General features: G+C 37.4%; 1 protein-coding gene and 1 long non-coding RNA gene across 2 annotated transcripts; one reads left to right on the top strand and one right to left on the bottom strand.

Annotated features, from left to right (window-relative positions):
* Positions 1-11,671: 11,671 nt before the first annotated feature.
* LOC311066514 lies at positions 11,672-13,876 on the top strand. The gene is made up of 4 exons (XR_014603094.1): positions 11,672-11,746; positions 11,823-11,972; positions 12,117-12,219; positions 13,533-13,876. It is a non-coding gene; the product is annotated as an uncharacterized lncRNA (long non-coding RNA).
* A 15,991-nt stretch (positions 13,877-29,867) lies between these two features.
* gcgra (glucagon receptor a) lies at positions 29,868-99,634 on the bottom strand. The gene is made up of 14 exons (XM_084123551.1): positions 99,359-99,634; positions 58,025-58,173; positions 54,569-54,665; positions 54,271-54,378; positions 53,802-53,905; positions 52,975-53,081; positions 52,647-52,815; positions 49,706-49,865; positions 49,522-49,582; positions 46,538-46,607; positions 41,532-41,620; positions 39,418-39,565; positions 34,130-34,171; positions 29,868-34,027 (listed from the first exon to the last, which is right to left on the bottom strand). The coding sequence occupies exons 2-14, from the start codon at positions 58,076-58,078 to the stop codon at positions 33,665-33,667; spliced, it is 1,572 nt and encodes a 523-aa protein (XP_083979677.1). The 5' UTR covers positions 58,079-58,173; positions 99,359-99,634; the 3' UTR covers positions 29,868-33,664.
* Positions 99,635-144,179: the final 44,545 nt, after the last annotated feature.

The following is a 144,179-nucleotide window of genomic DNA, read 5'->3' as shown; positions in this document are numbered from 1 at the left end:
CATGTTCGCACATGCGCAGTCTACAAAAACGGTGCTTTAAATCTCTTGACAAACTAAAAGACGTGACATTTGTATGTATCCTTAATAAAAGATATAGATTGTATTGAATCTCAGCTTGCTTATTTGTCTCAAGATAAGGATTTATTGAGTCCACATGTCATGCAAACTAAACTCTGCTTCTAACCACAGGTCGAGAGCTGTCGTTCCAACCACACAACTTTGCGATGCTGTTTGTGAATGTTCGCTGGAACTATGTTTTCGGGAAACAGACTCGTTGAACTATGCTGATAACGACGGAACTTGCGACTATAGTTGGGTAAAGATTCGTTTGGGAAGCGCACCCCTAGTCTGGTTTAGACTGGCTCCGCCCTCCTACATACTTCCGCTCAATTTTCATTTTCTTTCAGTACTCCGTTTGGGTTTACGGTATATTCGTGGGTTTTCTCCAGCCAAATTTTTACCGGTCCAATCAGCAAACAGAGGGAGTGACTGAGAATGATGACGTTGAGGTTGTGCGCTAGTTTGAGTTGTTGGGTTACGTCACGACCAAACGTTAGCGATTGGTTATGGCAGATCCAGAGTGGCTCTGGGCAAATCCAATAGTTTTAAACTTCAACAGAGTACCCGCCTTCAAGTTAACGCTTGTCAATGGAGAGTGGCCAGACTCTCTGTACAAATGAAATGTACGGGGGTCTGGTAGGACCAGGCTAGGTCTGGTTGTAATGATACAGAGACAGATGCAAATGCAAGTAAAACGGTTTATTGGAGCTTCGTAGAAGATAACAACAGGTCAGGGAACAAAACACTCAGGTGACAAATGACGCAGGGACTTCGACGGGCAACCCGGTGATGGCGCGCGGTGATCGGCATGCACAGAAATCCAGGGAACCAACAATCCAAACGAAGACGAAGCACAACAAAGATAATCCACACGAGGAAGGCGAGAGAAGCACACTGGAACAGGACACAACACAACGTGACACAGTGAGACAGTTATCACTGAACATATAAAGGGAAAGGGAATTGATTACAGCTGGCGCTATCAGCCTGAGATTGGATAACCATGCCCACACACACACACACACACACACACACACACACACACACACACACACACACACACACACACACACACACACACACACACACACACACACAAACACACAAGAGGGAGAAGTGGATTCATGAACCATGACACTGGTTGCCTGAGACACCAAATAAACTCTCAAAATGTATACGTGAAGATGGCAACCGAATCAGAGGTAATGGTATAAACATAACAGCACTCTGATTTGATGATTTTTTAAAATGATCTTTTGAATGTTTACAAAGTCTAGGGCTGTCAGAGAGACGGGTGTAATGTCAGTGATATACTGTATGCTGCTGTAGATTTTACTGTGTGCGTGGGAGTCTACAAACCAGCTTACAGCACATTTAATTTTCTAAGGTGCTGAAGCTTCACAGACTTCAGGAAGTTATTTTCTTTGAACGTCTGTTGACCCTGCTATGAGCACAAGCCCTGAGTGCATTTTGACACGTCTGACAAGTAAATTGTCTCCTGGTTTATTATGTGCTATTCTTATATCCATTATTGCTCTCTGAATATGTCTCTGAATTTCAGGTTATTGTTCTTCATATGAGTGTTGACATTTTCAACAATTCTCTATCGTTCTCAGTGATATTAAGTGACTAGAAGACATAAAAAAAAAAATATATATATATATACCTTTTAAATAGAATGTGAATTTCCTGCCTTAATAATTCTGTTCCGGAGCAGTTGAAATTAATTTAAGATCCAAAAACATATTCACAGGACTGCATCTGAATAAACATCCAAGTCATTTTCCTCTTATTTTGTTGTATTTAATCATCTGGTGGGAATTATATCTCTCTGTGTTCACATCCACTAATGTTGGTTTTGTCATCAGACATTTGTAGGAAACTTCGGAGAGGCTAGCCTTGAACGCATTAGATCCCACCCTAACGGTCTGAGCGTTGTTAAATGGGACGACCTGGAGGACTGCTGACAGTTTTGTAATACTCTCACAAGAGCTAGTTGACATGTAGTCGCAACGGTACTTGTAGTCAGTAGAATGTCTAAAATGGACCATCAAAATAAAGTGTTACCCCAGGGCGTAAGGAACACCATTTTGGTCTTCTAGTACACACAAACTTTGCTGGTGACACAGAGTCAAGGGGTTACAATTGATCGTACTATAAATATACCCTTGGAAGGTCCAACTTCTGGTTAGTCAGTATTGTGATAAAAAAAACGGAATGGATACAAAAAGATTTCCATTCTGCATCCCTTGAAGTAAAATCAATAGGCTACTTATAAAATGAAAAGAGGATCACCCAGCTGTGTCTTTATTTATTAGCATGATGTCCTCAACTGATTGTGCAAGGAGGAGACTATTGAGGTAGGACACCAAGAGACCAATGACATCAGTGGGTAAAACTGGAGATACTTTTACCGGGGTAATTCACAGCTTTATGGACAGTGGCAAAAATAGTCACTGTTAAAAAATAACATGACATCTTGGTTATACAGAGGCATGTGGGAGACTCTGAAGCCAGATGAAAGATTATATCATCTGATGGGACCAACATTGTTTGGTGGTGTAAGCCAATCACTGGACCTCATCAGAAACACACCATCCCTTGAGTTGGGACCTTCATTGATGCTCTGCTACAGTATAATGCCCAATTTTGTTTTATTCTAGAATGTGTTACTGTAGTTCACCGTGTATGTTTCAATTAAATTCTAAGGAGCCAGAACCCACATTCAGATGAACACTGAAAGGCACATTGATGTTGGAATTGGGCATTGTCTGTTTAATTTTTTATGTTGCCTTTTTGATTATTTTTGCTAGACAATTGAATACAGGCTCCCAGGAATTTAAGCACAGTTGTTTCATTCTAACCACAGACTCCTTATCAAGTAAAACAACATCATAAACTGATGTGCACAGCTCCTGAAAATAGCATAAAGCCAGGAGGGTGAGTGAGGCATGTAGGTTTGAACACACGCTGAGTCCTGCACTGTACCAGCTGGTCAGTGCAAGTAATCTCTATAATTAGATCCGCCAGCAACACACCAACCACTGATAGATTAAGGTGGTACTGTGTGGAATTAACTCTATAAGCTCCTGAATGTTCCTTCACAGCTCTCTCAAACAGTGCATTTTTCTCAGCATAAACAAACCAATAGACATGAATTACTTTCAAAAACTCCAAACAAGTTTAATGTTGCACTTTCATTTAGATAATGGATAAATAATAATGCCCTGTTGCTAAATGCACAAATCATTTAGGTCACATAAAAAAAATATAATAGCTCTGGGATGTTTTTCTGCATAATTAAAGACACGTTGCAAGTCATGTTTCTGATGGATTTACATTTATTAATTATTAATCATTAATTAAATGTTAAACAACATCAGAAATCATTAGAAAGTGAAGAAAACATAGGCTACACAATTCATTTAAATTAGTTTAAGTTAATTTAAAATGCATTAGTAGTTATGGTATCATTGGGAATTTAACGCTTGGTTGCCCAACGTTTCCAAGAAAGAATGGAGGATGTTTAAAATTTTAACAGAACAACAACTGTACATTTTTCCTGTACACATTTTCAGAAATTATTCATTCAGCAACTGTGCTATGTTTATGTCTCATAAACCTATACCTTGGATTTCAGTCTGTCTGTGAAGCATTTTTTTTTTTTTTTTTCTCTGCTGGGAAAGATTAGTATGGCCACGAGTGAAATCCTAATCAGTTCCCCTAAAATCAACAAATCTAGGGGTTGGAAAACTCCTTCTAACCCCTCAACCTAACCCCAAAACTTGACTGGTTGGTAGAAACGTCCCAGGACAAACAAGACTGAAAATGCATGTGAAGACAATTTGATTGCTTGGTAGACCTGTACGTTTTCATACCGAGTTTGTGTTTGTTTGAGTGTGAATGTTTGCCTGTGTATATGCACATATAAATATATTTCTTTGGAGCATAATGCCTTTTGAATGGGTGTAAAAAACGCCTATGAGATGGAGTCATGGTGTGTGAACATTATGCTCTGTTTGGCTGAGACTTTTGATTCATTACCCCCTCATGAGGCTGTCACAGTCAGACTCTGGAATGTTATGAGCGCTCAGATGAACAAGTCACTCGCTGTCCAGCTGTTCAGATTTGCTGCTAAGTCAGAGACAGAGCAGTCACTCAGTGTGATGTTTATTAACAAAACTCAAACAACATAGATCTGATAATTAAGACACTTAGTTTGGAAAATCTCTTTGATAGTGGTTCTCAAAATGGGTTCTTACTAAATAATGACATGCAATAACCACAGAATCATGCATAGTTAGGACAATCAAATACATGGTGGGAGAAAATGAGGAGAAAATGTTTCCCATGTCTTTGGTTGTGATTTTTAATGACTTTATGGTATATTGGTGCAAATTCATCAGTGTAAAAGCCTTATAAATAATTAATTTGAATGTTTGATTTTAGGATATTTTTTGTTACTTTTGCTCAATAAACAATTATGAAACTTTGTTTTGTAGTCAATTGATGTCCAGTGTAAAATATGGGCCCTGAAGTCTTGAGAATCTCTGATCAGTGATATTATACTAGTCTGGTCAATCTGATTCTAGTAAGTAAAAATAAAGATATGGCCATCTGTGACAGTTTTACAACGGTATATACAATGTGTCCCTCAGTGTGTTGTTTTGTTATTGTTTTGGGTAACACTTTATTTCAGTGGTACCCTTAAGACATTCTACTGACTATAAGTAACTTTGCATCCACATGTCAACTTATCAAAATAAAGTGTAACCCAGTTTTGCAAATGTGTCCCACTTCCTTGTCATTTTTGATTGGTTGATTGGAATGCTGATGTTGGATGTTGATCCAGGAACATGTTGTGCTTGCTGAAATCACGTTCACTGTCATCCTCCACAGAATACACATGAATACTTTGAGAACTTGGAGATAGGAGTATACTTTGAAATGCTTGCATGCTCAACTGTGCACAAGATCACCCTGGTCACTTCAAGACTGGTTGCCCACTGAAGCTAAGCAGGGTTGAGCCTGGTCAGTACCTGAATGGGAGACCTCCTGAAAAAAACAGGTTGCTGCTGGAAGAGGTGTTAGATAGGCCAGTAGGGGGCGCTCACCCTGTGATCTGTGTGGGTCCTAACGACCCAGTATAGTGATGATGGGGACACTATACTGTCAAAAAGCACCATCCTTCGGATGAGACATTAAACCGAGGTCCTGACTCTCTGTGGTCATTAAAAATCCCAGGATGTCCTTCGGAAAAAAGAGTAGGGGTATAACCCCGGCATCCTGGCCAAATTTGCCCATTGGCCTCTGTCCATCATGGCCGCCTAATCACAGTCTCCTCCCAATCCTAATACTGACTGGCTTCATCACTCTGTCTCCTCTCCACCAATAAGCTGGTGTGTGGTGGGCGTTCTGGCACAGTATGGCTGCCGTCACATAATACAGGTGGATGCACATTGGTGGTGGTTGAGGAGATTCCCCCCCTTCCACGTAAAGCACTTTGAGTACCCAGAAAAGCGCTTTATAAATGTAACAAATTATTATAATTATAAGATAGAGCAGAATGCGGAAAATGAAGTATATCCGGGCCTTAAGTCGAGTGACATATGGATTTGTTGCCTTTGTAGATTTTACCAGATTGGATATGACATTTAAAGGGAACCTATTATGCCCCTTTTTACAAGATGTAATACAAGTCTTAGGTGTCCCCAGAATGTGCTCAAATACCCCACAGATCAGATTATTATAACATGCCAAAATTACACTTTATGGGTGGAAGCAAAAACACACTGTTTTCGTGAGTGTGTATCTTTAAATGCAAATGAGCAGCTTCCCCCTGCCCCCTTTCAGAAGAGGGCTGTGCCTTTACAGCTCATGCCTTCGATACTCTGGCCGTTTCCACAGAACAATTTTTCCTTTCCACTGCACTGCTTTTCTGTTATTCTTTACGTAAATGCGCTAGATGGGCCTTGCATTTTTTTCTCTCCCATTCAGGGCCATTCAAACTCAACACGCTTTTGCGTCTAAAAACGGTGGAAAACACAAGCTGCTGAGACACGTTTTTTAAAAGTCAAACATCTTTTGACTTAAAGGTGCCTTATGTAAAAATAAATAAATTCATACTCCACATTCCATACCAGATGGGGGCAGTATACCTCCAGAAAGTGAGTTGGTCTACTCTAGAGTATGAATATCTTCAAGCTACTCCCCTTCACCTTTACCAGTGAATATGTTCATATTCGTTTTGTTCATATTACATTTTTATTGTTAGTTTGAATTACATTAATTTGACAGACAGCATTCGCTGATGTTGACCAAGCTAGCGCCAACGTAACCAGAGCTTCCAACTCTCACGCATTAACCGTGAGACACACGCAAACACTTTTCACACGCTCTCACCCCACACATCAATTTTCTCACGCACAGAAAAATCGTGAAGCAAAGAGGACACGGAGACCGACAGACTAGACAGAGCAGGTTAGTTATGATATAAAAAAATCTCAGCTCTCAGATTCTGTCAATTAAATACCGTTTTGGCGCTTGTAAATGTTACACGACAGATCCCTAGCGCATGTGAACCGATCATCTCTACTAGCTAATAGTAAAAAAATCACGAACACTGAAAGATACAGTAACGTTAGGCTACAACTTACCAAAATGTATTCCTCATACATAATATCGACCAATCAGTGTTTTTTATCATCGTGAAGAGGTCAATAACACAGCTGGAGAACAATTATGTCAGATTTACCTCAGGAAAGCCATTTAATATACATAATATAGGTCACGTAGTTGGCAAGAAAAAAAGAGCAATAGAGATTGTGCTATGTGTACTATATTACAATACTGTATTTATGAACGTTATATACGTTTATCGAACAGCCTTCGATACATTTCTATGTTATAACTTCCCGAAAATCTACACAAACATATAAAACAAACTTCTAACGAAATACTAACAGCATCTTACTTACCAATCCAAACGAAATGTTGCAAGTTCGAAGTCAAACCTCATTTTTTTCATGTCCATTAGTTGTCTCCAGCGATGGAAAGCAGTGCCAATGTTTACTCTGGTTCTGTTCCTTTTTTATCATATTTTATTTGAATGTAGTAGTGGGCAGTAGCAGCTAGGCTACTTTCCACACGATTGACATCAGGTTCAAGTACGCCCACAAGCCGTGCGAGTTATTCGTGTATTGCATGTTTGGCTGGTGGTTATGTTGCCGGCATACCGCCTCCCATGGCCGAAACTGGTATTACGACACCTGTCGGGCCGTGGCTATTAATGCTAATGCTAATTGAGGTTGATATCTCTGCAGCACTATAACTTGACATTTTTTTAATGACATCATCGCCCTTATTTCTTCTCATTCTTTTGATGCATGTAGCTCATTTTTTGGATATTTTTACCTCAATTTTTACATAAGGCACCTTCAAGGAGATAAACATGGCGGACTGTGTACATCTCACTCAGGAGAGAAGCTAAGCTGATAGGGCAGATTCCGGCACCAGTCGTGGGCGGGGCCTGCTACATTGTGATGTCACAATGTATAGAAAACGCAAGCTACTCATTTTAAGGTAAGGTTAGGACAGGTTTGGTGGTATGGGTAGGTTTAAGGGTGTATTACGATGTAAGGAATGGGTCAACAGTGTGATTATAGATGTGATCACAGTAATTAATAACAGCTGTAATTACATGCAGGTATTTATCAAAGAATTAGTTAAAGTGGGACCATGTTTAATTTCAGCTGGGTTCCTAATTTTGAAGGTAACTGCTTGTGTTGCACTAGGTTTTGCTGCTGTTGCTAATCCTTTATCAAAGTGTTTTAATTATTAAAACAAATTTCTGTTAAATCCCCCAATGTGCCAGATTTTGTGAACAGACACATCATGAAGTTAATCACGGTCAGGTAATGTATTTTGAATTGATTCAGCGGTCAAACAGAATAGGCAGCTATTTTGGGGGATAAGGGCAGGTAGTGTATCATGTCTTTAAGGATTATACAGCAATGCTGATCTCACTGTACCATAAAAGTTTGCGCTGTGGACGTGAGGAATGAGCGAAAGCGATAAGTGTTGTGGAACAGATGGATTGTGTTTCTGCTGTTATATTTGTATCTATGGCAACTATTGATATGTAGTGGAGTGTCAGAGAGATGCCATTGGAGGGTGGGATGGGGTTTGCACGTCCTCCCCACCCTGAGGGCTGTGAAAGGGCAACAGGGCCTGGGCTGAAACAAGCAAAACGTATAGGAACACAGGAAGGAAGTGCTGAGAGCACAAATGAATGCCTGGGAATCCGCTCTGCATTCTAGATTTGTGAATGAATCAATTTGTCATCTTTTTTTTATGTATTGTGAGAGGTTCATTGTAAAGCCTGTTTTATACTGCAATCGTAAGATGTGCTCATATTAAAGGAACAACCAAAATTGCAACCCCTCTTGGTTACACTTTGTTTCGATTGTCCACTTTAGACATTCTACTAACTTTAAGTAACTATGCAACTACATGTCAAATAAAAATCTGTACACTGTTAGGTTCGGGTTAGGTGTTAAGGTTAGGGTTAGAACAAGTTGACATAGTTACAATATTACTTATAGGCATGGTCCACTTTCTGTTGGGGAGCATCAAAATAAAGTGTTAACAGATATTAAGCAGGCAGTCTACTAATACTCTACTGAGAGTTAGTTGACATGTAAATGTCACGATCCATCACACGGGAAACAGAAGATCCAAAAGTATAATTTATTAAGGGAATTCCGTTACTCAAATCCAGTCCAGGCAGGGGTCAAAACCAAAGAAGCAATCCAAAACATAAAACAATCCAAAAACAGGCAACAAGGCGGAACACGGAAGAGGTGTGATAAAAGACAAGGACTCTGTGACAAACACTGAAACAACCAGGGTATATATACACACACACACACAGAACTAACAATGAAACAGGGAACAGCTGGGAACAATGATGACGTGGAACAGCTGAGTGCAATGAACAGTGATTGGTACAGACAAGGATTGTGGGGAATGCAGTTCCTAATGTGAATGACACCGTGGGGGAAGAGTCCAGGCGGGAGGTGGAATGGTGGAGGATCAGGGGGCGGGATGGGGGGCCAGGTCCATGGAGGGGAACAGAAACAGGGGGAAACAGCTTAGCCAGCAGCCAGGGCAAAACAGACAGTCCATCGGGCGGCCAAGGCGGAGACCTCCCCTCGGGCGGCCAGGGCGAAGACGACAATCCATCGGGTGGCCAGGGTGGAGCAGGCTGTGCAGGCGGCCAGGGCGGAGACTTTTCCTCGGTCGGCCATGGCGGAGACTTTCCCTCGGGCGGCCAGAGCGGAACAGACACCGGCTCGGCGGCGGCCATCTTGTCCGGTGACACAGGATCGGCAGACGTGACGTGAACAGTCACTGGATCGGCAGACGTGACGTGAACAGTCACTGGATCGGCAGACGTGACGTGAACAGTCACTGGATCGGCAGACGTGACGTGAACAGTCACTGGATCGGCAGACGTAGCGAGCAGCTCGGGCGGGGCCAGCAGGGTGAGCAGCTCGGGCGGGGCGGGCAGAGCAGGACGCCTGGGCGGCGCCGGCAGGGCGAGCAGCTCGGGCGGCGCGGTCAGAGCAGGGCGCCTGGGCGGCGTGAGCAGAGCAAGTCGCCTGAGCGACGCGTCAGGGATGGCAGTCACCTCCGGGATGGTCTCTGGGTTAGGAGCCACCGGACAAGTCGTTGTGGAGGGGTTTCTCCTCCTCCTCCATCTCCGGACCACCGGACTCGAGACCACCGGCACTGGGACCACCGGCACTGGGACCACCGGCACAGTCACGGAGGGAGTCTTCCTTCTCCTCCTCCGTTTCGGGACCACCGGAACTGGGACCACTGGACTCGGGACCAACGGACTCGGGACCACCGGAACTGGGACCACCGGAACTGGGACTGGAGTATCCCACTGGCTCCGATGCTGAAGGTAGCTGGTAAATCCCCAAAAATCCAGGATCTCCAGCCCCTTTATCTCCCACCCAGGCAATGGGTCATCCAGACAGACATTGAAGAATTCGTTTAATGCCGTGTCGTTGTACCCCAACCCTCTAGAGAGGGTCCAAAACATTTGGGCCAGACATCCCACCGGCTGGCCCTGCTGGCGTAGGTCCATTAAGTTTTGGACCCTTCCCCTCCTCTCATTCTCCGACTTGGGGGGGAAGGATACGAAACCCCATACTGCTGGATCTATACTTTGACGGAGTCCTTCTGTCACGATCCACACACCGGAAACAGGGGTTAGATCCAAGAGCAGTATAATTTATTAAGGGAAATCCGTTACTCAAATCCAGTCCAGCTGTAAAAAATCCAACTTGCAAATTGTTAACTCAGTTTAAAATTTTAAGTTGAGTGGACAAATTTTTGACTGCAATGTTGAGTTTACTTATAAAAACTATTTAACTGCAAGTGTACTACTATTTTGTCCAATGAACACAAACAATTAAGTTGAGAAAACTTAATATTTTGATTTCATAGTTCGAACGTTTAACTTCCCATCATCGCGCATGCGCAGTCTGTCTCGCTGTACGTTACTCGGGGTTTCCTCCTTCAACCATGCTATCAAAGGGACTGGATTTCATCTGATTGCGGTAAGTTTTCTTTAAGCTTTATGAATGAAAATAGGCTATAAATTGCACACATATGTTGATAAAATATAGTATTATGTTAAAAGATATATTTCGTGGTGACGATAAGTTTCTATTGTTAGAGATTATCCACGTAGCACATTGCTACTTAACGTTATTGCTACCCAGACTAACGTTAGAGTGAGGAAACATGCTTGAGTGAGAAAAGAAGGACAAGGACGTGCATGGTGTTTAAAAGATGTTAAAATTGTTAAGCTCAGTAAGTCGTGAATAAAGAATATAAATAAATTGCTTGCGCTGATTGAGAGACAGAAAGCTGCTTCTCTCGGACTCGGACAGAATCTGAGTGCGATTTCAGCTATCTTTTGTGGCGTATTGCGATTTAATAGTTAAATACACATACAATTAGGTCAATAACAAAAAACAAAACAAAGAAAGTATTCAAGTAAACACAGTCGGCAATGTCTTAAGTGAACATAACCAATTTGTTGAAACCTAGATGTTTCAGTATTAGATCCATGAGCTCTTAAAGTGACCGCAGTCCGTTCAATTTAATTTCAAGTTTATTTGTCACGTAGGCTATACAAATTGTAGTTACAATTTGTACATGCTTAAGTTGAGGCTCAGGCATTCTACAGTAGTGCAATATAATTAAATACAATATAATTTAGAGGAAAAAAATAATAATATAGGCCTATATGCAAAACTAGTGTGTTATGTTAAAAATATGTATGTTAGTTTTGCATATTAAAAAATAAAGACAAAATCGCTCACTGCTCTTATAATAACTTTTGTATCTATAATATCTGTAATATTTAATAAATACAGTGAAAACTATGCATTGATTCTTTTTCACATTTGATTATTCAATTTCTGTATTATTTTTACTACATGTTAAATTAACCTACTGTAACTGATTTTTTTTGTTGTTGTTTTGTTTAATACAATTATGTATCTTTGTTCTGTTGTATTTGTCATTTTTAGACTAAAGAACATCAGTACAGTGACAAGATCCTTGTATGTGCTAAAACAGTGGCCTTTATTTTTTAAAAGATCAGGTGAGTTTAACTGAATTTACTTGTGTTGTTCTACACTTAATTCTTACTGTTTCAACAATGTTTTTTTGTTTTTCAGGGTCTCTGCTGAGTATTACAGAATCACACAAACTGATCCGAAGAGCACCTTTTTCTCTTAGTTAGATGAATACACATCTAGTTGTACAGAGCAAGTGGTGGAGCGTATGGAGATGAGATGAAGATCCTCCTAGACCAACTTGATCATCAAGTAATTATTTTGCATGTGATCATATCTCTCTGGTTAAAGGCTGAATGGTGCCATCTCTTTTTCAAGGTAAAAAAACCTTGAAAAAGGTTCTTTTCTCTTCTCTTTGTATATAACTTGTTCCGTATTTGTTTTTCTGTCTTTCAGACACAGACACTCCAATGTGCTTCCTCAAAAAAAGTCAACAATTCATAAAGGTCTGCCTTTGTTTATGAGGGAAAAGTCTGGAAACATCCTGAAGACTTGCCTGGTAAGAAGATCATCAGCATATACACTCACACCTGATATACAGTGCTATTATATACAGTGGAATTAAAATAGCCCCACATCATCACATAGCCTTCACCACACCTAGAGATTGGCATGGTTTTATTTCAGTTAGCCTAATAGCTGGTTTGATTTGCATTGAGAGATGATCTTATGGAAATTACTCCATGCCAATCTCTAGGTATGGTGAAGGCTATGTGATGATGTGGGGCTATTTTAATTCCAAAGGCCAAGGGAACTTTATCAGGATGCATAGTATCCTGGATCCATGAAGTAACTGGCCTTTAAAAATAAAAATCTGCCTGCCTCTATGGGAATTTAACATAGGGGTGTCCAGACTTATGCACCCTGTATTTTAAGGAAGAACATTTATTTATTTACGATACATTATTCATTCACAAAGAAAACTGGTGTCCTTAAAGGTTGGATTTTTCCCAATTTTTTAATTAAGGCATTAAGTTCAATTTCCAAAAGATGATTTTTTTATTCCTCTTTTTAGTCAACTTTAGCATGGGTGTCTAAACTTATGCATAGCACTGTATTTCACCTATTTACCAGATGCTGTTAAGAGATAAGTTTTGTGTGATATACAAAACTTATCATCAACAGACAAAGTCATGGTAAAAATTACTTTATTAAATAATCGTAGTTGAAACTTTCTCAGTGATTAGTTTGACTTCACCTGATGGCACAAATTCAACAAGTTGTTATTTTACCAAAGCAAAGACAATGGAAAATTACTGCTTCACAACACTGTCCGGAGACATTCCCTCTGATATCTAACCTGTTAAAACAATACAGTGCACAATCATAAGGTTAAACAGTAATGTAGCAATAGTAGAGTAAATAAAATTTATATAATATAAAAGAATATGAATATAGGAGATATAAACAAGAAAAGGCAGCATGAAAGTAATCCATGTGACTCTAGTGATTTAAACCAATCTTCACTGATGCAATATGACCAGTTTTGGGTGATGAACAGAATGTGTGCCTTAAAACATGTACGATTTGGGTGACCTAAAATAAAAAGCATTAAATCAGAATGGCCGTGGATTCTGCTGTGGACGAGTGCCACAGGCAATCACATCAAATGCTGATATGGCATTGTTTGGAGTTGGGAAATGTTTTCCGTTTATCAGTTTTATATGGCTGAATTTGAACATGCTTAAAAACATGACCACCTTTACTTTTCAAGTGAAGTTACATGAGCAGACCTTAAGGAACACTCTGTGGTCTAACATAATGCAATAAAAAAAAAAAATGACCCTAATTTTATGCTGTTTTTTACTGCAGGACACAGAGCCAGAAGACATTCACAAGGGGAGAAGATGAGGATCTTAACTATCGTTGAAGATGATGTTGCCACTATCCACTCAAACCCAAATATAAGGTGCCTCTCTGTAGTACTATAAGAGCAGATTGGGCACCATAATGTGCAAGACCTTTGCCACAGTTGTTACTCTCCTCTTTGGCTTGATTTATGCCCCCAATGTGAACTATCCTAAAGTATTAAAATACACCAGTAGTAACTGGTTAAGAAAAAAAATTGCTTAGTTTGTTTAGAAAAAAACGTTTATTTATCTTGACCTAAAATGCTCCGCAAGGCTGATTTTTTTGCATAGTCCTTCAAAAGATTGTCCAAGTAGCTGCAATCCATATGGATAATTGTAAGGTTGAGCATCTATTTATTCCAGTTTGTACTCTAATTTTGTGCATAGTCTATTTTTTGTTTTTTAAATAAATCTTGAAGAGTGGAATAGAACTTCATCACCTTATAATATGTGTACCTAATGCAAATAGAAAATGTGTTGTTTTGCAGAATATTTGTCAATAAATAAGTTCTGTAATGATAGCAATGTCTTTTGTATTGTGTTGTATTTACAGTATGGTTTACTCCCTGCATTTGGATTCTTAATGTGAAGGCTATACAAGTATCTGGGTGAGATATTTGAAAAAGTTGAATCAACTTAAAAAAGTAAAAAAGTTGAATCAACGTAAAAAAGTAAAAAATTGAATCAACTTAAAAAAGTAAAGCAACCAGCTGCAAAGCTTTTTTGAGTTTACTGAACTTCAGGACCTCTGTAGTTGTGCTTACTCGTTTCTTTGAGTTGGACTGGTAGTTGGATGAACTTCGACCACTGAAGTTGAGTAAACTCAAAAATGCTTTGCAGCTGGTTGCTTTACTTTTTTAAGTTTACTCAACTTTTTATTTTTTACAGTGCAAACCAAAGAAGCAATCCAAAACATAAAACAATCCAAAAACAGGCAACAAGGCGGAACACGGAAGTGGTGTGATAAAAGACAAGGACTCTGTGACAAACACTGAAACAACCAGGGTATATATACACACACACACACAGAACTAACAATGAAACAGGGAACAGCTGGGAACAATGATGACGTGGAACAGCTGAGTGCAGTGAACAGTGATTGGCACAGACAAGGATTGTGGGGAATGCAGTTCCTAATGTGAATGACACCGTGGGGGAAGAGGACCTCTAGTGGACACCAGGAAACATAAACCAACACTGTGACAGTAAATGGTTGGTAGAATGTCTAAAGTGGACTTTCGTAAAAAAGTGTTACCTTCCTCTTCATTTACTCATCCTGATATTGTTCCAAAACCATTTTACTTTCTTTTTCCTGTGGAAGAAATTTAGAATGATGTCCTTGAGCCTTAAAAACTAGTTTGTCCAACTAGCACAGTGGTTCTCAACCTTTTTTGGCCCAGCGCCCCTATCCATTTTCCAGGTCCCTTATCCTTACCATATCCAGATCCCTTAAAATACCTTGGTACCATTTTTTTCTTTATCAATGGTATAATTAATACAATTACAATTAATTTGGTTTGTCATGATTAATTTGTGTTCATAATCAGTAAAAAAAAAAAAAAATTCTTCTAACAAGATTAAATACATATGAACAATTTATTATTGTATTATTAATTATTTTTAACTATCTTGAAACTATCCAAGCAGTGTTTCGCGCTCAGATGTGACGGTGGAGTTAATACATTACCAAAATGTGATTACAGAATATATTTAAATTATGCATCAAATTGTCATTTTCTCCTTACAGTCTTGCGAGTTAACAATAATGCCTGACCAGTAAATTACTTGGTGAACAAAGAAAATATTTTGGCATTAGGCATTGGCATTAGTTAATGCCTAAAAATGTAAAAGTTTTACCTTATCAATAGAATTTTATTTTAATTAATTTTAAAATTCGTCGCCGGAGTGAATGGGAACATGATTTATTCAAAATATTTGAAAATCTATAAGTGGTTCCTAAGTCAATACTTTTTTAATGGCTTGTCAACTTTCCATTCCTCCGCTGCATGATTCTAGTCAGCGCTGGATTCTAGTCAGCCACAACTGGATTGTTGTCAGTGCGAAACACATTTTTGAGCATGTGAATGCTGATTCTTGTCAGCGCTGGATTCTAGTCAGTGCTTGAGCGCTGGTCTATGACTGGAAAAATAATAGTCGTTGCAAAAGCCTGCTCATCGCCTCGGCTCCTCAGCAAAAAACTGAATTGCAATCACACCTGCTGCTCATTATACTGTTATAGTCTCCATGTAAACTACAAAAATGCAAATTTCTGAAAACGGTGACATCATGCGTATGCGTTCCTGAATTAAAAGCTCATGGAGGGTATACGATTATCAGTGACCTGAATTTTTGTCCGATTCTCACACAAAGTGCCTGCGTGACAAATCACTCTATAGGTAAAATGAATGCTGTAGAGACTTCTGACACATTAATGTTTAGTGCTAAAACCGAAAAGGACATAAGCAATGCAATGCACTGAAAACCAGATAAGAAAGTGACAGACATGTCTGAACTTTTGTTCACCCTAAGCTCTGCCCTTCAGCCCCTTCAAGCCTCTTGATGTACACTCTTTTGTGACGCAATGCAGCAGAGACGTGCAGTAGTCTGCAGTGGAGTCTGTACCAGTGCAGGTTCAGCCAAAGGGCACATGGACACCCTTCTAAATCATAAAATGACAAATGGGATACCCAACAGTCTCATGGGATTCACAGGCTTGTAAGCGAAGGCTATGAGACCGGATGTCCACATTAAGAGTGTAATTTGAATATAGCGGGAAGCCATTGCCATATTTTTACAATTTGAAGGTGGACAAATTCATTTTTACAACTTAAAAAAGGTTATACATCAGTGGTACTTTTGACAAATATGTATTTTTGTTGTTGTTGTTGTTGTTGTTGTTTTACAATTTCTTGGACCAATTTCTGAATATTTTGGTCACTTTTTTAAAACTCTTCACACAGTGCGCACAACAAAAATCTATGTGGGCTAAACTATGTATAATTTTCAATTGCTTTCCAGTGGAACAAAATACATCCAATTACTACATCTATTAATTCACATTAATTGTATTTTTTTCACGTACACACAACCAACACCAAAACCGTTAAGACCATAATACAAAACTGAATAATTTGCTATATTTTTACAGTGATACCACATTCAAATACATTCCAAATCTAAAAAAGAATAAATACTATCAAAACAGTTAGATGCAGTGGAACAACTACATAAGTGTTAGTCTTTCAATTTCATTACCATTTATTCAAAATAAACTGTAGGAATCATTTTGTACTGTAAGGCAAACATGGATCGTGTAACATATACTGCAGTGAATTTCTAAACAGCAGAGAGTCTTTTACAAAGTTTTACAAAAGAAAACATTGTGTAATGCTACGTGTTGTTAGTGTTTTTAGGTCATTGTTTTATGACTGACAAAGTGTGTTTGTTGGGCGAAAATCTTTGCTAGTGTTCTGGAAGAATTACTTGATTTGTGACATGCATGAAGGGTTTTTGTAGTTTTAGGGTATGTTTACACAACAATGGTGTACTAAAAATGGAAACGTTTTTCCATTGTATTTTTAGCGTACAAACAACAACGTTGTCAAATGGTGCCCGTTCACACGGATCTGTAAAAATGATTCAAAATGCTGTATTATTCATGCCATTTACATTTATTAATTTAGCAGACGCTTTTATCCAAAGCGACTTACAAATTAGAACAATAGAAGCAGTTATACTAACAATAGGATAACAATATGCAAGTGCTATGACCATTCCCAGTTTAATCTAACGCAGTACCTGTATTTTTTAATTTTTTTTTAAGATAAGTGTAGTATTAATGGATCAAGTGTTGCCGAAAAAGATGCGTTCAGCCGTTTCTTGAAAATGGACATGGACTGATCATTCCACCAGCAAGGAACAGACCAGGAAAAGGTCAGAGAAAGAGATTTAGTGCCTCTTTGAGATGGCACGACAAGACGGCATTCACTTGCAGAGCGCAAGTTTCTGGATGGCACATAAGTCCGAAGTAATGAGTTTAGGTAAAAGGGAGCAGAGCCAGTGGTTGTTCTGTAGGCAAACAGGAGTGGAGTGACATGTGCTCTCTTCGGCTCGTTAAAGACCATTCTAGCTGCAGAATTTTGGATCAGTTGCAGAGGTTTGATAGTGCAAGCTGGAAGACCTGCCAGGAGAGCATTACAACTGCCCAGTCTGGATAGAACAAGTGCTTGGACAAGGAGTTGTCTAGCATGCTCTGATAGGAAGGACCTGATCCTCCTGATGTTGTACAAGGCAAATCTGCAGGACCGGGCAGTTCTAGCAATGTGGTCTGTGAAGTTCAATTGATCATCAGTCACAACTCCAAGGTTCCTGGCTGAATGGAGAAGTTGTGGTGTAGTGTTGGGTTGGCCGGGACTACAAGCAACTCTGTCTTCGCAAGGTTTAGTTGAAGGTGGTGGTCCTTCATCCAGCCAGAAATGTCTGTCAGGCAGGCTGAGATGCGAGCAGCTACCGTCAGATCGTCAGGCTGGAATGAGAGGTAGCGTTGTGTGTCATCAGCGTAGCAGTGATAGGAAAAGCCATGTTTCTGAATTACAGATCCTAGTGATGTCATGTAGATGGAGAAGAGAAGTGGTCCAAGCACTGAGCCCTGAGGCACTCCAGTAGCTAGATGTTGGGTTTTAGACACCCTGAACAACCTACCTGAGAGGTAAGACTTGAATCATTGGAGTGTGGTCCCCGAGATGCCCTTCGTCTTTAGGATTGACAGGAGGATCTGGTGGTTAACTGTGTCAAAGGCAGCAGACAGATCCAGCAGGATGAGAACTGAGGATTTGGAAGCTGCTCTTGCCAGTCTCAGAGCTTCAATTACTGAGAGCAGGGCAGTCTCAGTTGAGTGTCCGCTTTTGAAACCAGACTGGTTCAGGAGGTTGTTCTGTGTAAGAAAGGAAGAGATCTGGTTGAAAACAACTTGTTCAAGTGTCTAGAGTTTATTATCAGAGAAGGAAGAGAGGAGGGACTGATAAAGACAAAGGTCAGTAAGATCTTTCGATTTACGTCACTTCCTCTCTGCATGCCTGAGTTTAGAACGATGTTCACAGAGAACATCAGATAACCAGGGGGCAGAGGGTGTGGTGCGGGCTGGCCTGGAGGAAAGGGGGCATAAGTTGTCCAAGCAGGATGTTAAAGTGGAGAAAAGAGTATCAGTTGCACTGTTAGTATCTAATGTTGAGAGCTGATCAGGTAGAGGAAGTGTGGATGAGACCAATGAGGATATGCGAGAGGGTGAGAGCGAGCGTAGGTTTTGCGAAAGGTAACCTGTGGAGGAGTTTGTGTTGTGTTTGTGCCAGGCCAGTAGTTGGCGATGTCACTTTGTAAAGAAACACGACTCACCTATAGACTGAACACATAATACGCATACGCATGATGTCACCGTTTTCAGAAATTTGCATTTTTGTAGTTTACATGGAGACTATAACAGTACAATGAGCAGCAGGTGTGATTGCAATTCAGTTTTTTGCTGAGGAGCCGAGGCGATGAGCAGGCTGCCCCAGCGGGCCGCAGCAGGTTTGACAACGGGACATGGCGTCTCCGTTCCCTCCTTCAGGGAATGAGTGTTACCATATGTAACCGAGACGTTCCTCTTCAGTCGGTCTCTCGACGCCACGTCGGGGACCAACGAATAGGAATCCCTAACAAAGTGATGACCCCATCCAGCGCCCTGTGCAAGCCTCTTGCCCCTTCTTGCCTGGAAGGATGATAGGAGAGGGCTTACACAGTATATCTGTCACTGCTGTTCCGTGAAAACCCATACAGTGAGATTTTTGGATAACACTGGGAAAGCGTGCCCTTTCTGTTAGGAAGGAGAACGCTGCAGAATCCACATTCTTCCCCGAAGGAGTTATGTGGAGATATACATATGGACTAACCCGAATGGACTAACAATGCATATGAATACTGGGTGACTTAGCCCAAGGGAAAGACATGGGCTGACTGCACGCCAATGTGCATTGACTCGTTTAGTTACACTCGAAGTAGATTGGCCTCTCTAGCGAAATTCCTATTTGTCGGACCCTGACGTGGCGTTGAGAGACCGACTGAAGAGGAACAAAATCATAAATGTGGTCCATATTACTATGAGAAATAATTGATGATGGACCGTTTTATTATTAAAAAATAAAGCACACCCGAGGTGGTAATACGGCCATGACTGTAAAGACCTTTGAAATAACTGAAATCATTTGGCGAAGTGATTTGGAACTGAAATGCGACCAAGACCTGCGGCCGGTTGCATAAACATAGCCATAATGTTAAGACAGTGTCTTAAGTTCTAGTATGACCTACTAGCAGTTAGTCAGGGGCAGTCAGTCTTAGTTTTCGGTATCAAAGTAGGCTTATCTACATTTTTATGTAACTGATTTAAAAAAGCTATGAACTGTCTTAAAGAAAATAAATTAATGTCTAACTTGTAAGACTAGTCTTAAAGGTTTATGCAACCGACCCCTGAATGGAACTCTTTTAGCCGTGCGTTTCTATGAAAATTGCACACATTAGAATGTTCGTCAACCAATAAGAATCCAGCATTAAGCAGCCCCGTAGTATAATACAAGTTATACAATTGCTTTGTCTGAAGACCAGACTGAAATTCATCTTGAATGGAAAATCTTGACATCCGAGGTCAACATTCATTTTCATTGTATGAAAAGGAGCAAAGTGGACATTCTGTTACACATAACTCCACAGAATAATTTCACAGAATAAATTAACTCGTACAGGTTTGGACAATGAAGTTGAACAACTGATGAAAAAGATTTAATTTTTGTCGGAACTATCCCTTTGTTAATGCTTGGTAGATGCAAGGCGCATTCTGTCCTGGCTCTCTCTTTTTCTCACTCTGTGTTGTTTTGTGTAACTGTTTGTCTGTCACGCTCTCTTTCTCCAGCTGTTGAGTAACTCTTGAAAAACAGTTTTTCTCCCCTCAGGCTCAACACACCCAGCTGAAGGATCCGCGTTGTCCAGATGACAAAATGCATCACAATGAAACTATGTAGACTTGTCTTAAGTGACAGATGGGACACAAAAAGAGATAATGAATGCATTTTCAGGCAAAGTTATTTCCTTTAAACTTTGAAGCTATAGCTCACAGATGCTGTTGTTTTCCAGCAGTGATCTGTGTAATCTTGCACATTGGTTGGACTTTTGTGAACTGACATTCACCAATACTGTACAATTTTAGGTAACACTTTGATTTTGTATTTTTACATTATATGTAATTAATATTCTATTTTTTAAAACAAGTATAAATCACATCAAGTCAGTGTTTTTGAGTATTTTTAAATGTCTTCCAAAATAATCACTAGTAACAATTTAAACAGTATATTTTATTTTTGATCTGATGTTCAGCTGTTCTTTTTTATAGTCAACTTATTTTCAGATCATCAGTCATCAAGCTAAACACTGGTCACAGACACGAAGATTTACCTTTAATTTCACCAAGCTGATTGCTCACTAAAAAACCCACGGTCATCATGTTTTCAGGGCAACTCAATTTAGATTTTGATGTGACAAAGCGGTGATATCTAAGTAAGTGCTTACCTTTTAATTAGTCTTCCCATTAAAGGCATGATGTTTTGTTCATTCAGACTCAATTTATGAATGTGCATGAAAACAAAGGTGGGATTTATCACACAAACCAATCACATCCAATCATAACCAACCATATGCATCCAATCAAAGCACGATTGCGCTTCATCCTATGTGACCTTCCCCTCTTCATTCACAATTACCCCCCATCAAACCCACCACACGCTTTAGGGGGTCTGTTGAAACTTAATGGGTTCAGGGGAGGCAAGAGAGATGCAGCGTCCCGCTGTAACTTTACCTGCTGGTGTCACTGTAGAAAAACAAGTGATTTATACACTTTTTAATGTCACATTTTGTAACAATTGCATTGTTTTTTTTATTTTTTGTAATATGGATTATTTCTCGTCCAATTTTCTGAGGAGACACTGCCTTCCTTGCCTCCTCAGAGAAAACACCCCTGCTACACACTCTCATTAGAGTATTAGTATGTCTGCTTAATATGTTTAATAACACTTTATTTTGATGGTCCCCCAACAGACATTCTACTGATTGTAAGTAACTTTGCAACTACATCAACTTATTTGACAAACCCAAAGCCTAACATCTAACCCTAATCTAAAGCCACGTTTCCACTGAAATTACCCTGAAAAATTTGTCCCAGGAAATTTTTCCCCCCAGACCTTTTCCACTGCGGTCTAAAGTACCGTGAAGATTAGTCAAATTAGTCCGGTGACGTAGGACTGCACACACCACAACAGATGGTGATTGAAATTAATTGCTGCATGGAGTCAACTAATCAAAATGCGGCATGAACTCAACCAATCAGCATGTTCAGCTCCCAAGTCCCACCCCCGAAAGGTCCTGAAATTTGAAAAAGTACTACCTCGCAAGCAGGGACTTTCTGAGGGGGAAATATTTACAAAGAACTTCATTTAGATTGATTCAAAACAAACCGAGTACCACCCCCAAAGTTTCTAGTTCCTGCGGAAAGTTAAAATAAAATAAAATAAAATAAAGCGTTACCCAATTTTAAATAAAATTCCATTTAAGGCCTGCTTTCTGCAGCTAATAATATCACAGCGTTAAATTCACCTGGCAAATAGCACTTCGTTTGGCAAAAGGTCCAATTTGCATTAAAAAGAGGTGTGTTTTAGCAGACACTATTGACAATGACTTCATTTATAAATTTACAATGCAGCACTGTTTTGGCACATTCAGCTTGAGTTTTTTTTTCTTGCACTAAAATGCCTCATGCCAATGTAGCGCAGCTGTTTAGTGAGTGTAGCAAGAGACAAACATATTATTTGCATAGGGAAAGCATAAGCCCATTCATTCATTTTGTCGAAGGAGACAACTTTGTCATTGTTCTCACAGCCGCTCTGAATAAAGAAACAGAAGGGAAGAAGCTCACAACAAAGACTGCATGTGGTGTACAGTGTTTTATAACAGATGATACTGGAGAGGAAGTTTTAATTAACATATCTGATTTGTTTAAGGGCAGACTCGTTAGTGTATAGAAATTTGTTCCCAATTTATATTAGGTGCCTTTAACTAATTACGTTAAAAAAGTACTTGTTTGAGACAATGTAGTTTTTGTGTTCAGATTTGATACTGGTTAGTTTGGGAACAGGTTGGGTGGTATTGTTAGGTTTAAGGCTGGGTTAAATAAACAGTATAATTCTAGATGTAATTACAGAAATTAATTACAGATGTAACTTTTAAAAAAAGTACAATGTAAAAACATTGTATCAAATGATCCATTTAAATGTTAGTACAGTAAATACACTTAATATAAAGTGGGTTCACAAATAAATGTTATAAAAGTTTACCAGCCCATAATAAGAATCTTTCCTCTGTTGCATGACTAGAGAAAATGTTTTATTTTCTTTAAGTTGTCTCGAAAATATCATACATGTGTAAGTTAATGAAACTATACATTAGAAAAGAGAAAAAGCTTGTTTGATAATATGGCAGGATAATATAACAGACAGGACTGGTCAGCAGCGTTTTCAGTTTCAAAAGGGTCAGTTTGAGCAGTACAGACATGTTATCACTTTTATTGTAAGTGTAAAAAAGTGTAGTAACTGTCAATCTTAAAACCTTTCTTTTCTGTCTCTTCCTTTTCTGGTACTCCACTCATACTTAATCAGTCTATAACTGTTGATTTAACGTGACAGCTTTTCATAAGAAGCTTTGTCTGTGCTTTGTGTTAATGTTAAGCGGCAAGATCTTTGTGCTTGTCATTCACGGAAACAAAAGGTGGCGTTGCATAATCCCCCTGAAATGTTTCTGCATGTGTTATGAAACCAATGAACCATTTTACCATCCACCATCTCTTCCTGAATCAGGGCTGTCAACCAATTAAAATTAACTAAATTAATTAACCTGATTGATATTAAATCACCTAAATGTGACATGTTGCATTTTCAGTATAGTGGCGATTAACTGTGTTCCTCTAATGTCAGTTTTCTTTCAGGTCCATCACTATCTTGGAGAGTCCTGCTGACCAGGTTAAAGTTAGTTAAACATGTTTATAGCTAGCTAATTAAATAATAGCACATTCAGCTCAGATATTTGACATAACTCTGTTGACCATTTGAGCACTGAGCACTTTAAATATGTGCAGTGGGGTGAATGCCGACGAATCTAGCCGTACTGGACAAAAATATACACTGTACCTCACTGGGTGTAAAATTGAAAGTGACTGAGTTCTTTTCTCCGGGGCAATTGTGCACAAAGGAGAACGAGCAGATGGAGAGAGTGTGAGACCGAGAGAGACAGACAAACAGAAAGAGATGGGGTCCTGCCTTTTGGTCACACAGAGGTAACACCCCACAGCATAATTACATAACTACACATAAAGCAATGCTCGAAGGTTGAGAGAACCAGCTCTAATGTAGAGAAGGTGTGCATGTGTGAAGGTCAGCCCAGTGGATTTATGGCAGAAAACACTGTTAGTACTGTAGCGAAGTGTCTGCAGTGCAGTTGAGCAGTGAGTCTTTAAGTGTCCTGTGTTTCATGGTCTGTCACTGAAATGCACTCCAGACAGATGAATGAGATTTCAGATAAAAAACACTGTTCAGTGAGCTGATATTGATATTTATAGGATTGTCGTCACCATTTACTCATCATTTTACCACGAGTATCGTTTAAAGTGCTATTTTTGTTGAAACACAAACGGATAAGTGTTAAAAGTTCTCATTTCCATACAATGACTGTGGCAAGGGATGTTGGAGAATACAGCCCTTGTGAAAAAGAAGTACATTTTAGCATACTTAAAAAAAAAAAAAGAGTACTTACATTAACATTGCCATACTAAAACTATTCCAAAAGTTGTCATGATCGAAATTCCGTTAGCTGAACTTTAGAGTGTTTTTTTGACGCAATTAAGTGACTCAATGTGACTCAAGAACACATTTATTTGTAATTTCATTATTACTTCTATTGTTTTTGAATTATGGTTAAAGTATCCTCTTTTTTAAAAGTGTAGGCCTACTTACAAGTGTGTTAAGAAACAGTCATGAAAGTGTACTCTCATTAAGTACACTTTAGTGGTCTTTCATTAATAGTATATTATTTGCAAGTACAAAAAAAGCTAAAAAGCTAAAAAAGCTATAAGTTTACATTTAAAGTATACATTCAGTGCAATTAAGCACACTTCACAAGGGACTAATATTGAAAAAGTTCCAATAAACTGAGTTTACTGTGAATTAATATTTACAAATGTGAACTAACCTACAACATGAGAATTAGTGCTAAAACAACACACAGTGTGTGCGCATAAACAATGCTGTTGGTTGGCACAATTAATTGTTATTGATTTACATTTTTAGTGAATTGTCTAGGGTAAACCAGGACGTCTGGTCACTCTATTTGGATCACAGTTAAGATTTCATTAGCTATCGTATTGCTCTCATGTTCACTTGATGAGTTACAATGAGAAATTTGTTAATCAGTCATTGTACAAACTGTCACTGGAGCGGTAATGAACAATAATGCATTCAACACACTGCTTACGGTATTATCTCACAATGACAGCAGTCAGTGACGTTTCTCTAGGGACCAGATATCAAGCAAATTTACAATTAATGATCAACCAACACAACAGAACAAACTCAGCCCACTTTATCAACAAAGAGTCAAATTAGACCAGTTTATCTCAGAGAAAGAGGTTTAAGAGCTTTATGTGTAAGAAGCGCCCCATAATCACATCATGAATGAGTCCATTAGGCTCTAATGGAACTGATAACAACCTGAGAGGAAGCAATGGTCCCATTATGAGCAATATTTATAGCCGAAATAAAATTGCCCCTCTATCATTGTCATTAGAACTTTTGACAATTATGTCTGTACGTCATGAGCATAAAGAAATAAAGGGATGGAAATTGCACTCCACGCCACCATTTCCAATATCGTTTGATGGAGGGCACGGCTGCTCGTATTTATGCTATTTTTACCAGCAGCTACAGATGTAAACAACAGCTCTAAGTAAGCGTTTAAAACCTTGTTCATCAAGGCACAGATAACTGAGATTAATCAGCACAAATTACTTATAATGTGTGAACACAGCAATTTCAGTTAAAGTTAATTCATCCACTTTTGTCCCCCGAGGGGTGAAATCTTGCATTACTTATTTATATAAGAATTACTTATTAAATTTATGTGAAGTTAGGCTTCAAAGGAGCACCAAAAGTGAACTTAACGTTTTGGAGACTGGCTTATCCTTAAATCAAACTGAAATCAAAATTCGCTATTCAAAATCTGCACATTTGCCTGGAATTGACTGCACACATTGGTACATCCACTTAATGGCAAAACTCACATTTGGGACATTCATGTCTAAGTCATGTAGAATAGTTTTTCATAATAAATCATTTGCACCTGTATTCATCATTTGTGTTTAAAGGAATACAAATTGTTTTATTGCCACTACTTTTAATTTTTTAGCTGGTAATTGCAGTGAATTTTACGTATATGTACGTCTAAAGTTTTGCAAAAATGCAGGAAGAGGCACGTTTTCCCAATGAGCTTGTTACTTGTTATTAGTATAAAGAAAATACTAAAAAAGCCCTAACATGACCACTATAGATGCTGTATGTCACTGACATGGTGGTTTCCTCATTTTTATGGTGTTGTGATTAGTCTGTTGTGTAATGACATTCATATGTAATGACATTTGAACACATTTGTGGCATGAGGTACCGAATCCTTCATCTAAGCATATAGTTCAAGCGACTGCAATCCTGTTCCAAGTGCCATCTGCCCACAAACACCAGTAGAGCATGATGAATAGTGTGGAAATGATGTAGGGCCCGGTGGACAGAAGCACTCGATAAAGGACCACCTCATTTGGATTACGGCACTCTTGAGTAGCAGTGCAGTTGCCAGGATATGCCAGGATAGAAGCAAACAAACAGTGTGGTTTGAAAACACAAAAAAGACTAACTAGACAGTTATGAAACAGCTTCCCAGCCACACCACATCAGACGACTGTGTGTTTCAAGCATTTCATTGGTCTCTAATAGTGAATCAGGGGCGTAGTTTGTGGGGGGGACGGGGGGGAGATAACCCCCCCAATATTTAAATCTATGCATTACAACCCCCCCAATATTTATACCATGATCACAATATCAAGAGGCATTCCCAAACTTCAACCCCCCCAATGTTCAAACCAAATCTACGCCCTTGTAGTGAATCATATACTGTATCACGATGTGAGGCGAACCAGTGTGGTGATATGATAAATGATGATTCATGCTAGCATTTAAAGCAGTATGTGATAACAATGCCCTTATCAGGTCATATTCCACCATCAGTCTCACACAAGCACAACAACAGTTCTCCAGAGCATCAACACCTTGACACGTCTGTTTTTCCATGCTGTGCCTCTTTCCCCTGCGCAACCAAGCTATAGAGGTGGGAAGCCTATGGTGAAAAGGACAGGTTTGTTTTGTTAAAGGCAGGACAGAAGCTTGGCCTACGGCCTTAAAGAGGATTGAGATAAATAAACGGATTAGAAAATCAAGCACTGATGTACCGTATGGATTCATGTCTGCTTAACACTCCAGCCCAGTCCAAACACAGGATTTGTTTAGGCAGGTTTACATCACTCGCTGTACTGAGAACATTAGAACATGGTGGGCTACATTTTCTAGGTGTTGATAAATATTTGATTGGGTTGTTGGGTTGGCTGTCTCCACTATTCCTAACCCTACTCTCCCAGAACACACTAACAACACCCTCATATAGCTATCGTCGTACCACTCAGTTTGAGCATGGTCAGTCGTAAGTATCAAATTACATTCATAACTAGCCTTACAGTCGTTAACTGCCTTCCAACCAAACAGTACTCCCTAGCAACCACTTAGCAACCACCAAGATTCTCTTAACAACCGCCAAGCAGCCACTCAGAAAATCAACACCTTATGCTGGGGACACACTTAACGACTAGCTGAAACATTCAAAAACTGACCTGAACACCCTTACAGACTGTTTCCAATGACTGGAGCAGCTTTTAAACACCGACTGTGAACACCGACTGAACCCGACTCGGCGCGTTTGAGCATGATCAGTCGAAAGTATCAAATTACATTCATAATCGGCCTTACAGTCGTTAAGTGTGTCCCCAGCTTTAGCAAACTCAGAAATTTCCATCAACCTCTTAGAACACCTTAACTTCCCGTCAGCGTTTTCTAAAAAAGTTTTTCCAGTCAGCGCCAACATTTTTTTAATTTATTATTTTCACAGAACTTTGATGGCCCCTACAATATGTTGTTGTATTAATATGTAAACATTGAATATATCAAAATAAAAACAGAGCCCCTGCTTTTCTTTTGTATCAACACTTGAATGCAGGTATGTTTCATAAAAATAAAAAATAAAATAAAAAAGCTGAGAAAATTGCAGTTTTGTCAAAGATTACACCTGGATCGAATGCAGAACGATGATCAAAACATAGATGGAGTAGATTGAGTCCATCAACACTCCCAAAGCTTCACAGTCCTGTACCTCTTTGTGGGTTCGACATTTTGTCAGGCAGTTTTAAATTTATGTGCTGTTGAAAGTTTGATGATCACAGTAGAGTAATTGTGTGTAATAAATCTTCTATCGGCTCCTTCCTGGAAATGCTGAACTCTTGCAGAAGATGTGTAATAGCGCCCCCTACCATTTTACAATGCCAGAAATACACATCAATGGCGGGGAAAGAGTTAACAACCACCTAGCAACGCTTACAATCCCTTCAAACTTGAAATTGTTTTTAGAGCTGCCTAATTGTCCAAATTGTTCAAAGGTTAGAGGTGCAGTAAGTGATTTCTGAGAAACAATGTTGATATCGGAAATCAACCTAAACAAACACACCCCTCCCTTCATTGCTCCGCCCCCAAAATGCATGAACACACAATGCAAGAATGGATGCCTCTTTATCATAGTTGAAGTGAACCAAAATAAGGTTTAGCAAAAATAAAGTGAAGATTATGAATGAATGAGAGTTGAGTATAAGCAAGAGTTGGTTGTTAGTTGCCAGAAGCACAGCAGCTCCAGACAAACAATGACACTCAAAACTGTCCTGTTACTAACATTACAGCAAAAGCATATCTTGGTTCTGTGAAACACAGAAAAACCAATGTTGCTCACCTATGGAGCAGAAACAACGCAACCTCTGAGTCCGTTTTCAGGCCTCAGCCTGATTCAGTCCCTCCAGCACTGGAAAGCTTTTCTAATTTTAATGCAGGTCCTAAAGGTCTTGCCTTATCATAACCCTTCTTTTCCCAGTGAGCTTTTCTCTTTTGTAATGTCTCTCAGCCATCTCTCTTTCTACAGTATTTCTTCAATTCTCCCTCTTACTCACTCTCTCTCCTCCCCCATCATGAGTGGATACGCCCCCTACTGCTGATTGGCTAACTTTCTTCATGTACTTCATTAAACATCTAGAGGCTTTATTAACCTAAAATTCACAGTACAAACCAACCTGATCTCATGAAAAAAACAAGTGTTTTACGAGTTTATGCAATTTTGTAGGAATTTGTACGATGTGATTGCATGGAAATGTACATGTTTAAAAAAGTAAACATGAAGGTTTACCCCCTCAGTGCTAGTGATAACTTCACTGGGTCAAGATTTTCTCTTACAATGGTGCAATGAAAGGTTGTCTATGACAGCATATGGTAGGATTGACATTCTCTACTGATTTGGTAACAGTGAAAGACAAACCACAAATACTTTTTTTACTTGAATTTATTTATTCACCACCTTCATATCATAATTAATGAAAAAAAAAAAAAAAAAAAAAAAACATTACACAAGCACATATTTTAATCTACAGCATGGCAGGCCTTCTCTGCTACACTCCCTGTCTGGCTAGCCATACTATCAACCCACCTACAAAGCAAGCAAGCTACACAACACAACACTAGAGCACACCCGTTACAATGAGCAACGCTTCCACACTGTTCATTTGCGTTCGTTGTGTCTTTGATTATAATGGGAGTGCTCTAAATTTATTGTTTTGCATCAGTCATTTGCAATGTAGCTGAGGTGTATGCTATGAAACACCAACACTGTAAAAAAAAAAAAAAAAACCTTGGGGAATCCTTACCGAGGAATTCACAATACATTCAACCAAAGACACTGCAGTCACAGAATAGAGTGTAATTCAGGGGCAAACAGGATATTGTTATATATTTTGCAAGATGATTTTTTTTTTTTTGTTGTTGTTGATATACTGGCATCTTTGTTTTTGAATTTTGGCAAAAACAAAACTTAAAAGGAATAGTTTGCTAAAAATGGAGAATTCGGTAACACTTTATTTTACACTGTCCTTACATGTTACATGTACTTTTTATATAAAATATCAGTAAGTGATGTATAATTACATGCAAATAACTATAAACCAAATCCTATTCATAACCATAACCCTATAGTTAAGTACATATTGTTTGATATTAATATTACATAGTACTTAATTGTATAATTACACTGTAACAAGGATCCTTTAAAATAAAGTGTAACCGAAAATGCTGATGACATTCCAACCCAACATTTTTTCTTCCATATAACACAAAATGGGACATTATACGAAACGTCCAAGCTGCTCTTTTCCATACATGACAGTTTATACTCCAAAAAGTAAAAAGCACCATAAAAATTAGTCCATATGTCCACATGTGCTCTGTTCATGAAGCTTTCTGAAGTCATACAGTATGGCAATTTTGTGAGAGCAACACATTTAATATTAATATTCTCTTCTACATCATTGATCCTCATGTGTCATGTGACCAATTGCGACCCAAATGCTTTACATCTATTCAAGCTATTTAATATTGACTTTGTCAACATATTTAAATTTATTGATGTGACCTTATTACCGTTTAGATGCATGTTTTGTTACATAGATTCAGCTTTTCATGTCTTCTGCATCCAAAGCATGGCTTTGGTTCTCCTGGAATACTTTTTGCAAGTTCATTCCTAGACATTGCAAGAGGGTCTGAAGTTTGAATGCAGATAGAGGAGCATAACAGGCACTTTGCTTCCCTCACTGAAGAATTTGGCATCCCTTCAGTTTGGCTGCAAGAAACAGAGGGCTTACGCTCACATGGAAATAGAAGACAGACCCATGCATGCATGATTTATTGACTTCCGCGATTACTCACATGCTTGGATAACATTAGATGATGGCAATTTTGAAAAATCTGTTTGAAATATTCAACAGGATTGTTTTGCTTTGGCAGACAACCTCAGGCAAATAAGATCGTGGCCTTTGATCCCTTGTGGCGATCAAGTATTTCCCTTTTTGGCAAAAATTCAACTGAATTTTCTAATGTTCTAGTCTTTCACCTGCAATTATTACAAATTAGCCACTGCTACCTCACCTTTAACTCAGAAGGACTGATTTATCTCAGCCAGTTTCACTCAAAAGGCAAATTGGTCTTGAGTGTTGCAAAAAAAGGCCAACAATTCTTCTTCTAAGTTGACTGAACACTAAACCGGAACATAAATATTTCTCTTACTCTCCACAAAGCACACACAAGCACAAAATACACACCATGTGCACAAATAGCAGACACCACAAAACAAAGTCATTACAAATCTCAACAGGCATTTACCAATATCTACAACAATTATAAATTAAAATTGTGCAAATTTCCCCACATAGTATCTGCGATAATCGTCGTCATGATCATCATGTGTTTGATGATCTAAAGAAAATATAAATGTGCATCATTATGCACACAAATGCCACAATATGGGGCATCAGCTGCTCATTGTCATTAAAGGTGAAGTATGTCATTTATACGCCATTATCGGCACTAAACAGAATTACAAAAATGACAAATTTCAAACTCTTTTCAATATCTAGGGGAAACTCATTCATTAGCATTCTCATTCCTCTTAAATGCAGTTTCTCGACAACTATCATATAATAAAATATTTGCAATAAAAATGTATTTTGTCAGAATACACAGCTTCGTTTGAACGGCCGTCAATGAGTTTTTTTCCTTCATAATGATGTAGTTACTGGATCTAACAGAGCAAACTGCTGATATTAACCAGACAAAACTTGACCCCATGGTTCAGACAGAGAGTCCCACCCCAAACTCAAGGTATTGGTTGAATCAATGTTGTTATGTCCCAGTTGGGCCACTCAAACAAACAGTTTTAGTGGTGTTAATGTCACAGAAATTACACACTTAACCTTTGCTGCAACCTCATTTCAGTGTCTTGCAGTTGCGTATTTTTATGGCATATCCTTGATCTGAGCATTAAAACATCCTCTGAGTGAGGAATCATTTTGATCGATGTATTAGGTTGGAATTTGTTCAAAATTTTGTCTTTGCTTTCTCGCTCTCGTCCTCTCAGTTCCTCCTACACATCCCGAAGCTCTATGGCAAAGGATTTGAATGCCTATTGGGAGTTGAGAAGTATGCGAGAGAAGAAGCAGTTGCTAACTAACACTGACTCTTGTACATGTCTTGTGGACAGTCATCTCCTCTGACCACTGACGCAAGGGAATCAGATCTGGCATAATACTCCATTAAGGCATTGACCCAGACCCTTGAAGTCTTCAACATATGGCTGCATTTTGCATGTTTGAGTATACCAAGAATGTTTCCGTGAAGGGAGCACATCATTAATAGTGATTAATAGTGGCACATTCATCTAATGTGTGCATTATGTCCAGTTCGCTATACAGAATCTGCTTTAAGCAACGTTCATCTCTGAAGATTGAGTCAGTGACTGATGGATTTGTACTTCACTTACTTTGTTTGGTCAATCTTTAGCCGCGTTTCCACTGTCTGGCCAAACCGTTCTTGTTACTTAACCGTTCCATTCTGTGGTTCCATTCTATGGTTTCATTTTCCACTGTGGGGCTGATGACAGAGCTCTTTGGAATATAATACAAACACGTCCGTCGCTACCTTGGTAATACAAGAGTTTACAGACGGTATGAGATTTAAATAGCGACCACATTATGGAGAATGATCAGATGTTTCTTTTAATATTATTATCAACTTGTATTTACTTTGCTCAAATGGCGTGCTTGGCAAGCTACAAAGAAACTAGCAGCCAGTCAACAACAAAGTGACCAATCCTGAGTGGCGACGTCACTACATGCATTCTAGCCAACCATGCTGAGAATTCCGGTCTGAGAACGGTTTGTAATCGTGCCGTGTTGAACCAAGCTCAAGTGAAATATTGGAAATATTCCTTACAATTATTATTATTATTATTTTTTGGCCCAACGGTGGAAAAGCGGCTTTTGTGTTTTTGCTTTGATATTGGGGTCTATGACCTACAGAAAAAGGCACATGGGCAATACAGGGCTTGATCAGTCTATATCTATACCTTGCCTTGGCAATTCATTTCTAACAAATCCAAAGATGGTTTTAATGAAACTAAACACAAACAGCTTTACTTGTTACGTGTACCCAAAAGCATAAATTGATTCCCAAATATATGCAAACAAAAATGCTGGTGTGCTGGTTTCACTACAAATTTGTGTAGGGTTCCTTCGGTTCAGTCCGAACTCACACACTTTGTAACGCATTAACCGGTTTGCTGAAGTTTTTGATGAGTTCAGTTAAGTGAATCTCTAATTTTCTGTCCATCCAGAAACATTGGTTGTAGATGTTTTTTGCTGAACCGTTGTTGGTTCCATTTGGACCCTGCAGTGCAGATGGGTTTTTTCTACTAAATCATCAACATCACAGACAGCTATATTGTATAACACTAGAGTTAAGACTCTGTTTTCATCAAAGGGTTTGTTAGCATGTACATTTGTGCAAATCTTTGTTAACATATGTCCACCTTCTGCTTGCCCATGTAACATAAGTTTTCTGCTGAGCTTCAGAGAGGGCAGCACTCTCACAAACTCACACGGGTGCCAGGGACACACACATACATACACACGCCTCTTACTCCAGCCAGGGCAAAGGGTTCAGGGCCCTCAGCCAGAGGAAGTGAGAGTGGTCGGGCCATGGGTCTTTCGGTGAGACACCTGGAGTCTACTTCATCTCACAGGTTTCTCTCAGCATTGCCCTGTGGAACGCTACAACACTTTCCTCTGTCCACCACCATTATTTCCTCTGTTATTGAACTGCAGGTGGAGCCATCCTGGGGTGTGGAGGTGAACTGCAGGCATCCCTGCCCAGTACCCATACCGTTTTGGTTGTTGGACACCAACATCTGCTTCTCTTCTGGACTCCCAAGCCGGGAGGTAGTGGTAGCAATATCAGGCAGCTGAGGGAGGTTGGAGGAATGGACCAGGATGCTGCCACTTTTCATCTGAAGGGTCTGGCTGTAAGTGTGGCGGTACTCCTCCTCAATGTCCCTCCCAAGCTTCCAGCGTCTCCATTTCTTCAGAATCTCAGACTGAACCTGACCAATCAAGAAGATGCACAGAATGTAAAGGAAACAGATTTGTGAATCCAAAACTACCTTTGTGGAGTTGTGTACATTAAAGAAAAGAGTTGAACTCACCTCCTTGTTGACAAAGCAATATAAGATTGCTACCAGCAGCCCCTGTGAACATGTCAGAGCATGAATAAGCGAATTATTTATAGTCACCATGAAATCAAAACTGACAGTTCTCATTTTTGCTTATTATAAATCCTTGCACATCATAATTTTTTCATTCATGTGCCCTCACTGTCTTTAATCAAAATAACTTCCTCTCCCTCTTGTAGCAACATCTCTTCTTCTCTCTGATGACATGTTTACTGGCGTGAGGACAGGATAAGCTGTCACTTGAGATCGCATCAATAGCAAACCACAACCATCCAATCAATTCCCCATGAACAAAATCATTTTTTTCTTGTTTGAGAAGTTTTTCACTTCAAAAGACTATCAGAACTTTAATTTCATGCCGACTTTAAGACACACCTACAACAAGAACGTATGGTATAAATGCACAGCCTGCTGAAAAGACCAGGGGTGTCACTTAACTACCATAGTATTTTACCATTTTGAAGAATATGGGTAACCAAACAGTTGATGGACCCCACTGACTCCCATCAACTGTTTGAATGTACCGACATTCTTCAAAATATATTCTTATGTGTTTAGCAGAAGAAAGAAACTCATACAGGTTTGAAACAACTTGACGGTGAGTAAATGATGACAGAATTTTCATTTTTGAGTGAACTATCCCTTTAATGACGTCATGCAGGTGGTGGAGGAAAAACCTTCCTACAAACCCTGACTCTATCCCTACACTTAACCCTAATTTAAACCAGAACTAACAACCACTATAAACCAGCCTGGATTAGCAATTCAAGCTGTTCTCAAGGTGTAACTCGACTAGTACAGTAAGATTAGCAATGCTAAGTTAATAGGTTTGATTCCCAGGGAACACACACTGCTAAACGTATATAATGAATGTCCAGCATTTTTTTACTGCAAAAACCCCAAAAAACATCATGTTCTGTGGTTGTTCCAGGGTTTCCGTTGTCCGGTAATTACCGGACATTGGCCGGAAAAAAAATGAAATGTCCGACAAAATTAAATCTCTCTGGTCAAATTGTCCGATTAAAATTGCCTTATAATCCCGCCCCCTTAAAACAATCTGAATTTGAGAATAAGCCTAAAATGTATAAAGCAAAAATACACCGACCTTTGGCTATGTTATAAAGGGCAACCGAACAGGCTCTACCGTTTGAAAGTTATTAAACATTATTACATGGCTTGGTTGAATTCCAATGTGGAATGCGGTCTGTTATTTCTTGATATCAGACCGCTGCGAAGCACTAACGGCGCCAGGATTTTGATTGTAGGTGGGCCTCCAGAAAACTGGATGGGCCAGTTAAAATAAGCCAAAAAATTAAAAAAATAAATAAAAACGGGTTCCCCTTCATCTCCGTTTCAGCGCTTTTCTGGGCACTGAGGACAGTGACTCAGTAGCCTACCTGAACTTAAACAGGATTTTTTTTGTTGCTTTTTTAATACGATTACAATTTCATTTAATTTATTGTTTAATAAAATTATAGGCCTATTATTTTTAGTTTATTAACAGCAACAACAGCTGTAAAGATGAAGTTGACGATCGCCATCTCCTTATGAACGCGCCTATATAGAGAGAAATGCACATCATGGATTACATAATCAGAGAGTAGCCTATTTCTTTTCGTTTTAAATTGTTAAAAAGACATTTCAAGCTTTCTTAAGATATATTTCATGTCTGTGAGGCCTACGCTGAGTTTCGTTAAATTAGGATGAGATGCGCTCCCGTTCACGAGCAATGCAAGTGACCGCGCGGGCGCCTGCATGATTAGGCCTATTGTCTGCTATATTTGCTGCTTATTTATTAAATACAGGCAATTGGTTGATAAAAAATTATAAAAATTAAGATACAATTTATACAAAACGAAATTCACTTCAAAAAAGTCTTTCTACAAAACCAAACTTAATTAAGTGGTCAAAATCATGTCTGACCCGCTCCATGTCTCTCGATATTGCGCATCCTATCCTACTCGTGCGGTTCACTTTTCATAATCAACATAAATTAAAAAATAACATTATAATATTTTAACAAATATTAAACTAAATGGCTACTTTATGGCTACTTTATTTAATGGCTACAACACGTATAGTAGACCTAGACTCTCTATTTGTACAAATTGCTGCACATTCTTTTTATTCAGAATTTTGCACACATAAGTTGAAAGGCATTTGTTTGTGCATGCATAGCAAAACATATCTGCAACATTTATCAAGTTCACTGATAATTATGCGCGCATTTATTAATTATTATCTTAATGAATAATGAAACAAGGACGAACCATATAAACTGCGTTGTTTGTTTAGAATGAAATGGATCGCAAATAGATCCGAATGAAGAAACGTACAAAACCATAGTAGAAAATGGGTCTCGAGTGTTCCTGCAGAGAGGGGGTTCTCGCTGCAGAATCGGATCAAGACGAAGCAGCGAAGTCGCCTAACAAGGTTACGCGGCTTATGCGCATTGCAGGTTGTGGAGAGACACTGAAGTTCGCTTGAGTAAAAACAATAGGCTTCAGATATTCTATATGGGGAAGGGGGATTGGTTTGTTAAACTATGAATGTGAAACCATAGTAAAAACAATTGGCGTTGATTGACGCCAATCGGACGTTCATGTTTTTTTTCCGTTTTTTTATTTGAAAGTTAGGCTAATAAACATGTTGCATTCGGCCTGATTATGTCATTTTTTAAGTTACATAGCCTTCCTCCAGTTTTCCTCAACTTGACTAATTAAGAGGCGATATTTGACCGGCATATCATCAAAATGTCCGGAAAACGAAACCTCTGCCGGTCACTTTGACCGGCACCATTTTTTTCTAGCGGAAACTCTGGGTTGTTCATAGTCAAACATTCTGTAAATAAAAACAAAGTGCTTTCAAAAATCTATAAAAGTAATAATCAGTCTATTTTGCGAATGAGCTAAACATGACAATATGAAAGAGACTTAAGGTTCAGTTAGTGCCATCTGCAGTAAAATATTCAAAAGCCAATAAGCATGAAGTGTCTGCAGATGGATAAATAACACTCAAGCTTTATGTCCTCTCTCTCTCTTTCTCTGAATCTTTACACATGTGAAAAGTCTCATCAGGGCAATTCCTCCAGGCAGATGATACAAATTCAACGCATTGCAGCTGTGCTCCACTTGAGTGTCATTATCAGTTTGTCAAAGGGTGAGTCAGCCAATTTGTAGCGCCTGCTCTCTCAAAGCAATTAGTCCTGACACAGTAAAATAAGCTACAAAATGTCTTTTTTCTTTTCTTTTTCAAAGCTGCTGCCCGATCAAGGGACATTTGAATGCATTGCTGATTTGCAGCATATGGGGCTTTCAGGGAGATTTTGGCAAGGTGAAGTGATTTCTCTCTGGCATATCAAGAACATAACAATGTTTCATTTGCTATTACATCTGAGCTTTGAGCTTGTTATCCATCTTTTTGTTGTGCATAATTCATAATTGAATTGACAGTGCCTCAAATTTCAATTAAATTCCTCATTTTGAATTGAGGTGACAAACAAGATACAGAATTGTAAGATAAATAACATATTAAGGGCCCTATCTTGCACCCAGCGCAATTGACTTTGTACACCGACGCATGTATCATTCCTATTTTGCACCCGCGCAAAGCGCGCTTTTCCCTCCACAGAAGCACGTCGCTAAACTAGGGAATGAACTTGCGCTCCCTGGGCGGTTCAGCGCAAAAAAGGAGGCGTGTTCCGGCGCAAACGTTCCTTCATGCTATTTTACAGGTTTAGAAAACAATTGCGCCACTAACCAGGAAAAAATAGTTTAAAGTCAGTGGCGCGTTGCGCATGTTATTCATATGCTATTTTAAGGGCGCATGCTTGGCCATAATCAATGTAGCGTGTGCATTCTCATCTACACAGAAGCAGCAGTTTTCATTTTTGCAAATCATACATTATTACGATAGATAGATAGATAGATAGATAGATAGATAGATAGATAGACAATTTATTATAAAAGCATACATCTAGCTTACACATTTACCCAAATTATCATACGCCTTTTTAATCGAAGTTAATTTGGGTGGGTTTCTCCATCCCCAACGTCCCTGACGAGAGCGTTGCTCTCCTTGGCTGTGAACCGCTCCTGGCGCGCGTCTGGCAAATCCGCCGTTATAATAGGAATCCGCTTTAGAACAAAGCGCGTCTGCTCTTAAAGGGAATGTGAGATGACGCTCTGATTGGTTTATTTCACGTTACGCCCAAACCACACCTATGAATAATGAAGCTACTTCAGACCAACCCATTTTAGATTTGCGCCTGGCGCAAGAGTCATTTATCCCGCCGGGAAAATAGCAACAGCGCCAAGACCCGCCCACAAAGTTACTTGCGCTTTGCGCTTTGACACTTGCGTTTCAGATCGTTAAAATAGGGCCCTAAAGGTGAACATGGCAACTCTAGCCATTTATTTACTTTATCTGAATGAAATACATACACCTCTCTTGCGTTTGCTTGCGTGCCTGCGATAAACCCTCTGCGCGCCAGTGTTGGCACGCGTGCCTTGGGTTGCCGACCCCTGGCATAGTGGATGTTTTGTTCCCATAGCATCAACTCATGATGCAGTGTAGAGTTCTACTTAGAAAGGTAACGTCTCAGGTTACAACTGTATTCATGGTTCCATGAGAAGGGGAGACACTGCATCACTTTGCCATACTTTCGGGCATTCCTGTACATCTTCCTTCAAACAAAGCTGTTGATGTTCTTTCTAGCCGTCCTTATATACTTGAACAGCGCAGATGTAACATCACATGACTGCAGTAGCCAATCAAGAATAGCACGCAACACATGCTTCAGACACCGGCTCACGAGCAGCGTTCCCGTAGCATCAACTCATGATGCAGTCTCGTTCCCCTTCTCAGGGAACCATGGTTACAGTTGTAACCTGAGACGTTTTTCTAATACTAATAAGCCTACTACATAATAACTACAATTTTCAGTAGGTTTTCTAAAAATGTAATTATTCACATATGATCATTTGTATATTTTTATTATATTTAATAGATTAACAAATTGGTTCATGGTGAAAGAGAATGCTCTACTCAGCATATTATATAATCAATAGATTAAATTTGGTGTCAATATTTATTTCTATAAAGTTACCTGAAAATAGTATTTGTTGGGCTTAATTGCTCTGTTGTGTGGCTGTGTTGAATTGATTTGAATTGAATGCAATTCAGTCAATTCATTGTCCTGTCATTCCACTGAAAATGCACAAAATGAAAGGAAGAGTGATGGTGTATTAAGGCTTTCTGACCTGGAAGGAGTTAAAGAAGAGGTCAATGAAGAGCTTTGTGATGCGCAGGGGTTGAGCACCATGTGAGGTAGACTCGTCAGTAACGAACGAAAACAGGACCGAATGGATCCCCAGTAACGGAATCAGAGTAAGGGTGGACTTAGCAAGCCTGAAAAGGAGAGAAAAGAGAAAGATACACAGGTCATCCGGAAACAAACACACAATGTTGTGCAAATGCTTAATGGGACAGTTCACTCAAAAATGCAAATTCTGTCATCACTTACTCACCCTCATATTGTTCCAAACCTGTATGACTTTCTTTCGGTTGTTTTGAAGAATGTACTCAATGTTTTATACAAGGGTTTTTCCTAATGGGGGTTCATGAGGGAACTGCAGAAGGTTCATGAGTTGGTGAAAAGCTAATAATTAAACAATGTGAAATTAAAATAGATAAACATTCTAATTATTAGAATCATGAAATATATATATTTTTCAGGACAACTGTAATTTACAACAGTAGTAATATTACTTTTTATAAAAGAGGTCAAACAATATAACAATAATATGCCTTATTTATGTGCAACCCTATATATAAATAATTTGAAAAGAAAAACAATAAAAACAATTAAAAAAAACGTACACCATGTCTACATTAGATGCAAGCGGCGTGAGGCGATACGAAAAAAGCAAATACAATAAATTATAATAATTGATGCTGTCTACACTGGATGCAGCGCGAAACGACATGACACATTTATGCACTACATCTGTCAAGAAGGACAAATGGACTTGCAACTGTCGCTTTGTTGCATCCAGTGTAGAGTCTACGGTATGGACACGGTGTTACTAAAAAAGATTCAATATTTTATCTGTTTACTTGCATGTCATGTTACCATTAATCAACATTAGAGAACAATGAACATATGAATGCAAGACTGAAAATCCCTCAACTATATGCTGCAGGTCTCACATCACGTTTGCATGCAAATTATTAAAATATGGTGGATATTGTGTATCAACACATCACATCCTATTTGCAAATGTCATTGGTTTTCAACTCTCTCATAACCAATTGTGATGCAAAATGTTTGAAGGCTGTGAATTGAAGGAGATTTGAGATTTTCAGCATACAGTACAGGTCAAAAGTTTGGAAACATTACTATTTTTAATGTTTTTGAAAGAAGTTTCTTCTACTCATCAAGCCTGCATTTATTTGATCAAAAATACAGAAAAAAATGTAATATTGTGATATATTATTACAATTTAAAATAATTGGTTTTCAATTTATTATACTTTAAATTATCATTTATTTCTGTGATGCAAAGCTATCACAGCAAAGCAGTCTATCACATGATCCTTTAGAAATCATTCTAATATGATGATTCATTATCAAAGTTGGAAATAATATTTCTTAATATTTTTTCATAACATGTGATACGTTTTTAGGATACTTTGATGAATAACAAGTAAACAAATTAAATGTTTTAAAAATAGAAATCTTTTGTAACAACAATATACACTACTGGTCAGTAATTTGGGGTCAGTATTTTTTTTTCTTTCTTTTTTGAAATAAATCAATACTTTTATTCAGCAAGGATGTGTTAAATTGATAAAAAGTGATAGTAAAGAAGATTTATATTATTAGAAAATATTTTTTTATTTTGAATAAATGCAGTTCTTTTTAACCTTTTATTCATCAAATATATTAGGCAGCAGAACTGTTTCCAACACTCATAATAAATCAGAATATTATAATAATTTCTAAAGGATCATGTGATAAACTGGATGTCACATGTGACAGTGAAGACTGGAGTAATGATGCTGAAAATTCAGCTTTGCATCACAGGAATAAATTATATTTTAAAGTATATTCAAATAGAAAACTATTATTTTAAGTTGTAATAATATTTCACAATATTACTGTTTTTTTCTTTTTTTTCTGTATTTTTGATCAAATAAATGCAGGCTTGATGAGCAGAAAATAGTAATGTTTCCAAACTTTTGACCTGTACTGTATAACTAACTTAAATTTCAAGCTGTTCCTCTGAAGCAAAAGGTTTGGAATAAGTGTGAATAAATAATACCAGACATTCCACTTTTGGGTGAACTAACCCTTATAAATGCAGGACACCCACCGGAACTTGTAGTCAGTATATCTCATTTGGTGCGCCCTCAGTTTGGACACGAGGATCTTGATGATGTGTATGAATATGAAGAAGTTAATCTGAACAGAGAAGAAAACATCACAATGCCCTGGTTAAGACCATTATGTCATATTAGCAGGACAAAACTGACACAACAGTTCCCTCACAGCGCAACAAATGACTCAAGACGAGAGAATGGGGTGGCAAGAAGAGTGGGGGAAGGAAGTCAGCAATGCTTGGGAGAGTCTGGAAATAGCAGTCGAACAGTCCAGCCCTATGATAATTCAAACATAGGAATTCCTGCCCACTACAGGAACACTTGAACGTAGAATGTAGAAACATGCACATTGCTTAATGCTCATATGCACTTCACAGCCAATGTATTACGCCTTTCCTCACAATCATGTGGAAATAAGACACTGGAGTATAGCGATTCTTTGAAATCATAGCTGTAGACTCTAAAACATATTACGTGTAGTTGCCTCCTGATTTACTGAGGGTCGACATTATATGGCAATATGCTTTGTGCATAATGGAAATGACTTCAATTTTGAATGTTGTGTTTAATGCTAAAGCAAATGCAATGTAATTGGGTGTGACGGTGTGAGCATAAATGGAAACTGCAGGGCATACAACAGCATAAAACATTTAACCTTCCTGTGTTCCTTCTGTTATGTCAAATAATACAGTCAAGCCTGAGTCACAGTAATATCGTTAATATCATAATTCTTTCTATGAATATGGAATATGGGCAAAATTCAGCCTCTTTTCAGTTCATGAATGTGAATTTGAATTAAAAAGGCCACAGGATTTTGAATTTGTCTGACAGAGCAGGACTTTTATAACTAAATTGCATTAGTTTTGTGATTATATTGCTTTTAACATAGACTATTCATGCCTATTTAAGGAGCCCCTAAAGGGACATGGTGGTGGAAAAAAATATGGGATGGGAGGAAAAAATACATTTCTAAGCTTTTGTGTTCTCTCACAAAACTTTTGCATTTCTCCAAGAAACTTTTTGAATGCAAAATATTTTGCGAGCGGACACAAACTTTCTCTGGGGAATGCAGACATTTGTAAAAGAACACAAAAACATTGACATAATTTTTCCTCGCATCTCATAGATTTTTTTCCTTCACCACGTCCCTTTAGGGGCTCTGTACCTATTTGTTCCCTAATACATATATTATTTGGTAACCCTTTACAATAAGGTTTCATTTGTTAACATTAGTTAGTTAACATGAACTAACAATAAACAATACTTCTAAAGAGTTTATTAATCTTACTACATGTTAATTTCAACATATACCAATATATTATTAAAATCAACATTTATATCTGTTAATATTATATTATAACAATGAACAGTAATATTTTTAGCAACTAATGTTAACAATAATCATTAACATCTTTGTCATTGTTAATGCTAACAATGGTTAGTAAATAATAGGTACTTTATTGTAAAGTGCTCTTAAATTTGTTAAACGGAATCTTAAGCATGTGCAAGAACCATTGAGGTTTGTTCTCGTGTTTCAAGCAAGTACGGTTGAGTTCTATGTTAGAAATATGCTAAACAATGTTTATATGTGACTAAAAAACTAAATTAAATCTGACCTACATATATATAGTTATCATGTCTCTTCAGAAGACTTGGATTGAGCCACTCGATTCCTGTGGATTTATTTTATGATCTCTTTATGAACTTTTAGAAGTGAAGTTTTGGGTGTACAGACTTTCAATGGAGGGACAGAAATCTCTCAGATTTTATTAAAAATATATTAATTTGTCTTCCAAAGATGAACAAGAGTCTTACGTGTTTGGAATGACATGGGGGTGAATAATTGATGACAGAATTTTCTTTTTTAGGTATATTAACCCGTTCATTTTGCTGTACAGTGCCACAAAATATCCACCATGTTGTTTTTGGATAACTTTATGAAAACTAAATACTTACAAAAAATACATAAAATTCTTATAAAAATGATGATATTAAATATTACAGTAAACACAAAGGTGGCCATTCAAAATTCTTGCTGCAAATGTTGTGTTCTATAACTGGTTAATGGAATATACAGTTGGCAGTTTTCCGTGTGTGTGCCAACTCCATGTGTTTGTATATGTTAAAGTTGAGGACTTTGAGTCATTCTAGTGACTCAAATCTTTTAAATCGTTTAAATTGGTTCACAGATTCAATCAAAGACTCTTCCTATTAGGTGGTGATAATCAAGGAAGGACTTTGACTGAATGTTTAGCTGTTTTTCCACTGTCAGGCCAAAGCGTTCTCACTGCTTAAACGTACCATACTCTGCTGATGTGGTCCAGCCAGTACGGATATGGTTTCATGTTCCACTGTGGGGCTGATAACGGAGTTCTTTGCAATTGAATACAAATGCGTCAGTCATTGCCTTGGTAACGCAAAAGTTTACAGATGATATGAGATTTAAATAGCGACTGTGATGTGGAGGATGATGAGATATTTCTTTTAATTTTATAACTGACTTGCTTTAACTTTGCTCAAATGACGTGCTTAGCCAGCTACAGAGAAACTGGCAGCCAGGCAACAGACAAGTGACCAATCCTGAGTGGATACATCACTCCATGCATTCTAGCAGCACGGTCTGAGAACGGTTTGTATGCGTGCCGTGTCAAACCAAGCTCAAGTGGAAATACAGGATGAATTCCAAACAGAAAATAATAAACCCTTGAAGGGCACTTCGGGAAGGGGATGCCATTTGTATGGGTGTTCCAAATGAAAGTGAACAACTGAATACAAAGGGCCCTTCCACAAGGCTGTTAGTGAAGGGTACATGTGATATTAATTACAAGATAGTAATTTTATAGTTTATGATCATGTGACCCAGAGTGGCAAATCCTCGCATTAACAGAATAATTCAAGTTGTTTTGTTTGTGATATTTCACACAAATTTTGTCATACGAATTTCATAGGTAAGAAATATGCGAATGTGACTAAATGCAGAGCACAGGGAACACACTCACACACAAATACATAATGCATATTTTAAGAACTTCATTATAATGTATATTTATTTGCAACAATTACAGTATCTCACAAAAGTGAGTACACCCCTCATATTTCAGCAAACATATTAGTATATCTTCTCAAGGGACAATACTATAGAAATGAAACTTGGATATATTTTAGAGTAGTAAATGTGCTGCTTGTATAGAAGTATATACACTGAACAAAATTACAAACGCAACACTTTTGTTTTTACCCCCATTTTTCATGAGCTGAACTCAAAGATCTAAGACTTTTTCTATGTACACAAAATGCCTATTTCTCTCAAATATTGTTCACAAATCTGTCTAAATCTGTGTTAGTGAGCACTTCTCCTTTGCCGAGATAATCCATCCACCTCACAGGTGTGGCATATCACGATGCTGATTAGACAGCATGATTATTGCACAGGTGTGTCTTATGCTGTAATGGGGGTGGGGGGTCCAGGGAGGTTTGATTGACCCTTGCAAGGCCTGTTCCAAGTGGAATCCGTCTTGAAAAACCTCTGTATGACCCTGACCTGTACTGTAACTCAGTTTCAGGGTGTTACCAATCTTCTTATAGCCTAGGTCAACTTTGTGGAGAGCAACAATTATAAATCTCAAACCCTTAGAGAGTTCTTTGCCATAAGGTGCCATGTTGAACATCCAGTGGTCAGTATGAGAGAATTGTACTCAAAGCACAAATTTGAACTGCTCTAATACAAGATACACAGATTTGTATGGTCCTTTCAAGCAGACAAAAACATGAAAATGATGAATAGGACATGTGACTTTGCATGGTTAAACGACGTACAGCTATTATCACTTAAGGTGTACTCACTTTTGTTGCCAGCTATTTTGACAATAATGGCTGTATGTTGAGTTATTTTCAGAGGACAGTAAATATATACTGCTATACAAGCAGCACATTGACTACTCTAAAATATATCTAAGTTTAATTTCTATAGTATTGTCCCTTGAGAAGACATACTAAAATGTTTGCTGAAATGTGAGAAAAGTGAGGGGTGTACTCACTTTTGTGAGATACTGTATATTGACAGCAATAATAACAAAATTCCTGTTGTAAGAACACCTAAAGGGGTTGATGGACGCCACACTGCATTGTATTGGTAACATTCCAGGTGAAAATAATGAGGAAATTACGTGGTCTTTCATTGCTCCCTTCAGCAAAATGGCTACATTATGACACGCAAGTGCCCTGCCCTTCGGAGTGAGTAGTGAATAGGGATGCTCACTTCCGATTGTAATTCGTCCATAACCGGAACCATTCCTTACCGTTCTTAGAACCGTTCGACCTGACGGTGGAAAATCGGCTTTTGAGTCTTAAGTCTTGTCTGGGCAAAAAGTCTAGCTAAAAAACAGTTAATACTGATTAATCATGTTTTGTGTTGTACCACATTCATTCTTTATAATTAGTGGTATTGTAACTGTGTGTGGTCATCACTCTGCAATTACACTAATACAACTTGGTTTAGAACTACACACTTTTTTAGTGCATTATTTCTAAATCTGCCAGCCCTTTTCTTTTTAAACACTGGGTCCCTGAAGTTGTAAAAACATGCATTTCTGAGTGGAAAAGAATATTCAATGGCGAAAAATATATGAGAAGCTTATCCATTGATTGATTGATTGATTGATTGGGATTTGTGACATAAGCAGATGTGGAGCAATTAAATATTTAAATGATGTTTAAATGATGTTAAATGATTACAAAAACAACATAAAAGAGGCGTGTTGGTAATGATGTGTGTCCAGGTCCTGAATCCATTCCCCCTCTTTCCTTCTACTTTCCCGTCCAATTTCCAGATAATCAAGGCAAAAAAGCAATTTTTGTTTCATGTTGACTTCAAGGGTGGAGGTAAAGTAGCATTACAGGAGGTGAAGTGTCATTAACAGTGCTCTGGATGTGGGAGACTCAGACTGATAAGTACAGATAAGAGAGGCTGAAGAGGGACATGAACGAGTCTCTCACTCACCAACACGGCCAGCAGGATAGGAGAGCGAATAATCCACCAGTACTCCATGTGAATATTCTGCATCCAGCATCTGATCAACAACAAGAGATCAAATACATCACAGTAAATGAGCAAATGAGGCCTACTTGTGTTCATCAAATATACTCAACACACACAAAATCACCACTTACAATGAACACTTACTGGACTGAGGCAACTTAGGTTTACTTGATTATACATATTTTCTTAGAAAACAAAATCATGTTAACATGTGAGTTTCAAATATGATACATCAGGCTTTTGAGGATTATTTATAAATCTTTTGTCTGAAGTTTCAATAAACTGTTCCATTCAAAAAAAAAAAAGGGGGGGTGGGGATGTGTCAGACTTTACGGGGTTGATATAGTCTAAATGTATAACGTTTTAGGTTACACTTTATTTTAAGGTGTCATTGTTACAGCGTAATTACACAAATAAGTACTGAATCATATTAATTAAAGGCACACAATGCAACTTTTTTGTTCAAAATTAACACTATTTAAATCCTTTTTTCAAAATGTGTTTTTTTGTTGTTGTTTTTTTGTGCCTTACCCTGATTCACTATGGTAAGCCTATTATATATGTTTATATTTTAGACCTAGCGGGAAGGTTTTCATGGGAAACTGTGTACACTCGTCCGTGTGTGTCTCGTCATATCCGTATATAGACAAAAGTTTCTCCGGCTACTTTGACAAGTATTTGGTGTGGGAGTGGTTAGTTGTCACAATGAGCGAGAGAGTTTACATACATGGAGCAGCTAAATCTCCAACCTCCGGGGAATCCCCAGTTTTAAAAAACATTGACGAACAGAGGAGAGTCTGCTAGCAAAAAGAGAACGCGACAGAGGTTCTGACAGACAGTTTGGTTTAGGGTTTGTTGCTTAAAATTATGCATAATTTTCTCTTATTGCTATATAAGTACATGTAATGTGTAATAAGGACACTGTAAAATACCACGTTTTAATACAGCCAGAATTAAAGTACATTTAATGCCACTGAAGAAAATATTATCCAGAAAGGAATACCAGCTTACTTTTTACTGGATACTGCACATGCACTGTATACTGCTTAATATTTAAAAAGCTAGTAAAAACACAGCCCATTATTTACTGTGATTTGTTGTCATATGACTCCATCATCCATATTTGTTTGAATTCAGTAAATCAGTGAGAGCATTAAGTTATCACTTTAATGTAAATCCATTTTGATTGTTTTTACACTCCAATTTTGTGTTTTTTTGTTTTTTGTGGCAGTTTTATTAAATAACGCATAAAGAACAAGATGCTTACAGTTGTGGCTCATATTACTTCTGATTCATTCATCACACTAGAAATTGAATCATTGTTTTATATTGCATACTGCATATTTTGACAAATACAGTTTCAATGTATACCGGAAATCTGCAAACTGAAAATGCAGCATTATCTCAGTATCTGGAGTGATAGTGTGCAAAAAACGTGACAGACGACATGCTGTCTGATGAGAGTGGAAACGATGTGCAGCTTATCAACAGGAAAGAGTGATTCTTTTATCTTCCCAATACAGCAGGATGGACGGGGTGATGAGTGTGAGAGAGTATGAACCTTTCCTCAACCCCAGCAGAGCATGACACATTCAAGATATACAACCTACACGGCTTATATCAGTCACTGTGCCTGCTGGTGAGGTATAAAATAAGTATAGGAAAGCGAATAAAAAAACACTTAACTGAATGTTTATTGCAATTAAAAGGAAATATATTATATCTGAGTACATCTTTATATGTGATTTCAAAATTAACTTAATTAAAGTTTACTGCTGAATGTACTGACAAGCATTTATAGTAGACTAAAATATACTATATTCTATTGAAACTTGCATGTCATGTATTTAAATATATCTGTAACTAAACATTTGTAATGATGAAGGTGCAATTTACATTTAAAATATAATTAACTTTAAAGCCAGTGATTATAGATAATTTATAAAGTTATAAATATGGATCTTTTTCTCAAAAAAAGGCATCGCTTCGCTTCAGAAGGCCTTTATTAACCCCCTGGAGCCGTATGGATTACTTTTATGATGGATGGATGCACTTTTTTGGGCTTCAAAAACTGCAAAGTGCATTTAAATTTCATATTTGAAATCACCAATGAAATCTGACAACAACTGACTCATAAGTTTAGTTTCTAAATGCTCAAATCATGACAAAAAAATGCATTTTTTCAGGCTGGACCAGCCAATGCACATGTGCGCGTCTCAGAACACTGACTGTTTCTATAGAAAAAGGATCTTCTAACGACAGCTGCGGTGACGCAATGACTTTACTAATCAGCGATTGGCTCTTTTATTTAGAAGGCGGGTCTTATTCCGCCATTTTGTGCGTTAGACTTTCTCCCATTCATAGTAATACGTGTGCACCATCTTTGTATATCTAAAGTTTTTGGTTCTACTTACATTTGATGTATAGCAATGTAACCTATGGGAATTATGTAATGCAGTCAGGTTTTAAAATATGGATGAAATAGATACTATTATACGTAACATCAACAGACCCAAAGGGTCATTAATATAAATGTACATCTTGAAAGCCCTTTCAAGAATAACAGCGGCTAAATAAATGATTTACAGTACAAGATTTTACAACGCACTGTGCAGATTTAAGGACAATGCAATGCGTTGGCTGCTACAGGCAAAACCCAAAAGACTGGAGTGGATGTTGCAGGTACATAAAAGTGCTCAATACTCATCTATCATATAGAAGCTGAATATCTGCATAGCATCAGAGCTTTTGACATCTGGATTAAAGGTAGCTTGTGTTCACAATTTATGTATTTGATTTATTATAAAACAAACGCTACAGTGACAGAGTTCTGTTGTCTGCCAACTCTCCAACCGCAAAAACACACTGACTGCTTCACGAGCGCTGGCTTCCATCAGTCCGCCCGACGCAAACACACTCATCCCACGTGGCTCCAGAGAACTTACTCTTCATTCTCGTACAAGTACTTCACAATCACCCACGGCAGCACGAATATCAGAGGGGCGCCTGAGGGAGAAAGAGAGAGAGAGAGCTAGTGAGATGAGGCATAAACCATCTGCCGTGCTCTGTATGAGGAAACTCTTCAACCCTGTTAATGAGGTCACGGCGTAAAAGCTTTGAACCTCTCACCCCAGCCAATGCACAGGTAGATGCCGAAGTAATTTCTCTCTGTCAAGACTGTGACGACCAGAAGGCTGTGGAGGTAGAGGCCCTCCACCAGCAGCCAGTAGCTGTTAGCAAGTATGCTGTATTGCATCATCACCACAGCAACTCTGCAACCGACCGCCGTCTGAAACACATACACGTTGACGTGTTTTTGGGTCACTGAAAGCTTTAGGCTAAATTTTAACCTGCCGCCTCCGTTCAGTAAACAGGTATTTAAGCCATATCTATACAAACATGCATTTCAAGGAATATTCCCGGTCATTCTTGGTCATGGACGGCATTTTAGCATGGACAATTATTTACACTAAAGAGTTTAAAATCAGAAAGCAGAAGCTGTTTATTAAAGCACTTCCATGAAATCTTCATTACATTAAATGTACAGTATATACTGGATGTTAACATTAGTTAACAGCTATCACAAACTAACAACAAACAAATATTTTATAGTGTTTCATTTTTACCAAGAATAATGTTCTATATGTAGTTCATATATTAGTAATAATTCTTCAGTTAGTTTTAGGGACACTAATTCTAACAAATTGCATTAAATCTATCCTTTAAAATTAGAATGGTGCTTTTAGTACTTTTTTCTATAAAATATCTGACAGGATAAGAAAGTTCCCCTAGTTGAAGAATTCACAACATGCCGTCCATAGACATTAAATTGTAAATAACCCTGAATATTTCTTTAAAGTAATTACAGTTGAGGATAGCATTATTGACACCCCTGGTAAATATGAACAAAGATGGTTGTAAAAATAAATCTGCATTGTTTATCCTTTTGATCTTAAAAAAAAAAAAAAAAAAAATATATATATATATATATATATATATATATATATATATATATACAGTATATATATAACCTATATATAACCATTATATATTTCATATAATGAAAGGTTATATATATATAACCTTTCATTGAAGTAATAGAATTGAAAGTAGGGGGAAAATCACATTATGAAATAAATGTTTTTTTTTTCTCCAAAACACCATGGTCACAATTATTGCCACCCTTTATGAGTAAAATAAAATCTCTTAAGTATATTCCCATTAATATTGACATTTTTAGCACACCAGGGTGACTAGGAACATGAAATTGTCCAGCCATGACTTCTTGTTCCACAGGAGTATAAATATGAGGAAAAACAAAGGCCAAATTCCCTTAATCAATCATCACAATGAGTAAACCAAAGAATATAGGCTAGTTCTGATGTGCTGCAAAAGATTGTTGAGCTTCACAGAATAGAAAGTGACTGTAAGAAAATAGATAAAGCATTGAAAATGGCCATTTCCACCATCAGGGCAATAATTAAGAAGTTCCAATCAACTAAAGATGTTACGAATCTGCCAGGAAGAGGACGTGTGTCTATTGTCTTAATGCACGGCGAGGAGGAGAGTTTGAGTGGCCAAAGACTCTCCACGGATCACAGATGGAGAACTGCAGAGATTAGTTGAGTCTTGGGGTCTTAAATTTAAAAAAATAAATAAATACATCGAACAACCACTATATCACCACATGTTGTTTGGGAGGGTTTCAAGAAAAATCCTCCTCGATCATCCAAAAAGAAATTCCAGCATATTCAGTAGTCAGACACGACTGGAACTTTAAAAGGCTCTGTGGTCAGATGAAACTAAACTAGATGAGTTTGGTGCAAACAGGGATAAAAAGTACCCCATGCACTGGATCTTTAATGTTGTGGGCCTTTTTTTTGCTGGAGGTCCTGGACATCTTGTTCAGATACATTTCATGTATTCTAGCAAATACCACCAGATAAAAAATCAGAATCTAGAAATCTTATTGTGGACCGTGATTGGATCTTCCATCAAACATCAAAATCAACACAAAAATGTGTCACTGAGCACAAAATGAAGCTTCTGCTATGACCATCCCAGTCCGCTGACCTGAACCCTGGAGAAAACTGAAGAGAAGAAGCACCAACATGGATCTGGGAATCTGAAGGATCTGGAGAGATTCTGTATGGAGGAATGGTCTTTGATCTCTTGTCAGGTGTTCTCCAAACTCATCAGGCATTATAGGAGAAACCTCAGAGCTGTTATCTTGGCAAAAGGGGGTTGCAAAAAGTATTTAATAAAAGGGTGCCAATAATTGTGGCCAACGTGTTTTGGAAAAAAACATTTATTTCATAATGTGATTTTCCCCCCACTTTATTTTTTTTTTTTACTTCAATGAAAGGTTAGATTTTTGCATTTTTTTTAAATGAAAGATCAAAAGGATAAACAATGCAGATTTATTTTTTACAGCCATCTTTGATCATATTTACCAGGGGTGCCAATAATTCTGACCACAACTGTCCAATAGGAATAGGACTATTAAAAATGTCCATGAATCCAGAGATATACACTACTGTTCAATGGTTTGGGTTAGTATTTTTTTAATGAAATTTATACTTTTATTCAACAAGGATGCATTACATTTTCAAGACTTTCATCTTTTATGACACTTAATTAGATGTTAATGCCAATTCAAATGAAAATGTATTTTAGTTTAAATTTATATTATAGGCAATAAGTTAAACTTTATAGTGCTTTTTGAGCTTTATATTCAATAAAGAATCCTGAAAAATGTATCACGGTTTTCACAACAATATAAAGCAGCACAACTGTTTTCAACACTGATAATAATCAGAAATGTTTCTTGAGCATCAAATCAGCATATTAGAAAGATTTCTGAAGGATCATGTGACACTGAAGACTGGAGTTACCGTCACAGGAATAAATTACATTTTAAACTTTATTCAAATAAAAAAATGGTTATTTGAAATTGTAATTTGAAATGCTTGGTCAGCAGAAGAGACTTAAATATTGAAAAATGTTTGAACGGCAGTGTATTATTATCGTTTCATAACAAATCATAAAGAAAGACAGCAGGTTATTGGACCTCGTTTTTAACCAGCCACTCCACCTCCAGTTCAGTGGTGATGTCCTGACCAACATGGAAGGTATCAGGCCTTTCCAACATGGCATCTTTGATGAGGATAGAAGAGGCTCGCAGGATAAAGGAGGCAAACAAGTTCATGTGGATGTTGTTTCTCATGCAGTGCAGCTTCCTGCAGGGAACAAAGAGCAATGATTGAAAAGTCAGAAAGCTGTTCACTGTTCACACAAAGAAAACCAACTCCTTAACCATAAATGCTTTCTAAGATCCAAAAACTGATGCAAAAACACGTTTTCAATTTAAAATGTAAGCAGAATGACTTGAATGTTACCTAAAGGCCACAAGGATGCCCAACGCCAGCACCAGCGCCCCGAGAGACAGAGAATATCCAACGGTGTACATGGTCAGAAATTGACTGAGGATCCGTCCGTAGTGTTGCTGCATGCAGACATACAAATACATCTGATCAGACAATGACGCAAATGGACAGTTTATTAAATGCAAACAAATTATTAATATACCATAGTCTCTTAAGCAACTTCTTATGTAATACTTTGATGTGCTTTTATATTAGGAGCATGCAGGTTCAATTCTTTGTTGATAATATGTCTATGTTATACAGTAGATGATCGCAGTTCACACAGCATCAGAATTCAGTTGTCAGATCTGTATTTGAGTCTTTAATACGGTTACGTTCACACACAATTCTGAAGTTGTATCTGTTAATATTATTTAATTGACCTGAGCTGACATGAACAATGAACAGTATTTTGTTCATATAAATACTATAACAAATGATTATTAATTGTTAGTTAATGCATTTAAAGTGTTACCAACATTGTTTTCTAAGACACAAACTGTGTACAGCTAAACTGCATTAAGGCTGAAATACATTACATGTCATTTTAGCTCAAACTTTTACACCGATCTGCAGTCGGGTTGAATTGATACTAGTTGCAACCAGTCAGAGCCAGTCTGCAGACTTTGACAGATTTCACAGAACACATGTGCCGACTTCAGAGGGGAATCTGTTTTTAGATTTTAAAAGTTGTTTAGTGTATTCCCACCTTTAGTGGTGCAGAAATGAACACAACTGATCTTAAAAATGTGTAAGATCATATAGATATTTATCATAACAATCACTTATTTCTCACATACCATGTTGATTTGCGCGGGGTCACGTGACATACATTCGCTGGCGTTCCTCTGCTTGCTATACTGTCCGTCTGCATCACACTCCAGATACACGAGCCCATGTCGAACTGACACACAAACACATTCACAGATGGAGTGGTCACACAGGGTGCATAAGAGAATACTCCATATGGAGAAATGTGTTCAAATAGTGGAAGAAGATGAGCTGAGCTAAAAGAAGTGCATTATGTAAACTGCAGCCAATAATACATTCTTTACAGTCTTTTAATCATTGAAATTGCTTCAATCATATTTAATGTCAAGCATGAACAAGTGTAAATAGATCTTAAGTTTGATTTATGCTTTTTGCAACCTGAAAACAGTTTATGGTTTTATGTGTCCTTTGTTACCCCCCTTTTTTAGCAATTGTAGGAATGTAAACAACGCTTTATAGTCCTAAAATAAATAAATGTAAATGTTCTATTAATAGTACCTTCCTTGTGCCAGGGCAGGTACCAGGGACAAGCCACACTCACTGTAGTATTGGGCAAAGCATCCGGCCAGCAGGCATACTTATCAAACGTTCGGTTGCACACGACACCTGGAAAAAAAACATTGATGTTAAAATCTACTTGTCTTTGCTTGTTGTGCTGGACATAATCTGTATGTGACATGACTCCTAATCTGAGGGCTCAGCAGTGTTTTCTAACACACATACCTTAACAGCACTGTGCACTTTTATCATCGCTGGACTATCATCCAAGCCTTATGGAAGGACAATAACAAATCACCTGTCATTGGCGGTTCTCTGCTGATATTTCGAAAACATTCCTCTCGGTACATCATCCATCTTTCCATCAGAGTTTTGAGGGACACGGCAGATGACACCTGTAAGATTCAATTAGTGATTTTTATTTTATTTTCATAAAACATAAAAGAAATTAGCTAGCAGAATTTCAAGGCTGTACTTTGTAATACAGTGAAAGTAGATGATGAAGCTTTTGTGTTTGTGCTTTTGTGAACCATAAAACACAGTAACTGCTGAACTTCTGCAAGCTGGGATTCATTAATGAACCTGTGTGATGGTATAGTATTTTGTTTTATTTCCTCACATGCAAATGCTGAATTAATGCCTAATCTAATCTTTAGTGAGTTGCATAACGCTCAGACTCTTAGCCAACTTGAAAAAGAGCTGAGAGGTGCGTGTCACATTTCTATTTGTTTTCTGCTTTTTAAATGTTTACACAAAATTATTTATATAAAAAAAGTATTATTTCCCACATTAATTTCCCACATCTAGTACAATTATGTGGTTTTCTTTTATTAATACAGTGTATACTTTTTTTCTTGATATACCCCGAAAGAATGGAAGTGAAGTGTGACAACATGCCCCATAGGTGGGGTACATGACCATATGACAGCTTAAAATGCTATCTGATCTAATAAAAAAAATAAAGAAGACAAATTAAAATATTTTCTCAATAAAATACAATTATTAACTTTTTCATATAAAATAATGGCATTTTTTAATAATTAAAAATAAAATAATTTTTGAGTTTGACAACGAACACACAGGAAAACACAGCTATACAATATAGTTCAAAACATAATAATAATTAATAATTTCTGAACATTGACTCTTAGGGCCCTATTTTAACGATCTGAAACGCAAGTGTCAAAGCGCAAAGCGCAAGTAACTTTGTGGGCGGGTCTTGGCGCTGTTGCTATTTTCCCGGCGGGATAAATGACTCTTGCACCCGGCGCAAATCTAAAATGGGTTGGTCTGAAGTAGCTTCATTATTCATAGGTGTGGTTTGGGCGTAACGTGAAATAAACCAATCAGAGCGTCATCTCACATTCCCTTTAAGAGCAGACGCGCTTTGCTCTAAAGCGGATTCCTATTATAACGGCGGATTTGCCAGATGCGCGCCAGGAGCGGTTCACAGCCAAGGAGAGCAACGCTCTCGTCAGGGACGTTGGGGATGGAGAAACCCACCCAAATTAATTTCGGTTAAAAAGGTGTATGACAATTTGGGTAAATGTGTAAGCTAGATGTATGCTTTTATAATAAATTGTCTATCTATCTATCTATCTATCTATCTATCTATCTATCTATCTATCTATCTATCTATCTATCTATCTATCTATCTATCTATCTATCTATCTATCATAATAATGTATGATTTGCAAAAATGAAAACTGCTGCTTCTGTGTAGATGAGAGAATCAAAGTGTATGCGCGTTGTGCACACGCTACATTGATTATGGCCAAGCATGCGCCCTTAAAATAGCATATGAATAACATGCGCAACGCGCCACTGACTTTAAACTATTTTTTCCTGGTTAGTGGCGCAATTGTTTTCTAAACCTGCAAAATAGCATGAAGGAACGTTTGCGCCGGAACACGCCTCCTTTTTTGCGCTGAACCGCCCAGGGAGCGCAAGTTCATTCCCTAGTTTAGTGACGTGCTTCTGTGGAGGGAAAAGCGCGCTTTGCGCGGGTGCAAAATAGGAATGATACATGCGTCAGTGTACAAAGTCAATTGCGCTGGGTGCAAGATAGGGCCCTTAGTCTTTATTCACCTTTTTCTCATGTTTTCTCAACAGAATTCATAAAAGAATAGAATAGAATAGAATAGAATAGAATAGAATAGAACAGAATAGAATAGTTCTAATAGGGGCAAATTGTAACATAGTGTTATAATGTTCCCCATCTGTGCAACATGGGATTTAAACCCTGCTAGTGTCTTCTGCTGGTTAGCGAAGCATTAAAGAACCATATCAACTGTTAAATAACATATTGGAGATTAAAATAATATCAGATTTGTCTAATTTAAAATAAACACGAAAAATAGAGATGAAAAATTAACTAAGAAATGTACTTTTGCTATGGTTAAATAAATGTTCAGTGATATCTTCCAAAGATTTCTGAATTTTGGTGCAATTTTTTCCCTATATAGTGTTGCTATGGCAACTAGTAAATACACTAAGTTTCATCATGCTAGCATGTGTGGAAGTATTTAAAGCAAGGGTGTTACAGCTGGCCCTGCGTTAGGTTGTGCCCCGCTCTCCCCTACCTGATTATAATTTGAACGGTACTGTGATAGTTTGTTACTTTTAAAGTTACTAAATTGCAACTTTGTAATTACAAATATATTTAAATACATGACATACAAGTTTCAATAGAAACGACATTAAAGTATATTTATATTTACAGTAAGTGGGTCAGCTAATTGCATTTAACATAAATTTTAAGTACAACACATTTTTATTTAATTGCACTTAACATTCAATTAGGTGTCTGAAAACATAACATTCATTTTAAATATTCTATTAAAGTATATTATTTCCATATTATGTATGCTGAAGTGCTATACTTCTTTTTCACAAAAGGGCTAGTCAAGCCCCTGTTCGGGAGACAGGTTGGGTGACCAGATGTCCAGATAAAATCAGGACAGTCCCGATTATACAAGCCATGCCCCACGTCCTGATGGAGCTACAGGGCGACGTTTGTCCCGATAATTAGTGTTAGATTTATTCTGATAAATAATAATGCTTTAACCCTCTGAGGTCTGAGCTGTTTTCTGGGCCCTGGAGGTGTTCTGACATGCTCTGACATTTCTGGTTATTTCTGTTACTTGTGACATTTTCATGGCTAATGTCTAATTACACTGTATTCAGCACAAACTCTGCTACAATAATATATCAGCAGCATGTATGTAAAAGTTTGTAGTTTTGAGATAATGACATTTATGCGTGGTTTGTGAAAATACGAAAAAAAAATTCTCACTGAAATAAGGCCATGAAACCCATACTGATTATTTCTTCACAAGACTTTTGAAAATTGTATCACGTAGCCTAGAATATTTGCTCTAGAACTATGTGAAAATCACCCCGACTGCTCATTCAGATAAGACAATATATTGATTTAAAAATGTTACGACGTGTTTTGTGTGAAAAAGCTTTATGCGGAGGTCATTAATATGTAAGCTTTTCACACCTGAGAAAGACAAAGACCCTCCCCTAACGGCCCTATTAGGAGCTATCAGGCCCTGTCATTCTGATATTGGTAACAGTAAGTATTATACAAAGAAGTATACAACCACTGATTCCTCTTCAGAATACTGAGAGTTGCGTAACAAACATGCAGTGAGTAACTGCACAAATGACGGAATCATTTTTTCACGGTCATCTGGTCACTTTAAGAGATGGCGAGAGAATAAAGAGAGGAGGGGGGATAATCTCTGACCTGGATGCAGGAGGAGAAACTGAGTAGGGTCAGAAGGAGGAATACTTGTGACATCCCTTAGTCCTGCTGCTGCTGGCACTGGGAGGGGAGCCGAGGGTCCAAAGGGATATGCTCACCTCATAGGAAGGCTTCAGCTGTCACCACACAACCTAAACCACAGACAGACAGAGAGTCAGAGATCAACATGTTATCAAACAGCAAACCATGATCTGTGATATATACAACATACATTTAGTCTATTCGAAATTGTGATTTTAAAAATACCTCATAAAGCAGAAAACTAGTGTACACAAGGGTACATTTACATGACAACGATGTACTAAAAAGAGAAAAGGTTTTCCTTTGCGTTTTTCGCGTGCATACGACAACGCTGTCAAAATTATCCCCGTTCGCCAAGGATCCGCGAAATTGACTGAAAGCACTGTATTATTCATGCCAGGCCAGTAGTTGGCGATGTGACTTTGTACATAAACACTACACGACTCTTATGCTCACCAAGGCTCCATTTACTTGAACACTAATATTGTGAAATAATTTAAAATAACTGTTTCTATTTGAATATATTTTTAAAATGTAATTTATTCCTGTGATCAAAGCTGAATTTTAAGCATCATTACTCCAGTCTTCAGTGTCACATGATCCTTCAGATCCTTCTGATTTGATGCTCAAGCAACATTTCTGATTATTATCAGTGTTGAAAACTGCTTCTTCATATTTTTGTGGAAATGTAATGTTGTTGTTTTTTTATTAAATGAAGTGATGAATATAGACAGCTAACAATATAAAATTATCATAACACAACATAATATTTTGCTAATTTTCCACATCCCTACTCCCAAAACAAGCCTGGGAACCAGAACTGATGTTGGCTCTTGAGTAATAATGCGAGAAGTGTGGGCCTCATTGGCTCCCTAAACTTATTTCACTGTTTGCTGAATGTAAGCAATCAGGATAGCATACAGAACAAAGAATGTTTGCAGTGCAATTAAGACATGGACTACTGGTCTACAGTATAAAAACAACAGGCTCATTATCCCAGAGTGAAGAAGCCTCTGGGAAAAGGAAGGTCACAGACTGTTGACCATGTCACTGTCTTTGCTCCAAGCTCTTGCTTGCGTGATGAAGCAGATAGTTGTGGATAGGATACACTAACACTTACACTGCATTCAGCTCAATTACTAGCATGCTTTAGAGAGAGGTGATGTTAGAACAGAATATGATGGTAACAGATATGATCACAGTACAGATATAGACTCTAGTAAGCTGCCTACATATTATAGGCTGCAAATGAAATGGATAGTTCACCCAAAAATGCTAATTATGTCATCATTTACTCAACCTCATGTTGTTTCAAACCTGTATGACTTTTTTCTTCTGTTGAATTTAAAAGAATAAATTTGTAACCAAACTGTTCTGGTAACCATTGACTTTGTATTGACAAAAAACACTGATATTTCTCAGCATATCTTATTTTATGTTTCCCCCCAAAAAAGAACAAAGCCAAACATAAACATGGAGCTACATGGGGGTTTATTTTTGGGTGAACTATCCTTTTTAATACATCATAGGCAAGATAACTTCAGTAGGAAGCAATCCCAGAATGTACTGCATTGAGGTCAGTTTACAAAAATGTGATGTTGACAATAACATAGGCTATTCTTTTTGAGTCGTGTGTTAGTATGCTATTACAAATCTGTAGTGTACATACAAAGACAACACAAAAAATGGTTTAATAAAAATGTCAATCTAATTACAATATAACAGTTTTACTAAATATTCAATTGTACTGTGTACTATTTTCAGACTGTTACTTTACTGTAGCAACATGCTAAGAGCAAACTAATGAAATCAGTTGGGTTTTCGCATGCTACTTGTGACACAAAGAGTTGCTGCATACATGCAGGGTCTGTTTCAAGCATGATGCTGCCTTTGTAGTAAACAGAAAGGTACTGTAGCTCACTGATGTTGGCAACCCAAAGTGTAGTAACAGTTACTCACCTGGTTACTGATCCACATCCCACCCCTACTTCAGCTGTAGTCGGAGAACAGAACGAAATCTGAAACGTTTCTGCAAAAAACACCTTTACCATGGAAACATTTTTGGCTAAAACGTTTCAAATTCCATTCTGTTCCAGTCTGGGCAGGTTGGGACAGGCATGTCACTGAAATGATCTTTTGACCTTACTGTGGTGAATACACAAAAATAACAAACAGCAGCATAATGTGTGTGAGAACGGAAGTGAACAAGATGGATGAAGTTTACTACTCCTATCCTATGTGCTATACCACACTATCCCGATTTCATGTTGATTTCAGAATGGTGATTTAATGACTGACACTTTTGCAGAGGTTTTAGACTTTAATAACACTGTGTGCATTCGTGGTAACCATGCTACTACAGATTTAGTATCATTATTTAACTTCACGCTAAGTTCATGGAGAGGTACAGAAAAATTAGAGTGACACATGCCCGAAGCATTTCATCCGCACACCCCATCCACTGCTGGACGCTCAGGATGGTCTGTCAGTGAAATGAGCTTCCGCAACATGGCACAGGACAGAAACGATTAGAGAGGATTCTGCTATTACAATCCTTATCTGAATGCTATGGTTTTGATGATGAATATACAGAGCAAAGGCCAAAAGACTGAATCCGTGTGAAATTAGTTTCTGGTCTAGCAAGTGAGCTGCAGTGCAAAAAAAAAAAAAAAAAGTATATATATATATATATATATATATATATACTGTGTATATATATATATATATATATATATACTGTATATATATACTGTATATATATATATATATACTGTATATATATACTGTATATAAATGTATGTATGTAAATATTATATATATATAATATTTCCTTAATCAGTATTTTAGACTTTCATTAACAAAATATCCAAACATCCTTAAAACAAGATGAATTTACATTAATTGTTAAAATGTATTTTCTATAGGCAGGTAAGTTTATATATATATAACAATTGTCATTTCTACACAAGCTCATTTCATTCACCTCTGGAAGAAGAGAGTTGCATTTCAAAAGAATGAAGTGACGTGAAGGCCAAGTATGGTAACCCATACTCGAAATTTGTCCTCTGCATTTAATCCATCCAAGTTAGTGCACACACATTAGGAGCAGTAAAGACACACACTGCAAACTGTGGACACACATGGCCGGAGCACCCAGGGAGCCACACTGGGAGCCTTGCTCAAGGGAACCTCAGTCGTGGCTATTGAGGGTGGAGATAGCGCTGCTCATTCACTCCCCCACCTAAATTTTTACTTCCGGTATTGAGCATCGAACCGGCAACCTTTGGATTACAAGTCTGACTCTCTAACCATTAGGCCAAAACTGCCCAAAAATTTGCCCACAAACTTCATCGTCCTGGTCCTGGTGATCCACACGTCAATCCCCACGGGCCTCCTGTTTGTCCCTTGTATTTCATGTTCTGCCCGGTGGAATTCCCCAATGACTTTGACGTTGTGTCACATGGCACACCTGATTTCTCACTCAGGGCTCCAGATTAAGATGATAGCACCATCAGAGGGTGGGCTTATTGCCTTCAGATGCTGAGGACTTGGCTGGACTCCCACCCTAGGGTGTGGTAGCTCAGTCTGAGTCTGATGCAGAGTTGGCAGCCATACTTGCCCTGGCCATTGAAAACATGGGGCTGGAAAGGGATCCTCCATCCTGTCTCGAGCGTTCGTGGCTGAATGATTGGTATCTGGGCTCAGAACGTGACTCACAGCCACGCCCAGCCCCAGTGCCTTTCTTCTGGGAAGTGTATGAAGAACTGACAAAGTCATAGAGGGCATCTTTCATTGCCCAGTCCTACTTCACAAGCTCTAGTTCTGAGCCGGGATTGATGCAGGAACTATGCTTGGCAACCAACTTTACTCTCGGCCCGAGCTCTTGCTCCTTGCGACAGCCCCTTTCTGGAGAATCCCCCTGAGGAAGGACCTTCTTTGTCAGGGACAGGGCACAATCTGGCACCAACACTCAGACCTCTGGAACCTCCATGTCTGGCCTCTGGAAAGGATGCGGAAGACTTGAGTGGACTATCACTAGCAGTTATAGACACCATCACTCAGGCTAGAACCCCCTCTACAAGGTGGGCCTATGCCTTGAAGGAGTCTGTTCCCCCAAGGCGAAGACCCACAGAGATGCGTAGTCGGGTCATTGCTTTCTTTCCTGCAGAAGAGATTGGAAATGTGCCTTGAGTTCTGTCTGGAATACTCTCACGTCATCCTGAGACCCTAGCCGGGCTACGTGCAAATTCCCACTACCCTTTTAGGGACCAAGTGGTGAGCTTGCAAGCACTGCCTCGGGATGAGGCAGACTCAGCTTTGTCATTGCTGTGTCCAGTACGCACCCTGCATGTTTACTTGGACCACACGCAGAGCTTCAAAAGCTCTGAGCAGTTCTTTGTCTGTTTTGGGGGACAGCAAAAGGGGAAGGCTGTCTCCAAACAGAGGATGACCCATTGGATTGTGGATGCCATTGCCTTGGCATATCAGGCCCAAAGTGTGCTGTGCCCCTTAAGAGTGCATGCACACTCCACAAGAAGTGTTGCATCCTCCTGGGCTCCAGCAAACGGCGTCTCTCTAACAGACATCTGTAGAGCGGCAGGCTGAGCGATACCCAAAACCCTTCGTGAGATTTTATAATTTGTGGGTTGATCCATTTTCGTCCCATGAGCTATTGAGTATGAACAGGTAAGTTATGGACAATGGGCCGGGTGTACTGCTTGCACACAGCGCCTTTCCCCTCCCTGTGGTCATCTTGTGCGCTTTTTTGTCCATGTGACTTCCCTGGACTGGCGAACCCTGGAAGTGAGTTTTTTCCCCCCTCAGCAGTCGAAACTGGTGGGGGAATACGACGCCAAGTCAAGTCCTCGTGATGCATGCCCTTTTTCTGGTAAGTCCATATACTTAGTAGTGGTTCCCTGATGTTAATCTCATATTATGTATTCTCCACGACGATACGGTTTTCCTAATGGTAAACCTGTTTCTTCCCCTAGGCAGAGCTCTGTCTCTGCCGCCAGATGCTACGTTTCTAGTAGTTTCTCTCTTTTCAGGTAAGGACCTACTACAGGGACCTTTTTTCACGAGTGGTATTTCCTGGTTGGTAAGGCCATGTGATATATTCTCCACATATTAACCTCTCTTATGGCATGATGTGTTTTCCATAGTGAGAGAGCGCTTCCCCAGCACTAATTCTGGTCTGCATAGCTGTGAGCTTTGCTCTCTCAAAAAGAGAGAAAAGGTCAAAAAGACCAGCTGAAGCGACCTTTTCCCATGGTAAATACTGTCCTCTCTGTCCCCACGTGGTACAAAGGTCTACACGGCTTATGTGGGGCATTGGGTAGGTTATTATGTTGCAAGTGCGCTTGTTACCCAGCAAGCGGGGCTTGCCGAAATCTGCACTGGCAAAACCTTGTCATACGGTTTAGCTATTGCGGTTACTATTGTAACCTCTGTTCCCTTATGGAAGGAACAAAGCGTGATGTCCCTCCTGCTGCAACACTGAACTGCCCGCTGAAATGGCCAGGGACACTGTCCTGGCTCTTCAGCACAAACCTGAATGAGTGATGCATGCTATCTCCCTTTTATACCCATATGCTCGGTGGAGTAACTATAAAGAGGCTCTCCAGTGTGTTCATGTTTTTACTGGCAGACGTCAGACCTTGATGGACTCCACATAGGAAATGAACCAGAGAAGATTTCCACATTAAAGACGGCAGAGCCTCAGAGCCACACCTACCTATAATGTAATTGACACAGACCAATGATAGTTTGAAGGTGTTTACCAGCCAGAACTTTTCCATAAAGTTCGCTTTGGCAAGCTGTTTCGAACTCCAGAAACAAACACCAAATGAACTTCGTTTTGGCCTGATTTTGTTCGAGATGACATGACAGCAGTTCATTCTTCGATTTCGCTTAATGTATATATCAGGGTCTTTAGAATCACAAAACCTGCTGCAAAACCCCTGAGTCCTGACCAATGGGAAGAGGGGGAAAAACGGTTTGCTGTGTCATCTTTTACTTTACTTTGATCTTCCAGGTGATTTTACATTTGGAGAAAGCCAAAGCCTGTCTTAAATCCACAAACTATGTTGCAACTCCTGAGGGATGAGCAGTTTTTTCACTAAAGTTGCATGCACCATTTTCTGAATTTAAATTATTTCAGTGAGTTTTGAGAAAAAAATGTTCATTTAAATTCTGCAATTGTTCCATTATACTGGCCATTACACACAAAGCTCTCCTCCATACTAAAGCCTCCAATAGATCACAGAAATGCATTATGTGCACTCTACCAAAAATCTAAATTCTTGTCATCTTGCAGAAATCCATCAGAATGATCAGTAAGGCAGTGTGAGGCCCAATCAAAACTCCTTCAGAGAGAGGAGGACAAAAGTTAAACCCAGACACACAGACAGATAATTACTGTATGGACAGTTGGTCATCCTGGTAGTATATTCATTAACCAAACCAATTGGCTATGGATGTCAAGGTTATGTATAATTATGTAACATGTACACTGAAAAAAGTGAAACAAGCATGCTATTTTAAAATGTATTTTTATATTGGTCTAATTGAAAAATTATGGTTTCTGGTGTCATGAATTGAGAAATACACATTTTCTAGATCTTTTGACATATAAGAGGTCATTGTACTATAAAAAAAAAACGTCTGAACGTTTCAGAACTCAAAACTTCCTCATTAGTCCAAAAACAGTTTTACTGAAACCAAGTTGGAAAAACGACTCGTTTAAAATTTTGTCACATTATTACGTCATAGTGTGATGAAAGACAGCCTCTGCAGAAGAAAATCAACTCCTACATCATTGCCTCTTTATCCTCGCCCACTGATTCGCACATGTCATGTAGTAGTAAAAACGAGAGAGACGCAAACACAGGATTACTCCAACACTCTGTATTTTTTCATTTTTCATTTTTCACTTTGCATTTTTCTTATTAGTGCAATATTTAAATTTGACTACAAATTTATTATTTTTGTACTGTATGTATTATTGTTTGTGTTTGTTGTATTTTTTCGGCACCAAGGGAAGCACTTCCTAATTTCGTTGTACGTGAGTATAAGGAGGATAAAGACTTTCTATTCTATTCTATTCTATTCTATTCTATTCTATTCTATTCTATTCTACAATAGAGATGCCTCTGAGGATTACAAGACGTTCTGAAGTGCCAAGTTGTGGAAAAACAAAGTCTTTGCATTGCCGTCCTTGTGATCCCATTAAGAAAGCATGAATGAACTTCAGTAAGCAAGTAACTTCTGTAAGACATGTTTGTTTTCTTAATTTTACAGTGGATTCATTTTTAAACAAGACACCGTTCGGCGCAGGCTTTTCAGAGAACCTGAAAATAAAAGATGATGCAGTACAGTAATTGGCAGTAATGGCAAAACACTCAAGTGTGTGTAACAGTGTTTTTTTTTTACCATGTGTCACTGTTGCTTTGTCTGATACAGATTGTTTGATATGTACTTGAGTATTTATACTTTAGCGCCACAGTCAAACTGTGAATAGTTGTGATTTGCTGTTCTCCTTTGCTTCGGCATTTATGGGTTTAATGTGGGGGGTTCCCAGATACGGAAGAAAGCACATAGACAATGCTGCTTTTGTTATTGTTCTGATCTAAGCCAATTACTGCAATCCTTTTCAAAACAATTCCACACATGTAATGGTGGGGACGTTGAAAATTATTTTAATATGCAAAACTGTTTCCCAATCATAACAGTGGGCATTTACTTCCAAGTCTTGATTGGGGAGTGTTTGAAAGAAAGGGTCAACATTAAGATAGAAAAGAGCTTATTACTTCTAAATTATGATACATTTTAAAGTTAAAATCTTGGTAAAACTATAAGTGGACCTCAGAGAACATTATAAAATCTAAAAAAATAAAATAAAATAAAAAATTCAGTTTGGCTGAAAAACACTCCCCAATAGAGGGCAGGAACAACCTGTCACTCACATGAGATTGACCAATAGCAATTGACCACAACCATTTAACCATTTAATCAATTCCCAAAATCCCACAAAATCAAGTCCTGCAGTAAATTTGTTCTTGTTCAAGAAGCTGTTTCAATTGGATGTACGTCACAATAGAGATAAAACGACAATCGCAACTTCAGTTAAGCTGACTTTAAGGTTTGATCAATTCTGGCAAGAACTGCCTACTGTCTGTCTGACCAACATGTGCAAGTCACAGCTCCATTTTGTTACATGCTGTTAAAGCAACTTTAAAATCAGCCAGTGGGTCAGGAAAAAGTACACCAGAGGCACTTTTTAAATTCATTCCCCACGCTGTTGCCTCAGACACCACTAACACTGAGTGACAGATTCAACACCTGAGACCTTGCCTCACACACACGCTGCAATTCTGTTAGTAGGAGTTTGTTTTTGCGGATGGGGAATATTGCCTAGGAATAGTACTTGAGTCCTATTAGGCTAATCTCACTTAACAAGACTAAGTAAAAATTGACAAAGGGATATCTTCAAGCCTATCTAAAACTGCAACTTTAGCCAACTCTCATATCACATCTTAAGCCAATTTCTGACAACAATAGCTAAAAAAGTGACAGGGGCACAGATGCGCTTTTAGCAAATTAGATGAGGCCACGCTTAAAATCGGTTGTGAAAATTGCGAAATAATGACTAGTGGCACAGAGGCCGAAGGTAATGAGATACTGTATAAAGACAAAACGCCATTAGCAGAATGTGAGCATGCATGCATGCAGCCTCAGGGCTTTCTTTCCACCTCAGCTCTTACAATCTGTCAGTGTATAAATCTCTCTTCTGATGCATTTAAATAAATCTATATATTCTAGTTTGTTGGGTAACATGACTGACAGAAGCTAATTATTAGTATTAGCTATTCAAGCAAATGTCACACTAGTTATGAAATAATAAGTTATGACTGGTTGATATAATTTAGTAACGAGCATTTGACCAGTTTCAAATAATGAAAATGTAGGTTATGTATATAATTGCAAACACTCAGACATATTAAATATGTAATAAACTAGTCTCCCTTATTGTAAGTCTATTAATAATACATTTACTTTTGGTACATAAATGCTGTACTAAAACATGTCTTTAGTCATCAGTGTCATGAATATTTTTTTGTGGAAAACGTGATGCACATTATTTTTCGGAATTCTTTAATGAAAAGAATGTTAGAAAGTTCAAAAGAACAGCATTTATTTGAACTATAAATATTTTACAATTTAAATGTCTTTACGATCAGTACTGTCAGTACTATGCTGAATAAAAGTATTAATTTCTTAAAATAAAAACTGAACGGTAGTGTATAATACTAGTAACAGTTCATTAGTAATAGCAATAATTAAATAATATTTGTCACTGTGTTCAAATTCACTACAGAATTTAATTACAGAGGAGACTGTAAATGTCTCTTAACAAACAAAGCAGCAACGCATTGAGCATTCACTCATAATTTACAAGTGCCACACAACAACCATTGACTATTTGTATTTAAAGGCTCACTTTAATCCTGGCATTTTGCAAAATGGAAACATTGACTGTCATGAAAGAGAAAACAAACCTCTCTGACTGAAGAGCACAATGCAGGGCTGCTCTCGTGCCCCTCTGAAGAGCGCAGTGAGAGTTTGGTGGACACATGGGCAGTGTGTATTTACAGCCATGCCATTGTTGTGTGGTCTCGGATGATTGACCCAAATCTGAGTGGATCCATCGGTGAAACAATTAATAGAACAGTGATGGTCAAACAGACTGAGATCTGACATATATACACGGGCGAATATGCAATAAGCTTAGCAATAAGGTGCACTGAAACCCCTTTCCCAGTGAAATGAGGCTGGTGAATCTGAAGTTTCAATTGACTTTACAACCAAACGATGACATGACTATGTTACTACATACAATAATCAATAATATGCCCGCAAACAAACACTTCACAACTTGTTTTTTTTTTTTTTTTAAGTCAACATAAAACCTATTTTAGTTATCATTTCTGAGTGAAACAGAAAATTCAGCAAGACAAAATGTAAGATGGGAAATTATAATCTATCAGGAACTGATTATATTGTGAAAAAGTGATACATACAGTACTGTCCCTGAAGAGTATGATGTCAGCAAGTCATATTACATTTTGATAAAAGATAAGGAAGACATACAGTTTTTTGCATTGTGCACAACACCAGTCACACATTAAGAAAATAAGAAAACAAACAAATATATACATAAATAAAAAAGATTTGTTAAGGCCAGTGATATGACTGAAATGTTAATCTTATTTACAACACGTTAAACATAAACATTTGTTATAGGCACTATTTATTTTTTATGTTTTTAGATGTAAAACATTTGAGAATATAAAAAGTATGCACTTTGCAGATGCAGATATTCTTCACTCATTTGTTTGTTTTATATCTTTAAAAATGCATTTAAAATTAGATAAGAGGGTTCACGTTGTAAATGTATAATTACCTATAGTAGGTCGAATTCAATAAGCACTGTATTTGTAAGCAATAAGGTGCGAGGGGCTGTGCTGTATGGTGAATAAGTCACGGCTGAAGGTGACTCGTTCATCATACAGCACTAGCCTCGAGTACCTTTATTGCTTTTATAAAATGGTTACCACACAATACAAATATTAAAGCAAAAACATTTATAATCACTACTTTCATTAAGTAAAATCACTAAATGCCTTCCTTCTGCTGGATTTTTCTTGAAATAAGAACAAACATATGTTTATGTTACTAAGGGTGTTGCGCAGTGATACACAGAACCGCTGGGTGAAGCAGTCATAGTCATGCTTTATCATGAATAAAACACAGCTATTGACCAATCAGAATCAAGGTCTGGAACTAACCATTTTATAATAGCATGTAGGCAATAACAGCCAGCCAGACAGTGTGACCTCAAAAGACTGTCCCACTATTCCTTATTTACCCCATTAAACTTGGGTAAAAGAACAAGTGCAGTTCCCAGAGCGCCTCTTGCCCACTGGGACATGACAGTTCGGAGCCCATGATCTGATTAGGAGCTCACAGACACTTCAGAGATACCATTGTCATGAACCAGCATGTTGGCAAGGTTGTATGCCAATGAGGAACGCGGTAGGAAACGTCTGAGAGTGCCAGTGCTGCACAGCCCTGTCACATCACACCCCAAATGTTGTCACTTGATGGAGGTTCAGATTAATGTCACTGCTTCTGTGCCTGTGTCAGCAGCTATACTCACTGACTGCCGCTGACTCCATCTGCAACTCTTACTCTACCACACCATTTCCATCAACACCATGTCTGATATGCCACAGATGAGAATCAATGGTTCTGTTTCAAAACCAACTGTGCTGACTGTCTGCTGTCTACATAGGTAGCATCCTACATCAAGTAACTGGTTTGGAACACCATATAGGAAGCAACTCTTTGTGTCACAAAAATATCACTTTATTTCACATAGATATTGACTAAAAAATTCAATTTGAATAAAAAATAACTATTTTTACTACCAGTATTTAAAAATTGAAATTATATCCAGTCACTTCATCCACCATATTGGATAAATATGATGTATGATGAATAAAAATATGGTACAAATTATATTCTGTTTAATGTTGTTGCGGAGCTGCGTAGGTCTGATTTCATTGGATCTTAATGCAGCTTTCGACACAATTGATCATGCCGTTCCTATTGAAAAACTTAAACAGGACATTGGTATTCATGGTGTTGCCCTATGGTGGTGTCCCACAAGGTTCTATACTGGGACCATGTTTACTTGCTTTATTTAATATACACCTCAGTTACATTTTTTTCAAAAACATGGCATCTTGTATCACTGCTATGCGGATGATACCACAATGTGCCTTCCTGTAAAGTCAGGAGATGATGCCACTTTAAATTCTCTCTTTGATGTCCTTAGGATGTTAAAATATTTGGCCAAAATAACTTATCTTACTTTTGGAACAGCCTTTTGCTTCCGCAGTGTGTTTATGATGCTTAAATGCTTCCTATGTAGGCAGCCCACTAGGTTTTGGAACAGAGTCTGGATTTATGATCTTCATTCATCCCCTTTCTTCCACTATCTCATGCTGTCTTTACAGATCTCTGAGTTTGTAGTGGACAAGCAGGCACATTTATGATTGCTTCATGCTGAAACAACTTCAGTTGTGAAAAGCATGCCTTGCTTAGAAAACACAAAAATAAATGTTTATATGATTCATCGCTTATGTTAGCTTGAGCATCAATTGCGAACATTTTTACAATAGAAGTCAATATTATACGCCTACACAACTGCTTTAGTTTGAAAACAGCTCAGACTAAAGCAGTTGTGTAGGTGTCTTACAATGTAGGTTTCTGTTGTAATAAAGGGGTTTTCAAAACCACTAGCAAATATTAAACATCCTGGAGCGATTGAGCTACAAACAAAAATGATGCCTCAAATCATGCAGGCTGTTGAGAAGAGGTGTGCTGTTTATAAACGAAATAACTGAAGATTTTAGAAAATCTAGGAATATCATCTTTTTACTTTTTTAGCCAGTAAGCCAAAGATCACTCTATAGCAACATAATAAAACCCCCACCAACACCCTATCATTGTTAGAGCAAGTTTTGCACCAGCAAATCTCATTCATATCACTTTATAAAATAAAAAAAAATATAGAGTTAATCCTGTATAACCTCCTGAACCTCCCAGTAACGTTGCTGTACATTACCAAAGGAAAAACATTAATAAGGAATGATGGCATTCCCTTGTGAAAAATAAGTACACTTTAAAATACACTTTAGCAAAAGAGAATATTACCGATATAATATAGGAATATTCTTAAGTGCGGCCTGAATGCAATGTTTTCGGACATTCAGTTTAGTATATTGCAATATTATTGTTTTAAAATACAATTGTCATATCGAATAACACACTACCGTTTAAATTATAATCAAGTACTTTACATGTGCTATAGTATGTTAGTCAACACATCAAAATAAGAGTACTTATTTAAAGAACAACAAAAGATTATTAAAACATAATGCTTTAAAATGTACTTAAAGTAAACTTTTAATTTTGCATTATTACAATGTGTGCTTAAAAGGGAACTTAAGTGTGTTAAACAGTCATGAAAGTGTACTTTGTTTAAGTGGTGGTCTTTTATGTTTTATGTTGTGCTTTAAAAAAATACTTTTAAGGAAAAGTGCACATTCAAAACAAATAAGCGTACACAAAATGTACTGCTTTGTGAACTAAATTTGTGAATCAAAGTGGTTGGTATGTGTGCATATGGATGGTGACTGAGAGAATGTTTTATTTTACATGACAGTGTTTTAATTTTGTGTAAGAACGCTCAACAGTAATTGTATTAATGTTGCTTTAGGTTCTGCATATTAATTTCAGCAACCCTGCTGCAAGGTATTAGAAACCCTATATCAGTCAATGCTTCATTTAGTAACCCATACTTAAAGTGATTCAGTGCTGAAAAAAAGAATACATGCTTGTGTAAGACTGGAAAAAAAAAACTGGAAGAGAGGGCAACTCTCTGAGAGAACAAAGGAAATTAACATTTGAACTCACTCTTGTGCACCATTCGAGGGTGTGTCTTCCAGGCAAATGGCCTCCTGCTCCCAAAAAGTGTAAACTCTGAATGCAAATTTCCATTGTTAGCAAATGTTTCCATGTGAAAGAAGTTTCTGTCTTGGTCTGAGTATATAATGAATTGCAACAAGAGGCTCGGGGCGATTTGTAACTCAAATTAGCCCGTGATGCTGAGTGTATGCAAAACTTCGCATCATGTATTTTATATGTCAGGTTCGCATCTTCTCTCTTTATTCCAGAGCATTTGATGTTTTGTATTTATTATCTTTGAACTGATTATGAAATTGGCATGATATTAACCTGACATAATAAATTGTTACATTTGATTTTATTCCAACTGACTCTGAAAATGTTTTCCCAAGTAGATTAAACGGATTCGTATGTTCCCGCAAGTGATGGATGAACAATTAATTTCTTTCCAAACAGCAAACAGCAAAGGTATTTTATATAGCTGTTCACATGGATAATGACTGAAAAGAAAAATATTCCTATTAGGTTTTCAAGCACTGCACCTGAACAACAACCAATTTACTGGGTGAGTGAACTTGCTTATAGATGCATTGCTTATGTGTGTGTGTGTGTGTGTGTGTGTGTGTGTGTGTGTGTGTGTGTGTGTGTGTGTGTCAGATTTTGCCTACACTGGAAGGACTAAAATGTCCCCAAAGGGATTGTAAAACTTTAAACCACCAATTTATAATTAATTATAGCTCCATTTAATTACTATTCTATATTTATAAAGACTCATTAAGACCTATACTGCATTATAAGAACAGTTACATTTATATATATTTTTTTATACTTATAAGTAATGCATTTGCTTTTTTAATGTGCATGCTCATAATCCATTATTCACTGATTTATAAATTATATATAAATATAAAAATAGTTCCAGAGACACTTGTTTATTAATTTTGTAATTTAGTTTTAGTAATTTTGATTGGTTAAAATCTATTTCTCCTCAGACATGTGCATGGAATTTCTTATAGCAGTTTGAAATTATACTTTAAAAAATATTGTTGCATTGTTTTGCTAGTTTGTAACATTAAAAAAGATTTTAAAAATTCAGCTGTTTGCATTAATGATTTCTGTGTTTCCCCCCATTATTTTATTACAGAAATGATTGTTCATTAGAACATAAAGTAAACAACTTAAAATGTATAAGCACATCTTCATGATTTCTAAACATTTGTTTTCACTTTACTTAAAGCCATCAATGATGCATTTATAGAGGTTAGTAACTGTATTATTACTTACAACAAGTATTTATAAGAACTCAACACGGCTATTAATGGCAATATATTCACTTATTTGACAAATAAATCTGAATTACTAAAAGGTGTGACTATAATATAATAACATTATAGCAATGCAGGTTGCATCTTTATAAATACATTCATGGAACCATACGTCTGACTAATTAATAGGCTACTTTTTAATCAGTATTAATTTATTAATACTAATGAATCAGTTTATAATGGATTATGAGTATGTGCATTGAAAAACCAAACGCATGCACATTAAAAAAGCAAATACATTACTTATAAGTATAAAAAATATATAAATGTAACTATAACTGTTCTTATAATGCAGTACAGGTCTTAATGAGTCTTTATAAATATATTTAAAGAATAGTAATACTTGCTTATAATGAATTATAACTCCATTTATCAGAATTTATAAGTATATATATATATATATATATATATATATATATATATATATATATATATATATATTACTAGCTCAGTATAAAATAATAGAGGTCAATGCCAAGTCCTCATCATGGCAGAAAAACAAATATGTGTGTGTGTGTGTGTGTGTGTGTGTGTGTGTGTGTGTGTGTGTTTGTTACGGTTAAGTGGCTGGATGATTAATGTGACGGGTGTGTTGGCCTTAACCTCAGAACACCTATAAGGCATCTTCTTGTATATCCTAAAATAGTAATATCAACACTTTAATCCACATCGACAGCCCTGTCAACTCACTGACAACATGCATTGTCTGAATACTATCTGAAGGCATGACATGGATATGGGTTTTAGAGAGCAGAGGAAACACCATGAAACTACTTTCCTTTGTCAACATGAGTCATTAATATTTCACACAACTGAATTAATAGCAGCTTTTCCACCATCTTGCCGAATGGGTTTCATTGTGGAAACATGCTGTTTCATGCCAATTTGGGTCAGCTGTTCTTTTTTCACTGCACTGCCACTGGGGAGGAACACACCGAAAAGTAAAAGTTCCCAGACTAGCTATAAAGTACATTAATTGGCATAATATGATATAAGAAATATATGGATGTTTAAGGTTTAATGTGTTCGCTAGCACTTTAAACCTCACTGCCACATAAACATCAGACTAAATTAAAGCTGCAAGCAACGATGAAAGGGCCCTCGCACCGTTGCCAGCTGGTGTCGCTATGACTGTAACTAAATTTTAGCGTTTATTTTGTGTTCATAACAATAACATGAAAAATGCTGCAATGCAAAAATACCAAAGTTGTCCAGAAAGTAAAAAAGGCTTGACATCAGACAACTTAGCTACATGTAATAAATGGTCTGATATGAAGGTATGTTCTTGGAGATTTGGAACGCTCTGTCATTTGTCTGTAAGAATCCATTAACAGCCCATTTGCAGTGATTTTCTGGGATTTCTGTCTGTGCCTGCAGATGCTTCACATGGTTTTACCTTTCACATCATCCCATAAGCTAACCATCTGGAGGTTTTAAAGTATTTCTGTGAGGCTTTAAATTGAATTCATCTTCTTCATTAGAAATATTCCATAGGCATTAAGTTAAAAAAAAATAAGCCAGAATGTTCCTTCAATATTATCATGAACCTGTGATTTGTTGTTTCACAGGATACATAGACACCGTCATTGTTGAACCTTCAGTGCATCTATAGTTGAGAAACAGAATTAGTTCTGCCAGTGCTTTTTGTGTTTATAGTGCTGATAATGTGTAATGTGCTTGCTAATGCACTGAATGAATGCTATATGATAAAGAGAACATTGATTATTCTAAATATCTATATTTTCAAAAATATAATTGCATTACCACCAGGCAAACACACATGGGGTTTGCTTAAGGCTCTTTAGCCCAAGTCATCAATATTTAACATAGCTGCCATTAGCATCACTTAGTCTCCAGTGATTTCTGTGCACAATTAAGTAAAATATGGATGAGTGAAATGTGCATTAAAGAGTCTGACGAAGAGCGAGGAGAACAGATGGCAAAAGAGAGAGAAAGTATATTCTATTAATGATCATTCATATGTTAAATAGAGAGGTACTTAATTGATCCTCAAGGGAGAATTTATGATGTTAACGCACAGAACTAATGATGAATGATGTAAAAATGGCTAATCTAATTACCATTAAAACTGCTCAAAAGAGGAAGCAGCCAACTTAAAGCCACAATCAGAAGTTGCTGCTAGCTTTTAAGGGCACACCATAGTCACAATACGGTTCTGAGTGGAAGAAAGATTTCTACAAGCTCTCATAACAATATCCTTCCAAAAAAGCGCAGAGGAGCACACAGTTACACTCAACATTCAGAGCGAGCAGGGCTGGACTTACTCAAAGGTTACAGGTCCCCTGTCAAATGCCAGGAAGATTTTCCAGAACCACAGGAAAGGGTAGCATAAGCCGCTTTTCCACTGAAATTACCCGGAACAATTTGTCCCGGGAACTTTTTTACGAGGAACTTTTTTCCCCCCAGACCTGTTGCTAGCCGCGTTTCCACCTCGGTCTAAAGTACCGTGAAGATTAGGCAAATAGTACGGTGACGTAGGACTGCGTGCGACTTTACAGTTCCCACTGGATTTCATCCTCTGAATTTAGGCTTAATAAAGCCTGAACCTCGTCGTCGGTCCATCAGCTGTATTTTTTAAACTCCATTGTTGATTTGAATAGCAGACGACTGTGACTGTACACACAGCAACAGATGGCGGTTGAATAAAATGCTGTGTGGAGTCAACCAATCAAAATGCGGCATGAACTCGACCAATCAGCATGTTCAACGCCCAAGTTCAACGCCCAAGTCCCACCCCTGAAAGTTCCTGAACTTTGAAAAAGTATACTACCTCGCGAGCAGGGACTTTCGGAGGGGTAAATATTTCCCCGGAACTTCATTTAGACCTGCAGTGTAAACACACCGAGTACCACCCCAAAGTTCCTAGTTCCTGGGGAAAGTTCCTGCGGTGGAAACACGGCTATACTGAGTAATTTTTACAGAGGTAGGAAGGCAACACAGCACGTCCAAATCCAATTATCTATTGAGATACATTTATTAGCTGAGTGATTTTTGAAGGCAGCATATAGACAGACAGTATCAAAATCTTTGTTGATCCTGGAACAACATTCCAATTAACCAATCACATTTGAGGGACAAGTTTACAGTTCACGTCAAGTTTAGGCTTACAACCAGGGTGAGGTGCTTCAACATCAGTGTTATTCACCATCATTTCCCTCTGGTTTTAGGGATATGTTATGGGTAGGGTTAGGTTTAGGGGTAGGGATATGGTTAAGACAAAATTTTCAGACAGGAATGTTCAGAATCAACAAAATACTGTTTGTCTTACTTGGCTAAATCAAGGCTCCTTGTGTAGTGTGAGCATCACTGTGAATCAGATCTTGATTCACAAGAATGTTATAACCAAATGTTTTTTGGTCCCCATTGACTTACATAGTATGATATGTTTGTTATCTAAAATACTATGGAAGGCAATGGAGACCAGAAACCGCTTGGTTACGAACATTCTTCAAAATATCTAATTTTGTGTTCAACAGAACAAATAAACTCCTTCTGGTTTAAATGATGGCTGCACGTATAGGCTAAATCAGCGTCTTCACATCAAGGGAAATGTTTGGAATAACAAGCAGGACTGTGCGGCACAGCTTGCCCTTTATATTGTACAACAGACCAATTAAATTAGGCAGAATAACTTTTTATATGTTTGGTTGACTGTGTTTTATTTTGATAATGAACAGTCTGCGATATGAAGCAACGCCAGAACTGATACTATGTTGTGTGAGAGCGCGATGCGCGATTGCATCACTTGGATTTGTTCCACTGCTGGGAAAAAAAACGTAATACTCTGTTATTTATAGTCATACAGATAATATGACATCATTCGAAACAGTAAAATGTATATTTGTATTTGTGTACATTCAAAATGACTACAAAATATCATGCCATTAAAAAATAAATAAAACAACATGATGCGCTGCTTTAGCGCGTCTCGGTCTCTTTAGATCTTTCTGGCGCTCACCAAAAATGAACCAAAATACAGAGAATAGCCTTCTTGGCGCGCCTACTTTTGAAAGTCAACATTTCGATTATTTAACGTTAAATGCATTATATATGCCTGAGTCACTTTGGAATAAATCACAGCGTGTTTCATGATAAAACGTGACTTACAGTCCGGAAAATAGGCTACAGTATAGGTTATAGCAAATTCAGACCAACTGCTGGTCTACACAGAGAGAAAGCCCTGTCTAGGCTCTTCTGTTGTGTCGAGCCATTCGTTAGTAGTTGTTTGATGAGAAAATTAAATGTAGCCTAGTTGCAATACACGCGTTAAGATTTTTAAGCTCCGTGCAACTGCAGCAGCGGACTATTAGGCTATTAAATATTAGAAATCTAATACTCAAGCTGTTTTCTCATTTTTCTACTCTTAATATTAAATAAAAAAAACGACTGAACGAAAGATACACGGATTCTCTTGAACCACCACCGCGTTTGCGGCAGAAAACTACTGCAGTGCAGCCAAAATGCTCTGTTCGACTTTTCTGAGATCCTTCACTCTTCCCTGTGGATGACCTGTGACCTACTTTCTGTAAGATCTGAATTTTCCACGGTTTGAATTTTAGAAAACTGAATTTGAAGTTCTGAATTTTTTCTTCATCTTGAAAACTTGAATCTGTATTTTTTAAATAAATATTTGCAGTCTAAGAATTCAGAACAAAAAAATACATGTCTAAAAAATTCAGCCATGAAAACATTTCAATTTGTTACATTTCAAATGTTCAATATTCGTTTAAAGAAATCAAATTCAGAACTATTTAAAATACCACATAAAATTCTATTTTGTTAGATTACACTTGTAAATAATTCAAATTTACACAATTCAAATTCAAATCATATTGTCATATTATAAGCTCCATACCATCATACTCCAGTCTTCAATGCCATTGTAACATGCTGATTTAATGCTCAGTTAGTCTATTAAGCGCTTTGAGTGCAGAGAAAAGTGCTATATAAATGTAATTAATTTATTATTATTATTATTATTATTATTATTATTATTATTATTATTATCATCATCATCATCATCATCATCATCAATGCAGCCTTGGTGAACATAAGAGACTTCTTTCAAAAACATTAAAAAATCTAAATGATTCCAAACCTTTGACCAGTAGTGTACAGGAGCGAAAGAAGCAAAAATGTGCAGAATGGTTATGGGATGGCAGTAGTATACAGCTGAGAGGAATAAGCAGTGTGTGTGTGTGTGTGTGTGTGTGTGTGTTTTCCAGTGGTCTACAATAATCATTCCCCTCTGGTCTCCTTGGATTTAGTGACATTAATTCAGTCATGCCCAGGACAGAGTGCCAGAAAAAGCCTCTAGCAGTCGATCTGGTAATGAAAACGGAACAAGACCTGCAGCCCAGACGGCTTTTGTGACCTTTTGAGCTCAGCTCAGACTCCCAGGCACCCTGGTTTCTTCACTAAACTGGAGTTGTTCTTCACCTGCTGATTACTCAACACAAAGCCTCAAATGACTCAGACACATGCTGATCTGAGATTGTTGAATATACAGAAGAAACACATCGATTCAGAGTGCACCTGTTTACACCTGCATTCTCTGATTAGCAAGCGCTTCTGTCCAGGTCACTTTGTCATTGTATGCATGTTGTGACTTTTACTACACTTATATTGACAAGAAATAAGAGACGACGGGGTGTTTTATACCAGTGATCCACCATAAAGAGAAAAAATAACAGATTATCAAGCACACAGCTTGATGTCTCAATGTTTTTCTGTATCCAGTAGAGAAATCTGCGAGGCTGTGGATTATAAGGGTGAACTCCGATGCCCTTTGGGGTTACCAACAGGAGAAGCTTTAAAAACATATTGCACAAGCTTACGGTCTGAGCAGATGGGCTTTAGTGCTAAAGGTGAACCATGATGGGATAGTGATTTTACATTACAAAGGTCCAGGGCTTGAGAGGATAAATCTCTGTAAGACCTTTCTGAATTCATCTAGCCTCATCTGCTCTTTTCCTCAAAGCGGCAGGCTAAACTAGATTTGCATTTCATGAGGGGAATACTGCACCAGTGCATGCAATGTGTTAAAGTTTTATGTAAGTTTAGGTTTTAGACTGGTTCTATGTTAATGCAATGCAGTATCAGATCAATCAGAGTCAATCAGCATTTTTGAACAAATCTTTTAATTGAACAAATAATTCCTGTTCATTTTCATGCACTGACTTCCAAGTCTCTCTCTTTTGAAGCGCATGACTTCTTTGGTGGCCTATTCCAGCAAATAGGTTCAGGGCTGAATTTAATTGCAAAAGTTTATGGAGCTGTTCAGAACAAATCCCAACCTGAATGTTTGAGGAATATTCATATGACACTGCCTTGCAAGCACTATAAAAAAAAATTGATAGGATGCTCTGACAAAGTGTCGTTCTCTTATAACTCTTTTATTTTCAAACAGGTTGAACAAACAGGTAGTACCGCCTAAAACTCATGCTGTCCAATGTTCAATCAAACAAAAAATCTCAGGGTATGTTTACACAACAACGATATGCTTAAAAGTTTTAGTAGTTTTTCCTTTGAGTTTTCTGCATACAGACGACACCATTGTCAAAACATTCACATTCACACGGACCCGTGAAAACGTCTAAAAACACTGTATTCTGCTGCCAGGCCATTAGATGGCGACGAAACACTATAGACTGAACACGTAATATGCATGTGCATGACGTTATCGTCTTCAGAGATTTGTGTTTTTGTTGTTTACACGGAGACTGGTTTCAAAAATTAGCAATTTGAAACCCATTTTCAAAAATTTGCGTTTTCAGGCACCCAAAACGCTGTTGTCGGGTAAACGAACGGCCAAAGCGCATAAAAAGTTTTACGTTTTTAGTTTAAAAAGGTGCTGTGTAAACAGCCCCTCAAAGAGAGCCAGTCAGTGTTTATATTTTTCAGAAAAATTCACCTATGAATGGATGATTTACAGTCTATGGAAGCTTGTTTCTGGCATGGAATAAAAAAGGAAATTATCTCACAATTCCAATTATCTCACTTTTTTCTCAGAATTGTGAGATATAAACTCGCAATGGCGAGAAAAATGTCAGACTTGCAAGATATAAACTCGCGATTGTGAGAAAAAGTCATAATTGCGAGATATAAACTTGCTATTGCGAGAAAAAAGAATTGCGAGTTTATATCTCGTAATTCTGACTTTTTCTCGTAATAGCGAGTATACCACAATTCTGACTTTATAACTCATTATTGCGACTTTATATTGCACAATTCTTTGAAAAAAATCAGAATTGCAAGAAATAAAGTCAGAATTGCGCGATAAAAACTCGCTACTGAGAAAAAAAGTCAGAATTGCGAGTTTATATTCTGACTTTATAACTCACAATTGCGACTTTATATTTAGAAAATTCTGACTTTTTAACTCGTAATTGTGACTTTATATCTCGCAATTCTGAAAAAATATGTCAGAAATTTGAGATAAAAAGTCGCAGTTATCTTTTAAATTTGTTTTATTCCATAGCGGAAGCAAGCTTGCATAAAAGTCTACTGAGATATAGTATTTAAGTATTTTAACATTCAAAAAAATGACACACTTCAGCTTTAAATTTCACACAGAAACAGCAATTCAGAATGTGGTGAGAGTATCACAATACTGAAGCGCTATCAAATCATTCTAATCACTCAAGGAATGTGCCAGGAAAAGAGGATTTCAGGACACCGAATGCACAATAATAGTCAGAGGAGGGATGTGTGCAAATGCTTTCTAGCATTAACTGGGTAGACTATCAGAAAAAGAGATTAAAATTTGCAAGGTACAATGTTTCATCTCCCTCAGGATTTTAATTGAACAGTGTTTCAAAATTAAACGGTGCCTTCCAAAATTAAATGACATGCAAAAACACAAACAATTATGCTCACAAACAAACTGTGGTTCTTGGACAGGGACCCGGGGCCATATAAACTTAAATGTATTTAAAATAATACAATATTCCAACTGCAAACTGAATTGCAATGCTAAAAAAGCTTAACAATTTGGATAATGTGATCATGTACTCTAGAGGGTCAGTTCACACCTGGTCAAAGCTGGCAGCGCTGTGAGAATAATGTTCTTTGATTTCTCCAGTGAGCGTTCAGTCAACATTACTGGGAAGGAAGCTAGAAGTAATGCAGGTTGATGCCTCTTATGTCACTTGGGATGTCGCTGGCTGTTAAGTTTGGATGCAGTCTTGGATTATTCAAAATAAAAATTATATATTACGTTTGGGATCTGAATCTAGGTCCCTGTATTTGGCAGAGGACTTATCCAGAATACCAATCTCCGTCCAAACTTCACAAAAGTATTTTCTTTATAGGAAACTGCGGTGATACGTACAAACTCCAACGTAATAAAAAGTTTCCATATTCACGTTCATCTGTTCCGGAAAAAATAAACACGCTTTTAGTGCCACTCACTGGACATTTCACTTTGAAACTGTCGTGAAACGTGCACGACGCAACGTATTTTGCGTATTGCTAAAATGGCGCCACATGTAGGTTTTTCTAATGAGACCAGGCTGGTACTTTTTGACTGCACTAGTGTAATTTACACATTTAGCCAGTATGTGCATTGCCTGGGAAACAAACTGTTCCCATTAATAGCACCTTGCTCTTGCTTATTTCCTCTGTCTGTATGTATAGAGTAAAACACTAATCTCACTGTAAGTGAACAGCAACGCTCCCGAGCTGCCAGCAGCCTGTGTTTGTGTCAGATGACACATCATTTTTTAAACAGTGCTTGTTTTAAACAAAATACCATAGTAATCCCATGTTCCAGTGTCTAATGATACTGGTCTTCATCAAACACAGAGCCACTTGCCCAGACTGTGACTGTGTTGAGTATGAACAAAGTCCCTTTAAGGAAAATCAGTTCCCTGTGAAGCTTTTTGTCTATCTAGCTCTTAGCTCCTTCAATGCGGAATGAACAAAATCTCCCAAATTGTAAGCAAAGATTATCTGGACACAATATGATAGCAAGAGTTAAATCAGTCTAACTGTTAATAAATTATGTGATGATGCAAAACAACAGGCCTCATTTTCATTATGCAAAGTACATGAAATGAAACCTGGGGGTGTTCCAGTAAGATTTTCCCATATGTGTTTGTTATTAATACATCAGAATCAATAATTAATAACATGCAGTTAACAAAAGAAATGATCAGTAAATAAAGCTCAGTCTTTTATATCTGCACTATGTTGTACTGTATGTCAGGAACAAGACATAGCTTTTTACTATACCTTTTACACTCCATATACATTATTTATGGAATAATGTCAGACCAAGATCAAGGGATGAATACATCAAGTTGAGAGCAGGTATAAGGATATGCTGCGATGACAAGGACCCAAAGAAATCACCCTGACTGACCATCAGTGGAACGAGACCCAGAAAAAAGGGAAGTTGTAGGTGGAACAAGCGGTTTAAAGAGTTGGTAGGCAAAAGGTAACATGTTTGAAACCAAATGATGATTATGTGGCCATAAAAATAAGTTTTTGCATTCTGCAGCTGGAGAAACAGAGCCACGGCATACATGTACAAGCACACGTACGAGCACACACAGAGAGAGAGAGAGAGAGAGAGAGAGAGAGAGAGAGAGAGAGAGAGATAAACACTTACTGTAGGTGTTAGGTGAACCACATCTTATTTTCCAGTTAGCCAGGACTTTTTTTTTTCTTTTCTTTTTTTTCTTCAAAAGATCTCTGTGTTATTATGTCTCTATTTGTGGAAAAAAGAGTGCCTAATTGTAATGAATGTGCAGTGTACTTTAAATCTTTAAAGTTTATTTAAAAATGAGTGTATTTAAAAAGAGTTGCATGTTTCTTAGTCTTTTAAAAAGTGCACTTTGTAATAATGTCAAATCAAAGGTTTTACTTTAAAATACATTTGAAATCATTGTTTTAATATTCTTTTGTCATGCTTTAAAGTACACTTTTCGATGTGTTGACTAACATACTAAAGCACATGTAAAGTATTTATATTTTAACAGTAGTGTGCTATGTTTATATTTTCACTGACAGACGTCAGGGCAGTGTTTGGACGGCTATTAGACGTATTTTAAACGCAAAATTGCCTGCTGGGAACACAGTACACCCCTAATCAACAACATTTTTCAGGGAAAGATGGACTAAAGGCTCTGTATATGCACTCCTTGTGCTCCTGAAGTCTTTGTAAATCACCCTGCATTGACATGTAAAGAGGAGGTTTCAGGGCCTTGAACTGTCTGACATGCCCAGAGCTCCCATTGACTGGAATATCTAAATTCCCATTTGGATCTCTCACTTACACTTCTGTGGAATAATACAATTGCTTCCTCTGCTTTTTGTTTCATTTTTTCTTTTCTTTGTAAGTGGGTTCTCCTCTCCTGTCTTTCTCATTTTGTGTTTCCCTGAATCACACTTCCACTTTTTTAAAGACATGCTCCCATATGCCCTGCCAGATGCTCTCACACACGCACTTATGTAAACCACATCAAATTGCCCGGGGGCTCTTGAACTTCCAGTCTTATTTTGTGCAGAGAGGAAGGTCTCATTTGTTCCCAAATGTTTTGGAGAGAAGCATAGTTTAGGGTGACACTGCGCCGTGTCTCTCCAATGAAGTTTTCAGAAGCTGGCATACAAGCGCCTCAGAACATAAATAATGGATTTATCAAGTTAAGCATCCAGCCATGCAGCTAAGCAACGTTATCTTCCCAGCCATCATGTAATTTATCTCCCCCAAGCACAAACTAGTGCTAAAAGCAACTGAGAATGGAATTTTCCTTTAATAAAGGTAGAGGACTATGGCAGCGCAACCTTCTTTTAACCTAATGGTTCTTGAGGGTTTGTGATCAAGAAATTGAGGAATTTTCTGACAAGGTCATGCAAAGCAAGGAAAAACAATACTCTAAGTTCAAATAACAAGATACATTTAAGGATACAATCATAGGACACTATCTGCTGTACTTTACTGGGACTATACAGCATCACTCCATCACTGAAGTCAACCAGTATTTATTATTCATCGCACCCAAATCTGAGTGAACCTTGAAAGCTCCACTGAGCTTGAAGGGCATTAAGGAATTTAAGAAATAAATGGGGACAAAAAGTGACAGGTCAGATCAGGTTAGCTTCTTACCCGCTTAGCTTCCAATGATTGTTTATTTACTGTAAATGTCCCATTTGGTTACATACACTGAAGCTATGGATCAACTAAAGCATAATGATAACAACACCAATGTCATAAGTTCAACTCCATGGGAACACACTACAGTTAAAAAGTTTGGGGTCTCTTATTGTCACGGTCCGCGGGTTTGCTTGTTCATTCTGTGTGTACTGCTCTGATCTGATTGCCTATCAGCATCAGCTGTGCTGACGAGCAATCAGATCGGTCGCAGGTGTGCCTCGTTTATGAGTCCTATATGTAGTGCTGTGTTTGTCATGTTCAGTGTCAGATTGTTGTTTGCTGGTTCTCTGTCTGGTCTTGTGTTCTGTGCAGTTTTCCGCCTGGTACTTCTGTCTCACGGATTTATCCTGCATTTAAATGACCAATTTAAATGACTTTTTCTCTTGTGATATATGTTAAAATGTTTTATTGTTCCATTAGTGATGGCGATGCTTAATTTTCAGCATCATTACAGTCTTCATATTTGTTTTTAACATGCATTTTTTTTAAATGTATAATTGTATAAATATCCTCTTGGCATGGCGTTGCTTGTTGAGGATGGCTTCAGTTTCTCAAAAACAACTGCGATTACATTACACTGTAATAAGAAAGATTGCTGATGGCGAAACTCTTGCCTAGGTGAGCCGACCATCCTTCACATGGATGGATGAGCACACTTCCACTAGGGGCGACAGTCCAAAGATGGCCAGTCTGACATGAAACGTGAAGCGTAATAAGCTAGTGTGACAGTGAAACGTGTTTGCATTCATTTATGATAATTCGGGATGTATTCCAGAGCAAGTCTGGAAAAATATGACAGAGCTAGACACACATAGTAAGAATGAGAGAAAGAAGAAAGGACTGAATGCAATCAACCATAACAAAGTTCTCCTCTAATGTATGCAGGAATCTCAGAAATGTGAGGTAAATAGAAAGATGGTGTGAGAAATGCTGCCCTTATTTTAAGCAAACTAGGCGGTTTGACCTCCTTTTGTTAAAATAACAGCATCATCTGCATATGCAGCTCTTAAAGTGGCGCTTTAGTGTCTTTAGCGGGAGAGAGAAGCAACATTCACGGAACCAGAAGGGCTTGAATTAAGTGTGTTTGGCTCTAGATAAAAATATTAGAGGATATAGTCCCAAAAGATTAAAATTACCATGAGAACTTGTGGTGTGAACCGCTCTGTTGTTTTGACACGCTGCTCACTTTAAACTGTAGAAACGGTAAAATGGTGCTACTGTTGTCATTATATCTCGCGGCCCTGCCAAGCCAGGGTCCGGAACCGGACTGCGGTCTGCTATTTGAAGACTCCTGACATACTGTACATAAAAATGAGAAACTAATATAATAATAATTTCTTTTTGGTACATAAATATAATAAAAAATGTCTCAGACAACAAGTTTTGATAAATATTGAAAGAAAGAAAGAAAGAAAGAAAGAAAGAAAGAAAGAAAGAAAGAAAGAAAGAAAGAAATCAACCTTTCCTCTCATTTGCCTTTCCCCTAAACCACCACCCAAGCCATCAGATTACAGATCCAGATCACAGTGTGTGTGTTCTGCTCTATAGTCTGCACTGAGCAAATCTGTGCCTCATTCATTCATATTTATTCATTTTAGTTCACAACACCTCCAGCTTTAATACCCTCACGCAATTAACCCAGCATGCAAACATTTTGTGTGGCGTCTTATGATTGATTATAAAAACGTAACAAATTTCAGTGCATTCAACAGAGAGGCTGGACCACAGGAAGTGTGTGTCTAAGAAATACAGTTTATTAAACTCGCTCCTGAATGAAAGCTTGAATTGACAGGATTTAATTTTTAAATCAGAAGTGAGTTCAATTTGCACCTAGTAGGATTATCTTAATGTTTATTCCACCAGAGTTATTCAACAAAGAATAATAACTGTACCAACCTGTCTCATTCTCATCATGCTGTTAAATGCAGATGCCATAGATTTGTTTGATCTGTGCAGACGTGTGCAAACAACTTGAAAGTGGAGGGGACATACCAAGGATTGATTATATCAATATATTTATAATAATAATAATAATAATAATAATTTATAATTCTTGTTGTTGTGTGCTATTTTATACTTTTATTTTACTTTTTTTTTAAATGCTTAAGTAAAGCTTTTTTTCTGCTGACCTTTATTTTACATTTGATGCCTTTTAAAGGGGTAATGACATGAGAAATTATATTTGCCTTGACATATATCGACATCTTTTTTGACATACATATAGGTTATTGTACCATTAAAACATCCTGCAAGTTTCATAGCTTAAATGTCTTCCCCATTATAAACAAAGAATTAATTCATTAATCCAAAAACGGCTCGTTTTGATATTATGGGATCTGTGATGTCACACAGGCAAACACATTTGCGTTTGACAGCCTCCAGAGCAAGATATCGATGAATAGTTATACATCATCACACCATAGACTCAACATTCGTGACTAAACTGGATGTGAGCATCGTCGCGTCAAAAGCAGAAACTATTATAATCAGTGGATACATTATCCAGATGTGCGTTCAGTTGCTGACATACTCCACGCACTTAAGTCTTCCGACAACAGGACAAATGGAAGAGTGGAAGAACGTTTGCTTTGACGCGTCCAGTTTAAACAGCTTGTTTGCGTCTCTGTACAAACTTCAGAAGGATCCAAGCATTGAAAAAAAGTGTCTCCATATGACAACTTACAGCACTTGATTTGACAATGAGAATGAATGGAAGGTCTAGTACATCTCGTCACATTTCAAGCACGTTTGGTGTCAGTGTGCAACTCTATGAAACTCTAAACAAGAAACCAGTATAGCAGAGGGCAGAGGAAGCCTCTGTACATAGAGAGTGTGTTTGAGTCCAGTAGATCAGGGTTCAACCGTCAGCACGTAGGGCATAGATCAAGGTCAGCTCTTTCTGTTTGTTTACACAATAACACAGAACACGCTAAACACACGGACACCAGGAGCCCACTCTGATGACGCAAGTCACCGTGATGTTTGTCAGCCTTTTGCTGAGTGCCACTCATGGAAGTCCAATTTAACTGAATAAATGCCACGCGCGATGACAGAAACACTTCAGTTTGTGCAAGAGCTCCGGTGCATTGACAGGTTCGCACACAATTAAATGCACAGGTAATTAATTTGAGCCAAAGACTGTTATTCATCAAGCTGTTCATGAATAATGGGTTCAATTATTTAAAAAACAAAAAAACAATGGCTTACAATTTATCAAGTATTTTGGCATTTCGTAAAAGTGCCGTACATGAACTCAAAACAAGACCACGGCTCCATCATTTTCAATGTTTTAAGCATTTACAATTTGAAGATGAAATAAAATGGCAGGGTGAAGTCATGCTTAAAGTAATAGTTCACCCAAAATTAAATAATGACTTAAATCTCAGCCTATCATACAGGTCATATGGAATACTTTTGTGATATAATGGCATTTTTTCAAGATTGACAGCCTGCGGTTACTATGAACTGATGTTGTATAGAAAGAGGTGCATGATGGTTCATCAAAACATCTTGTTCTCAATAGAAAGAATGGTCCCAGTTTTTATTAAGTGTCTATGTACTAACATTTAAATCATTCAAAGGATACAATGCACTGTAAACACTGTGCAATCGTACATACGTGATTTTACATTGTCCTTACATTTAAAAATAATACCTAAATGTAATTAGCTGTAATTCATTTCTGTAATTACATCGATAATTACACAGTTATAATTATTTAATTACACTCTTCCTTCACCCCTTAACCCACCGTTAAACCAACCCATACCACCAAACCTCTCGAACCTTATATCCCATCTCAATAGCAGCACTAGTGTTTTACAGCAGAACATCAACACAATAGGCACACCTAATATAAAGTGTGACCTAAAAAAATAAAAGCATACATTTTACAGTGTTACAGTGTGTCTCATAAAATCATTATAGCTGTAAACGGTCCAGTCACTCCCTCAAGGCAAGATATGATCCTAATAAAACAACACTTACCCTTTATAGAGCCGTACATGCACTGTATTATTGTGCATAGGCATTACAATGTGCAATATTGCCGTACTGACAGCATCTTAAATGTAAATAATTCATGAACAACTTTACAGATGCTTAACGAATGCTTAAAATCCTTTTTTATTCTATGAATATTTCATTGACGGAATTAATGGGTTGATTATTTTGTATTTATGATCAAAGTTGCCTCATTCACTTCATTTGAAATGATAACATTTCATTCTGTTCTGTGTGACTACAGAAAGGATCGCATCATTTTACAACACTACACTTTAAAATCTAAAAATAAATCTGAAATCGTTTAGCCATGGCCCATGACCAAATAAATGGCCATAAAATGCACCACAAATGACCTTTAATTTGATCATAAAATGAATTATTACGCTGTAATCACATAATTGCGTTGTGTGTGGAACAGAACCAAATTCATGCCTTTATTCAAGAATCTTCGTCTCCATCTTCAAGAAGCGTTGGTTTCACTTTAGAGATAGCAATGATCGCTGGCTCTCGATTTCTTTGTCCCTGACTGCGACATGCCATGTTTTGGGTGATGTATGCCTTCACGGAGTGGATCCGGATAAGATTTTCAACGATTATCATCTTACATTTTACTCTGTACCTCATTCAAAACTATTGTAATACTACCAAAGAGCACTTTGAATGAAACACATTGTCATTTGGTCTACGTTTATACTGCTTTTTCTGATTTGATTACACATGTCTGTTGCATTTTTTTTCTTAATATTGTATGTATTTTAAGAAATGGTTATGGTTTGGTTTAAAAGTGGGAATGGAATTAGTGGCTCTAAAGTAAGGTACTGAAATTATTGTCATTTTAAAATTGTCTCCCAGACAGCAACATAGTGTCGGCCCAGATCAGGCCCAAATCTGGTGCGTGTTGAATCCACATGTACCAGATGTGGGCCGGATCTGGGCTATTGTACATTTCAGAATCAATCCAAATGTATGTTGCTTTTTCCTGTCAGTGTTACGTATTAATTCCTACGTATAAACATTGAGACCAGGCTGGCATTTTTGTTGTGAAAGTTACTTTTAACAAAAGAAAAAGTATTTAACAAATACTCTGACTTATAACACTTTTGCAACAACTATGAAAATAAAATTGTCAGAGAACTCTTCTGTTGTTCACGTCTTCAGTACTCAGGAAGTTTACTGTCTGTCAGCACCAGCAAAGACTATATAAGATGGTGCACTCATATTACTATAAATGGGTGAAGTAATTGCGTCACTGAAGGTGCTGTTAGAATATCTGGTTGCCAGAAACAGTCAGTGTCCTGCACATGCTCATTGGCTGGACTAACCTGAAATACTATGCTTTGTAAGGAGAGCAAACAACATCTATCGGTCAGTTCATGTCAAATTTGATTGATTTCAGGATTTCTGTGGTAAATATGGCTGCGAATTAACTGAATTTCCTCGAAACAGACTTTGGTGCCAGTGGCTCTTAGTGCACAAACCATGTCAGGAGAAGCTGGGGTCATGAACATCCATTAGGTTATGTGATGTTTATGCTGAACGACAGACATTGGTACGTGAGTGTGCTAGCCAAAAGTGGGATTACCTTGTACCTCTTGCACATCCGTTCAGCATTCATTTTAAAATTAGTTTCTTTAGACTCTTGTATCACAAAATGACAAAAACAAATTATCACAAAAATTGTTTGTTTTTTTCATGGCTTGCACCTTGGAACCTATTTGTGACCCTGGACCACAAAACCAGTCACATGGGTACATTTTTTTACATAGAAAATCTGGAATTTGAGGGTCGCCTTTCATTTCATTGAGAAAATCGCCTTTCAATTTGTCCATTTATGTTCGTGATTTTGCTGCATTCACTCACAAAAATAAATGTTTTATATATTTACGGTAGGACCTTTTTACGGTAATTTACAAAATATCTTCATGGAACATGATCTTTACTTAATAGCCTAATGATTTTTGGCATAAAAGAAAAAAACGATAATGTATACAATGTATTGTTGGCTATTGCCACAAATATACGCGTGCTACTTGTGACTGGTTTTGTGATCCAGGGTCACATTTCAAGGTTTGCGTTCTCGAGCCACCAGGCACTGTTGTTGTGTGGATGAGCGGGCCGGAGCGAGTTAAGGGTTTTCTGTTAGAACGGTGTCGTGTTAGCGGCCCCAAAGTTAATAACTAATGATCTTTGCAGCGGAAGTGAATCAATCAAAACTAACTTTAGCTGGACAATAACTTTATTCTAGAGCTGCTGTAAAGCCAAAACAATCTCTGTTACTTTCATTTCCTATTATCACTGTAAAGCTGCTTTGAAACCATATTGTTAAAAGCGCTGTTTAAATGAAGGTGACTTGTCTTGACAAAACTCGCGAAACACCAGAGTTGATAAAACCTCTGTATAAGAGTAATCTCACACTTGCAATGGTGATGTTGTTCTGGATGTCATGATGGTTTGATTACCTGCACCCGAATCAGTCACACACTGATATTCAACACATCATGACTGCGAATGTGAAATAGCTTGCAAATTTGATACACTGTCAGGGTTTGTATTGTAATAATGACTGGAAAGTCTTCTTTTTAGTTACATCAGAAGCTCCCCTTGGTTGTAACATAAGGCATGTGTTTATTGATGCAACAACAATCTCTTTACAAATGAAACGTGTTGGGAAAAGTTCACAGTAATGATGACAGATGTTATGTGTCCTGAGGACAGATGAGATAGTAACTGCTGTCAGTGTACTCCTGTAGAGCCTACAATATGTGATGCTTTTGGACTGTGTATTTTTCTCTTTGAGCTTCCTGTAAATGGAGAATATAAGTGACTGAACCCAGAGGATTTGTCCCATCATGCCCATTTGTGGGAATGCTTTAACTGGTTTAGATTTTTAATAGAAACAATTAAGTTTCTCTTGGTGAGAAACTAAGGTAATATCTTATTTTTAATGTTTTTTTTTTATGTCATTTGAGGACTTACAGTACAACATTAATTAGATTTTGAGAAATGAGTTCTAGTCCACCCTCATATATCTTTTATTTTAATAAGTCAAAATTGCATCAGTATTTCAGTGATTTCACTGAAATGTATAGCGGGCCACCGCTGTCGCTTCCAGACACGGATAACATGCATTTCAGGAGAGGATGATTACTATGACATGGTTATGGATGCAATCAAAACACAATTAATTTTCACAGAGACGGGAGGCTGCAAGAAAGCAGGATAATCTATTGAAACTGATGCAAAGGATGCTGAACAATATTTGAGCCTCTATACTGTCAGGATCAGCCACTGGTGCTACGTAGTTTAGCTATCATTTTTTCTTTAAACAAATTGTCTATTTTTTTTATTCTTGGGAATTTTTTACATTATTTATAGGAAATTAGAGCGAGAGATCAGGACGTGACCCGAGTCAGAAATCAGACTCAAACCTTGTGAGCAAACAGTTCCTGAGTCTGTGCAGAGCTCTGATGAACAAAATCGTGTGTTAACTCTTCCATGATCTTGACAGTATAAATTTGCATTTTTATTAAAAATACATTTTTGTTGTAATGGGCTTTTAGCTGTTTTCCTTAAAGTGTTCCTATTATGCTATTTTAAATAAATAATTCGGAGGTCTCCAAAACAACAGGTTTACATGCATCCAAGGTCAAAAAACACTTTCATTTTCTCAAAATATAAATATACAGCATCACCTCATTTCTCACAGTGACTGAAATGGTTTAATAAAGGATTCAGTCTCAAAATCCCTCCTTTCTGAGAGCTTCCTCTGCTCTGATTGGTCAGATGACTCAGTCTGTTGTGACTGGTCTACTCTGCTCTGATTGGTCAGATGACCCAGTCTGTTGTGATTGGTCTACTCTGCTCTTATTGGTTAGATGACCCAGTCTGTTGTGATTGGTCTACTCTGCTCTTATTGGTTAGATGACCCAGTCTGTTGTGATTGGTCTACTCTGCTCTGATTGGTCAGATGCCCCAATCAGTTGTTATTGGTCTACTCTGCTCTGATTGGTCAGATGGCTCAGTCTGTTGTGATTGGCCTACTCTGCTCTGATTGGTCAGATGGCTCAGTCAGTTGTGATTGGTCTACTCTGCTCTGATTGGTCAGATGGCCCAGTCAGTTGTGATTGGTCTTCTTTTCTCTGATTGGTCAGATGGCTCAGTCAGTTGTGATTGATCTACTCTGCTCTGATTGGTCAGATGGCTCAGTCAGTTGTGATTGGTCTACTCTGCTCTGATTGGTCAGATGGCTCAGTCAGTTGTGATTGGTCTTCTTTTCTCTGATTGGTCAGATGGCTCAGTCAGTTGTGATTGATCTACTCTGCTCTGATTGGTCAGATGGCTCAGTCAGTTGTGATTGGTCTACTCTGCTCTGATTGGTCAGATGGCTCAGTCTGTTGTGATTGGCCTACTCTGCTCTGATTGGTCAGATGGCTCAGTCAGTTGTGATTGGTCTACTCTGCTCTGATTGGTCAGATGGCTCAGTCAGTTGTGATTGGTCTACTCTGATCTGACCTACACCATGACATACATAATGAGCCTCCATCTCTATGTCAAACTGACACAAAAACTTGAAGACACAGTTATTTAGTTACTTATACATTTCAGTTCTGGAAAAATCCTTAATTCGCCAAGTCAATAGAGGCGGAATATAAAACAACATACAACTGTATATCATTATTTTTTATTATTATTACATCTAAAATCCAACTCCACGTATCTGTACATTAAACATCAGACAAGTCCTGTTCAGCTCTGATAGTGTCATCTCTGCATACTCGCTTTCAGTTTGGATGGATGAATCACTTGTAGCTGAACACTTGTCGCGTCACGCCTGGTTAAGACTGATTAAGCTACAGATGACAGAGGCAGATTGCGTTAACGTCATGAGTGTCTGTCCGTCCACAGGACAAATGACAGCGGTAATGTGATTTCACAGGGAGATAAAGAGCATGTGTGTTTGAGAACGTTTTATTAAATGAGCCCTGACCAGCATCTAGCTTCATGCGCAGTGTTTCATGTACTTGGACAGATTTAATAAACTCAGAGCTGATCCGTTTAACACACCACAAGAAGGAAAGCAGGAATGATTGGCAATAAAATTTGAGCTGGTTAAAAACAGAGAAGTCAATGCTAATTCAGTAAGTGAAGGGTTATTGTTTCCTACAGCTCTCAGGCACTGTTTGTACTTGTTGAATACCTATAAGTACACATAGAGCACACATGAACACTGGGAAACATGATGCTGTAATTATCACAGGGTGTGTGTGCTGCAGCACGTGTGATCACTGAAATTGTAATGAAACTCTAGGTGAACTTGTGAACCCCTATATGCTGTAGACCCCATAGGACAACTGGTGCTAACAACCTCTCGCAACACCATGTTACACCCAATTTCAATCGAATGATTAAACTGTTTTAACAGCAGTGAGGTCCACCCTAGTTAGTAACGTTTGTCCCAATGCCACAAACATACTGCACACAAAAATGACAAGCCCTTTTTCAATCTGGCAAGATTAAATCAGATTGTTTTTCCAACTAACCAGGGTTGAAAATCTGAGACTAAATTGAGTACTGTGTCATGTTCTGTTTTTAGGCTGTGTTCAGACAAACAGGAACTATTTATATGATTTTTTTGTTTTTTGCATATTACTTATATTACACAGAAAAACAAAAACAAAAAAAACATAGTATGTAAATTGAAATCTGATTAAAATTGGAGTCTAGAATGAGTTCAGATCAGTAAAGAATACACTTTAGCATTACAACAAGATCTCACGATGATAGTCCTTTTCATTCCAAATCAGAATTGAGTGCAATCTGAAGTGAACACCACTATGACATTTTTCTTTGTGTATTTGACATTCTGTAATAGGAAAATGAACAGTGTCTGGACAGAATATATGGCACAAAGGGTAAAATCTTCCCCTCTTCCCCTTTGCTGTGTTACCTGATTTGGTCCTATGATTCAGACATGGAAAGATCTTTTTAAAATATCCTCTTTGCTGCCTTAAATGGGAGAACTAAAAATACCCTAGATATTATGCATAGGCTGGTAGCAATGAGAAAACTGCCTTCAGAAAGGTGAAAAACAACAAGAAACATCACAGGCTTAATGTGATGCTTCCCACCTCACAAACTGATATATCAGCCTAAAGCCGGGGTGCACACTTTACGATAGTCATTTCCGACTGTTGCTTGTCAGACTGTACGATCCCGGCTGTAAGCCATGTCACACTGTGTTGTCATTAATGTCAGACCGTACAGCAGTCAAGACGCATTACAAACAGATGCACACAAGAAGACTCGTATGGAGTTTTATATCATCAATCCATGACATGTTCAGTGATGTGTGCATTTACATACGGGATTGAAATGGTGGCTAGCAAGCAAAAACTATTTCTAGAGTTAATTTTGATCATGACTTCTTTTGGAAAAAACTAAACTGGGAAAAAACGAAGACGACGTGTGTGGAGCAAGTGGTGGTTTGTTGTTGTTGTCAAGCTAACAATCAAAGACTTCAGATTTTGGCCTCAGGATCTGAGGAATCCTTTAGGATTCACAAAATTGGTCTCAGATGGCCAAATCATGCAAAATCGTACAAAATAGTACAACCCAGCTTAAAGGTCCTTGCACACTGAGTCCGAAATTTTCGTATGCGTTTTTTTTTATTTGTCATTCGGTGGCTCTGAATTGTCAAAACAGCATTCAAAATACTTGCTACGGATGTGAAAAACGATTACGATACGATTTTTTTTATGACGGACTAAAGTTTCGGAGGCAGGGTGTAAATGTGATTGACACAATGTGAGGTTGTATTTATTTTTTAACGTGTGAAAATTTCGGACGAGAATTTCTGAGTCAGTGTGCAAGGACCTTAAGGCATCTCTACTCCAGGAATAGAGGCACAGATATTGATTAAAACATGAACTATTCTTATAACTCCCACAACCACTGTGTTTTCAACACTTTGCATCCATGCCTTCAGACTTCTTGTGAACAAATCCTATAATAAATGTATGGGCTAAATTAATAAATGATTAATTTTCTTATGTCCAAGCACTAACTCCTTAGTCCCTACTTAAAAGTCTGAAAAAATATGCATTTCATTGATTGGACAAGCTTACACTTTCTACATTACTGGAATTCATAATTTATTTATTTCAGCCAGGGGCATCGCTAGACATGAATTACATAGTACATTAATGGGGCTTTGTACGTTAATGCCATAACATGATGCAAATCTACCTACAAGTATAAATAATTAAATTGGTTCGATGGAAACACCAAAAGCCGAACATCCCCAATTAGGACGAAGATCGCAACCAAAATGAACAGAGCAGCTCCAACCAGTTATGTGCACGACAATTGTGTGTTGTCTCCGTCTCATGTCTGTATACTTGGTTGCGCTGATGCCATCGCTATCATGTGTTAGTCTGAAGCCCTGGGTTTACTTTTGGCTTTTGGAACTTTTTTGGACGTCATTATTAAATAAAAAGCATTTGTTCACTAAATTAGGCAAAGCCAAGAAATTAAAAATGACTCCTACGCCCATGAAAAAGGATGGCGCCATCAGGGCATGTGAAGAAATTTATGTCTGTAGTCTCTTGAGGTTTCCATTTAAAGAACAACCGAAAGTTCCCCAGTTACACACGTTTTCATCATTAGACCATGTAGGAGACTCAGCCTTCATGTTCAGCCACAGCAAGTGATGCATATGCAAGATGTAACTTGTCCTGAAGGTCTATATAAGCAAAATTCATAAGAAAGAGGTCTGGTTTTCAATGAGAAAATTAATATGAGAGTGAAACAACACAAAATTGTTGTCACATATTGTCACTATCCCAGCTTGTGAATTTAAATAAAATGTAAATTGCTGAAAATTATTCAAGGATAGCATGCCTTGAGGTTTATATGATCCGAAAGACCTTTTCTCTAGTACTTAATTGCTTGTTATGAAATGCTATCTTGGCTTGTAACAGCTTCTGTGTGATGTTGTAGCCGGTAGAAAAACCTATAAATGTCTAAGTGCATTAATGGTTCACGGCCACTTCATGTCTCCTCAAGCATTAAAACAATCTGGATGGGTTTATGTTTGCATTGCAAACATAGTAAACATGTGTAAACTTCTCATAGATAATTCTGATTTTTTTTTTTTTTTCCTCACACTTCCCTCCAACAGTGACAAAGCAGATGTTGAGCCCAGATACACATGACGTGGAAGCAACCAGTGATGCCAGCTTGACTGGTTATCCGCTCAATTAGGCTGGTTTTAAACAAGAAAGTCTATAATACATGGAGAGAGCTAACCATTAGCATTCCCAGAAAGAACGCGACTGGGACGGTGCCATCTTTTCTTCATGTGCATTCAGCTCCAGAAGGAGTCATAAGTGTTTTTTTTTTTTTCAGTCCATACACTGTTAAAAAAAGTTGCTGCCTTAAATTTTTAAGTACAATCAACTTGGATGTTTAAGTCATTTCAACTTAAATTACATTAAACTGACTTAAAAATTTGTTGAATCATGTATAACTTATAAAAAACAGTTGAAAATTCCTGAAATTATCTTGATGAGTTAAAGCAATGTAAAAAAAAAAAAAAAAAAAAAAGGTTGTCGTAACTTTTTGATCATATATTTTTTTTTTAAATTATATTATCATTAAGTTATGACAGCATATGTTTTTACATTGCTTTTAATCATCAAATAAGTTAAGCAATTTTCACATTTAAAAAAAAAAAGTTTTAAAAAATTTTTTTTTTAAAGTCAGTTTAATGTAATTTAAGGTGAAATTACTTAAACATCCAAGTTGATTGTAGTTTGGACCCAATTTACTTTCATTATATGGACAAAAACAGTTAAACATTCTTCCAAATATCATCTTTTGTGTTCATCGTTAAGTTTTGACAGGCCTCTGTCATCTTTTTTGTTCTGCATGCAACAAAGTCTAGTTAGTAAATTATGGCACACATTTAATTTCTGTCATGACAACTCTCAGAGTATTTGGCATGGCAATGGATATGACAATATTAATATGTTTGGTCTTGGCGGAATAGATTTGCTGCTGCTTTTGTACATTGCTGCTGCTGCAGAGCAAATATGGGACTTGCTACTGCTAATACACACAAAAAAACACAGCTGTGAGCAAGTAAGACATGCTGCTGCTGTACAATATGTCACACTTACCCGTATAGCAGAACTATACAGGTGGAGATGGGGAAGGTGGGGGGGTTTCTGAAAGCATGCTGAAACTGCTACATCAAATGCAGACCAAGTATTTGAAGGTTGAACAGCGAGCTCATTGGCTACTGATACGGCAGGAACCAATCAGCTGTGCCCTATTATAGAGATGATGTGATTATTGCAGATTGAGTTAAGGACCTATCAGCCTGCGCCATCTAGAGTTTCATGACAGAACTTTGTATTTTTAGGCGAACTGTTCCTTTAAAGGAGGTCGCACATTGGACAAGAAGTACCACATTGTGCACATGCCACATTGTGTCACAATTAGGACAAAGTGCAGGTCTTGCACATAGAATGTGTTGTTCGGATGAGCTCAAGTTCAAAACAGTACTACTACAAAAAATCTACTCACATTACAGACAAAACTTACATACAAATATTTTTGCACTTCAGTAAGTTTCCAGGTGGCTGTATAAAATAAGTGTAACAGCACAAACTGAAAAAGTAAACTATTTGGGAAAATGTAAAAATTATCTGAGTGGTGCTCTGTGGTGTGGCAGGTTTTATTTTAAGAAGGCCTCTGAAGTCATAGCTGGGCACAGATAACTGAGCGACAGAACCCGATTGGTAGCACAGAAAACAATGGTTTCGAATTTTCTGCTCCGAATTGTCCTCAAGTCCATTCCACGCTGTTCAGAGCATTACAAAAAAAAAAAAAAAAAAATCATTTGAAATCTGAAGGCTTGTGGGGTCTGTGCATTGATTGGTGACAAGCAAAATTTATGTTTCTTTTGGAACTTTTTTTCATTGACCCATATATAAAATGGCCAAATTGTCTGACATGTAAATTATTCAATGTCTTGTTAATGACTGTTGTGGTACTGAAAAGCTGCTCAGATGTAATTACCTGCAGCCGAACCATGTAGACTATATTTTAGCTTTATAGTGGTGGTGCTTCATATGCTTTTCCATTGCTATCAAAGATGGATGAGAGATAAACTCTCCTAGACAGTTGAAGTGCATGTGTGTGAAGACTGCTTCACCAACTGACAGAAGAGATCATGAACTGAACGAATAGCCTACCAGCAAAACGCAACCACAACCGTGGAAACTTCTGTAGTGACAGCCTATCGTTTCCAGTACAAATCGATGAAGAAACATTTCAGTAGGAATGAGTTTTAGCAATCAGCTAAACTACAGTACAAAAAAATGAGAGAGGCATTTTCGAGTAAATAACCATCTTAGCAAATAATCACCAAAGACGCGAATTAAGCGCGAGCTGGAATAATTGAGGGATCACTTGCAGATTTTTTTTTTCTTTGGCTAAATATCGCCACATTTAAACTGCAACTGATCCCTCAGTCATTCCAGCTCGCGCTTCGCGTCTTTGGTGATTATTTGCTAAGCTGGTTATTTACTCGAAAATGCCTCTCTCATTTTTTGTCAGCCTCAGGGGTGCCCGTGGATTCAATTAAATGGGATATAATCTGTATCTAATTAACAACTTTAGAATTTAATTTATTTTCTTTCATTTAGTGTAGGCCAACATGCAAAACAGACGTGTGAAAGTTAGTCTTTTGCGCATACGACGCACACACACACACACACACACACACACACACACACACACACACAAAAAAACATTATTCAGGAAATATTATATTAGGATATTGTTTTCTCTGGGTAGTCTATATGGTTACATAACTTAGCTGTTTTGTCCTATCACAATCTCCTGCATGATAAGAATGAGTTAAGCAACCAGACAGCCTGTTTTTAAGTTGTCTTTCGCAAGAGTAACCTACATTAAACCGATAGATTTTTTTTTTTTTTTTTTTTTTTTTTAGGTGATAGGCTACTTATTTTTCTCCACCAAATATAACAGTTTTATGTTAATATGCGCATATGATATCGATAACCTATAAGAGCTACAAATGTTGCTTTGACTGAACTTCAACTTCCCTTTCTCTGAAACACAAAGCAAAAGATGCAACTTTGTGTAGTATAGCCTAACTATCCAGGACAAAACTTAAACTACTCGCAAAGGTCACAGATGAGGAATAAATCAAAAGTGTTTTACCTTTAGCTCGTTTAATTCTGCGAAAGTCCCCAATCTGCGATCCACAAGCGGGCATCTTCAGATGAACAAAACTGAATCCCAGCGCAGGATTAAACACGTAATCCAATCCTGAATGGATTGATGCGAGATGAATCCGTTGGAGAATATCAGTCTGCTCTTCAGGTTTGATCTATGGTGACACGCACGCGCGCGCACACACACACATAGTTCCAGCGCACGAGCAGAATGAAGCGCTCAAAGTGAAGCTGCGGAGCGCGTGTCTGCAACATCATCATCATCATCATCAGCCTGACGTCAACACTCAGCCCATGCAGCGACCACTGCTAACTGAATTACAGTTAATTAAAGGACAGCATCAAATACAGGCAATGAGACGAATGTATTCTACAAATATGATACTTAATATGACATAGGTCTATACTTTTATTTTATATACACTACTTGTTTTGTGTTTTTTTCTCTCTTCCAAGTAGCTACTAAAACATGTTTACTAGACAGTTTTTTTTTTTTTAATGAAACATAATCTTGTTTAATTTACAACTTACAACTTTTTAACAACTGTATAATTTTACAACTATTTCTCGGGCTAAGTCTATTTTTAAGGTAATTTATGCAAAGCACCAATATTGTTCAAGAAAAAAAAGAAAAAAGATGCAGGACTCTACAGTACACAAAACAGATTACCCTTTTGTGACAACATGCCCCAATAGCAGGACATGTTGTTACACTATATGGGGTAAGTTGTCACAATGAAACCTACCTAATAGCCTTTTTTTTTTCCTGCAAAATTTCAACAGCTTCAATGCAAAAGGTAACAAAAATATCAAACCATTGTTTTGGCCAAAATAAACTATTCCTGTAAATATTACACTGTATAAAATGAAAACATATAAAATAGATGTGACCAGACCACCTGACATTTATGAAAACTACCCTTGTCCCGAGAACTCTTTGTTTATATCTGATATAGTTGACTTTTATCTGAATGTCAGTGTGGGTTTATCCATATCAAACAAATGGCATGTGACAACACTTCTCAGACACCGAAAGCTTTAATGCAATTGACTGGTCTGTAAATATAATAAAGTGTATGACTGAATAAACACAAAGAAACTCTGCATTTGGGGACCTAAAGAAAATCCAGGCAGTGCTGTAACTCACTCATCATATATACAGTATCATGGCACAAACACAATCCCACAATGTCCTCTGCATCTGAACATCATGTTCGTCAACATAAAGATTAAGATATGGAAACATGCACCATCACAAAGTCATCATGCAACAAACACGCTGTGAATAAGACCCATTGCTGTGTTTCGTCTGTGGAAATCTGCTCCCCTCTGCTGTGTGATTTATTTTTGTGTGTGAAGAATCACTGGGAGGTCCATCATTACACACACAGAGCAACTGCAATGTTCGCTTAGTCACACAATTAAATGTTAAAACCCCAAATTCAGCATCTGTCACTAGCGTCAACAAACAAAAATGTTTATATATAAGATTTAGGTGTATATATATATACCTATATATATATATATATATATATATATATATATATATATATTCTGTGATTTCTCCTGTGATCTATCGTTTGGTTAAAAAATAAAGTGTTTCTTTTTGGACTTTCCATCGTCGTGCTATCATTACAGCCACACCCTGACAATGTACAGATGTCAAAAAAGATTCCTATTTTAAATAAATGCTAAATAAATTTTATTAATATAAATAAATTCAAATAAATTTAGAACTTTCTATTCATCAAAGAATCCTGGAAAAATCCTGAAAAAAATGTATCACAATTTTCATAAAAATATCAGCATTTTTTAACACTGATAATACTCAGAAATGTTTCTTGAGCATCAAATCATTCATATTTCTGATGGATAATGTAACACTGAAGACTGGACTAATGATGCTGAAAATTCAGCTTTACCATTACAGGAATAATTTACATTTCAATATATATTAAAATAGAAAACAATTATTTTAATTTGTAATAATAGTTTTTTTTTAAATTATTATTAAATAAATGCAGCCTTGGTGCAGCAAGAGAATGTGTGTGTGTGTGTGTGTGTGTGTATGTGTGTTCCTTCTGTCAGGATCCTCCGACTACTGGAGTCTCTCCTGCTGTAGACGAGTGTGTGTGTGTGTGTGTGTGTGTGTGTGTGTGTGTGTGTGTGTGTGTGTGTGTGTGTTCCTTCTGTCAGGATCCTCCGACTACTGGAGTCTCTCCTGCTGTAGACGAGTGTGTGTGTGTGTGTGTGTGTGTGTGTGTGTGTGTGTGTGTGTGCGCATGCGTTCCTTCTGTCAGGATCCTCCGACTACTGGAGTCTCCCCTGCTGTAGACCAGAGTGTGTGTGTGTGTGTGTGTGTGTGTTCCTTCTGTCAGGATCCTCCGACTACTGGAGTCTCTCCTGCTGTAGACGAGTGTGTGTGTGTGTGTGTGTGTGTGATGTTTGAAGTAGCACCAGTTTCTCAACCAATGGCAGTTGTGGGTGGGACTATCTGTTTGTTTGACCAATGGCAGAATTAGGAGGGTTTAGAAAACATTTTTCTTTGTTGACGCTAGTGACAGATGCTGAATTGGACATACCATCAAATGCATCCCAGACAGCAGCATGGTGTCGGCCCAGATCCGGGCCACATCTGGCACATGTGGATTCAACGCGTACCAGACGTGGGCCGGATCTGGGCCGACACCATGCTGCTGTCTGGGATACTACTCTAACTATTTCTGCCAGAAAGATATGGTAAAAGTAGAACACTACTAGTACGCAGTTCCAAATTCAGCAATAGCCATTACACAATAAGCCTATATGGAAAAGAGTTTTGTAAAGAATCTTGAAGATTCTCGTGAATTCTCCTTTTGTGTTCTATGGAAAAATAACAACATACAGGCTTGGAGTGACAAAAGAGTGAGTAAAAAATGGCAGAATTTTTGTCATTCACTTAAAATATGACTGAAAAACGTTTGACTAGACACTTCCCTCCAACAGTTCTTCCTTTAACCCTGACTAACAGCCTCCTCATAAAGCTCCCCTGACTCCACTCAACCCATACGCTGTCCTTCTGCTTCAAGCCATTCACGTGTAGAATCCTGATCCCTTGCTTACGGTGACACCGCAGTAATCGCCGCTGTGTGGGAGTCATCGGGCCCACGGATGCATCTGTTAGTGAGTCCCACTGAAATGCCAAGCATAAATAAATACCGCTGTCAAGGGTTATTGACCCCATGATGAGTGACTTTCCTACTAGGGAAGTATTAATAATTACCAAGCAAGCATGTTAATTTGAGAGGACAGGCTGTGTCTCAGTTCAAGTGATTTAATTCAAACAATGCATTTCACTTGGATTCATTATGATCCAAGGGTCTGGGTTTTGGGGTATAGACTATAGATTTAAATTTTAAAGTACTCGGTATTGATTTTTCATAACATATGGTGGCACTTTATAAAATCCTTCTGTTTATAAGGGAAAAGTTGCAGTATATAATTCAGAGACTTAATTTTTCATTTCTACTATAAATCCTTCTATGTACTATAATGGGCGATCCACTGGAATATTTGTATTGTTTTTCTGAGTGTTCGCTGCGGTTGTCATAAGCAGTGGATTTCATTAAGCGGCAATGTTTTCTCCCCCAGACACGCACATCCATTTATCTATTGCTCATCGCATTTATCCACTGACCCGCAAAATACAGAGACAGATGTAAGTGTGATGCTGTCAAATAAAACACATGTTTGTGTCCGCGAATTTATGATCAAAAAGAATGCTGGCATCCAAAACTCAATCTTTCAACATATCATATGGAAGTCATTGCAATTACTGTTACAGTTATTTGTTTGTTTGATGACATTCCCGTTTTGATTGGGAAATGACTAAATTGCCTATACTTACGCCTGACCTTCAGACCAATAACAAAAACAAAAGCATCACATGACTATGTATCAAAACTTGTTACATCATGTCATATTTGAGGAGCAGTGGCACATCTGATATTGCATCACAATGGAAAGTTGGTGTAACGGAGACTCAAGCTGGTTGGGATCCATGTGCAGCTTTATTAGATACTTCAAAAGAACAGTCAAACAGGCGAGGGTCAAACAACGGTGGATGCAACAACGTAGACAGATCGTAACTCGTAATCGTAGAACAGAAGTAATAATCAGAACAGGCGGCAGGCAGACAGAGGGGTAATCCAGATAAACGAAGCACTAGGTCGGTAGGCAGGCAGAAATGGGTCAGAGACGATAAACAGTCCAGGTAAATAATCAACAAGACAGAATACGGGGAAACGCTCAGAATTGTCAGCACGGCAAAACAAGACTTCGCAGGGAGAAGTAGGAGAAGCTGGCTTAAATAGTCATAATAATGAGTGACACCTGTGAAGGTGATCAATCCCAGGCACGGGAATTATGGGAAATGGAGTTCGAAAAGAGTTAATACTCGGGAGATGGTTCCCGCTGATGGTGATCGGAGGGAACCACAGAGGCTGTATTTGTGACAGTTGGCATGATGGTACACAACCTAACCTAATTAATATCCATGAGCTAAGCTTTTGCATTGCTGTGACCCCACCTCCTCTTAAAACAAAGTGACACTCATGCACTGAAGGATAAAAAAAAAAAACATTGCAAAACTTCAAAAGACATGTTTTTCCTCCCCAGCTCCTAGATGCCCCTGTTTTCTGTGAACTCTGTCCCAATGCAAAGTTCATTGCCCAACTTTGAAGATAAGCTTTGGTGAGTCAAATGAGTAAACAACACAGGTCACTGTTCATTCTTTCAGTGTTTCTCCCTAGAAGAAATACAGTTATGATCAAACTTTAAAGAGCAAGAATGATTTTTACAGTCAAACCAAATGTTAACTGTCAACATATAATTTATTTTCCAAAAATCTATAATATATGCCCTTATAAATATATTGGGGAGGAGCTAGTTACATTGACAACATTTCAGCAAAAAATCAAAAGTCCAATAACACAAATGTTTGTTTAACTCTATATGGATTTGGTTTCATGTCCAGCATTGGGGCATATTGTCTCAAAAGTTTAGAGTGTGTTTAATGAGATGTTCAGTTATATAGTCAATTATAGTCAAGTTTTCAAAAAATATATCTACTATAAGAAACAGCATGAGAGCTAGCCCCAATCTGCCCTGTATAATATCATTTAACCCATTGGTGCTCGTCCCGTGGCGGTCAAAAATGACTTTTTTTGTGTGTGTTTAATTTCTATGAAAATATTGTACTATATTTTAGTTTGATAATGTTGTTTTTTATATATATATATTATTCTGTATTTTTAGGGGATTTTATGGTACTAAATTATGTTTTTGTTGTATATATAAAGCATTTATTCCCTTTTTGAGCATAGACCTGAAAATAAATGTACTTAACTAAACTTAAACTGTGGTAAATCTTGAATGCTTTGGAGCACAGACTTAGGTTTGATCTATTTTCAAAGATGACACTAGGCAAATTATTGCTGAAATGAAAAAAGTTTAAAAAAGTTCACTTAAAAAAGATACAGAATTTTGCATTTATTGTTATGAAAAATGCACAAAAATACTTATTTATTTAATATTTATATTATCAAAATATTTATACTATCTTAAATATTTTCCAAAACGCGTTTTACTCTAAAACTGCAAGGAAATCAAAGCCATAAATCTAAACAAGTTGTGTTCCAAATTTGAGAGTGATATCAAATAAATAATATTTGTAAATAAGTCAGTAAATAAATAAATAAAATTTTGTTTGGCCCGCAGTACCCAAATGTTTTCACTAGATGAAATGTGTCTCCCATTAATTTCCAACACAGTCATTTTTGATACAAGTGTGACTATTTTTTTTTTTTTCAGGATAATTTAACCTTTTCGAATCATGTCATGTTTTTTTTTTTTTTTTTTTTTTTACATAGCAAGTGCCAAAACCTTTACCAAGTGTCGTACCATTCCGATGAAGTAAAAAAATTAAAATAAATAAATAAATTTTTCGAAGAGCACCAGATGATTGCAAGTAATACAGAATAATATAGTAATATACAAATTGCTTTTGAATTTAAGCAAAAACATAATATTTAGTCATTAAAAACATCAAACTGGCACTCGGCACACTGTAAAAAATATCTGATTGTTACAGAACAAAAAAAAAATACTACAGTAAAAATCTGTTTATTGGCTAACATGGCAGAACCTGATTTCACCAAGTGCAACATGTTCCAGGATCAACAACTTTAATGATCCTGGAACATTTCAATCAACCAATCAGATTTGAGGGACAAGTTTACAGTTTATGTCAAGTTTAGGCTTACAACCAGGGTTAGGTGCTTCAACATCAGTGTTATTCACCATCATTTCCCTCTGATTTCAGGGATAGCTTTGAGGGATTTTGTTAGGATTACATTTTCGGAGGATTTTTAGGAATGTTGTCTAGGATCAACTGATTTCACTGTAAAATACTGTCACAATTATGGGTTTAGCAAGTAAAATCTATAAATTACCATATCATTTACAGTGAAAAATAGTAAAGGTCCATTCCCAGAAGTCCCTGTGTGACACATCACATATGATCTTATTTGTTGTTTTTTTTCTGATTATTTTTGTAATCAGCAAAGGGTTTTGTGTTGCATTTTCTGTTGTTTAGTTAACTTTTATTGCATTTTTTTTAGTGTCATGTGTGATACCATGATGTTTTATCTTTGTGTGTATGACCTTGTGCACCGTCTACATAAAAGTACTGACCATGTTTTATAGACAATTAACTCATTCATCATGTGGTTTTCTATTGTATCACCTGTATTATTATGGTGGTTATAAGTAGATTTTAAGGTGGATAGCAGATTTCGGTAGTTCAGATTTGGTATATTAACAGTAACGTAATGAAATATGTAAGGGATAATGTAGAGCGAGGCGGTTGTTATAGCGAATACAATCCCAACTGGCTGATCTTTATGCCTGAAGGGGTTGTATTCATTATAACAACCTCCTCGCTCTACATTATCCCGCTTATTACATGGCTACCCACCAAATAAATCAATAATTTGAATACAAAATATTGATTTAAAAAGGAGTTTATTGATTTACAAACGATTGTATTGCTTCCGCTAAAGAAAATAGTCTGTTCCGTCTCTACGGTTAGAATCCTGCATGCGTCCATAGCAACGCTCTGTTTTTCATGGCAACGGTGTGTTATACTTCGCAGCGGTCTGTTATCAAGAAATAATTATCCAATGCATTCTACATTGGAATTCAACCAAGCCATGTAATAAACAGTTATATGTTGTAAAATATACAGGCACCAATGTGCCATCCCCTAACACCTGAATTTCTGGTCCCCACAGCAGCCAATGTTTCACTGTAAATTTAACAGGTTATTTTTAACAGGGCACTTATGCTAATCGGCCAAGCAGGCAAAATTAAAAAAAAAAATAATAATAATAATAGTAGCAAATTAATCTATTTCTACTCAGGAAAGCCGATGATTCTTCTCTCTGGTCCAATATTTTGAATAAATGTTGACCTTTAGCCAGCGTGAACAGTAGTCGAATGGGAACTGACTATTCCCTGAGGTGTATTTTCTGGCAGGTCCAGCTGTCCAGACTCCCATGCACACCAAAGCCAGCAGTGAACTGTGAAAAAAAGTGACTTCTTTCAGGCCTGATAAAAAGCTACAGGAGCCATAAAACCGAACGTGACATTGACCGATTACAACTGCACTTGCAGATCAAGGCGTCAGTAAATGAATGTCTTCTGTTTTTTAAAGGATTACAGAGTTCTTCGGACTGACGGTGGGTGTTAAAGTACGAGATTCCTTATAAATGGAGCTGAGTAGTTCCAGAGTCTGAGCTAAAGGTCCAGAACTGTGCCAGTTTTCTGTGAAAATCCATCATCAGGCCTGAGCCATTAAGGATATTACGCTCAGTTCTGAAAGAAAAGCTTTTTGAATTGGATAAATGCTTCTTCCAAAGCCTTCCAGAGATCAGTGTATCAAATTGCTTTGGGCTTTTTGAGCCATTCGCCGGAATAGACTGATTAATCTACAATGTTCTTTGAAAAAGGCTCTCTCACATGGAAAGCGTGTTTCAATAGCAGCCAGGTAAATTATATAAATGTAATTTTCAGAAGCATTGGTACTGAAGACATTAACATTGCCCTTGTGTCCTTTGTTGCACAAATTACAAATTGTAGTACAAGCTCCACCTGATAAATAAAGCTTTGGTTTGCAATGCAAGTCAACTTTTCTGTTTTGCTTTCATATACTTCAATTTGCATGTCAAAAACAGTGTTATCCTGCCAAATGCATACATAGTGTCTGGGTTAAATGCATTAGAGTACTGAGGTGTGTAAGATAAGCTCATTTGAATCTGTTTAAAGGCAAGTTTGATTCAGCACAGCATCAAGTAAATTGAATTTGTCGTACATACACTTACTCATTGATTCCTGACATTTGCAGTCCCATCCGTACATAGAAGGATACATTTTCTAAACTAAATGGCTCCACAGCAAAGAAATCAAAAACGACCTGTGACCGTTAAGCACATCCCATTATTCCTGAGTTTTTGTTTCATGAGGAGTTCATTGGAAACTTCAAATCAACAGAATCTCAAAATGGTTTGGAAATTGCAATTGGAAAGGCTGAATGGTCACAATGATCTTTTTAGTTTTGGCGCTGCAGTGGAAGTGTAAGCGGCTCAAATTGTCAAAGCAGATGGTAAAATAAACAGACAAGAGATCTTTGGAGGAGCGAAAAAGACGTGAATTATGTTAAGTGACTAAGTGTTGAAACTCAGTGACTGTAGAGATGTATTTATAAAGCAGAATTAGAGCATATACTGAGTCCCCCTGAGAATTTCACCTCCTGCGAGGAGAAAGATAAGATAAAATGTCCATCATCCAAACTGCACTTCAGAAATGTGCTGCCAGGGGGAGCTACTGGGCCAACAAGTTGCAAAAAGTCTAACATGTGTTTTGCTAACAAACTCTCTCTTCAAAACCCTTCACTTCAATGACGCTTGCCAACCTGACAGAGAGAGAATTTCTGTTTCTGTCCAAGGTTTGAGTTCTTAGGACACACATTTCAGTGATTTCTTTCTGGTAGTGGGAATTACATGGGGGGGAAATCATTTAAAGCGCCCTTGAGGCAGTGAAATATGACTGGAAGGCATTGCACGCATTCAAGCATTTTCTTGTATTGTTGGCTTGAGAGTATCAATCAAGAGAAGTGTTGGCCAGACATCAGTTTTTAATACCTCAAAGAACCCTGAAGAGTTTTATAAATGCAAGTTTAAAGTTCTTAAAAAAAATGGGTACTAGCAGAATATATGATTAAAATGAATTTGTATCAAAGGCCAAATAATACATTCCCTAACCAAACTTTACCAGATTGTAACAGATCATTTGCAAATGAATTTGTCTCACGGCATGTTTTTTGGAAAGAATTATTCTCCACTCTATATCCTCGCCAAGGAATGTGTCTTTCATTTAAAATGTTGGCAGATGAGCAACCCAACAACTGAGCTCAACTTACACACTACTGTATGAAAAGAAAGCCAGGACTCCCTCTCATGAAAAGGCTTTTCATGTTATTACAGTTTTTCTCGATTGCTTAAACACTATAACCAGGCTTTTGAACTAAAATTTCAAAACCATAACGCCATTTATCAAAAAGCACACCAATTTCACTAAACTATAAACACTATTCCCTGTTTTGACACATGAGTCAGATTTGTTGAACTGTCAAGTTGCCCATGTCTTTGTCAATGGTATGACTATGAGGGAGGCTCGGCTACGAGTAAGGCCAAATTTGAGTCGCTTTACCGTCGCCTCGAGAACCTTCAGGGAGGTGTGGTGGCAAACAAAATTCTATCACTGAATAAGAGACAAACATTTCCAATAGTCTTTGATGAGGTTTATTTTCTTGCAAGAAAAGGCCAGCAGTCGTACAGTCACACAGAGTGGCTGCAGAGTGTGACAGTGAAGGGAGGGCATCCTTTCTCCTTTATAGTCTTGACTCCCAGAATGTTATCTTTCTAGGCAAATGATGCTATTTCAACCATATGTGGAACATTCTTAGACGTATCCATCATATTGTATCCTTGAGTGGAGGCCCTCACGTCCCAACACTCTTTACCATTCCAATACAATTCAAATTCCATATTAGAATATGGTTTGTGTGTGCTCTTTTACTGTCATATGTTGGTCACACAAATCTTACTGTAAGTAAATATAAAATGGGGTGGTGTGGCGCAATGGATAAGACACATGCCTTTGGTGTGAGAGACCCGGGTTCGAATCCACTGTAAGACACCAATGTGTCCCTGAGCAAAACACTTAACCCCTAGTTGCTCCAGAGGCGTGCGACCTCTGACATATATAGCAATTGTAAGTCGCTTTGGATAAAAGTGTCAGCTAAATGAATAAATGTAAATAAAAAAAGAATTAGAGGAGAGAGTAAAAAAAAGAGTTAAAAAAAAAAGAGTAAAACAGGAAGAAAAAAAAATTCATGTTTTCTGTGTATGAATAAAAATGTGCCAATGTATCCACTGGTTGTGTCTTTTGTGTTCATCATGTGAAAAGGTTTGTGATGGGGGAACCACAAGCAACATAACTTACCAGTTTTGGAAATGTTGTTTTGAATTTATTGCACCAGTGTCTTAGACTATGTTGTAGTGTGTGTGATTTTGAGTGCTTGTGTGTCCAGTCTGAGGTCAAAGTTTATGGCGTTATTTTTTAGTCAAATGTCATGAGCGTGTAAGACATGCTCACGAGCACATTATGTTATTTCACACGCGCAAAAATGAACCTTCAGCTGGCATGATAAAAGTACTCGCGCACAAATTCAACAACCGAGAGGTGTACAAGTAGCTGCGAGCGAGCGCCTGGCATACTCTCATAGGTTAACTCTGCTTGTACAGTGGAATCCTGCTCGCGCGCAGCGGGCTTCTGCTCGCGGAGTGCTGTTTTGCTCGCGCAGTGGATTTCTGCTCGCTCAGCTGATTTCTGCTCGCTCGAGTCTACATGACTTTTGACAATTTGGGGGCGGAAACCAAGGAGGGCACTGACCCTCTTATGATTGGTCACTTTCATCATGGAAAATCTTGGGAAATCCTAACCCCGCCCACCTTCTGACGCAGCGCGCGTCACTCAGCTGCTCTGCTACTCCGGCTATCTCTGTGTATATTTTAGACAACGAAATATGTGATAAAACACCATACTAACTCTTTTCGTTTTCATTTAAAGAAATCTTAAACATGATAGCCACACAAATGTGGTTCAGGCAACGCGTATTGATTATATTCACTGCACATTGCCTATTTATAAAAACAAAACAAAATATAAAACACAAACCTGCCTCTTTTCGTTTTAAATATAATATAAAAACATTAAACATTTTAATATGGTCCAGGCAATATGTGCATTTGTACTAAACAACAGATTTTGCAGTAAACAACATTACAGTTTTTAAATTTTTTACATACAATTATTACAATTTAAAATGACAAAACTCAACCCAGTCTCTTTTTGTTAAATTTCAGTTTTTATCAATATTAGCCATTATAAAAGTATCTACCTTTTTCTGCTCAGTCTAAACAATGCGCGCTGCCATGACGACGACTCCGGTTGCCTACTTCCGGTTCGTAGCTTGACCTGTACATATAAATTGTCTCTGCCTGTACTAGCAGCGAGAGAATTAGTTCAAGCTCCTCATGTGCAGTTGTTGGTTGTTTTAACAATTCAAAGAAGATTTCAAACTTTTTAGAAACTGAGTGTTTCGAGCATAAGATAAGAAGGAGATAAGAATTTATTTTCTAAAGAGCCGTGAGTCAAAAGAACCGGCTCTTTTCAGTGAGCTGAGTCAAACGAGCCAAAATGTTTTTCACATCTGTCATGTTAACATGGACAAAAGACAATCTCACAACAACATCACATCCTTTTAAAAATAAAAACAGTAGCCTACAGTATACAGTAGTCATACTCATAACTTAGAATTTTATTATAATTGTATTTCATATAATATACAATAATGTAATTTTTACTTGTCCATAACAACCCGAAAACTTGCCTGCTTGCCTTGCACATCTAATTAATGGGCAAAGTTTTCCGACTTTTTTTCTTATGCTTCAGTTTTAACGCTAACCACTCTAAACGTTTACTTTATTGAATGTATCTGATACGGAACCGGACATGGGCATTATCTCCTTCTTATCTTATGCTCGAAACACTCAGTTTCTAAAAAGTTTGAAATCTTCTTTGAATTGTTAAAACAACCAACAACTGCACATGAGGAGCTTGAACTCATTCTCTCGCTGCTAGTACAGGTCAAGCGCTACGAACCGGAAGTAGGCAACCGGAGTCGTCGTTATGGCAGTCATTGTTTAGAGCAGAATAAGGTGGATAAGTAAAAGGTACAAGAAGCTATACAAATAAAGCAAACAATTCAGTCAAACATACAAAGTCAGCGCTCTAGTCTAACCATACAACGGTAAAGTTAAATAGCTTATATGTATAGCTTTATTTGTATAGCTTCTTATACCTTTTACTTATACTTTTATAATGGCTAATATATTGATAAAAACTGAAATTTAACAAAAAGAGACTGGGTTGAGTTTTGTCATTTTAAATTGTAATAATTGTATGTAAAAATTTTAAAAACTGTAATGTTGTTTACTGCAAAATCTGTTGTTTAGTACAAATGCACATATTGCCTGGACCATATTAAAATGTTTAATGTTTTTATATTATATTTAAAACGAAAAGAGGCAGGTTTGTGTTTTATATATTTTTTTATTTATAAATAGGCAATGTGCAGTGAATATAATCAATACGCGTTGCCTGAACCACATTTGTGTGGCTATCATGTTTAATTTTTCTTTAAATGAAAACGAAAAGAGTTAGTATGGTGTTTTATCACATATTTCGTTGTCTAAAATATACACAGAGATAGCCGGAGTAGCAGAGCAGCTGAGTGACGCGCGCTGCGTCAGAAGGTGGGCGGGGTTAGGATTTCCCAAGATTTTCCATGATGAAAGTGACCAATCATAAGAGGGTCAGTGCCCTCCTTGGTTTCCGCCCCCAAATTGTCAAAAGTCATGTAGACTCGAGCGAGCAGAAATCAGCTGAGCGAGCAGAAATCCACTGCGCGAGCAAAACAGCACTCCGCGAGCAGAAGCCCGCTGCGCGCGAGCAGGATTCCACTGTACAAGCAGAGTTAACCTATGAGAGTATGCCAGGCGCTCGCTCGCAGCTACTTGTACACCTCTCGGTTGTTGAATTTGTGCGCGAGTACTTTTATCATGCCAGCTGAAGGTTCATTTTTGCGCGTGTGAAATAACATAATGTGCTCGTGAGCATGTCTTACACGCTCATGACTTTTGACTAAAAAATAACGCCATAAAAGTTTGGTTTTTCAGCAAGAGTGAATGGTTTTGAGTGTAGAGCTTCATTTTGACCTGAAAATAGGATGTTTGGGGAATTGGGTGAGACGTTATGGATTTGTGTTTATAGTTTTGAGAATACGAGGCATAGTTAAAACTGTAATTAAGCAGTAATTCAAGCATGTAAAGGATGTAACCTGTTAAAGTGCAGAAGTCCCATGAACAAAATCGTATTTTGATTATGAAATTAACATTTGTATTAAAAAACAAAACAAAACAAAAAACCCCACATTTTCACAGTTTTAGGAAGATTAATAACCTTGAACAGTGAGCACATATATTAATATTTTATAGTTTTAACCAACCAACCCAACCAAGCAATTCAATTATTATTAATAATTAAATTATATATGAAGAGTTCAGATGCAAAAGCCTCTAAGTGCCATCTGCAATTTTCTTCTAGAATGATCATTTTTATCAAGCTCGTATATTTAAATTCAATAATTTCACTTAAATGGCAATGCAAATTACATATTAATTGTCATTTAAGTGAAATTACTTAACTTAAGTATACAAGCTTTATAAAAATGATCATTCTAGAAGAAAATTTCAGATGGCACTTAGAGGCTTTTGCATCTGAACTCTTCATATATATAGCTTGCTTTTTTTTCTTTTTTTTCAATGCATGTATTTTTCTTTTCTGATTTACATTATATAGCACTCATATAATTTTTTTTTTTTGTAACCAACAGGCTATCTAAGGTCATGTCAGAATAAGAATGTGGACGGCTGGTGCCAAATGAGCGTGTATCAACATGGTTTCTAAATATGAGGGATAAACATTGAGTGTTCTGGATGGCTTGGCTAAAAGAAGGCATCAGGGCTTTTTGCTCTAATTATCATGTTTTCACATAACTGCAATTCTGAGTGATTTCTCTGCCTCTCAGCTTCTGCGTTCTCTGTGAGCATCAACGCAACATGTCATGCAATCTAAAGGGAACAATTAATTAAACTAAAGAGATTCACTGCATTAATATTCAAAAAGTAAACCCCCTTGTGGTCTGTATCATTAGTCAGTACAAGAAAGCATAAAGCTGTGTTTTTAGATGGATGGTTTCATTTATGATCTCTTTTGGGAGGAGGTGGTGGGGGATAATTTGTCTGCATCAAGGAGATATGAGAAAAAGCATTTTAGATGGGTGTGCAAAATCAAAGTAAATGGACTATTTGATCCTTTATCTATGTGCTGTCTATTTTATTATGTAAATTGTATTTTTACGCTAATTAAAAAATTGGAAGAAATCCCCAACTCTCATTGAAAATACACAATGTAATGTGGATTTGTCACTGTAAATCACTGCCAGTGCAAACAGCCATATACTTTACGCGGATCAATATGAGACTGATTCAATGTCATGTGCAATTGTGCAATAATCAGTCTCACTGAATCCTCTAGACTATCAAAATGTTTAAATGCATCATAATTCAGCCGTCTCTGTCACATCAGTGTAACGGTAGGTCATTTGCTGTTTAGCAATTTAATATTTAGAAATTAATTTGTACACTGTACACAATTATTTTCATGATTTGTTATCTCAACTTTTTTCTTCTTCTGTCAAAACAACTTCGATAATTGTGGTTCAGATAATCTCAATTACCAATCTCCTTTATTGTATGAACTAAAACAATTTTCAATGAACTCAAATTTTTTAAGACAACCAGTTAAATTTCTTTCTTTTTTTTTACTTAAACCAGCAATGCTTTTTATTTTACAGTGCAAATAACTATATTAGATTGAAAAATGTATTGAAAATGTACATCACCACAAAATAGTGAACATTTTGATTTTACTAAAGCAGTGTGAATATGAACAGATACAATATATTAGATAAACTATTACCTAATAAATATCCTCTAATGAAAAGTAGTACATCAAATGTCCGAATCGCCTCAAAATCATGATTTTGGCATGTTCCACCTCAGAATTCCTGACCTTATCATAATTTTGACCAGATCTTTTAAATTCATATCATTCATTGGAGTAAGAACTACTTTTCAGGTGCATTCGTCAAGCTATTCAATCATGTTACCCACATAATACATAAAATATATAGAAATATAAACAAATATCTCACTTCAATTAATGAGAAATATAGATTTTTATAAATCTACCATGCAAAATTTGATCTAGTGTATGACATTTTAATCAAAAATCTGCAACACTTTTTTTGCAACCTTGTCATAATATTTTTGTCTCGAATTTAATTCAAACCTCATTTAAAATACATAGAGCAATAAAATGTCATATAATATTTAGTTTCCCTAAAGGTGTCCCTCCTTGACCCTTTGTTGTGAAAAATATCACAATAACTTCTTGAGATTCAGGCCCTATTCCTTTCCCCTATAAATGAATAGTGTGAGTCGCTGATGAGGTTTATGTCCATCAATCATGAAACCACCCAAGTTCAAACCTCCTGTTATTCACACTTCTGTGCTCCTGAACTCAGTCTAGACAGCTACCATTGTTTTACAAAACTAGACAAATCCATCACATGCTCTATGCCATCAAATAGCAATAGGGTGCTATGTCACTCACACACCCCATTTATTTTAGTCTTCAGTCACGCTTAGCAAGACTCTTAGGGATGAGGAAATATGGCAGACTGTGTCTTCTGACCCACATTATCTTCTGTTTCTTCCCCCATCCCTTCTTCTTCCTCCTCATCACTTTTAAATTGAATATCCGAATATTTAAAAATGTTTTGTTGTTGTTGTTTTTTAACAGTTTTTCTTGAGTGATGGTTTTATCCAGCTGTTCATTGTTTGTTCATGTTAGTTCACAGTGCATTAACTAATGTTAACAAATACAACTTCTAATTTTAATCATGTATTAGTAAATGCTGATATTAACATTAACTAATAAATGTAGAAGTATTGTTCATTGTTATTTCATGTTAAATTATTAATGTTAACTAATGAAACCTTATTGTACCAGAAAAAGCAATGCAAAAGTAATGTAACATTACTTTTCACAAAAAGTAACTAAGTAACACAATTAGTTACTTTTTTAGGGAGTAACGCAATATTGAACCCGTTACTTTTAAAAGTAACTTTCCCCAACATTGGTAGAGAGCGTGATATGTTTGGTGTGAGTGGCGAAAGGTTGTAAAGGAAAAGCTTTACAAAAGCTCCTATATGGAGATGGTTTGGGCGCCGTTGCTCCTTAACTGCCCCTTTAACTGCCCCACCAAGAAAAAGGCATTTGAAAAAAAAAATTGTTTGCATTTCTTATCTTATGTCGCTAGTAACCACGATCAATGTCTTTTTTTTTTTTTTTCAACACATCCCATCATTTTAAAAATACCGGCCTCTACCAAATGGTTGACATGGCACTTAAAGGTAAAATAAATTGTATACACATTTTCATATGAACTATGAAAATATGAACTATAATACTAATTTATTTAAAAACATAATCGAAATAAAATATTATTATAAATATAATAACACAGGAAATTATATGTTTTCTTGTTTTTTAACAATAAACTAAAATAAATAACACAAATAACTAAAAGTAACAAAACCAAAGACATTACATTCTTTCTGCATTCAAAAAAAAAAGCAAAAAAAAAAAAACAAAAGATAGTAATATAATAGCATTTAAGGCTTTTATGTTTCAAGAAAGACGCCGTCAAGTGTGGTAGAGCAACAGGATTTTTTTTTCTTTGCCCATCATAACTTATGATCAAAACCTTTTCTAATCTTGACAAAAAAAAGACAAGTCTCAAGGTTCCATATTTTGTGACAGAAGTGATATTTGGACAGAAATGTATTAATTTGTTACGGCAGAATGCATACAATTACAGTTTTTTTCGATTGCTAAACGACAGTGGGCACAACTGGAGTCACATGTGCAAAACTCTAACACAGCAGCAGTTCATGTGGACCAAACTCTAGTTCGTTTTTCATTGCTTGAACACAGTTTTCAAAACTCTACACACTTATCCCATGACTTTAACCACAACCTGCACGACACTGTGGATTTACAGCACTTTGTTCAAATGCTAACACACTGCTGTCACTGTGACCACACATTCAAAACAGAATAGATTTCAGCCTTGTGCCTTTCAAACACTGCTGATTGCAATTTCAGCTGAAAGGCTCCCATACACAAAATAAATATATTTGAAATATATTTTTGGAATATATGCAAATATTCGAAATTGGCCCAATAAATATATTTTAGTTAAATATATGTAAATATATGTAAATATATTTCACACTTACTGTAACATCATATATTTTTGTTATATTTCAGAATATATTTCAAAATGATAAATATAAGTGACCAACAATGCAAATATATTTCAATGTATTTGGAATATATGCCACATATATTTTCGACACTTTACGTAAAATATATTTCAATATATTTTTTTTTTTCTGTATGGGTGGAGGTGGAAAGTGTTTGGTCACCACCCACATGACCAAATGTCTCTTTTGGAAGCCATGCGTGCCGGATGTGAGGACACGACTGCCAGGGATGGATAAGGCACTCCAGACGGTTCTTCCCCAGGTGCATGGCAAGAGATAACATTAGATGTGATGTTGATGAAAACCTGTGGCCTGATGCTAGAGAGAGGCAGGATTAGCCCCTCAATTATTTGTTCGAATTACAGTATGTACTTTTAGTTTCTACCTTTTTTTCTCATTACTGTAATTCCGTAAATTACTACAGACTATTGAAGCAAACTGCTAATTTTCATTTACCTTAAAGAATTGTTATGTTCTAAAAAAATTTATAAATCATGTGAAAGAATGTCACTCTTTTCTTTGAAGAAAATATTACTTTGTATGAAGTCACTGAAATTGTTCAAACTGTAAAGATGAAAAGTTTGTATTTTCTGTATTGGTGTTTGATGCTAGTGTTTTTACTCTCAGTGTGTTCTGAGTGACAGTGTGTGTTATCTCAGTGAGGGTTGTGCATAGTGTTTGGCTGCACTGAGCCTTTTTTGAGCCATGTGTTAAGAGTTGTGTTGCTTGGAGTGAGTTTTGCAGGTGATGTGAACCGTTTAGCTCAGGTGACTGTTGGCAGTGCAGACTGTAGTTAGAGTTTTGCACATGTAGCTCCAGTTGTGCTCACTGTCGTTTAGCAATAAAAAAAACCTGTAAATTCAATGGAATGTATGTCACCCAGTGGCTATTTTGGTAATACGCCTAAACAAAATATCATCGGAACTTAAATTTTTGTGATATCAACTTCAAATTTGGAACACAACTTGGTTAGATATATGGCTTTGATTTTATAGTAAAAAATATTTTGTAAAATATACTTTTATATAAAAGAAAAAAATATTAAGTACAGTATATTTGATTTACTGTAAATTTAAACTTCCATTACTTTTTCATACTTTAATTTTTTTTTTAGTGCTTTCACTTCAGCAATAATCTGCTTGTTTTCTTTAAAACAAGACCAAACTTAGGTCTATATTCCAAAGCATTCTTGAATTAGAACCAAGTCTTAATACTGCATTTTAATGTCCATTCTCAGAAAGGGGGGTGACAGTTAACCATTATGTGACAAATCAACCGTTTGTTTGAGCATGTTTTTGAAAAATTATTAAAAACATACTAAAGTTTTTTCATGGCACCAAGTAACATAATTTGTAAAGTTTTACAATATAGCTCTTACAGTGTAATATGTCAAAAAAAGATATGCTTACCTTTCACCAAAAACAGTTCACGTGACAGGAGTGATTTTTTTTTTGTTTCTGAAATCCATGTTTGAGGAAGTGTTGTGACAAGAGCTGTTGATTGACACTGTGACATCTAGTAGATTTTTTTTGGCATAACATACCTCAACCAGATGGTAGAGATGACTCAATCAGCTTGAGTTAAGTATACTCCTCTCAATAAAATATAGTGACTCAAAATGTGCTCAACCATCTACATTCATTAACATTAAAACAAGGTTAGTAACAAATCCATGTGCTTACGCACAGGCTGTGAATTAGGCAGATATTTTTCGTGAGAAGTTTTCCAGTATAAATATGAATAATCCACGCAATTATTCAACCCTGTGAATCAGTCCCAAAGAGAAACAACCATTATAATGTTCACCAAATGCATTCAGGCGAGAGAAGGCTAAAATTTTTCCAATTCTTATCCTAAAGAATTTTGCCAATGGTTGTGTTACAGTTAAAATAACTATGCACAAACAAAACCCTCCATGAGCTGAAGGTCACAGGCTTTTGAAGTGTTTGTCCAATAACATGGCGAAATTAATGTTTCAGATTGCGGTACAGATAAAGAGTAGCAGTGGTAACAGAGGAAAAGAATGTGTTCTCTCTGACAGGAAACTCTCAAACAGTGCAGTGTATAATCATTTTGAGAGTCTGGGCAGGTGTTTATGTAAAGAGACAGCAGAGGGACAATGCTATCCCATCTTGGCCAGCGGTTGAGGTCTTGGCCCCGGCCCACATGCCTGGAAGTAAAAATAACCCGTGGCTCCAGTGCACGTCTCCTGTCATCTGTCACAACACACTAGAATGACGAGAGCTCACTCTCACATGTACTCATATGCCCACATTCCCTGCCTTTTCCATTATCAGACTACTTATACTTGTTTCTACAGCCTGACGGTAATGCACTTTATCCATTATAAAAATAAATGCATGTTCTATAAGTCTCTTGCCTGTGTATTTTTAAAAATAGCATGAAAATATATTTTGCTTTTTAAAACTTTCAGTCATCAACAGGAAAAACATTTGTATACCTAAAATAAACTAGACTAAAAAACAACTAAATCGTTCACTCTAAACTATACGTATAGTCCATATTAAGGGATTTGCCTGCGTGCGCGTGTGTGTGTGTGCGCAGCATGCAGTACATTTATACAATCTAACAAAAAAATTTGCTTCAAACAACACAATGAATAACTCCACACAGAGAAAGATGGATAGAGACAGAATTAAATAGCCTGAATTCCCTCCAGTTACTCAGCAAGATCTTGATGAAACCAACAATAATTGTAATAATGAACACCAAATAATACAAATTAATGAGCAAATATTTTAAACATGCAGTAAAGTGGTGCAGGGGTTGAAATTATCATTTACATAACCATAATATTTAGATGAATACAAATGATGTTATTATTTGTGAGTAATTATTGAAAACCAGACAATGTATTCCAGGATTAACTGCTCCATTCATAGTTAGAAATAAATTCTTAATATTATGAAACTGCAATGACTGTTGTTTTTTTTGTTTTTTTTATCTTTCGCTGACTGAACTGCTTCACCCTCTAAATTCACAAATAAATGTTGCTGTCTCAGAAGTCAATTTAGCCACAGGCAAAAGCACATACTTTTTGCTCTCTCCCATTGTGTCTGATGTTATAAATTAGACTATTTCCCTGCAAAAGGTTGCTTAAGGACATTGTGAACAAGAAAATACTTTAGCACTACAGCTCTTATAAGTATATACATATATGTAGCTAGTATTTTAATGATTTTACCATAGTTAAAGTACATCAGTAACACAAATATTGTGTCGTATTGCCTTACTTAGTATTTTCTTGTTTTTCCAGAGTATTTGTTTCCTGAAGTTCTACCTCTCTCTCACTCTCTCTTAGTCATACCTTTAGCTTTTTTCATTTCATTATACTTCAGGCCATATTTATCATTATGCTAGGCATGATGTTCATACTGCCCATATTCATCCTGCATCATAATTAAAATGCATGAGATACAAGACTGTATTAAAAATGAAAGCAATTACTCAGCGCCAGAGAAAGGTGAATGACACTGGGAGGATTACTTTTAGATAGCCTATTTAAAAATCTACAAGAAAATATTTCAGCAACAAGCTTATTATATAACGTCATGTTAGCGTAATACAGATGTTTGAGGACACACAAAATGTGAAGACAAACCACAGGATTCTGATTCTCCTGATTTATGGCTAATCCTTATGGCTAATGAACTAATTATGCAGTCGCAATTACGACGTGATGTGCATTCGAGTGATTTTAGTCCATGTTATATATGTATTTTTTAGCACTATTGCAATAAACTGAATATTAAATGATGCTTGATATACAGTAGGTGTAACTGAATAAATGTCATTTATCATTCTTGGTCAGCCACAGAGAATGTTTGAGGATTGTCACCCAAGCCTATTTTCTTGCTCTAGCAAACTTTGAAAGCCTGAAAATCAGTGGTGATATGTATGTGGGTGCGCTGCTTTCTGCTCGTCCATGATAGTGATGGAAGTGAATGATGAAGTTCAGCTGAGTGGAAACCCACACCGCTGTTCCAGACCAGAGCAGCTCTTCTTACTTAAAGTGAGGAAGAAAATGTGCTTTTTGCAAAAAATTGGTGTACTGGAGTATCTGCATTGCCAAATGTGACCGGAAAAATAATCCAATGGATTTTCTTCAGCAGTGTCAAATTCTATCCAACTTAAAATGCCCAGAAGTATCATGATCCACATTGTGTTTCACTGACCCGAAGCTTCTCCATTAGAGTAATTACTGTCTAATAGACATGGAAACTTCAGGAGATATTAAATTGCAGCTCTTGTATAGGAAGTACATGGTGCATGCTTCGAAATGCAAGTAGTGTTTTGCCATTAATGTTATTGAAATATTTGTTGAATCTAAATAATCTTTGGAAATGTCATATCAGTCCCCTCTTACAAGTGCCCTCTTGTTGCTTTTTATCCAGAAATGTCATGTCCTTTAACAGTTTCCAAGTGTTTTGGCGTTACCCATGCTTTGGGATCTAAATGACACAATGAAATCAAGGGAGGCAAAAGGAAAGCTCCGTCTCTCTGAAACTTTACTTCCTGGTGTTCACTGTAATGAGTGAATGTGCAAAAAGTTAATATTTTATGTAAAAAATAAGATTTATGTTATTATACAGGTCTATTTTGAATGGCTGCTAATGAAGAAGGATGCATTTACCTCCATAATGCTGTAGTTTCAACATCTTCCAGCAGAGACTAACTGACGAAGTTAACTAGTCAAATCCTGACATTATGTTGCTATTTCTGAGGTGCTGATTAGCCCCGCCCACTCACTGGTCCAAAGTCCCGTTCCTCATAACTGTATACTTACCATTAAAAAAATGCTCTGATTGGAACATTTTTACCTACACATTCAAACACACTCTTAGCTTAGAGCAATTTTGGAATTTTTGCTCTGATTGGAACATTTTTACCTACACATTCAAACACACTCTTAGCTTAGAACAATTTTGGAATTTTTGCTCTGATTGGAACATTTTTACCTACATATTCAAACACACTCTTAGCTTAGAACAATTTTCTCCAGCATGTTGTTTTGCAGAACCATTTAAAACCTAACCAGGACACCTCTCGTCGTGCTAGATAGTGCTGATTGACTTCTTGTAGCTTTTCCCCAGTGGAGCCGGTGAATTAAATGCGTAATTGAAATAGGAAGTGATTATGTGCATGTGCCTGTTTCGGTTCAGAGAGGGAAGTGACCTCCTGACCTGTTCTTATAGTAATGAGGAGGTAAGCGGTCCCCATGCTGCCATTCGGCAATGACTAATGCTAACTGCAGCCATGATTGCCCATATTTGTAGAGGCCAGAGTACGTGGAAAACAATTTCCGCGTAACAGCCGCCTTCCATCTAACGCGAGAGAACATATTGTGAAAGTAATGGCAGGGTTTCAGACGTCAGAGCTGTTCTGTCCCCGCCTAATCAGATGCAACCAGTAGGACTATTTTGGCACAACAGACTTTATTGGAAATGGCTCAATCCCCACAGTTATTACGGTCCACCAACCTATGTATTCATACATATAAATGCAATGTTCTCCTGCTCATATGGCAGATTAATTTCCTCCTCCCAAATGGCACCAGCAATTGGCCCCATGACACAAGGAGGAAACCAACTATATGAAAGACACGTCCTCCTAATGTGTCTGAATACAAACATCACAACAGTCGTTGAATGTAGTAATAGACAGAGGTCAGTCCACAAGCACGTACCTCAGAGCTCTGGGCTGCGGAGAGAGAACAGAGCGACAGATGGCCGAGCCACATCTGTAACAGCAGTAAGGACATCATGTTGAAGGTAGCAAATGAATGGCTATTAGCTGACTTTGCTCATTTAGAGCTTTGCCAATTTAAAACCACTACATAAGTTATTCTTAATTGTTTTTGCTTGATGATTTTACACTGGACAACAAGTCATTTTACATAGGACAAAAAAAGTTTATTTTTTTATTTTTTTACAAAAGTAACAAAATTATATTTTATTATATGACTTTTAATATATATGTATATTCAGCAAGGATGCATTAATTTGATCAGTGACAGTAAAGGTATTAAAGTGACAAGTAAAGGCATTTATAATGTTACAAATTTTATAAATGCTGTTCTTTTAAACTTTGTATCCATCAAAGAATCCTTTTTCATAGTTTCCACAAAAATATGAAGCAGCAAAACTGTTTTCAACATTGATAAATGTTTTTTGATCATCAAATCATCATATTAGAATGATATCTGAAGGATCATGTGACACTGAAGACTGGAGTAATGATGCTGAAAATTCAGCTTTATATCACAGGAATAAATTACATTTCACAATACATTGAAATAGAAACAGTTATTATAAATTGTAATAATATTTCACAATATTGGTATTTTACTGTGTTTTGGTAAGCATAAGATAATTAAAATTACACACACACACACACACACACACACACACACACACAAACACACATATATATATATATATATATATATATATATATATATATATATATGTACACATACACATGTGTGTGTGCGTGTGTGTGTTGGTGTGTAATTTAAATTAACTTTAGTTACAAAAAGTTAATTGTAAGAGCTCTAATTTCACGTGGTAGGCCTCGGCTTTCAAGAATATATTTAGTAAAAATAAAACAGTCAGATACATGGAACAAACACATACGCATAGCCATATTAGCAAGTGACTGATGAATTTGAGTTTATTTGATAATTTGAGTCTCATAACAGCTTGATCTGAAATGTGAAAATGCCCCAGATATTGGGTAAAAAAGGAGGACAAATTGCAAGCAGAATTGCTATTCTATCTATTTTCAAAAATAGTTGGAAATATTCTATTAGGTAAATTCAGATATAGGTTGTTTTAATGGATGTGCACACGGTTTTAAATGGTTAGAAAAAATTATGCCCTCATAAACAGACCATATTGCTATGTATTAAAAAAAGTTATTTTGTCTCAGTTAAGTGGTGGGCGGTTTGTGTTGATCGCTGGATGCTTGTTAATCTAAAGTGAATGTTGTGTTTGAACTGGTCTTGTAATGGAGAAACTGACCTGCTAGTTTAGCAAGAAATGGTGGTCTTTAACTAGTTTATTACCAAAAGTCACTTTATAAGCAATGGCTGGTGTGTATTGTGTTCATCCTGTGGGAAAATATTCCCGGTCAAGGTTCACTAACCACAGTGTGGTTTAATAAGGCTTGTTACCACCAGCTAAAGGGTCGACTGGCTGTTCCCCAAAGGCTTTCACAGCATTATGTAATAAGACAGAGCATATACTCTCCCAGACACACTATATATTTTTCATAGCTTTGAGAACAACTGTCTTGCCTCTGCCCTTGGGATGTTGAGCCAGAAGACAGGGAAGAGAATTTCAGAAGAGCATTCTTTCTCTAACACACATACACACACACACACACACACACACACACACACACACACACACACGGCCACCTGCTCCTTAAGAGCATTTCTAGAGAGTGCCATTAGATGCAAATAAGAAATAATAAGAAATAAGAAATGCAGTTTTCAGAAATTAAAATTAAACCCTTAAAATTAAACCCTGAAAATATAAACATTCACAATGCATAACCATTGCTTATGCACTCACTTCAATCAGTCATCACAAAAATGATACAAGAAAATGACCCTGCCTTGAAAAAAGGCTTACATAAATAACGTTCAAACCTTAAGTGGTCTAACATTCAATATCCATGTGACGGTATAAGCAATAACAAATCCACTTTAAAATCAAGAGGTAATGAACTAGATAAAAAAAAGGTGTGTGTGTAAAAATAACAATTCATCCAAGTGACCGAATATTAATGTTTGATTGCTTTATCTCTAAAACTGGAAGAGCAGAGAAATGAAAGCATTAACTCTAAAACTGGAAGCGCATCAGAATTAATCTTCGGGGAGATGAGAAATGGATGGACGGCAAAATGAGAAAGAAAATAATAACATGCATTTACCAAATTAGGGATAACCTAAAAATATACAACAGATTGCAGTATACAGTAAGGCCTGGACGAGTTACAAAAGACAGCAGAGCTCTGTGAAATCCCTAAAGCAGGAGGAGCACATCAACTAGAAAGACCCAGAGGAACTGTATGTTTCAAAAGACACCAGTTACAGATTTTGGATTATACTCAACATGAAATCGAAATGAACCTTATTTACTTTCTTCATGCACTTTCCTGTTTGTATTTTGCATGACTTATCTGTGTATATTATTCTAATGGTGAATTCCAAATGGCGTTTTTGCTCCCTTGAAGGACACTTCGGGAAGGGGGGCGCTATTTCAAGGGGCGTTCCAAATCAAAGTGAACAACTGAATCCTTTCACGAAGGGCCCTTCCACAAGTCTGTTAGTGAAGGGTACATGTGATAGTCACTTCAAGGAAGTAATTTGATCGTTTATGGTTATCTGAGACAGGGTGGCGAATCCTCAGCAAGTGCCTTCTAAGCGGCTACATTATGACACGCAAGTTCCCTGCTCCCTCACTTCGAGGGCCCCACTTAAATATTTTTTAAAAAAAAACTTGACTATAGCATTAACTTGCTAATTAACACAATGCTTTGAAAGCATTAGTATAGCAAAGCAATTGCTGAATGAGTATGACAATATAGAACATTTAACATATATCTGTTTTCAAACCAAGCTCATGCTCATTTGTTTACAAAAAACCCAACATAACAGAAACTCTTCTAAATTAGCATAGCTAAACATTAAATACTACTAAATGTCCCACTTAACTTTAATCTTGCACCAAAAACAACAACAACAAAAAAACACTATATAACACTTAATTTTAGTATTTACTCTTACTTTCGAGTGCCATGGCAAAGCATGCTGGAAAATAGAAATCCCAGCCCAGTTTTAGTTAAATGTAAGTTTGTCTAAATAAAAATAAACAATAAAAAAAATAAACAATTCAGATTACTTCAAATGTGTCGGTTTTGTGAACTCAAAAGAAAAAGAAAGTTCTATATACTCATAAAAGTTAATTTGATTGAACTAATTGTTTAATTTAAGTTTATCCTACTCAAGTTTGAGCATCAGGGTTTACAGCAAATAATGAAATGACGTGGGAGGTGCGTTTATTATTTGCCTCCTAAAGTCCCAGACTAACCTGTGATCCTGTTTTTTCATGTTGAAAGAAGAGGTATATCAGAAAGTTTGTGGTTGAAGCACTTTAAAACATCCAAAATTGAGACAGCATGAAATAATAATAAAAAATGAACCCTTTTAGACTTTAACTGCACAAACCAGGTCAAATAATTTTCGGTCACACTTTTTATTAGGGGTCCTTAATGTACTTACATAAAAAAAAAAAAAAAAGATAAATGTACTTATTATGTTGATGTTGTTTGGTAAAACACTTGGGAGGGTTAGGTTAGGCACGGGTTTGGTGGTATAGGTAGGTGTAAGGCTGGGTTAAGGTGTAAGGGAAGGTCGACAACAACATAGATGTAATTACAGAAATTAAATTACGGCTGTAATTTCATGCAGGGATTTAAAAAAAAACTATATAAATAAAACCATGTATATACAGTACCAGTCAAAAGTTTGGAAACACTACTATTTTTAATGTTTTTGAAAGACGTCTCTTATGCTCATCAAGCCTGCAGTTAAAAAAAACAAAAACAAAAAAAAAACAGTAATATTATGAAATATTATTACAATTTAAAATAATGGTTCTCTTTTTTAATATACTTTAAAATGTAATTTATTTTTGTGATGCAAAGCTGAATTTTCATCAGCAAGTACTCCAGTCTTTGGTGTCTTATGATCCTTCAGAAATAATTCTAATATGCTGATTTATGATCAATGTTGGAAACAGTTGTGCTGCTTAATATTTTTTTATAACCTGAGATACTTTTTTCAGGATTATTTGATGAATAAAAAGTTAAAAAGTACTGTATTTATTTAGAATAGAAAGCTTTTGTAACAATATACACTACCGTTCAAAAGTTTGGGAACAATAACTATTTTTTTTTAAAAGAAATTAGTACTTTAATTCAACAAGGATGCGTTAAATTGATAAAAGGTGATGGTAACGATTTATATTGTTAGAAATGTTCTTATTTTGAATAAATGCTGTTTTTATGAATAAATGCTGTTAACGTTTTACTCATCAATGAATCCTGAAAAAAGTATTCCAAAAAAATATATTAAACAGCACAACTGTTTCCATCATTGATAATAACTGAGCATCAAATCATCATATTAGAATGATTTCTGAAGGATCATAAGACACCAAAGACTGGAGTACTTGCTGATGAAAATTCAGCTTTGCATCACAAAAATAAATTACATTTTAAAATATATTAAAAAAAGAGAACCATTATTTTAAATTGTAATAATATTTCATAATATTACTGTTTTTTTTTTTGTTTTTTTTTTGTTTTTTAACTGCAGGCTTGATGAGCATAAGAGACTTCTTTCAAAAGCATTAAAAATAGTAGTGTTTCCAAACTTTTGACTGGTACTGTACACAATAAGTGCACTGTATCAAAAGATTAATTAAAATGTTAGTACATCGTAGTTAAAGTGGGGCCAAATTTGATTTGGTTTAGTATAAACAGAAGAATAATGCAAAATACCATTTGTCTTCATTATCAAAATGAAATTACTCTGTGGTGCTAAAAAATTCTGCTGAAAAAAAAAAACCACAAAAAAAACCCTAACAGTGTACGAGTCTGGATGTAACGATAACCAGCTGGAGTGCCCTTGAGAGCCACCAGAGGGCACTCCACACCTGACTCTCATGTTCACTCACAGACTACATCTCCCATCATTCTCTGCCTGGACTCATCAGCACTCATTATCACATTCACCTGTATCTCATCTTCTTGTTTAGTTCACCCCATATAAGCCTGGTTCACCCCATCACTCACTGCGAAGTTTTGTATGTTGTTGCACTGCACTTCTGAGCGTTTTTCCCTGGTTTTGTTGTCTCTTGGTTTTTGGATTTCTTGCCTGTTCCGTGGATTACTCTCTTGCCTCTGACCCCTGCCTGTTTTGTTTGTTTGTTTGGACTGCCTTCCTGTGTATGACCTATTGCTTGTTCTTTGGATTACCCCTAAATAAAGCTGCGTTTGGATCTTTACCTTCGAGTCTCGGAGCAGATCGTAACAGAAAACTTCGCCATACCTAGATCCAGCAGCGATGCCATCAGATACAGCAGTACAAATCCTGCGTCTCCGTCAGGGGAATCGGCCGATTGAGAGGTATGTCGAGGAGTTTATTGAACTGGCAAATCTCACCTCAATGAACACAGAATGCCTTAAGATCTTTTTTCGGGGAGGGCTATCTGAACCGCTCAGTTCATTCATGCCCTTGCATGATCCTCACGAGACTTTGGAGCACTATATTGATCTGGCCCTTTTGTTAAGCGGATCATCGTTTACTGTGGGCGGGGTAGAGGAGGAGCTCCGTGAGCCTGCAGTATCCCCTCAGCCTGAGCTTCTCCTCGTCAGCCTTGCCGAGCCTGCACTTCACGCCAGTCCAGCCGAGCCTGCACTTCACGCCAGTCCAGCCGAGCCTGCACTTCAAGCCAGTCCAGCCGAGCCCGCACTTCACGCCAGATCTGCCGAAGCCAAGGCAGTATGCGTCATGCCCGCCGCCCATGAGACTGAGAGCATCATGCCCGCCGCGCCTGAGACAGCAAGCGACATGCCCGCCAAGCTAGAGTCTTCACCGCTGGTCCCGTCCAGCACAGAGCCCTCTTCACCGCTGGTCCCGTCCAGCACAGAGCCTTCTTCACCGCTGGTCCCGTCCAGCACAGAGCCCTCTTCATCGCTGGTTCCATCCAGCACAGAGCCCTCTTCGCCGCTGGTCCTGCCCAGCACAGAGCCCTCTTCATCGCTGGTTCCGTCCAGCTCAGAGCCCTCTTCGCCGCTGGTCCTGCCCAGCTCAGAGCCCTCTTCGCCACTTGTTCCGTCCAGTTCAGAGCCCTCTTCATCGCTGGTCCTTTCCAGCTCAAAGCCCTCTTCATCGCTGGTCCTAACCAGCTCAGAGTCCTCTTCGCCGCTGGTCCTACCCAGCTCAAAGCCCTCGCCGCTGGTCCCGTCAAGCTCAGAGCGCGCTGATCCTGAGCCAGAGACTGTTCACGTCACTTCTGCCGATCCAGAGACTGTTCACGTCACTTCTGCCGATCCAGAGACTGAGCTTCACGTCACTTCTGCCGATCCAGAGACTGAGCTTCACGTCACTTCTGCCGATCCAGAGACTGAGCTTCACGTCACGTCAGCCGATCCAGAGACTGAGCTTCACGTCACGTCCGCCCGTCAAGAGTCTCGTCCCGCCGAGACTGAATCTGTTCCTGAGCCTGAATCTGATCCTGATACTGAGCCTGAATCTGTTCCTCTTCCTCTTTCTGCGCCTGTGTCTTCGGACAAGATGGCCGACTCCACGCCTGTGTCTTCGGACAAGATGGCCGACTCCACGCCTGTGTCTTCGGACAAGATGGCCAACTCCACGCCTGTGTCTTCGGACAAGATGGCCGACTCCACGCCTGTGTCTTCGGACAAGATGGCTGAAACCACGCCTGTGTCTTCGGACAAGATGGCCACCGCCGAGCCAGTGTCTCAGGACAAGATGGTTTCCGCCGAGCCAGTGTCTTCGGAAAAGATGGCTTCCGCCGAGCCAGTGTCTTCGGAAAAGATGGTGTCTGTTCCTGTTCCTGAGCCGGTGTCTGTTCCTGTTCCTGTCCCTGAGCCGGTGTCTGTTCCTGAGCCGGTGTCTGTTCCTGTGCCATGGTCGCCTCCCTGGCCGCCTGAAGGGTCGTCTCCGCCCTGGTCGCCTGCACAGCCTGCTCCGCCCTGGCCGCCTGCACAGCCTGCTCTGCCCTGGCCGCCTGCTCCGCCCTGGTCGCCTGCACTGCCTGCTCCGTCCTGGCCTCCCGTATTACCGCAGTCTCAAGGTCCTCTTCCGCTCCACGGACCTGGCCCTCCATCCCGCCCCCGGATCCGCCTCCGGGCCACCTCCCACCTGGACAGTTTTGGAGCGTCTGGAAGCCGCTCTTTGGGGAGGGGCTATGTAACGATAACCAGCTGGAGTGCCCTTGAGAGCCACCAGAGGGCACTCCACACCTGACTCTCATGTTCACTCACAGACTACATCTCCCATCATTCTCTGCCTGGACTCATCAGCACTCATTATCACATTCACCTGTATCTCATCTTCTTGTTTAGTTCACCCCATATAAGCCTGGTTCACCCCATCACTCACTGCGAAGTTTTGTATGTTGTTGCACTGCACTTCTGAGCGTTTTTCCCTGGTTTTGTTGTCTCTTGGTTTTTGGATTTCTTGCCTGTTCTGTGGATTACTCTCTTGCCTCTGACCCCTGCCTGTTTTGTTTGTTTGTTTGGACTGCCTTCCTGTGTATGACCTATTGCTTGTTCTTTGGATTACCCCTAAATAAAGCTGCGTTTGGATCTTTACCTTCGAGTCTCGGAGCAGATCGTAACACTGGACATGAGGATGAGTAAATAATGACAGATTTTAATGTTTAGGTGAACTAATCTTTTAATGCTACTGTATATGTGTCTGAGAATTATGTCTGTAAAATATGACTTTCCAGCACAAACCTTATGATTTAGCCCAAATTAATTAATAGATATTGCCAAGTAATACATCAAAGACAACTGAAAAGAGAAATGATTTTAAATTACATACACAGTAGATACTGGATAAGTCTGTGTGAAACGCATATCAAACAAGTATTCTTGACAAATTGTTGTACGTCTTTAAAGAACTGGGCCAGTACAATTTTCCCAGTCTCTTCATTCTCATTAGGGGTGTCATGTAAATATTTGTGACTCAGATTAACATGCAACTTGACTCCAAAGGTTATTATGCAGAATCTGGTTTTCCTCAATTTCTGGCCTTTTACCCTCCAAAATCCTGTGTGTACTGCAGCATGAAAATATTTATAATTTTCAGAGCTCATCTAGGAGGGAAGCAGACAAGTAAGTGATACGTAAACAGTTTTATTGAGCAGTGGCACGGATCCGAACAGTTATGCAGACAGGTGAGCTTGTGGCAGAGAGACAGAATGGATGAAGGAGTTAGCTGGATGAAAATACAGGTCTGTGTCATGTAGATGAACGGAGAGAGAGCAGCAGGCTGTAGGCGGATGACAGGTGGCTGAAGATGGAGTTCGGGTAAGGAATCCTTGAAGCGGGTAAGTACATGTAGGTATCAGGGTAGAGTCTGTATGCGTTCGTTGGGACGAGACCAGACAAGGGAGTGAAGGAGAAGAGAGTCTATATAGTGTGCGCTGATGTGCAGGGAATCAGAATTCTGGAAAGAGTGAACGAGTGGGTGACTCCGTTACAGTATGGAGTGCCACTGACTCATCCGTTTGCTTAGCTGGATTATTATGAGATTTTAACAGGTTGCCAAGTCCTTTTTGAAGTATCTTGAGTGGTTCAAGTTATCTGTATGAAATTGTGTGGGCCACTTATCATTCTAATTGAGATCTAGTTGTTTATCTCTTTCTCACACTTTTATCACAAACAGAATCAAATTAGTGTGGAATTAATCAGATTAACACAAATTAGAAAATTAGCTGGACTGGGTCAAGAGTTCATGCTCTGAATATCTTAAAATATCAAATTATAAGTACATAGCTCTGGCCATAGGATTTGAAATCGCCAAATGAAGAGAAAAGAGACAGAAATTGTAATAACTGGCACACTTTCATTTCGCTTTCATTTTTCTTTTTATTAAACAGGACTGCTGTTTAAATAATTATTTTTCACATTATCTGAAGCAAATGTGAGCAATTGTCAGTTGCCAGGGTGTTGTGCTGTTGTTTTTAGTGCATTGCTATGTGGTTTCTAGAACTCAAAGATTAACAGGTGTGATCGTAAATTAGTGTCCATGGGAAAAGGGAAACAAAGGAACACAGGAAAACAGGTGACTAAACATACTGGGAGAAAATGAAATCAAACTTGTTTCAAAATGTGACAAATACATAAAAAAATGTAAAAATATGCAATCTACTCCACTTTGCTGCAATCCTGTAGATTTAAAGTTTGCATTCTTTTAATTCAGCTAAAATGTTACATTATGGCTTTTTAATCTTCCCACACATTTTATGAATTCACAGGTCAGAGTTCAACAAACTTAAACTTTTATTATTATTATTATTATTATTATACTTTAAATCAGTAAATTCAGTTTTTTTTATATTTTTTATAATTCATTACTATTCAAATAATCCTAATATATATATATATTATGGTTTCCACACAAATATTGCGCACAACTGTTTAAAATAAGAAATGTTTCTTGAGCATCAAATCTTCACATTTGAGTGATTTCTGAAGGTAGAATGAGTAACGATGCTGAAAAATTCAGCTTCGATCACAGGAATAAATTTAATTTTAAAATATATTAAAATAGAAAAGTTATTTTTAAATTAAATTATATTTACATTATTGTTGTTTTTACTGTATTTTGATCAAATAAATGGGTAAGGTTCATTAGTTAACATTAATAATGAACTGCACTTATACAGCATTTGTTACTCTTTGTTAATGTTAACTTTATTAAAATCTTGTTAACATTAGTTAATGCACTAACATGAACAAACAATGAACAGCTGTATTTTTATTAACTAATTTTACAAAAACAGTAATGTATTGCTCATGGTTATTTCATGTTAGTTAATACATTAATTAATGTTTAATAAATGAACCTTATTGTAAAGTGTTACCAATAGATGTAACCTTGTTGAGAATAAGAGACTTCTTTCAAAAACTTTTAAAAGATCTTCCGACATCAAACGTTTGAACAGTAAAATTAGTTCTGATCACATTGAAAAGTTATAGCACATCTCCTCAACAAACCATGATTTAAGGTACAGTATCATTCATGTCCACAACACAAACAGTTCGGGAAAGGTTATGCAGCCAACTTTAATACTTTGAGTATTAGTTTGTTCAATAGTACTAGTGATTTGTGCCTTGGCCTGCTCTTTTGCAAAGCTCACAAATATGCATATGGTAGGATACTTGGTTATAGGTGACATTAGCTGCTGTTGGGATATAGGATTACAATATTAAAAAAAAGAAAAAGAAAAAAAAAGGAACGTTGAATTAGAATTTGTAATGTCCAGTTTCACAAGCTATGTGCACACCCGAACTTCTGTGATTCCCTGCTAAATACCCAGGCATAGACTATATTAATAGGACACGGTTGAACTGTATACGATACAGACAATCTGAAATATTTGAAAGGGATCATGGACATTTTTGTGAGAAACTTTGTTTGTGATTAATCAGTGAATAAATGAGTTTCTTAAACTTTGCTGCTATTGAGGTGGGATACGGGTAAGGTTAGGCACATGTTTGGTGGTATGGGTAGGTTTAAGGCTGGGTTAAGGTGTGATGGAAGAGTCAACAGTGTAATTATAGATGTAATCACAGAAATTAATTTCAGCTGTCATTACAAGCAGGGTTTTCTTAAATATTAATACAATTCAAAATCAAGCATGTACACAACAACTACATTATACCAAATTATTCATTTAAATGTTATTACATAAAAGTTAAAGACACTTTAGGGTCCCTTAGACCTATAATAAAAATGCATCGTTTTCTATCACAGCCAAAGTAATGGTGAAAGTGATTTAGCCACCTCAGTCAATGTTTACTCTATTTTAAAAATGCAAGAAAGACAAAACAAGCTCTGCTTTCCCATCAGAACTCACCAGAACAATGCAAGTGTGTTCTGGGTGGCTGCCACTTGGACTTCATGCAAGCTATTTAGTTTTCTAAAAAAATCCTTCTTTAGAGACATGTAAGTCACTGAATTCAGCTGATGGTAGTACAAGTGCTGTGCAGTTTTGCTGCTTGATCATCCATAAAGTTACCATCTCTTTCAATAAAGTGTAAGAATTTTTATTTTCATGAAACAAGGTGTAAGAAATGCTTAGTTTGTACTTCTACGAAGATCAATAAACATCAAAACACAGCTAATTTATTTTTAGGCCATTTCTTTTTATCGCTTGAAAGCTGAAGGGAATGAGAGAGAGAGAGAAAATAAAACATTACATTTAATATAAATATGAATATAAATGTCAGGAGTAAGGGCTTGGGCACTGGAGGGGACTGGTATCAAATAGGGGCAATGGGAACAAATCTACCTTAAGGGTGGGGTTATGGGTGGGACTCAGCTCCAGGATGTACAGTTGTACAGATGGCTCCCGCTCCGCAACTAACCGGTCAACGGGCTCTGGCTCCGGGATGAAGGGTCTGTGGCGGGCGATTGGCAAGCATCATCCTCCTCCACCTCACCATAAGTGAAAGAGGAACCAGTCTTGGCAAGCAAGCACTAATTTAACAAAATCCTTAAACTTCCCTCAAGGACCATCAACAGAGAGGGGAACTAGATATTTAATGTGATCATTAAGTCCAGTCCAAAAAAGTGATTAGTGATCGGTCAGGGTAGTGTGTTTGGTATGCAAGGTTCGAGAACTCGCTGGTGTTGTCCTCGAAGGGTCGATCATCCTGGGTGAGGAGGTAAACGGCTGGAAGATCCATTTTAATATCTTCTATAGGTCCTGTATTCTGTTACGTTATGCAGGCGAAGGAAAGGTGGATCTTATGTTTTATTGATAAAAACAAAAAAACTAATTGGGTAATAAAACAAGAAACCAAACTAGGGTGCAGGAGAGAACAGAACAGCTAGCATTAACACATATACAATACAGGACAAATAACTATAACAAACTAAGGGCTTAAATACACACAGAGGATACTGAGAACTAAACAAGACACAGATGAACTTAATCAGTAACCATGGAAACTAACTAGAAACATTAGCACAGGAAACAGGAACTTAACTACAGGGAAACAGGGGGTGCTTCTCAATTTTAAAATGGATGCTTCCTCGTTTCCTTGTACCTTCGTCCTCCAGCCTGTGACCTGGAAACTGATCACTAATTAGAAAGTCGGATAGTTTGGCATCCACCAATCACATAACATATGTATTTTTTCAGCCCCACACCATTTTGACCTCTCCACTTCATAAATGTTGCTGCTATTGTTCCAAAAATACTCATGCTTTTTCCTTCTCTGCACCTTGTTAATTTTGTGAAGTTGCACCAGAACAACCATACAATGGATCCTATGCCGAAGTCTTTCTTGTTGAAAAAGCTGACACACGTATATAAATTCTCCTCCCCTTTCACATCTGTCACAATAATTTTAATTTATGTTTTACCAGTGCAGTAAAATAAACCATCCATAAACCATAAATAAACCATACATCTTGCTGATGACACTTTGAAGTGACGTCCAATATGCAAGGGGGTGGAGCTGAGACGCGAGGAAAGGAACCAAGCAAAGGAACCAAGGATGCACAAATAATTAATGAGAAGCACCAAGGAACTAACATAAAAGTCCTCGGAAAAGGAAACTGAGATCAGGCTACATATTACAGCATTTGGAGTTTTGGTGGAATACCACAAATTTGAATATCAAAAAAATGAGCTTATTTGATTAGTGACCAAATAGTGCAAAATCTTACATATTTCCAATTAAAACTTATCTTTGTTAAAATTCTAAAAGTTTATTTTTTAAACTTATTTCTAGTTTTAAATGGCACATAAATTCCAGATTGTCAAAGTGGCCTCAGACTTTCGGACCTCACTGTCAGATTAAACAGGGCAATAGGAGTGCCTATTGCAGATCACTGTCTGTAACCTAAAAGCTAACAGCCTTTTCATGTTTCCTCTGGCAGCTTTACCAGATGGGGTGTAAGGGTCATTTTGGCCAGCTGAAATGGGTCAGTGACGGACAGGGACAAAGCAGAAATCCAGCCACATCCAGGCCTCTATATTGGCTCCTCGGACTGGAACAGTTTTGCATGTCTGCTGTAGAGTCATCTTTCAGCAGAGCTGTGAAGTGTTGCCAGAGCTCCCCTGGAACACAGTCAGACACGCGAGCCAGAGACACTGAGAGCTGAGAAGCCACTGGTTTAGGCTGAGTACAAGTCATACATGTTGTACACAAAACAAATGAATACATAACTGAATACATAAATAAATAAATAAATAAATAAATAAATAAATAAATAAATAAGTTTAAGAATATTTAAGCCAGGTTTCACATGTGGGCACCGACTCAGATTAAATAATTCCCTTAAAATATGGAAGCGGATTAAATCCTTTTTGGATCTTCCACATTTGGACTGTCCAATTCATGACTTCAACCCAGGCTTACAAGACTATGTTTTCGCCCAATGGAAGCAAAAGAATTTCATTTCCATAAGAGACTTTTTCCAGTATTTCAAAATTAGGGATTTTACAAGGAAAAGTTTCACAGGTTTCAAAGTATCTATGCATCAAACTCTTGAAGCTCTAAGTAATCGTAGGCCAAAGGAACACGGTGTTGTCTCTTTTTTTGATGCTCTATATCATACAAGAATGGGAAAATTAACTTGCTATAGAATTGTCTAGTGATTCATGGAAATGTTGTCTTAATAAAATAAAATAAAATTCACAAATGCGTTAGGCACGTTGTGATTCAAAGTTATCCACAGGCTTCATTATTCGAGGACCAAACTACATACACTGTTAAACATTTTTATGTGAAATTACAGTATATTCCAGGGTAATAATTGCATGACTTCCACAGTAATTCCACAGTAGGACTGCGAGTCCACAGTAGGACTGCGAGTTGTCACAAGCCCTTTCATATGCATGATCTTAGCAAATAAGGTAATTTTACAGAAATGGAATTACTATACTCTCAATATAAAACCTTGACTACATTTTTTTTTTCTGGACTATTCAACAAAGCTTCTAAACATGCACTATTATTGGATGACTAGGACAAAGTTTGTTTTTCTAGTTTTGCAAGAATTTATGCTTAAAAGCTCCAGACACGAGAGAAAGAGACAGATAAGATACATGCTGTTTACTGAAGGAAGTCTTGAGAATAACAGAGATTTCTAAATATGGGAGTTAATAGTGTTTCTTCATAATTATAAATAGCATGTTAAAGAAAATGAGCAGTTCTAGCTAGATATTTGTTTGTCCTGTATGTGTGGGCCAGATTGTGCTATCTTTGTGGTGACCAAATTTCCCAAAAAGGATAAAACCTGAAATACCCATCAGTGACAGAAGCACCCAAGAGTTGTCACAAGGACACCAGCTTAAAGTCGACATGAGATGGAAGTTGCGATAGTCTTTTCTTTCATATTGTGACATACATCAAAGTGAAACAGCTTCTTCAACAACAAAATGTAGGTCGGGACTTGATTTTCTGGTTGGATGGCTGTGGTTTGCTATTGGTGGATCTGATGTGAGTGACAGGTTGCACCGCCCTCACGCCAGTAAACACATCATCAAAGAAGAAAAGAGATGAGCTGCAAGAGGGAGGGAAAGTTATTTTGATTAAAGATTATGAAGCACATGAAAAAAAAATGGTGCACACGGATTAGTCATTTATATTAAATACTTCTATATTCTATTAAAAATAAGAATTGTTATTTTGATTTGTGGCTTTAAAGGTGCTGTAAACAATGTCAGCCGTTCATAAACCTGAGAGAATGAGCAAATATTGGTCTCCGAATTAGGCACCAAATTAGACATGCTCCCTTTTTATAAAGGGATATTTATCTGTCAAGTAAGTAACGCAAGCTGTAGAAGCCCTTAGCTCTCTCCAGCGATAAAAAAAAAAGAGATTTACCTGCCTCTTTTATTCCTTTTTTTTTTTTAAATTGTTTTAGCACGTTTGGCGATGTAGGTCAGCTTCCCATTTACGGACTTATAAAGCACTTGAAAAGTGTTCTGATTGGCTGAAGAATGCAGAGTGTCTTAAACTTTTGAATGTCTGAAACGTTTCAATGTTGAAAACAATGATAAAACAAATAATAAATTATTTTGCAAACTAATAAAATACTGGTGTAACTAACCATCTATTCATAGAAAGTGGCGAGCATTTCATCCATCACCAAATCCATTCCACTATATAAAAAAATCATATGAAATTGTAACAGCATTGTAGTAAAAAATTAATATATTTAAAGTACTTCAATGTAAGTTAAGAGGTTTCTGTATATGGGTATATGGGTTTAGTGGTAGGTGTAGAAAATATAGCAAATATAATTAGATAAAGATCAAAACAGTTAACGAGTACCATAGAGAGATAATGTCTGTGGACTTCAAAAGCTTTGGCCTCCTACTAAGATTCTGATAATGCATACTGAGATTACATAGATGTATGTTGTTTTTCAGCCACGTTATTGATTATCTGGTTATCTTTTTAAAAAAAAAAAAAAAAAAAAAAAACGATGGCACAAAAGCCAGACAGATTGTAATGGAGATTTTCCCATCTTTCACAGTATCTCATATATCTCTCACAGCAGAGCATATGTATCGATGTACATCTCAGTGTTCCACACAATTGCCTTGAATGCGAAAACAAGATCCCACAGATGTCACTAAGGGAAACGATGGAATTCCCATACTTTGGCAAAGATCTGGGAATGGAAAATGCAAACAAAACACATGAACAGGGCTCTGGGGAACATGTCATCACATAGTATGAGCACATGTTCAACATTGATGGAAGTAGGGTTTATCTTGACTGTTGTTTGCAATGAGGTCCATTAAAGGAGAACTCTGGTCAATTTTAACATTGAGCTCATTTTTTTGTACATTTGGAGTGCTGTCAATACAGAGAACAACGACAAAAATCGGTGTTGCCTACACAGTGTTATCCTCTTTTTAAAATTTGCACCCTTTTGACTTCAATAGGGCAAGTTTTAAACCTGCTTTTAGCCTCTTAACATCCTTGATGTGTCATTACAAGTGCACAGCCATGTGAGTGATTCCTTCAGAGTGAACACGGGTGAATCTGACTGCAGTAGATGTGAAAGATATGAATAAAAATTATGTTTATTCAGCCAGCGCTCATACCTGTATTTACATCCTGTTTTCGGTCGAAGTCCAAAGTAATCGATTGTCGAGTTCACGCACATGATCATAGGTACTAAACCTATGCGCGTGAACTCGACAATCGATTACTATGGACTTCGACCGAAAACAGGATGTAAATACAGGTATGAGCGCTGGCTGAATTATTATCATTTTTATTTATATCTTTCACATCTACTGCAGTCAGATTGACCCGTGTTCACTCTGAAGGAATCACTCACATTGGCTGTGCACTTGTAATGACACATCAAGGATGTTAAGAGGCTAAAAGCAGGTTTAAAACTTGCCCTATTGAAGTCAAAAATAAAATTTGCACCCTTGTACAAAATGTACAAAAAATGTACATCCAAATGTACAAAAAATGTTAAAATTGACCGGAGTTCTCCTTTAATGTCTTCTTATGGCCCTTATATCTTCAAGCATTTATCTCTGTTCTTTTCAGTGAGATAATACTGTGTGGAGCACTGATGGCCTGGTCAAACACTACAGCACACCTAACTTCAAATAAAGCACATTCCCAACAGCTGTACCACTTGGTATTTCAGTATTAAATAAATACATACATAGTGTATACATATACATACATACATATGCCAGATCCTTGATTCGGATGCTTTCAAGACCCCATGGAATTAAAAATGGAATTTTGTAGCTTAAAGCTTATTAGCTTTGAGGTCATCTATAATATGCTAGTGTACTCCATAAAATCCAATGAACATTTAGCAGAAATTCACTTTTAAAATATACAGTCATTGTCTTCAGGAAAACAGCCCAACAATGTTTATGATTCATCTATTTTTGACCAATCAAATCCCTCTAGAGTGAGAAGGTAAATTTTAGGCTATAGAACGCTGCAGTGATTATGTATTTTTTTGGAGGCCAACCTATAAGTTCACATCACCTTAGTTTCCTTGTCAAAAAACCCAATAAGATTTTAAATTGCCTTTTTACATTTTTCCTGAAAGTTCAAGTAATAATAGTTTGCAAGAGTGTGACTATAAACAGTGAAGCTGTATATAATAAATAGCATAAACTATATATAATCGCATCTTAGTAAGACATGTCAACATTTGAACCACCAAGAACTCATTAAAAATCCGACTGACTTCAAGATAATGAAGTGCTAAAATCTGAACTTGTTTCCGGGTTGCAGCACTCTATTGGCTAAATAGTAGAGCAGAACCTCGTCCTGAATCAGAAACCATTGTATCCAATTAAGAGTTAGTTTTTTTTTTTTTTCTCAGAAAACAGTTTGTCTCTTTGACCCATCAAATTACTCACTTCAGTAAACATCTTTGCAAAAACATAATCAAACTTGTACCATAAGTATAGAATAAATACAGACAAGAATGCTGATTGCTGTAATTATGTCATCATATCTCAAAGGCATGGATATTAAACAGGCACTTTCCCCCTCCAAAACATATTATGTTTGGAATGCTGTTGGATGATTAAAAAAAAAAAAAAGAAGAATATTTTATTAATGTAATGTTGATTCTGGGCAAATTTTTCATTCATAAATGCAAATGTATGAAGACGAAACCTTATTGTTCTGTATTCAAAAGAGACTTTATTTGTAATTACTTTCCATCGTTGGAATGGATGAAAATTAAAAAGGCCCAGAAATTTGTCGTAATAATAAGAGTCCTTGGTCTCTTAGAAGAGGCATGTAGAGACCCCTTCTTTCTTTTGTTTCCTTCTTTTTTTATTAATTTCTTCAAATATATGAAATTTTCTTTATAAATATTTATTTATTTAACTGATACGTGCCCTGCTTAATACTTGTTTATCTGTTTTTATTAATGCCATTGTAGATGTATATTTTGTTTTTGTTCTTGGTGTTGAATAAAACTTTTTTTTTTAAACGTTCCCCCTCCATGACAGTGTGAGTTAATGCACACGCCCTTGAGTTGTAGTGATAAAGCAGCACTGACATCTGTCGGACATTATATGTATTACATTATTTATTGCAACAAAAGTGAACAACCGGTTTTTATGGTTTATGCCGGGTCCTCAAATAATAGAACACACAAAAGGTCAAACATTAAAGTCCCCCTGTAGTCAATAATTGTATCCCTTAAAACTCATCTTTGGTCACCAAAATGGTATATTTAAATGTTGTTGTTTTTTTCTTGAAAAAAAAAAAAATCTTCATGCCTTAAAATAGCTTGAATGTAACTCTACACCCTTGCCTCATTTAAAGGGCCGGATTAACAGTTTCCTGTGCCATGGGCAACAAGACTCAAGGTCCCATATCCCAATATCAAGACAACATCTGACATTAACACACATCTATTAATTCTTATTGTCTTTTCTCTTCTTTTAACAGGTGATCTTAACACACTGGCCTTCTTGACTTTATGTAAACCCATGCATAATATTTCGCATTAACACGCATATATTAATTCTTATTATCTTTTCTCTTCTTTTAAAGGGATACTTCAGGATTTAGCATTAAGCTTTATATTAGTAGAAAACCTGTAGTATTTTCGAATTACCGTGCTTTCCACCCTCATATCCCCCTGAGACAAGAGATTTATGTATTTTTTGTCTGGAAAAAATCCTCCAATGACGCAAAAATCGTCATTTTGCGTCATCGGAGGATTTTCTGGCCAGAGTCTAAAGACTACAGCCAGTAGATGGCGTTGTTCCGCATATTTTCAGCCCGCCCATAGAGGGTGGGATCTCACTCACAGAATGTACACAGTGTCAGCCGTCTTTCTTTGGAAGCTAAGCTAGCAGGCTCTTGTTCTGTGGAGAAAGCTGAATAGTAGGAGAAAGCTTAGTAAGTAGGGGTTAGCGTTACCATCCTCCTTTTCCCGGACTTGTCCGGCGGGCGAGATCATTCAAAATGTACGGGATTCAGCTTTTGCGTTCTGCGGTCGCCATTCATTGTTTACATGCACACCTTTTGTTTTACATGCACACCTTTTGTTTCAATCTTTAATTCCTTGGCCAGTACTTCACTGGATCTACTGCCTATTTCTCTACGTCCTATTGTGGAGAGCATCACTCTATGTGTGTTGTGTGCTGGCTACTGTCAACAGACCACCAGGGCACAATACTTTATCAAATAATTTGATGACTTTCTATCAGAGTTAGTACTGGCTGCAAATAAAGTCCTCATTGTTGGTGATTTTAATATACATGTAGATAACGAAAAAGGTGCATTGGGATTGGCATTTAAAGACATTCTGAACTCCATTGGAGTTAGACAACACGTGTCAGGACCTACTCATTGTCGTAATCATGCTCTAGATCTAATATTATCACATGGAATAAATGTTGATGCCGTTGCAATTCTGCAGCAGAGCGATGACATCTCAGATCATTATCTAGGGCCCTATTTTAACGATCTGAAACGCAAATGTCAAGCGTAAAGCGCAAGTAACTTTGCGGGCGGGTCTTGGGCGCTGTTGCTATTTTCCCGGCGGGATAAATGACTCTTGCACCCGGTGCAAATCTAAAATGGGTTGGTCTGAAGTAGCTTCATTATTCATAGGTGTGGTTTGGGCGTAAAGTGAAATAAACCAATCAGAGCGAAATCTCACATTCCCTTTAAGAGCAGGCGCGCTTGTTCTAAAGCGGATTCCTATTATAACGGCGGATTTGCCAGGCGTGCGCCGGCAGCGGTTCACAGCCGAGGAGACCGACGTTCTTGTCAGGGCCGTAAAACACAGAGAAGTGACGTTGGGGATGGAGAAACACACCCAAATTAACTTCGGTTAAACAGGCGTATGATAATCTATCTATCTATCTATCTATCTATCTATCTATCTATCTATCTATCTTAGTCTAGATGGAAATAGGGGTCCACGCGCACCCCCCGGCTTTTTTTATGCCACCTGATTTTTTAAAATCCTTAAAGTGTCTATTTTCAGAATCTGCCAGGTACCAAGCTGAAATAATGTCCCAAAGGCTTCATTTTTAACCCTTTGCTGCACCCGACCAGAACCTGTAAAATAAAAAAATTATATAGAAAGTGGCATAACATTTTAAGTAAACAACATACAGAGACAAATGAACACATTTTCCCATACAATTCTGACCCCAGGAATTTAATGGAATGGTTATTTTTGACATTTGACAACATATTGACCCTATTTCTGGACAAAAATAGCAAAAAATGGCCAAAGATGTGTAGAGGATCAACTATATTTTAGTTTTCTCAAGCGCATAGGGTGATTTTTTTTTCACAACCTGTTATTTCTTTATCATTCAAGTGTCTATTTTAAGATTAAATTGGGTACCAAGCTGAAATAATGTCCAAAATGCTTTATTTTTAACCCTTTGCACCAAACCCGAAAAATCTAATGTGATATAAAGTGCCATAAATTTGTATGTAAACAACTCACAGAGACAAATGGACACATTTTTCCATACAATTCTGACCCAGGGAAATTGTTATTTGTTATATTTTACAACATCTTGACCATCTATGGTCAAAAACAGCAAAAAAGCTCATTTGACAACGTTTTTATTATACTAATAGCAGTCTGAAATGGGGTTTATTTGAACCTTTTACTGCACTTATCCTGAACCTGAAGAAATTTAAAATAGCTTTACATCTGAAGTAAACAAAACAAAGCAATTTATTTAACTAAAAAAAAAAAAAAAAAAACTACAGAAAAAATTCCAAAGAGGTCCAAAAAGTTGACTAACTGCCAGTTTGGGAATGTTGGGGCTTTGCAGTTGGCAGTTGGTGGCCGTTGGTTGGTACCTGCAGATCGCCATCTTCCAATGCTCTCTCTTTTGGAACAATTTCAGTAAGTATTTGAAACTATAATTAAGATATACAGTACCTTTGTAGTCATAATTTAAAGTAATTTTTCAACAGTTTTTACTATAATCACAGGCTTTCGGAAAGCGAGAAGCTATCATATCTATACAGTATCCGAGATATGAGACTCTGTGAAGCAGCCAGTTAACCATACCACATGATGGATATTTGTGAACAGATTCCATTAACGTTAGAGGACTTGCCTTTGGATACAAATGGCTATCACCAATACTGCTATAAAAGCTTTACAGGGAAAATAGATCGTTTACAAGTGTCAACGGCTTCTACATCTGGTGAATCATCATCATTGAAAAAGGACTCGACAACTGTGCCCTGAAATATTACGTTCTGGCTGGGTAACAGTTTGCTCTTGGAAAAATTTACCCTGAGCCCCAGGCATTC

This window comes from Abramis brama (assembly GCF_963993115.1).
Source record: "Abramis brama genome assembly, chromosome: 1".
NCBI classification, from domain to species: domain Eukaryota; kingdom Metazoa; phylum Chordata; class Actinopteri; order Cypriniformes; family Leuciscidae; genus Abramis; species Abramis brama.
The sequence above is the reverse complement of the archived record's forward strand: the minus strand, read 5'-3'. Positions and strand labels throughout refer to the sequence as shown.

Coding starts and splice junctions, on each gene's coding strand:
- gcgra (XM_084123551.1), bottom strand. CDS start 58,078: ATGTCACAAGTATTCCTCCTTCTGACCCTACTCAGTTTCTCCTCCTGC. Junction 53,082..53,801: donor ACCCCGCGCAAATCAACATG/GTATGTGAGAAA, acceptor GTCTGCATGCAG/CAACACTACGGACGGATCCT. Junction 34,172..39,417: donor TCTTCTTTAACTCCTTCCAG/GTCAGAAAGCCT, acceptor ACATGTTCACAG/GGGCTGCTGGTAGCAATCTT.